The 144,179-nt window shown below is 35.8% G+C and overlaps 6 protein-coding genes across 8 annotated transcripts in view; 3 read left to right on the top strand and 3 right to left on the bottom strand.

The window, feature by feature from the left end:
* The window catches only part of LOC128219062 (serine/threonine-protein kinase Chk1-like), an 18,742-nt gene extending 14,034 nt beyond the window's left edge, over positions 1-4,708 (top strand). Inside the window, exon 14 of the mRNA XM_052926876.1 lies at positions 2,724-4,708. Coding sequence (XP_052782836.1) covers positions 2,724-2,846 — 123 coding nt within the window. The 3' untranslated portion in view covers positions 2,847-4,708. The remainder of the gene's footprint in view (positions 1-2,723) is intronic.
* A 607-nt stretch (positions 4,709-5,315) lies between these two features.
* On the bottom strand, positions 5,316-47,628 carry LOC128219061 (ras GTPase-activating protein 3-like). Its single transcript, XM_052926875.1, has 20 exons — positions 47,512-47,628; positions 46,140-46,251; positions 45,249-45,333; positions 35,837-35,938; positions 28,774-28,856; positions 25,321-25,483; positions 23,760-23,959; positions 23,444-23,594; positions 22,964-23,112; positions 22,688-22,802; positions 18,333-18,531; positions 15,541-15,647; positions 15,155-15,232; positions 14,429-14,595; positions 12,592-12,781; positions 11,508-11,578; positions 11,110-11,199; positions 10,553-10,707; positions 10,175-10,352; positions 5,316-9,350 (listed from the first exon to the last, which is right to left on the bottom strand). The coding sequence occupies exons 1-20, from the start codon at positions 47,558-47,560 to the stop codon at positions 9,293-9,295; spliced, it is 2,502 nt and encodes an 833-aa protein (XP_052782835.1). The 5' UTR covers positions 47,561-47,628; the 3' UTR covers positions 5,316-9,292.
* A 10,567-nt stretch (positions 47,629-58,195) lies between these two features.
* On the top strand, positions 58,196-68,504 carry LOC128219591 (putative glycerol kinase 5). Its single transcript, XM_052927421.1, has 16 exons — positions 58,196-58,370; positions 58,623-58,761; positions 59,373-59,466; positions 60,220-60,295; positions 60,751-60,934; positions 61,249-61,290; positions 61,818-61,955; positions 62,708-62,781; positions 63,181-63,241; positions 63,658-63,784; positions 64,881-64,985; positions 65,357-65,407; positions 65,576-65,619; positions 66,055-66,218; positions 66,758-66,894; positions 67,691-68,504. The coding sequence occupies exons 1-16, from the start codon at positions 58,330-58,332 to the stop codon at positions 67,837-67,839; spliced, it is 1,626 nt and encodes a 541-aa protein (XP_052783381.1). The 5' UTR covers positions 58,196-58,329; the 3' UTR covers positions 67,840-68,504.
* Positions 68,505-72,476: 3,972 nt separating this feature from the next.
* On the bottom strand, positions 72,477-107,323 carry LOC128219592 (transmembrane protein 164-like). 3 transcript variants are annotated; one of them, XM_052927423.1, is made up of 6 exons: positions 107,219-107,323; positions 92,616-92,978; positions 86,509-86,625; positions 81,955-82,033; positions 80,703-80,803; positions 72,477-80,152 (listed from the first exon to the last, which is right to left on the bottom strand). In XM_052927423.1, the coding sequence occupies exons 2-6, from the start codon at positions 92,934-92,936 to the stop codon at positions 79,571-79,573; spliced, it is 1,200 nt and encodes a 399-aa protein (XP_052783383.1). In that variant the 5' UTR covers positions 92,937-92,978; positions 107,219-107,323; the 3' UTR covers positions 72,477-79,570. The 3 variants fall into 3 exon arrangements, with proteins under 3 accessions (XP_052783383.1, XP_052783382.1, XP_052783384.1); XM_052927422.1 differs by lacking the exon at positions 107,219-107,323 and adding an exon at positions 106,668-106,854; XM_052927424.1 differs by lacking the exon at positions 107,219-107,323 and adding an exon at positions 93,628-93,746.
* A 252-nt stretch (positions 107,324-107,575) lies between these two features.
* LOC128220585 (methylosome subunit pICln-like) lies at positions 107,576-125,850 on the top strand. Its single transcript, XM_052929032.1, has 6 exons — positions 107,576-107,749; positions 111,996-112,135; positions 112,874-112,972; positions 113,676-113,759; positions 120,113-120,256; positions 122,605-125,850. Exons 1-6 carry the CDS (start codon positions 107,634-107,636, stop codon positions 122,664-122,666), a joined length of 645 nt encoding a protein of 214 aa, XP_052784992.1. The 5' UTR covers positions 107,576-107,633; the 3' UTR covers positions 122,667-125,850.
* A 4,735-nt stretch (positions 125,851-130,585) lies between these two features.
* Positions 130,586-133,081, bottom strand: LOC128219385 (histidine-rich glycoprotein-like). The gene is made up of 4 exons (XM_052927194.1): positions 133,030-133,081; positions 132,377-132,720; positions 131,411-131,851; positions 130,586-130,927 (listed from the first exon to the last, which is right to left on the bottom strand). The coding sequence occupies exons 1-4, from the start codon at positions 133,079-133,081 to the stop codon at positions 130,586-130,588; spliced, it is 1,179 nt and encodes a 392-aa protein (XP_052783154.1).
* Positions 133,082-144,179: the final 11,098 nt, after the last annotated feature.

The raw sequence follows: 144,179 nt of genomic DNA, 5'->3' as shown, positions 1-144,179 counted from the left end.
ATTGATTGATTGGGAACACAGCCATAAGCTGGTATGAATCACTTGTGTCTGTCACCTGGGAAGACACCTTTACTCTAGTGCTTTAGCTGGTAGCTCTTGGGTACTCTATGAACAAATCCTATGCAGTGATATATAACATGAAATCACAGGATACCTTTCTTGAGCTAGGCTGGCTGCCATTTGGAGCGATCTGTTTTGATTGAGATTGTTGCATGGAGAATCAGCTTTTAAAATGAACTGTTCAGCCACTCTTTCTTTTTTTAACTTATTTTACTTTTTATCAAGTGCTTTTTAAAATAAGGTCATTGCTATAGTAGAGAGCTCTCATGACTGGTTCTATTTGCTTCTTTATTTAATGTCACTTAGAACCTTTTCGCCTTCACCCCTCAATGTGGTACTGTCAAATACCCCTCTGCCATAACCTCTTGGAGAGTGGACTGACACCTATACCACGAGAGAACTCTCATGTGGTACTGTCAAATACCTCTCTGCCATAACCTCTTGGGGAGTGGACTGACACCTATACCACAAGAGAGCTCTCATGTGGTACTGTCAAATACCTCTCTGCCACAACCTCTTGGGGAGTGGACTGACACCTATACCACGAGAGAGCTCTCATGTGGAACTGTCAAATACCTCTCTGCCACAACCTCTTGGGGAGTGGACTGACACCTATACCACGAGAGAGCTCTCATGTGGAACTGTCTAATACCTCTCTGCCATAACCTCTTGGGGAGTGGACTGACACCTATACCACGAGAGAGCTCTCATGTGGTACTGTCAAATACCTCTCTGCCACAGCCTTTTAGGGAGTGGACTGACACCTATACCACGAGAGAGCTCTCATGTGGAACTGTCAAATACCTCTCTGCCATAACCTCTTGGGGAGTGGACTGACACCTATACCACGAGAGAGCTCTCATGTGGAACTGTCTAATACCTCTCTGCCATAACCTCTTGGGGAGTGGACTGACACCTATACCACGAGAGAGCTCTCGTGGTACTGTCAAATACCTCTCTGCCACAACCTCTTGGGGAGTGGACTGACACCTATACCACGAGAGAGCTCTCGTGGTACTGTCAAATACCTCTCTGCCATAACCTCTTGGGGAGTGGACTGACACCTATACCACGAGAGTGGTACTGTCAAATACCTCTCTGCCACAACCTCTTGGGGAGTGGACTGACACCTATACCTCGAGAGAGCTCTCATGTGGTACTTTCAAATACCTCTCTGCCACAACCTCTTGGAGAGTGGACTGACACCTATACCACGAGAGAGCTCTCATGTGGAACTGTCAAATACCTCTCTGCCACACCTCTCTGCCACAACCTCTTGGGGAGTGGACTGACACCTGTACCACGAGAGAGCTCTCATGTGGAACTGTCTCATACCTCTCTGCCACAACCTCTTGGGGAGTGGACTGACACCTATACCACGAGAGAGCTCTCGTGGTACTGTCAAATACCTCTCTGCCATAACCTCTTGGGGAGTGGACTGACACCTATACCACGAGAGTGGTACTGTCAAATACCTCTCTGCCACAACCTCTTGGGGAGTGGACTGACACCTATACCTCGAGAGAGCTCTCATGTGGTACTTTCAAATACCTCTCTGCCACAACCTCTTGGAGAGTGGACTGACACCTATACCACGAGAGAGCTCTCATGTGGAACTGTCAAATACCTCTCTGCCACACCTCTCTGCCACAACCTCTTGGGGAGTGGACTGACACCTGTACCACGAGAGAGCTCTCATGTGGAACTGTCTCATACCTCTCTGCCACAACCTCTTGGGGAGTGGACTGACACCTATATCACGAGAGAGCTCTCATGTGGAACTGTCAAATACCACTCTGCCACAACCTCTTGGAGAGTAGAATGACACCTATACCACGAGAGAGCTCTCATGTGGTACTTTCAAATACCTCTCTGCCACAACCTCTTGGAGAGTGGACTGACACCTATACCACGAGAGAGCTCTCATGTGGTACTGTCAAATACCTCTCTGCCACAACCTCTTGGGGAGTGGACTGACACCTATACCACGAGAGAGCTCTCATGTGGAACTGTCAAATACCTCTCTGCCACAACCTCTTGGAGAGTGGACTGACACCTGTACCACGAGAGAGCTCTCATGTGGAACTGTCAAATACCTCTCTGCCACAACCTCTTGGGGAGTGGACTGACACCTATACCACGAGAGAGCTCTCATGTGGAACTGTCAAATACCTCTCTGCCACAACCTTTTGGAGAGTGGACTGACACCTATACCACGAGAGAGCTCTCATGTGGAACTGTCAAATACCTCTCTGCCACAACCTTTTGGGGAGTGGACCGACACCTATACCACGAGAGAGCTCTCATGTGGAACTGTCTAAAACCTCTCTGCCACAACCTCTTTGAGAGTGGACTGACACCTATACCACGAGAGAGCTCTCATGTGGAACTGTCAAATACCTCTCTGCCACAACCTCTTGGGGAGTGGACTGACACCTATACCACGAGAGAGCTCTCATGTGAAACTGTCTAATACCTCTCTGCCACAACCTTTTGGGGAGTGGACTGACACCTATACCACGAGAGCATTCTCAGCCCTAGAATACCAGTTCTGTACCGACAGTTTGGAATCATAAAACGTCAGAAGGAAGTAACATGACATTTTCATATTTCCTTTATGCCGACAACAACAGAAGTTAAATATTGTTATGCTAACATTGCAGGGTGACGGTCTGGAGTTCAAGAGGCATTTTATGAAACTGCGAAACCAGATGAAAAAGATCAGCAGTAAAATCCCCCCGCTGTTCCCCCTCATGCCATCACAGCAGTCGCAGGTAGCTGTGTGACTGGTAATCAGACTTACCAGAGAATTGTGAGGTCATCAATACTGAGAGAGAATTAATCTCTTCCTCTGCATACTGTGTTTCCACTAAGGTGGATGTGGATTACCGACCTTCATGGAAATGGTAGACAAGCTCTTCTACCAAAATATATACGCTGCATATGTTCCTCGCAAATAAGAAACAATGTGTATATTGTTTTCCATCAAGGATAGACATTCCCATAAACTGTGATGGATATTGGTTGGATTTAAATTATTCCAAGATTACGATATGTGGCGTTCCTCTTTTGAGTACAAGGGCATTTTATCTGCTTGAGAATTTGGTCTAACAAATTTATCTCATAGTGTACCAGTACATGTGCATTATGTTTACCATAATATCGAAACCATTACAGAGCCGTTTGTGGGATTTTAGTGGTACTTTACTTTGGAGATAATAGTTACTAAATGATTTGATTGGTTGATTGATTTGTGACAATACTAATGGTGTGTTTATGAGTGTTTGAACATTCTCAATGTATCTGTTATGCTGTTTTGAGTGTGTATGAAACTCATATAAGAAGTATACCAAGTTAGTATATGTACTTAATACAGATCAGTGTAATGTTGGTTTGCCTCAGATTTTGAGTCTATTCAGCTAACCCTTCATTATTAGGCCATACCAATTTGATTCAATGTTAAGCATCAGTTTCCAGTTATCAGAGGTACCTATCATCAATCAAGATCTTTGTGCATTATACAAGTAGTTGTAGACTGAAATTATCTTAGTGTCATATTTTCGTTATTTTGCTACATATTTGTGCATATTTACATAAGCCAGTATTAAAGATGCACACAAAGTTGCGAAAATAAAATCAATCCACATGTTGCCGTTTGTGATGTTTTACAGATTTACTATTTTTGAAGTTAAGAGACTAAAATCTTTTATTTAAATGGTCTGAAACGGGCCAGTTGCAGAAGAGACAAATAAGTCGAGAAAAGTGCATGCACTTTATGCTTAAGTCAAGCTCTTTGAGATACACAAGCTAACATGACAGGGGCAAAGAAAATCAATATAAACACTTTTAGTTAGAAAAATTACTGAAGGTAACTCTCTTTTATGGTTATAACGTATTATTTAACTAATAAAGATGTGTTGTTATTATATGCTTCATAAATGTAGTGTCAGGAGCCATATTTATATATTTTATTTTTTTGCTGTTGCTTTTGTAGACTCAGTCAACCAGCCATATGATGCTTAACATATAATTAATTTGGAATGGCCGTCCTTAACCATGGGAATGGACCTCATCAATTCAGTCCTTTCTCTAATTCTACCTCCAGAATTTAATATTTGTCATAAAAAAACAAAATTGCCATGCATGTATTTACCAGTAGATGTTCATGTTTATTTTATTGCCAGATACCGACACTACTATTGTTTTCTGTGCTGGATTTTCACAGGCAATATTAATGGTAAAATTCTCCTTTTTTCTTCTGTACAGCCATGTAGGTCATTCACATTTAATTGTTTGTATGCCATTTCCTCTTGTTAGTCAAATTTTGAGGTACATAATTTTATACATGTTTTTGTTGTGATAAAGATATATCACTGGACACTTGTTATATAACATGCAAGTATATACATTATGCTCCTAGTACTTTGTTACTTTCATGATATAAGTCTGGGTATAACATAGGGGTGCTCTTATCAATGTTGGAACTTAATTTACTGGTTATGTCATTTTGAAAAATGATTTATTGTAGAGTGTTTGATTTTGTTATTAGAAAAATTAGTTGTCAGCCTTTACCATATTGCTTGTTTTGATGTAGAACCACATTTAAATGTTATATGTCTCAAGATTTCTATACTTGAATAAAAATACCAAAAACACAGATTTCTTTATTCTAACAGTTTAAAAGGGATCATAAAATAATATGAGCACAATATTAAGTCAATTTGAAACAATAGAGCGATGGCGTAGACATGAAATGACCCCCACCAGATCCTTGACCCTGGAATGAACATGGTGACTCCTAGTGTGTCCTTGACCCTGGAACCATGGAATGAACATGGTGACTCCTAGTGTGTCCTTGACCCTTGAACTGTGGAGTGGACATGGTGACCCCTAGTGTGCCCTTGACCCTGAATCTATGGAGTGGACATAAAGTTACCCTTAGCATGCCCATGACCTTTGATCTAGCGAGAGGCTCTGGAACATGCACTCTGCTCTTTGTCTTGATGTGGTGAACCTTTTTATTTCAAAATCGTTTTTGAGTGTCTAAGCAGGGACTTCAGCACAACATATATACTCTCCATTTGGAGTATAAAAAATATTTTCAAACCAAATGCACAGTGGAGCAAGGGATCAGACTCCCTAGCTGTACTAAATTTATCCTTATCTCAATACAATGATGCAAAGTTATTCTGCAATATTTTTGTCTAAATGAACATACTTGTACAAAGTACACCATGCAGTAAAAAGGAACAAAGTGAATTTGACCATTTATTTCATATTTATTTGATCTTAAGGCAATTAAAACAGAGTGATTGACAACAACAGAAATACAGTGTAGGAATAAGCCATAACAGCATAAAACATGGCCACAACATTTATCAGATGAAAACAATCTCAATCTGGACTTAACATCATCAGTTACATGTACATAAAGTTAGGGCTATTCCAGTAAAACATATAACCCACGGGGGGAAGGCAATTTTTTAAATGGTATATAAGTGGGCGCCCTTTTTCCCTAATTTGGACCCATCTAGGGTAAATTTGCTTCGGTAAGGGGGTGCCTACCCCCCGGGGGTTATGTTTAAATGGAATAGCCCTTATTGAAGTGAAATGTTTGGGGGAGCAAGCTCATATTTTTTGCACTGATGTTTGGGCATCATTTTTTTTAACAAGCCCTGCTTAGGAAATTCAGAAATTATGCTAATTCAGACCCGGTACATGTGCGTATAATCATTCTTATTCATTATTTCCAAAGATCTTAATTAAAATGTTTTAACAAGCATCATGAATTTTTTTTCCTTTACAATATGTCAAGAAGGAAGTCGTCAGATATTTGAGTGGAAGTAATTTCACTATAAAGTAACGATATTCGCTTTTATCACATGACGTTCATTTGGAGTATATTTAGCAACAAATGCAGCATGTGATAAAAAGTTTCATACATTCATTGCCATTTAATACAAAATTTTATATAACATGTAAAGAAAACAAAATATATCCCTACATAGGCGCTAAACTTGTTTCGTACATGTTTGTTTTCAATGGTAACAAATGTAAAAGTTTGGTCCACTTAAAAAATCTTTGGTCCGATTTATACAAGCACTAAAATATCTTTTTATAAAATAACAAGAAATATTGAAAAATGTTAATAAAAACACAAAATAAGCCAATAACTAAAATTTCTACAATGCAATATAAAACAGGGGCTCTAACAGAGGATCATTGGCAATCAAATAAGTGGGTTCTGTTGTAGCAATGCCCCCCCTCCCCCCCCCCCCAGGTCCGGGGAGAAGCGGGGTCTTTGACTTTCGGTCCAGCCAAGCTGGGTAAAATCCAGGGACCCTAAGTAAGGCCCATTTCCCACTGTTTTAAGCACTAAGACAAAACCACCGCATTCACCCTGCACTGCTGGGCCACACATAAGGTAAAAACACAGCCAATTTTCCCAGCTATCCCCAGTATACCCCTGGACCTGGGGGGGAGGGGGGGGCATGAATACAATTGTCTTGTGCATAAAAGGTTTTAAAGCCCGAGGCAGGGTAAAGGTCATCAAAAGTTAATGTATTCATTTCAAGGTACTTCATACTGTATTTTAGGCAGATGTCAAGCAAAAGACAATCATTACACCTGTACCATTGTCTGAAATTATAAACTCTTAATCCTAATTTTATGATTGATACTGAACTTTAGAACCCCTGATAATAATAACACAACGAGCAAATTGAACATAATTAGGGCTATTCCAGTACACATAAAACCCACGGTGGAAAGGCAATTATTTAAATAGTATATAGGTTGGTGTCTTTTTTCCCTAATTTTGACCCCATAAGGGTAAATTTGCTTCTGTAGGGGAGTTGCATTATTTTAAAGTGCCTCCCCCCCCCCCCCCCCCCCCGGGGTTATATGTTTAAATGGAATAGCCCTTAAATCCGACAGTAAAAGAAATCATGCTAACATCCATTACCCAGCATGGGCAATGGTTAACGTAAAATTTAAGAAGAAAACATTAAACTATTTAAGGTTTAACAAACACTACGAAAGTTCAATATAAAGCACACTAATTTAAAACTCACTGGTGGAATTAATAAAATATCTCAAGTCATTTCTTAACTCAAGTCAATTTCCTTAAATTTGTGTAGTCAAGTTAAAAGAAAAGAATAAAAAAATTTTTACATAAAAATATGTATTTTGAATCAAAATCAATGAAATTAAAGTATCTCAGGTATTCTAAAGCAATTATATTCTATCATAACGGAGATGCTTAAGAAATTGACTTAAGTTAGGAAATGAGTTAAGATGTTTTTTAAATACTTGCCCAGTTTCGTTAATCTCTAAAAACAATTGGCTATAAAACTTAAAAAAAAAGAAGAGTTTTAGTTTACCGGTAATGAGAATATTTTAGCACTGAAAAGGGTCATTCAAAATGACTGTAAATGGTATTGAAAAATAATCATTTTTTTATTTTCATACAGTACCTACATGTATATCCATGTTAACAAAATGAACACATGTGAGTATGACTAGTTAAACAGGTAACACAAGAACAGAAGTGAAGTTTACCAGGGGACCATTTTATTAAAAATTCTAGGAGCGATATCATTCCTTGGACTGATTTAGAAACGTACAGTAAAAATTGAAATCCCACCTACATACGGAATCGCTCCTAGGATTGATAATGATAAGACCCCCTGTGGTATAAGTTTATTTTACACTCAAGAATTTAATCACATGGATAAATATCTGTAATACAATACAAAATCAAGCAAAAAACAAATTTTGAGAACACAGAATGAGGATGGGTTTAGTGACAACATGATACATGTATCTGCACAGTTTCTCCCCAACATTGCACGCTCCATGGCATCCAATAAATGAGGTAATATATCTCTGAACACAACAATAAAATCAATGTAAAAGAGGCCATTGGCAATTTGCAAGCAAAGGCATTTAAAACAAGAGCAGCGCCACAGTGAATGTCGACATTCTGTGGTTGGCACTGGTATTGTTTGTTTTAGTATAATTTGACAACTATGGAAAATATACAGATTATATTAGATCCTACTGATAAATCATAGATTATTTGTAGATTATTTGTATTTTTGTTAAATGATACTTCATAACTGATTCATATGAGGAATAAGGCTGTTCTTCTGTTAACAGGAAGTGAAGAAACTCTCCACCAAGAGAAAATTATTAAATTAATTTCATAAAGCTTTCATAATTATGCAACTCTTGAGCAGACATCAGAAATAGTGTTGGCTGGTGGTATTAAATATGAAACAGAAGTCAACATCTAATGGTCATAAATCATTAACTTTGTTCACTCTTTAGGCCCATTAGTTGAATCAGACAAGCTACAACGTTCTCGCCAAATTTAACTGTAGATAATATGCTTGGATACGAAGGAAAATAAGTATAAACTCTTTATACCATGTTTAGTACAGAGGGAAAAAACGAACCTGAAACAATTAAATTCATTTCCATCCATTAAAACAATCGATCATACAAATGCAACATTTTAATCATATTCTGGAGAGAACAACTGCATATTTTCTACAGTAGAATTTGGTCGATTCTTTAAAAACTACTACTAAATACCACCTCTGAAATTCTACATTAGTGAATACAGCTTCGGAACTTCTAAAAGAAGATAAAATATATACTTCGTAAAACTAGTAATCTGGATTTATAAACATACTCATTTTAAATTCTATATTATTACTTAAAGAATCACATGCCAACATGAATAAAATCCTCTGACAGTCTGTTATCAGAGCATTATCAAAAGAAAAACAAGATGGCCGCACCGCCGACACCAATGTTCGTTTTCCTTTTTTAGGTGAATAACGGGCATAATTCGACAATGAATATTGCCAAAGTTAATAGCCTTGTTTTACATATGTGTAGTGCATTTTGCAACATATGTTCCAAGTTTCATTTCAAGATCTGTAATGTTTTTTTCTTTTAATTATGGTCGAGCTTAAAGGAATTGCATGATGCTGATGACGACACGAAGGATATCACAATATCTCTTTTTTTATCTTCCAAAAATAAACAAGCTAATAAAACCACTATCACATATTGAACTACTTGTGACAACAGTATAAAAGGCATCTATCAAAAAGGACAAAAACACAATGAAAGAAAGAAGGAATTCTAATTTGAGACTTTCTAAAGTAATGCCATTATTTACAGTCCAGCTCTGTAGCACCAACAAGTAACGTAAACACAGCTACAACTTTGTGACTCCTCCTGCACTCAAAATACTGTCATCTCCAATAGGGCTTTCACTAAAACACACATAATGGAATATTTAATAAAAGATATACAGATCCAAACTTTTATAAAAAAAAATGCCGATAATAAACAATGCTTAGTTTTCAGTATAAAATTGCTAAACATTAAGTGAGGTAATAAATTTGTTAGAAATGGAGCAAAAAATAACTATCTGTTATTTTTTGCATTCAACAAAAGAACATTACTCAACAGATATATCAAGCAGATTTATGGGACTTAATACACATGTGCATGTTCTCATATTAAACATGGGACTTAAAGCTGCAGTCTCACAGATTGAACGTTTCAACAACTTTTTTATTTTTTGTCTTGGAGCGACCCAATTTTTGCGAAAATCAATGCACACCAGTTATATAGGACTGCTGACAAAAATTAGATCGCAGATTTTTATATTTAATTTCAAAAATTTATGTTCTATGCTTTTTTCTTAAACTGTTAGTAACGGTTTAAGCCATAAAACATTTATTTTCGAATGATTATATGAAAATCAGCAATCTTTTATCATTGGTTTGCTGTTATTTATGCAAAAAATTGCTCTTTCCAAGACAAAAAAAAAAAGTTGTAAAAAATGGTATATCTGTGAGAGTGCAACTTTAATACCCATGTTGTCATATCAAACATGTGTATCAAGTTTCATGTTTTTAAGTTATCAGTTATCAATTAATGGCCAATAACAAATTTCTTTTTAAGTCAGTGACAAAAAGAATGAAGCCATCAAGGCTAAGACTAAACATCCCTTTAATTCAAGATGTATTAACAATGAAACAGATATATTAAAACTTGACAAAAGTCTTGATTAAAGACTGCCTCAACTTACAATGAGCCTTGTTTGTGTTCCCGCTGCACGTTCTTCCTGTACTGAAGGTGCGCCTGCTCCAGCCCGACCACACAGCGGAAGATTTCGTTGAGCATTTCGAAACATGACTTGGAATCCTCTATCTCCACCGGAACGGAGAACTTGCCTCCTGCATACACTTCTAGGGCACCGCACGCATCTGGCATAAGAAACACTCAGTTATCAAGACTATTACCTGTTTAATATACGTATTAATGCCCCGTTTTTTATTTTGTTATTTTAATATATGCAGTCTAGAGAACCACATACATATTGTCTGAAAGTTTAAGAAAAAGTATTTCTCAAAATATATGCATTGATAGAAATATACAAAAGGAGATTTCTCTTTCTTCCCTATACCTTGCATGGCCTCCAGTTTATCCATGTGTGCCAGAAAGAGAGCATGAATCTTCTCCATCTGCCTGTCACTGTCAATATCCAGGGGCAGGTTGGTTATAGGCACACTGCCAGATACGGGTGTACACCCTTCACTGTGTTGATCAACACCCTCACAACTGAAATAATATTTCATTTGTTTTAAATTTGTATGACCACAAAATCAAATGCATTGTTGTATATGGTCAGTCTCTCCTATTTCTAAAATGGTCATGAATGGAGCTCAACCAGAGACACCCTACTGGCCTGTGAAAACAGACAACAATAATCATTCATACCTAGGAAACAGAATTGAACATGATTCATATGAGCTTATTGTTTGTTCGCTATCAACTAAAACTATCTCCGTGTTCATAAGCTTAAACATGTACGAAAAGATTGTTAATACAAAGTTTTTAACAAGTATCAATAGGCAAGTATGGTTTTAAACAGAGTACTATCACTGCAAGGGTGTTGTAAATCAATTTGAATGAGGTAAAATACAGGTCTGTATGGGGGTGACTTCATGGAGTAAAGCCTACCAAAGCCAGTGTCCGTTGATGAAAGCCGCAGGATGGTAGAGCCTCAGTCGGTCCTGGTTACTCAGACTCACTTTGGTCAAAACATCGAGCCTGGGATGAAAGAATTTGTATTAGTTGAGTGATTTTTATCATGGTTTTATTGTACGAATAAATATTTTACTACGACTGAATTGTAATGAATTGATTGATATAACTCTTTAAGTTAACCACGATTAATTTTAATCTGACAGTATCTTGGTGAGAAGTATGAAACATTTCTAGTACGATTCCAGATATACAAAGTATCATCTAAGTCCACTATGGTTTACCAAACTTTACATGACAGAGAAAGTGTTAAACCATGGTAACAAGACAAAATTCTAAAAAAATGTTTGAAAATATTCTGTAAAAATTCTCACCATTCCTTTTCATCTATACAGTTGCTAGCCTGAACATAGAGAGCTCTGGTTGGCTGGATGATTTGGAACATCTGTAACCATGGAAACAAATTTCAGTGAAATAATGCAGATATTTCTGTCATTCAAATGGTATAAAGCTTGTCACTTTAATCAAATATTAAATAAATAGCAGCACTTATACTGTCTTGCTTTTGAGCTAACTTTCATAGCAATGCAGAAGAGTGTCTGCCTTTAGAACAACAAGTCCAGGCCACAATTTCTCGAAACTTCTCAAGTCCCTTATAACAGGTTTAAGCTAAACCCACTATTTTTGTCTTTCAATATTTGGCGTTTTATATACTCCTTTAAAAGTTGCAATACTTAAGATAGGAATTGTTACTATAATCACAATAAAACATTTTTCATTTGTAAAAGATCACTTTAATTATGTATTATGGCTTATTGAAATAAGCAACTTAAGCCTGTTGCGCTTAAGAAGTTTCGAGAAATTGGGGCCTGGGTTCAATCCTCACCATTATACTTTGTGCACGTATATTTTGTGAGGCCCTAGTAAAATTTTTGCATAATCAAGGGATGACCTACTTGAAAAGCGAGTTTCAAGGGAGAGTCATATATCTCTACAAGATGCATTGTGAAGTTTGTCACATGTAGGTTTTGGCATCAATGTTGAAGAAACAATTACGGTCAGTAATGCCAACCAAAATTGTTTGAATGCTGTAACCTGACCGAATAGCAAAAAAGGCCTGACTTACAAAAGATCTTCTTAAAACCAGTGCTTCAGCCTTCACCCAATTCAAGAAATAGTTTCAGCAGTGGCAAATTTTCATCTTAATAAATGTATAAAGTCATCACTCTGTCAAAAACAATTTCCAACCTACCTAATACTCTTACATGTATACAAACATTTCTCGTAGATTGTTAACACCTTCAAAAACAAACTTGCTAAAGAACTGATTTACCTGTAATTTCTACTCCTTGAATGTTACATATTTACCCTGGACTCAAGCTGGACAATTAAATTAAAGCATGTGCTATTTATAAATGTCTCTACAACCTCACTCTCATCAGTAACAAAATAACTTACATATTTCATCTTGAAGGACCTCTCCTCCAGTTTCTCCACGGCCAGAATGTTACACAGGGGTATCTCACACAGCTGTAGGGCTCCCTTACACTTGAAGTAACTCAGGGACTTGTTTGTCAAACAGAAGTATCGCTGCTTGAAATTCTTCATGCCGAACCTCTTCCGACCTTGAGCTCTTTTGATCAGTATTCTGTGATCAAGTAAAGAGAGCAGTTGAGTTACAATTACAACAACAAGAGCCGTCATAAGACAGCGCGCTCGACTACGCCACGTTGACTTAGAATACAATAACGATGTAATAATACCAAGTTTGGTCTCTTTATGTCTAACCTAATGTCAAATTATTTGATAGATAAGGTGACTTTGATGCTGCCCAAACAATGACGCAAGTCATTCAAATAACTTGATTTCCCATTATGAAAATGTGGTTAAGAATATACAAATATGCCTTTCAAAGGAAATTAAAAAAAAAATAAAAAAATCAAGGGCCATAACTTGTATTTAGGCTTAAAACGGAGTTATGTTTCTTGTTGTAAGATGGTCGTATATAATTTTGAATTTTATTAAGTGCATTTAATGAACGGTATAAAAGTTTTTTTATTATAATCCCAACTTGCCCTTAACTTTTATTTGCCTAAAACTTTAACCTAAGTCAATCAGGGGCCATAACTTGTATTAAGGGTATGGAGTTACGTAACCTCATTGGGTGATGGTCCTGAACAATTGTGTGAAGTATTAAGTCAATTGAATGAAGGGTATAGAAGTTATTAAACAATATCCCAACCTGCCCTAAAACTTTAAACTAAGTTCCATAGTCAATCAGGGGCCATAATTTGTATAAAAGATAATATGGAGTTATCTTACCTCATTATGTGATGGCTCTGAACATCTGTGTGAAGTATTAAGTGAATTGAATGAATGGTATTGGAGTTTTAAGTGAAAATCCCAACTTGCCCTAAAACTTTAACCTGCCCTCAAACTTTAACCTAAGTCAATCAGGGGCCATAACTTGTATTTAGGATAATATGGAGTTATGTAACCTCATTGTGGGATGGTCCTGAACAACTGTGTGAAGTATTAAGTTAATTGAACAAAGGATATAGAAGTAATTAATAAATATTCCAACTTGCCCTAAAACTTTAACCCAAGTTCCATAGTCAATCAGGGGCCATAATCTGTGTAAAGAATAATATGGAGTTATCTAACCTCATCATGTAATGGCCCTGAACAACTGTGTGTATTAAGTATTAAGTCAATTGAATGTAGGGTATTGGACTTATAAGTGAAAATCCCAACTTGCCCTAAAACTTTAACCGGACGCCGACGCCGACGCCGGGGCGAGTAGTATAGCCCACCTATTCTTCGAATAGTCGAGCTAAAAATTATAGTCACATATTCATTCATTTAGGAAGGGTTATTATCAAAAAAGTCCAGAATCATAGCAAAAATGTTATAAAGCAGCAAAGAAGAGAGAGAAAGTTACTATATTTTAGTTGGATGTTTGAAATTTATAAATTATTCCAGACATGATATTAAGTGATAAGCCTTGATTTAATTATTAAGGAGAGTGTTTTCTTTCTGGATCAGTTCAATTTCCACAAGGCGTGGTGAAAAATGTACGCACATCGAGGATCAATACATCTCTGGGAATCAGCAGAAGTCTAACTTAATGCGAGGCCATGTACCCCATTTGCGTCACCACAAACATCAAATTTGGCATTGTGCCAAACCTTTACTCAACCTTTCCATTTTCTATATGCTTGATATCCCAAGTGTACAAAACATTCTTTTAAATAACACCACACTCTATGTTAATATAACTTTGCCTATTCCTCACCCGTCCTTGAGTAACACAGGCATATCCTGACTGCCCCACGTCTCCTGTTCATTCTGTACAGACGTCGATATCACATCTAGGTACGTACGGAGAGCGTCCGTATGTCTCTCGTCCGAGAACAGGTCAAACAGGGGAACCATGTAGTCCTCTTTCAGACCACATGACCACTGCAAATTAATGTGGGCATAAACCAGTATCTTTTCAAGGTATACTTTATGTTAGTTTAGGTGAATTTTTAATGGCAAAATAACATTTAATCTCAGTCTTTACCATTGAAATTAATATTACTTCAGACAAAGTGTAAGAGTAAATCAGTTTAAACTTATTTAATTTAACAACGATTGTGAAACAAGCTATTGCAACTTATATTTATCACACTTATTGGCAGGATGTTGCGCTAGAGTGTGGTCTTGTGTTGTGGGGGAAACCGGAGTACCCGGAGAGAAAACACATTTGTATGGCTTGGTGATCACTAACCAAACTCACATGCGCCAAGGCCGGGAATCAAACCCGGGTCGCCTAGGTGAGAAGCGAGTATGCTAACCGGACAATCAAGAGTATATTGTTAAGTGATCTTGTTTAACACCAAACTTTACATGCATCCAAACATTAACCCTTTTGTTATCACATTATACCTTACAGAATGGGGTTATTACTTTAAATACCTTGCAGATTTCTGCTTCAAATATCACATAAAATATAAGTTCAGTTCATTAAATATCTTACCGATTTTGAGCTGACCAAATTTCCTAGTCCCTGGATGGTCTTGGAAATGAGTGTCAATGTTCTGGAAATGCCAGCATCCTGAAAATGTAGCATATCACATAACAGTAAATATTATATTTTTCATGCATCACTTTTAACAAACGTTGTATCTGTCAATAATACGAATGGTAAGAGCTTTTTTTTACCATTATGTTCAGGATAGTCTGTGATTTCCTTTAATAAATTCAACATTCAATAGTACCAGAGCATTAATGTTATTTTTCATGGAAAATGCAGGCATAAGAAAACGAAGATTGGCAAGAGTTTTTAAGCAAAGTTTTAGTTGGAATTTTACTGAAGAAAATCATACAAATTTCCATGAAATACTACAATACTTCGTCCTGTACCTGTGTGTCGGATGGAATGTCGAAGAATCTTGGTCCCAGAATGGCTGGAGCAAAAAATCTGAGGAACACAAACCCACTGACCACCTGGTACCGGACAGACGTCTTGTCTGGAATTGCCAGAACACCTATGTTAGCATCAACATAATTTATGCTCAACTGTCTTCATTAAAACTGTATTTTTTTTGAGAAACAAGAAGCACCGCGATATTAACTTCAAAAACAAGTGAGTGCACATAATTTTTAAGGTTACAATGCAAAGTAAAGAATTAAACATGGAATTTTGATTCTTGCATTTATATATTTACTGATAAATTTGTCAAATAAGAATCAATATGTTATTGTATGGCATTTTATCCAATAAAAAAAAAACAATACTTCCTACTTCATTTATTTAACAGGGATGTGGTTTGTCTGTGAATTTCCCCCCACCCCCCTCCCCCCCAACAAAAAAGAATTATACTTATATTGTTATAACTGAAAGAGTTAAATGGATGCTTCTGTAAGTATTCACACCCCAGTTTGCTTTAAATTTGAAGTAAAGACAGCCCTCAAAAGATCTTCTTAAAACCAGTGCTTCAGCCTTCACCCAATTCAAGAAATAGTTTCAGCTGTGCGGCTGCCAGGTCATTCACATCCTTCACTTTTTTTCATTGCAAGTCCATATTGTCTGTCTTATATCAGCATGTTCAGGTAAGTTTAAAAGCAATTTAAGTCTCTTTAAATTGCTTAAACCCCAGGCCCCAATTTCTCAAACTTCTTCAGCTTAACAGGCTTAAGTAGCTTATTTCAGTGACCATAAATGACTGGTTATAAGACACACTTTTATCCCTCAGATTTCAACAACGTAAAAAAATGTCTGGGTCTTACAACCAGTAACAAGCTTTTGACCTTTTTTCTGAGGTCGATTTCAGGACGAAATAAGCTCTTCAGAGAAATTAGCTAAAAAACTTCAGCAAACACATTAAAAATGACCTTTTGGGACGTGTTAATGTGTAGTAAACATAAAAAATATCTACAATCAAGATATGGAAGCCAGAACTACAGAGAAATAAATGGTGAAAAAACTAGTTTGTTTAGATTTTTGTAGAAAGGGATTTCACTCACGTCATCTCGATCGAGTTTAAACGGGTTAAAATGGCAGTTGAAGATGGTATCGTAAAACGTTTATTATTTTAAATTTTCATTATTGTACAAATAAAATTATTCAATACTTTTTGTTTAAAACAATATTTTTACATGCATATAAAGAAGCATAGCTGTGCACTGTCGAAATATTTTTTGTCAGTGGTATGATAAGGTGCGAAAAACTCGCACTGCCTTTAAGCAGTTTAACATACTAATAGCACAAACTGTTGCGATAATAATCTTGTTTTTTTATATTGCCATGTTCTTTATACTTTCCTGTAGGTGTTGACATTTTGAAAACAAACACGTACAATATAAGGTTTTTGCTTTACAAAACTTTTCATTCTCAACAGGTTATCATTTACGAAAGAAGAATATTTTGCTTTGTATAAGTATTGTATGGTTTAAAATAACCATCGCCATTTTCACATAAAACAAAAATTTTGTCCCTGTCAACAAACATGGTGGCAGATATTGGAAGAGGATTTTAACATTTTTTCTATGCATCCTAAAACCCAAAATATAGATTAAAAGTTGCCTGCTTCTTATAACCCCTATCGTCTTATAACCAGTCATTTACGGTAGCCAAAATACAAACTTAAAATTTAATTTTGATTAATGAAAAATGGTTGAATGTCGTTAACATACAGATAATTCCTATCTATAGTATAAAAACTCTTAATGAAGTAAATATATTCAAATTATTGAAAAACAAAAATAGTTAGTTTAGCTTAATCCTGTTATAAGAGAATTAAGAAGTTTGTGAAATTGGGGCCCGAAGATTCAGGAGAATTGGCCCCCTTTGTACCCTCAAGGGGGCCTGGCACTGTCCCCAAGACCCTGGCAAACAAATGGCAGCAATTTTTCAAAACCCAGAGGGACTCCTGCAATCCACAACAATGACGCAAATGCCAACAATGTTGACACAAAGACTATGAAAAGATCTAGACATTTTCTCTACTCACAACAGATAAAATTATAAGTCATTTCCATGGCTGAGAGTGTAAGATATGTTCATCCCGACCCGAGCGTAGGGTGTTTTGCGGTAACAAGGTTTACCGAGTTTCCGCAAAACACCCTGCGCGCAGGTTGGGATGAACATATCTTACACAAGCGGCTATCGTAGATGCTTTTTCTCCCACCTCAGTAAAACAAAACTAAGTAAAAATGTGTTTTTTGCTGGAACTCTTTGGTGCTTATTGAAAATAAATGCGTATGGATAATTCGTGGTTGTCATGGCTTTGCATGCAGTGATTCAGATTATGTTAATATTCAAATCGGTCTTTAAATAGTTCTGAGGAGAATGAAACATTATTTCTTGAAAGGTGTGTGAAAACTTTTTTATGATAACATTTGAAGCGAGAAATAATTAATAAGCATTCTAAATATTGCCACAAGACAAACTTTTTATGATGCTACAGACGACGGTCTTCAACAAGGGAGGTAATTACAATGTGATGACCATTAAAAAGGAGTTCCATACGGGTACTTGTTTTATCTTTGCCCGTGGGCAAGATAAGAAATTCTAGCATGGTTAAATTTTTGGACCTACTTTTCTGAGGTGGGAGAAAATGAGTTTCTTTCTACCCATTTAAGTGAGACAACATAACCATTTAGTCAAATACAGAACCATAGTCTCATGGTCATTCTATAATTTCCTTTCCCACCTGGAAAGTGCCTGCAAGCGGCCTGTTTTAGAGTGGTGAACACCTCACACATTGGTTTTGGGCACATGAGCCCAGAGCCTGTGATGGCTTCGAATATCTGCTGCACGTAGCTACCAAGCGCCTCCATGTTGGTGTTCACGTTCTCACCCTCGGGTAGCCGGGCAGGGTCTATCTCACATGATACATGGTCCATACAGATCTGGGGAATCATAAATGAAATATGGCATAACAGTTCTTAGGCCGTATTCAATAAGCTTCTTAGTAGCAAGTTACAACTAAGTGAAAAAATGCCTTCTTTTTTTTTGAATTATAGGAAAAAGAACATTCTTTGTACACCAAAATTATAAAAAAAGAAAGAAAGAAAATGGTCTAAACAATCTATGGATATGAATAAATCTGATGAAAAGTAGCGGGTATTTAAATGATTGTCAAAAATTACAAAAATCTCACTATTATAAAGTTGAAAATATTCATTAAGATGCTTATTGAATACAGCCTCTGCTCATTACTTATATATATATCTCATTTTTTGTCATGAATACCTAGCTGAAATCATGCTTATGCGGACATCACAGAAACTGTACAGATCTGTGGGATCATACAGGTTTATAGTTTACATGAAATTTTAGGATACACATGTTCATTTGACATGGCAATCCATTTTATGACCACTGAAAGTACATCTAATCTTTTTGATATGGTAGAACAACTCATGTGACACTTGAAACCTCACCTGATCAATGGTTGGTTTAATGAGGTAGGAAATATATGGTAGAACAACTCATGTGATACTTGAAACCTCACCTGATCAATGGTTGGTTAAATGAGGTAGGCAATATATGGTAGAACAACTCATGTGATACTTGAAACCTCACCTGATCAATGGTTGGTTAAATGAGGTAGGCAATATATGGTAGAACAACTCATGTGATACTTGAAACCTCACCTGATCAATGGTTGGTTTAATGAGGTAGGCAAGATATGGTAGAACAACTCATGTGACACTTGAAACCTCACCTGATCAATGGTTGGTTAAATGAGGTAGGAAAGATATGGTAGAACAACTCATGTGATACTTGAAACCTCACCTGATCAATGGTTGGTTAAATGAGGTAGGCAAGATATGGTAGAACAACTCATGTGACACTTGAAACCTCACCTGATCAATGGTTGGTTTGATGTGGTAGGCAAGATATGGTAGAACAACTCATGTGACACTTGAAACCTCACCTGATCAATGGTTGGTTAAATGAGGTAGGCAAGATATGGTAGGCCAACTCATGTGACACTTGAAACCTCACCTGATCAATGGTTGGTTAAATGAGGTAGGCAAGATATGGTAGAACAACTCATGTGACACTTGAAACCTCACCTGATCAATGGTTGGTTTGATGTGGTAGGCAAGATATGGTAGAACAACTCATGTGACACTTGAAACCTCACCTGATCAATGGTTGGTTTGATGTGGTAGGCAAGATATGGTAGAACAACTCATGTGACACTTGAAACCTCACCTGATCAATGGTTGGTTTGATGTGGTAGGCAAGATATGGTAGAACAACTCATGTGACACTTGAAACCTCACCTGATCAATGGTTGGTTTGATGTGGTAGGCAAGATATGGTAGGCCAACTCATGTGACACTTGAAACCTCACCTGATCAATGGTTGGTTTAATGAGGTAGGCAAGATATGGTAGAACAACTCATGTGATACTTGAAACCTCACCTGATCAATGGTTGGTTTAATGAGGTAGGCAAGATATGGTAGAACAACTCATGTGATACTTGAAAACCTCACCTGATCAATGGTTGGTTTGATGTGGTAGGCGAGATATGGTAGAACAACTCATGTGATACTTGAAACCTCACCTGATCAATGGTTGGTTTGATGTGGTAGGCGAGATATGGTAGAACAACTCATGTGATACTTGAAACCTCACCTGATCAATGGTTGGTTTGATGTGGTAGGCAAGATATGGTAGAACAACTCATGTGATACTTGAAACCTCACCTGATCAATGGTTGGTTTGATGTGGTAGGCAAGATATGGTAGAACAACTCATGTGATACTTGAAACCTCACCTGATCAATGGTTGGTTTGATGTGGTAGGCAAGATATGGTAGAACAACTCATGTGATACTTGAAACCTCACCTGATCAATGGTTGGTTTGATGTGGTAGGCAAGATATGGTAGAACAACTCATGTGCTACTTGAAACCTCACCTGATCAATGGTTGGTTTGATGTGGTAGGCAAGATATGGTAGAACAACTCATGTGATACTTGAAACCTCACCTGATCAATGGTTGGTTAAATGAGGTAGGCAAGATATGGTAGAACAACTCATGTGACACTTGAAACCTCACCTGATCAATGGTTGGTTAAATGAGGTAGGCAATATATGGTAGAACAACTCATGTGACACTTGAAACCTCACCTGATCAATGGTTGGTTAAATGAGGTAGGAAAGATATGGTAGAACAACTCATGTGACACTTGAAACCTCACCTGATCAATGGTTGGTTAAATGAGGTAGGCAATATATGGTAGAACAACTCATGTGACACTTGAAACCTCACCTGATCAATGGTTGGTTAAATGAGGTAGGCAAGATATGGTAGAACAACTCATGTGATACTTGAAACCTCACCTGATCAATGGTTGGTTAAATGAGGTAGGCAAGATATGGTAGAACAACTCATGTGACACTTGAAACCTCACCTGATCAATGGTTGGTTAAATGAGGTAGGAAAGATATGGTAGGCCAACTCATGTGACACTTGAAACCTCACCTGATCAATGGTTGGTTAAATGAGGTAGGCAAGATATGGTAGAACAACTCATGTGATACTTGAAACCTCACCTGATCAATGGTTGGTTAAATGAGGTAGGGAAGATATGGTAGAACAACTCATGTGACACTTGAAACCTCACCTGATCAATGGTTGGTTAAATGAGGTAGGCAGGATATGGTAGAACAACTCATGTGACACTTGAAACCTCACCTGATCAATGGTTGGTTTGATGAGGTAGGCAAGATATGGTAGAACAACTCATGCGATACTTGAAACCTCACCTGATCAATGGTTGGTTTGATGAGGTAGGCAAGATATGGTAGAACAACTCATGTGATACTTGAAACCTCACCTGATCAATGGTTGGTTTAATGAGGTAGGCAAGATATGGTAGAACAACTCATGTGACACTTGAAACCTCACCTGATCAATGGTTGGTTTGATGAGGTAGGCAAGATATGGTAGAACAACTCATGTGACACTTGAAACCTCACCTGATCAATGGTTGGTTTGATGAGGTAGGCAAGATATGGTAGAACAACTCATGTGACACTTGAAACCTCACCTGATCAATGGTTGGTTTGATGAGGTAGGCAAGATATGGTAGAACAACTCATGTGATACTTGAAACCTCACCTGATCAATGGTTGGTTTAATGAGGTAGGCAAGATATGGTAGAACAACTCATGCGATACTTGAAACCTCACCTGATCAATGGTTGGTTTGATGAGGTAGGCAAGATATGGTAGAACAACTCATGTGATACTTGAAACCTCACCTGATCAATGGTTGGTTTAATGAGGTAGGCAAGATATGGTAGAACAACTCATGTGACACTTGAAACCTCACCTGATCAATGGTTGGTTAAATGAGGTAGGCAAGATATGGTAGAACAACTCATGTGATACTTGAAACCTCACCTGATCAATGGTTGGTTTAATGAGGTAGGCAAGATATGGTAGAACAACTCATGTGATACTTGAAACCTCACCTGATCAATGGTTGGTTTAATGAGGTAGGCAAGATATGGTAGAACAACTCATGTGATACTTGAAACCTCACCTGATCAATGGTTGGTTTGATGTGGTAGGCGAGATATGGTAGAACAACTCATGTGATACTTGAAACCTCACCTGATCAATGGTTGGTTTAATGAGGTAGGCAAGATATGGTAGGCCAACTCATGTGATACTTGAAACCTCACCTGATCAATGGTTGGTTAAATGAGGTAGGCAAGATATGGTAGAACAACTCATGTGATACTTGAAACCTCACCTGATCAATGGTTGGTTTAATGAGGTAGGCAAGATATGGTAGAACAACTCATGTGATACTTGAAACCTCACCTGATCAATGGTTGGTTTAATGAGGTAGGCAAGATATGGTAGAACAACTCATGTGATACTTGAAACCTCACCTGATCAATGGTTGGTTTAATGAGGTAGGCAAGATATGGTAGAACAACTCATGTGATACTTGAAACCTCACCTGATCAATGGTTGGTTTAATGAGGTAGGCAAGATATGGTAGAACAACTCATGTGATACTTGAAACCTCACCTGATCAATGGTTGGTTTAATGAGGTAGGCGAGATATGGTAGGCCAACCAACTTCATGAGAGCGTCCACCATCTTTGTAAGCAGTGTGTTACCTCGGAACAGCGTGTTTGGGTCACTGGAAGTTATACTTGAAAATAAACCTACATTTAAACTTTCATGTATATATGCAGTAATTAAATTGTAAATGACCATCAAAATATATGTAAATTAATCTTTACCAACAACTGAACCAACCATTGTGATGAAATGTGTAAAACATATAGACCCAACACTCACGATGTTTTCTCAATTTCGTACGCTGCTAGAGACTGGATGATGTGAACTAGTTTTCCATGGTGTAGGAATATGTTCACCAGTGGCTGCGCTGCGTCCTGTAGATTGTCAGACACCCGTGCAAGAATATAAGCTGCACTTGAACTGATTGGCTGAGGAAGTGGAGAAGAATGCCATATTCAAATATATAAATTATAGGAGGTTTGTTTAATAATAAAAGCTAAGCATGAAAACAATTGATATATTATATTTATAATATATCAATTATTTTCATGCTTAGCTTTTATTATTAAACAAAGCCTCCTTATATGTGTGTATAGTGTATTTCATGTTTATATTTGTGGATAAAAAGTTAAAGTTTTAAGTACTAAAATACTACATCAACACACATGTAGATGTTGATCTTAAATGGGACCTTAAGTTAGTTTAATAATAAACAAACAGAAAAATGTTTTTTTCAAAACCCTATCCGCCCTTCCCAACCTCGACGTCGGAGGACTGTAGCAGCAGGTTTCGTAGGTCATCATAGTGATGTGAGGCAAACACATGTTCCGTACTGTAACAGATCTTCAGTCTCAAGGAGCCCAGCTCCGTACCTGACTGCTTCAGCTGAAACTGGGGGCGCAGAAAATACCTGGAAGAAAGGTCCAATGCATCAGAGCGCATTATAAATAGTGCTGAAGTAGCAAAGCAAAGCATCAATGTCACTAAACTGTTTTTATTGCTTTCACTTTCACCTTCAATCTCCTTATGATTATCATGACAATGATTGGTAATTCTACAATAGCTAGACCCATACCATGAGTTTTGTGTATCGCTATTCCCCACATCGCGGAGCGGTATTTTCACCTCCCCAAGAAAGACCCCCGGGAACATGCCCCCTAGGACCTCCCGCGCTACACGGGACTCCTTGTGCCATAATGAGACTCGCAGCTCTCCGCTGAACACGTCCTCGATCGTGTATAAGTTCCGGTCATGGTTCTGACATTTGTTCTCAAGCTGAACAGGAAAGTTAAAAAAATCTCAGTACTGATTAGTTTAAATGACCAAATGAAAGTGGTTATTTAAGGAATGAATTGCGGGGTTGATGTCATTATCGGGGTATGAACGCAATTGGGTTGGTCAATGTGTGTGGAGTCCGAAGGACTCCACGCTTACTTTGACCAACTGCGTTCATATCCCCGATAATGACATCAACCCCGCATTTCATTCCTTATATTTACACCAATAGTTCATTATTTCATTCAAGAATTGTTAAAAAAATACTTCATTTCATTTAAGAAAACCATTCAGTAACCCGTTCGTACCCATTCTGTAAATAGAACGACCCAACTATAACCGGAAACATTTTTTTCAAATGACGTCACAATAATGCGGGAAAAGATCAACCACTTGAAATCACTTTAAAACGTAAAATTGAAACACTTCTGGTACCAATATATTTAAAATATAATAAACTAACACTTTTAAAAATGTTGATCTATATTTTACGGGACCTGCTGACACAATACAACCAATAACAAGATCAATAGTTTTCATGTATATTGTTATGCAATGAATTACGATCCGAACATATCCGAAAATGTTGCGTTCATCGATTGATGAATGCAATTGCCGAAATAACGTTCATTTAAGGAATGGAAGTAGAGGTGTAAATATTTAACATTTAAGTTTACCAATACATACAGTATATACTATAGGACTAGTGAATGCAACATATCAAACATACAGATAAGGACCTTTGACTCATTAAAAGGTGTAAGGAAATAGACACAAGAAATTTATAGTGTTCTATATTGAGCCACTTGAATATTTCAACATAACTATATTAAAACTGACGTTGTAAATGCACACTAGTTTCCCACATGCAGGAAAATAACCAAATCATTGTGAATACAAGTTACTTGAGTATGGTAAATGAATCAAAACTGGACCTTGTCAGATGATATACAGGAAGTTTTTCACAATTGTTCATTCAAGTTAAGATCAATAACCAGTAAATACATGTAGTATGAACTGAGGATTAAATATTTTACTGATTAGGCTTAAAAAACAACAACATTTGGTTCGGGTTACCCGACCCTACCTACGGAATAGGCGCCGACCCTACCATTTTTATAGTCAGTTTGAAAAAAAAATATATATATTTATTTTTTTCAATTGCTTCTTTTCACTTTGTAGTTGAAAACCTTAAATGCATATACAGAAGATACTTTTAACACCATTATCCAATGATGAAAATGACATTCTTATATAAAGCCTAATAAAAAAAAAAGCCTACCTACCCTACCTATTTTTTAAAAGGATGTAACCCTAACCAAACAATTTTTTGTTTAGGCCCTACTGAATTTAACCCTCACATCAAAGAAGAAAGCCTCATCAAATTGGGGACAGATTGTCTTCTTCCGGAGGTTTGTCCTCTTGACCTCTTCCCGATTCTTGACCTTACCATAGGTCAAGGTCACCACAGCATAGGGGTTACACGCTCCATTGGTCACTGGAAGGTCACTACACTCTACAACCCTGTAATACATGTATTTCAGAGGATCAAATACATGGTTAGTTTACACTGATGACTACTCAAAGTCAACATGAAAACAATTCTTAACAAACAAACCCAACATTTTGTTATCTGCTTTCCGGTGGTTTATAGAGATCAATGAGTGAAATAAAAATGATATTTAACTTTTTGAAACAGTGAAAAAAGAAAATTGATATTTTTCACTGTTTTGAGATTTTATCCCGCTCTTAGTATCAAATAAAAGGTTAAAGCACACAGGGCTTTGACATATATGATTTGGAGCGCTTTTCTAAAAATCAATAATAAACTGTCATAAAACATTCTTTTTAGGCATATATAATAAAAAGAAAAATTGTTTGTTCAATAAATTTAACCTAATGGACACTGAAAGGCAGTATTTCATTCGGAGTTATACCACTTGTGAAATAATTTTTGTCGCTTGCTCGGTAAAATACATTTCTTACACTGAAACAAACAATCATCCTCTATATAATATGAAAATTACAATCATAAATTTGTTAACTTTTCAAAATTGTTGTATCTCAATGAAAATACACTGGGTTGAACTTGGAAATGCAAGTATTTTTTTTTATCAAATCAGTTGTATCCTTTTCTTCAAACACTGCATAAACAATTGAAAGATTTTTATGACATTTATTTGTTTAGAGTGATCCCTTCATAGCTTTCTTATTACAGATTCTGTAATTATCACATTAAGTAGAAATAAGATATTGTTAGAAAAACACAAAACTTGATTTCCAAAGGAAGCTTTGACATTATTTGTTTCTGAACATAGAACCATATTTCATTTATTCTTTAAAGATTTTCATCCGATATGAATGTCTGACTGCCATCTTAGTGCTATATCTCTCAGGAATTTATAAGGGGAAAAGAGAAATGACCACCCATGTATATTTATGACATTAAAGTATGCATGTATAAAGGAAGATTTTGGTGTTTCTATTGACTAAGAATTATCTGAATACGTAATAAAAACTATGAAAGAAGTCTACAAACTACTTGAACAACCCTTGTGTTGTGAAAGTCTTTGGCTCTTCGAAATGTTCAAGATACATGTATAAAAATTAACAACAACCTGCAAAATCATTGTATGTATGTATGTATGTATTTTATATGTATTTGTTTGGACCTTGCAGTCAAGGATAACCCGTGAAAATGCATGCACTTATTTCCAATGGGGTCCTTTGTTTTTGCTGAAGGGACAGCACGTGGAAGAGACAGTGGTGGGATACAAGGAAGACCGGGTGCGATACCCTAGCTCTTTTCGAAGAGACCCCTTGGTTCTTTTACGTGCTCGGTGTAAAGCACAGATACACGGGGTACAATTTTCCTGGGTTAAACCAGTACTGAGTACACCACTTTTCCAAGCACTATCCTTTAAATGCCAAGCGCCAGGCAAGGGAGCTACTTGTACAAACTTTTAATATTTACATTCACACTTCATTCCTAAACGATGGTTGTTGTTTATCAATTGCACTTTATTTCTGTATAAAGTGCAATGGCATTTCCCATCGATATCGCGTGCGTTTGTTCGATACTTCTGTCCTGTCATTGTGGGCAATAATACCAAGGGGCGGGGCATATTTACTATGGAACTATTTTTTTCAATGAAATCGTAGTAAAATTTTTGCCAATATTGGCAACATGCAAAACTGTAATCTGCAGTAAAGCAGTTAAAAAAGATAAGCAACGATAATTTGATTGATTTTGATGTAGATGGTTTCATGATGGATGGAACAGTTGAAGAAACGTTGGTTTTTAAAAAGGCTGTTAAATGTCACGAAAATGCAAAAACAGTTAGTTCAAAATAACCTCTATGACGGGTGCTTGTATGACGTCATGAGTGATGTCATTGAAAAAGTTTTACATTAAGCTCGATTCGGGCCGCAACATAACTCGGCAGCTGCATTTTGTTTCGACGCCATTTTTTGCAGTGTTCATTCGTTTTGAAAGTGTTGTTTTTTCGAAAATTGACTGGATTACTGGGATTATTTACACGCAATGCCTATTGGGTAATCAAATAATTACCTATTCAGTCATACTTTAACCATTGTTTGTTTTGATAACTAATTTAAGCCTGAAAATTTGGTAAACATGTTCTTGATAAAATGAACAGCATCTTCAGCATCAGAGAAAACATATTTGAAATTTCTTTGTTCATTGCATATGACGTAATGGAATCATGTCCATATAAGTCGTATGTTCTGAATAAAATCGACAGAAATAACTACAGTTCGGAGGAGTTAGTCGTTTTAGACATAATTTAGTGCTTTTAATAGTCAAAACAATTGCAGAAAAAACTATTTAGTAAACACATCAGCTTGCCAGGAAAAGACAACTCAGTAGAAAATATGAAAGTTATATGTGGTTTATTTCATGTTTTGGTATTTGTATGCAGCTACGTTATATATGCTAAAATATGTTTTTGTGCAAAAGTTAGCATCGTTGACCAACTTTCGGTCAAAAACCTGGTCGCTCAGCCTTCATTGTTATGATGCAGGCCCTGATAGCGCATATGTAAAGCAAAAAAACGGGCATTAACGGCACGTGAATTTACTGAATAATGCACGTTTTCTACCGATAACGCCCGGGTTTTTGCGTTTTAATACACCACGATAACGGACCGAAAACACACATTTTAAGCAATAATACGTATTTATAATATTCTTGACCTTGAAAAGATAGAAAGTAATCATATAAATAAGGAACTATTTTATCTGTGCATTCATTGTGGTATAAAATTAGGTTGCGATAGCTGTTCTAATTTACCCACCGTTGAGAACAACGAGAGAAAGAAAAAAGAGAAAATGCTCTTGAATAATCAATTTATTTTAGCAGAAATGTAGATTTAAATGAATGTAAATATAAGTATTAAAATTCGACATGTTGCATTTTATTGGGGTATGGTATGCAATGGCGCAGTTCAAAATATTGGTGGAGTCCTTCGGACTCCACCCATTTTGAACAGCCCCATTGCATACCATACCCCAATAAAATGCAACATGTCGAATTTTAATCCTTAAACGTCATTAGGTATGACGCAGCCAGGGATCAAACCCACGACCTCCCACTCCGTAGGCAGACGCCTTAACCACTGGGCCACAGAGACGGTTAGGGATTCATTGTAATGTTGATCATAAGGTGTCATACTGTTTCATGTACATGACAGTTTCCAACCAAAACCTTAGAAGAAGCTAGTATTAAAGATATATATATGTATACATGCATTTGATCATTTATTGACATGAACATAATGTAAGCAGGGCTTTACCTGACCACCAGCCTATGGGAGACAGTGTTGTCTGGGTGTCCATTCAGACATTCCTCAAACTTAAGCTCCAGGTGTACCTTCCCCTGGAAAAAGGGCTTAATAAAGTGACTGACATTTTCAGAGATTTACATAAACATGAAGTTAAGTATTTTAAAACTATTTTCACAGCAAATTATTTAAAATTTATTAAAATTGGCAAATTTAAATACAAAATAAAACAAGAGCTGTCACTGTATGTGATGAATGCCCCTGAATGTGACATTGACCTATATACAAGGTCAGTACATGAAAAGTTAAAGATCAAACAAATACATATGGCAAGTTATTTTAAATTGCCTCTGAACATAAAAAAATACCACCCATACTTGACAACCTACATTCTGATGTCCTTATATTCAGCATTCCATTGTGAATAAACACTAAGTGTATCTTTCACCTTAGAGGTAGGGACATGGGTCTTGCACGTGACACGTCGTCTTGGCATGTCGAACAAATGTGGCAAGATATTTTATTATCTGTCCATACAAGAGAAAGTTACAGCCCAGACACGACAACCTATACTCTATGTCCTTATATGCAGCATTCCATTGTGAATTAACACTAAGTGTGACCTTGACCTAAGAAATAGGGACACGGGTCTTGCACGCAACACGTCGTCTTGGTATGCCGAACACATGTGGCAAGTTATTTTAAAATCTGTCCATAAAAGGGAAAGTTACAGCCTGGACACGATAATCTATCCTCTATGTCATTATATGCAGCATTCCATTGTGAATAAACACCTAAGTGTGACCTTGACCTTAGAGGTAGGGACACAGGTCTTGCACGCGACACGTCATCTTGGTATGTCAAACACATGTGGCAAGTTATTTTAAAATCTGTCCATACAAGGGAAAGTTACAGCCCGGACACGACAACCTATACTCTATGTCCTTATATGCAGCATTCCATTGTGAATAAACACTAAGTGTGACCTTGACCTAAGAGGTAGGGACATGGGTCTTGCACGCGACATGTCGTCTTGGTATGCCGAACATATGTGGCAAGTTATTCTAAAATCTGTCCATACAAGGGAAAGTTACAGTCCGGACACAACAACCTATACTCTATGTCCTTATATGCAGCATTCCATTGTGAATAAACACCTAAGTGTGACCTTGACCTTAGAGGTAGGGACACGGTTCTTGCACGCAACACGTCATCTTGGTATGCCGAACACATGTGGCAAGTTATTTTAAAATCTGTCAATAAAAGGGAAAGTTACAGCCTGGACACGATAATCTATCCTCTATGTCCTTATATTCAGCATTCCATTGTGAATAAACACTAAGTGTATCTTTCACCTTAGAGGTAGGGACATGGGTCTTGCACGTGACACGTCGTCTTGGCATGTCGAACAAATGTGGCAAGATATTTTATTATCTGTCCATACAAGAGAAAGTTACAGCCCAGACACGACAACCTATACTCTATGTCCTTATATGCAGCATTCCATTGTGAATAAACACTAAGTGTGACCTTGACCTAAGAAATAGGGACACGGGTCTTGCACGCAACACGTCGTCTTGGTATGCCGAACACATGTAGCAAGTTATTTCAAAATCTGTCCATAAAAGGGAAAGTTACAGCCTGGACACGATAATCTATCCTCTATGTCATTATATGCAGCATTCCATTGTGAATAAACACCTAAGTGTGACCTTGACCTTAGAGGTAGGGACACAGGTCTTGCACGCGACACTTCGTCTTGGTATGTCAAACACATGTGGAAAGTTATTTTAAAATCTGTCCATACAAGGGAAAGTTACAGCCCGGACACGACAACCTATACTCTATGTCCTTATATGCAGCATTCCATTGTGAATAAACACTAAGTGTGACCTTGACCTAAGAGGTAGGGACATGGGTCTTGCACGCGACATGTCGTCTTGGTATGCCGAACACATGTGGCAAGTTATTTTAAAATCTGTCCATACAAGGGAAAGTTACAGTCCGGACACAACAACCTATACTCTATGTCCTTATATGCAGCATTCCATTGTGAATAAACACCTAAGTGTTACCTTGACCTTAGAGGTAGGGACACGGTTCTTGCACGCAACACGTCATCTTGGTATGCCGAACACATGTGGCAAGTTATTTTAAAATCTGTCCATACAAGGGAAAGTTACAGCCCGGACACGACAATCTATACTCTATGTCCTTATATGCATCACTCAATTGTGAATAAACACTAAGTGTGACCTTGACCTTAGAGGTAGGGACAGGGTTCTTGCACGCGATACGTCGTCTTGGTATGTCAAACACATGTGGCAAGTTATTTTAAAATCTGTCCATACAAGGGAAAGTTACAGCCCAGACACAACAACCTATACTCTATGTCGTTATATGCAGCATTCCATTGTGATTAAACACTAAGTGTGACCTTGACCTAAGAGGTAGGGACAAGGGTCTTGCACGCGACACGTCGTCTTGGTATGCCGAACACATGTGGCAAGTTATTTCAAAATCTGTCCATACAAGGGAAAGTTATAGTCTGGACACAACAACCTATACTCTATGTCCTTATATGCAGCATTCCATTGTGAATAAACACCTAAGTGTGACCTTGACCTTAGAGGTAGGGACACGGTTCTTGCACGCGACACGTCGTCTTGGTATGCCGAATACATGTGGCATGTTATTTTGAAATCTGTCCATACAAGGGAAAGTTACAGCCCAGACACGACAACCTATACTCTATGTCGTTATATGCAGCATTCCATTGTGAATAAACACTAAGTGTGACCTTGACCTAAGAAATAGGGACACGGGTCTTGCACGCAACACGTCGTCTTGGTATGCCGAACACATGTAGCAAGTTATTTTAAAATCTGTCCATAAAAGGGAAAGTTACAGCCTGGACACGATAATCTATCCTCTATGTCATTATATGCAGCATTCCATTGTGAATAAACACCTAAGTGTGACCTTGACCTTAGAGGTAGGGACACAGGTCTTGCACGCGACACGTCGTCTTGGTATGTCAAACACATGTGGCAAGTTATTTTAAAATCTGTCCATACAAGGGAAAGTTACAGCCCGGACACGACAACCTATACTCTATGTCCTTATATGCAGCATTCCATTGTGAATAAACACTAAGTGTGACCTTGACATAAGAGGTAGGGACACAGGTCTTGCACGCGACACGTCGTCTTGGTATGTCAAACACATGTGGCAAGTTATTTTAAAATCTGTCCATACAAGGGAAAGTTACAGCCCGGACACGACAACCTATACTCTATGTCCTTATATGCAGCATTCCATTGTGAATAAACACTAAGTGTGACCTTGACCTAAGAGGTAGGGACATGGGTCTTGCACCCGACATGTCGTCTTGGTATGCCGAACACATGTGGCAAGTTATTTTAAAATCTGTTCATACAAGGGAAAGTTACAGCCCGGACACAACCACCTATACTCTATGTCGTTATATGCAGCATTCCATTGTGATTAAACACTAAGTGTGACCTTGACCTAAGAGGTAGGGACAAGGGTCTTGCACGCGACACGTTGTCTTGGTATGCCGAACACATGTGGCAAGTTATTTTAAAATCTGTCCATACAAGGGAAAGTTACAGCCCGGACACGACAACCTATACTCTATGTCCTTATATGCATCACTCAATTGTGAATAAACACTAAGTGTGACCTTGACCTTAGAGGTAGGGACACGGTTCTTGCACGCGATACGTCGTCTTGGTATGCTGAACACATGTGGCAAGTTATTTTAAAATCTGTCCATACAAGGGAAAGTTATAGTCCGGACACAACAACCTATACTCTATGTCCTTATATGCAGCATTCCATTGTGAATAAACACCTAAGTGTGACCTTGACCTTAGAGGTAGGGACACGGTTCTTGCACGCGACACATCGTCTTGGTATGCCGAACACATGTGGCAAGTTATTTTAAAATCCGTCCATACAAGGGAAAGTTACAGCCCGGACACGACAACCTATACTCTATGTCCTTAAATACAGCATTCCATTGTGAATAAACACCTAAGTGTGACCTTGACCTAAGTGGTAGGGACACGGTTCTTGCACGCGACACGTCGTCTTGGTATGCCGAACACATATGGCAAGTTATTTTAAAATCGGTCCATACAAGGGAAAGTTACAGCCCGGACACGAGTTATTGAGCCGGACACACGGACGGACAGAAGGACTGTGCGATTTTAATATGCCCACCTTCGGGGGCATAAAAATAATAAAATAATTTCCTCATAACATGATATATAATCTTAATATTATTTATAACCAAAAAAACAAACAGACGTCACATGTAGTGAAGGCTTTACAGTAAACAAGAATAAATTGTGCCACTGTTATGTCAAGTGCCCCCATACATGAAAAAACAATCAACTATATTCCCAGCTGGTGTGTAAGCTTATTTATATTTACACCCAGGCCTTGCCCATTTGGCGAGTGCTCCGTTTAGACTGTTAGGCCAGTTTTTTTATTTTTCGTTTTACGGGAAATTTTTTAAAAATAAGCTCCAGGAGAAGAGAATAAAATAAAGAAAAAGATGTCGAAAAATGAGCGTCGAGAAAAAAATAAATATAATAAGATGGATTTTTCGTATTTTTTTCGGAAACATTTATAGAATGTGTGTTTTGAAGTTGTGCACACTTGTTTTGTACTCCATACTGCCTGTAGTACAATAGATCTGTATAATAAAGTCAAACAAAGATGTCATTTTCAAGTAGCCACAATAATGCACCAGTCAATTGTAACCACGCACCCCCCCCCCCCCAGGCCCAGAGAATAGAGGAGATTTTGACTTTTAGTCCAGCCAATCCTTGGTAAAACCCCGCCCTGCGGAGACAAGCTACTGGTTAAATCCCCGCCAAAATTCCCCCGCACCCCAAGGTAAGGCGCATTCACCACTATTTTCGGCGCTAAAACAAACCACCGCATTCACTTGGCACTGCGGGGCCACCTGGTAGGTAAAAACACGGCCTGTTTCTCTCGTTATCCCCTATATACCCCCCGGACTTGGGGTGCCGTGGTTACAATTGACTGGTGCATAATGCATGTTTAAGGAACTTTTTTAAACATTTGGATATTCGTTTTACTCCCTAAATGCCACAAGTCAACTGATTCAAACCAGTGTAAATATATTCTTCAACTGTAACTCCACATTATTTAACACTGCACTGTTAAATAAAAATTACACATAAATTATTATATATGCATGATTTTAATATGAGCATCTATTCTTTTGTAGTGCTTTTAATAGTCAGTGAAACTCGCACTGGCAAATCATTAGGCATCTGGCACATTGTTTGTGTCTAAAATGTTGATTAATATCATTTTGGGTAAAAACATTGAGATAAACAACACATCTGAAGAAATTAAATGTCTTTGATATACAAGAAAAAAAATGAGGTATGTAACTCAAACTTACCAGATTTCACAGTAGTGTCATTTTTTTTAGTTTCTTAATCAACATACAAACAATCCATTCTAAAATGGGTGACATGAAAAGAGGAGCCAATGCCCATTAAAATGGTATGTGATATGTTGGTATAACTTTATTGCCTTTAGACAAACAAGCCAAATCCAATGTCACATTCTCGTCTTTTTCTGTAGTCGGAAATTGTACAGCAAATTCCAATTCTCAGTGTATTCCCGTGTAAACAGGTCTACACACAGAAATATTTAAGTGATTTTATCCTTTGGTATAAAGAAAATACAATTCCGTTCCGAAATATCACAAAATGACACACGCACTGATTTTATGAACAACAGTGTCAGTCTTCAAACTAAATCCACTTTAAAATTTCGTAAAAGGCGGCCATTTTCCTAACAAGTGCTTAGATGATGATAATGAGCAAGTTTCAAGTTTTTTTCATCATGGCATATAATATGCATGTGATATCACAAAACAATCAAACATATTTCAGTTAAAACCATAAGGTATGACGTCACCATTGCGTCATATGTACTTCCGTTGTGTGGAAAATTCTCAATAAAAAAATAATGTTTTTATGACTGATAGACATGTTTTCATATGCTCAATACACTGTAAATCAAACATATCATTATTCCTGAAACTTTTATACCTTGAGTATCTATTATTGAGTGATTTATTATTTAGAATAGAGATTTAAGCATAAACTGCTGCCCTATAGTTGAAAGGTCATTTTGGAAGAACTGTCATGGCGGACTGTGCAATTTTTAGAGTTTGTTTTTCAAGTGGAGAGATTTTTCTTAGGAATAACTTGACCCCTCTCTTTTATTGGCTTAAAAGGTAATTTAAAGCTTGTACTTTTAGAATATATATGTTTATCATAGTCTGCATTCACTCGAAATGCCTTTAAATGTTGTCTAAAATTAATCATTTCATATTGAATTATAGAGGAAATGACAATGGTGGTGTGTAACCATAAGCAAGAAGCGCCGGCTTCCACCATCTTGGAAATTGTGCGTGATAATTTTTTGTTGTTGTGAAATTAGCATTAGGTTACATAACACTAAATTTTATTTCCTATCAGAGATCAAAGAAAGGGGCGGCGGAAAAAATAAAAATAAAGTTAGGAATTTGAATCTTTTTCTTATATGGGTTTTGCAATATTTAGGTACGGCGCTCCCGTAAAACGAAAAATAAAAAACTCTGGCCTTAGTCATTTTAGGTTTTTGGAGCTTAGTGCACAGACAGAATGTAACCCTGGTTAGAGATACCCTGGTTCCTTAATGGACACCTGTGTAAAGCACTTTCACAGGGGACCCCCATTTTACGTCCCTCCCACAAGATGATTAGTATTTTTAGTGATGCAACATGGAATCAAACCTGTGTCCCCTGGATTGATAGTCATGTGTGTTACCACTAGACCACGGATCACCACACTAAATTTTACTTTTATTTATTAACAAAAACACAAACATGTAGTAAAGGCTTTACAGCAAATGAGAATATTGGTGTTGCTGTTATGTCAAATATCCCCATACATGAAAAAAACCATCAATTATTTTCACAACATAGTGAACCTCTAGTTATACACCACCCAGTTACCTGTACTTCAGTGCTGGCTCCCAGCGATGTGATAGGGAACCAGTGCTCCTTGTTGTGGTACTTCCCCAGTTCTCGCCTCCGTATTGACACCTTCCCTATCACCTAGAACAAGGTTGCACAAGGTTGTCATAAGGTTGTCACAGATATCAGGTTATAAGTGTATAGACACCTTTCCTATCACCTAGAACAAGGTTGTCACAAATATCAGGTTATAAGTGTATAGACACCTTCCCTATCACCTAGAACAAGGTTGTCACAAATATCAGGTTATAAGTGTATACACACCTTCCCTAATACCTAGAACAAGGTTGTCACAAATATCAGGTTATAAGTGTATAGACACCTTCCCTATCACCTAGAACAAGGTTGTCACAAATATCAGGTTATAAGTGTATAGACACCTTCCCTATCACCTAGAACAAGGTTGTCACAGATATCAGGTTATAAGTGTATAGACACCTTCCCTATCACCTAGAACAAGGTTGTCACAAATATCAGGTTATAAGTGTATAGACACCTTCCCTATCACCTAGAACAAGGTTGTCACAAATATCAGGTTATAAGTGTATAGACACCTTCCCTATCACCAAGAACAAGGTTGTCACAAATATCAGGTTATAAGTGTATAGACACCTTCCCTATCACCTAGAACAAGGTTGTCACAGATATCAGGTTATAAGTGTATAGACACCTTCCCTATCACCTAGAACAAGGTTGTCACAGATATCAGGTTATAAGTGTAAAGACACCTTCCCTATCACCTAGAACAAGGTTGTCACAAATATCAGGTTATAAGTGTATAGACACCTTTCCTATCACCAAGAACAAGGTTGTCACAAATATCAGGTTATAAGTGTATAGACACCTTTCCTATCACCTAGAACAAGGTTGTCACAGATATCAGGTTATAAGTGTATAGACACCTTTCCTATCACCTAGAACAAGGTTGTCACAAATATCAGGTTATAAGTGTATAGACACCTTCCCTATCACCTAGAACAAGGTTGTCACAAATATCAGGTTATAAGTGTATAGACACCTTTCCTATCACCTAGAACAAGGTTGTCACAAATATCAGGTTATAAGTGTATAGACACCTTTCCTATCACCTAGAACAAGGTTGTCACAGATATCAGGTTATAAGTGTATAGACACCTTCCCTAATACCTAGAACAAGGTTGTCACAAATATCAGATTATAAGTGTATAGACACCTTCCCTAATACCTAGAACAATGTTGTCACAAATATCAGGTTATAAGTGTATAGACACCTTCCCTAATACCTAGAACAATGTTGTCACAAATATCAGGTTATAAGTGTATAGACACCTTCCCTATCACCTAGAACAAGGTTGTCACAAATATCAGGTTATAAGTGTATAGACACCTTCCCTATCACCTAGAACAAGGTTGTCACAAATATCAGGTTATAAGTGTATAGACACCTTCCCTAATACCTAGAACAAGGTTGCACAAATATCAGGTTATAAGTGTATAGACACCTTCCCTAATACCTAGAACAAGGTTGTCACAAATATCAGATTATAAGTGTATAGACACCTTCCCTAATACCTAGAACAAGGTTGTCACAGATATCAGGTTATAAGTGTATAGACACCTTCCCTAATACCTAGAACAAGGTTGTCACAAATATCAGGTAATAAGTGTATAGACACCTTCCCTAATACCTAGAACAAGGTTGTCACAAATATCAGGTAATTAGTGTATAGACACCTTCCCTATCACCAAGAACAAGGTTGTCACAAATATCAGGTTATAAGTGTTTAGACACCTTTCCTATCACCTAGAACAAGGTTGTCACAAATATCAGGTTATAAGTGTATAGACACCTTTCCTATCACCTAGAACAAGGTTGTCACAAATATCAGGTTATAAGTGTATTGACACCTTCCCTATCACCAAGAACAAGGTTGTCACAAATATCAGGTTATAAGTGTATAGACACCTTCCCTATCACCAAGAACAAGGTTGTCACAAATATCAGGTTATAAGTGTATAGACACCTTCCCTATCACCTAGAACAAGGTTGTCACAAATATCAGGTTATAAGTGTATAGACACCTTCCCTATCACCAAGAACAAGGTTGTCACAAATATCAGGTTATAAGTGTATAGACACCTTCCCTATCACCTAGAACAAGGTTGTCACAGATATCAGGTTATAAGTGTATAGACACCTTCCCTATCACCTAGAACAAGGTTGTCACAGATATCAGGTTATAAGTGTATAGACACCTTCCCTATCACCTAGAACAAGGTTGTCACAAATATCAGGTTATAAGTGTATAGACACCTTTCCTATCACCTAGAACAAGGTTGTCACAAATATCAGGTTATAAGTGTATAGACACCTTTCCTATCACCTAGAACAAGGTCGTCACAGATATCAGGTTATAAGTGTATAGACACCTTTCCTATCACCTAGAACAAGGTTGTCACAAATATCAGGTTATAAGTGTATAGACACCTTCCCTATCACCTAGAACAAGGTTGTCACAAATATCAGGTTATAAGTGTATAGACACCTTTCCTATCACCTAGAACAAGGTTGTCACAAATATCAGGTTATAAGTGTATAGACACCTTCCCTATCACCTAGAACAAGGTTGTCACAAATATCAGGTTATAAGTGTATAGACACCTTTCCTATCACCTAGAACAAGGTTGTCACAGATATCAGGTTATAAGTGTATAGACACCTTCCCTAATACCTAGAACAAGGTTGTCACAAATATCAGATTATAAGTGTATAGACACCTTCCCTAATACCTAGAACAATGTTGTCACAAATATCAGGTTATAAGTGTATAGACACCTTCCCTAATACCTAGAACAATGTTGTCACAAATATCAGGTTATAAGTGTATAGACACCTTCCCTATCACCTAGAACAAGGTTGTCACAAATATCAGGTTATAAGTGTATAGACACCTTCCCTATCACCTAGAACAAGGTTGTCACAAATATCAGGTTATAAGTGTATAGACACCTTCCCTAATACCTAGAACAAGGTTGCACAAATATCAGGTTATAAGTGTATAGACACCTTCCCTAATACCTAGAACAAGGTTGTCACAAATATCAGATTATAAGTGTATAGACACCTTCCCTAATACCTAGAACAAGGTTGTCACAGATATCAGGTTATAAGTGTATAGACACCTTCCCTAATACCTAGAACAAGGTTGTCACAGATATCAGGTAATAAGTGTATAGACACCTTTCCTATCACCTAGAACAAGGTTGTCACAGATATCAGGTTATAAGTGTATAGACACCTTCCCTATCACCTAGAACAAGGTTGTCACAGATATCAGGTTATAAGTGTATAGACACCTTCCCTAATACCTAGAACAAGGTTGTCACAAATATCAGGTAATTAGTGTATAGACACCTTCCCTATCACCAAGAACAAGGTTGTCACAAATATCAGGTTATAAGTGTTTAGACACCTTTCCTATCACCTAGAACAAGGTTGTCACAAATATCAGGTTATAAGTGTATAGACACCTTTCCTATCACCTAGAACAAGGTTGTCACAAATATCAGGTTATAAGTGTATAGACACCTTCCCTATCACCAAGAACAAGGTTGTCACAAATATCAGGTTATAAGTGTATAGACACCTTCCCTATCACCAAGAACAAGGTTGTCACAAATATCAGGTTATAAGTGTATAGACACCTTTCCTATCACCTAGAACAAGGCTGTCACAAATATCAGGTTATAAGTGTATAGACACCTTCCCTATCACCTAGAACAAGGTTGCACAAATATCAGGTTATAAGTGTATAGACACCTTCCCTATCACCTAGAACAAGGTGTCACAAATATCAGGTTATAAGTGTATAGACACCTTCCCTATCACCTAGAACAAGGTTGTCACAAATATCAGGTTATAAGTGTATAGACACCTTTCCTATCACCTAGAACAAGGTTGTCACAGATATCAGGTTATAAGTGTATAGACACCTTTCCTATCACCTAGAACAAGGTTGTCACATATATCAGGTTATAAGTGTATAAACACCTTCCCTATCACCAAGAACAAGGTTGTCACAGATATCAGGTTATAAGTGTATAGACACCTTCCCTATCTCCTAGAACAAGGTTGTCACAGATATCAGGTTATAAGTGTATAGACACCTTCCCTATCACCTAGAACAAGGTTGTCACAGATATCAGGTTATAAGTGTATAGACACCTTTCCTATCACCTAGAACAAGGTTGTCACAAATATCAGGTAATTAGTGTATAGACACCTTTCCTATCACCTAGAACAAGGTTGTCACAAATATCAGGTAATTAGTGTATAGACACCTTCCCTATCACCTAGAACAATGTTGTCACAAATATCAGGTTATAAGTGTATAGACACCTTCCCTATCACCTAGAACAAGGTTGTCACAGATATCAGGTTATAAGTGTATAGACACCTTCCCTATCACCTAGAACAAGGTTGTCACAAATATCAGGTTATAAGTGTATAGACACCTTCCCTATCACCTAGAACAAGGTTGTCACAGATATCAGGTTATAAGTGTATAGACACCTTCCCTATCACCTAGAACAAGGTTGTCACAGATATCAGGTTATAAGTGTATAGACACCTTCCCTATCACCTAGAACAAGGTTGTCACAAATATCAGGTTTTAAGTGTATAGACACCTTCCCTATCACCTAGAACAAGGTTGTCACAAATATCAGGTTATAAGTGTATAGACACCTTCCCTATCACCTAGAACAAGGTTGTCACAAATATCAGGTTATAAGTGTATAGACACCTTTCCTATCACCTAGAACAAGGTTGTCACAAATATCAGGTTATAAGTGTATAGACACCTTTCCTATCACCTAGAACAAGGTTGTCACAAATATCAGGTTATAAGTGTATAGACACCTTTCCTATCACCTAGAACAAGGTTGTCACAAATATCAGGTTATAAGTGTATAGACACCTTCCCTATCACCTAGAACAAGGTTGTCACAGATATCAGGTTATAAGTGTATAGACACCTTCCCTATCACCTAGAACAAGGTTGTCACAAATATCAGGTTATAAGTGTATAGACACCTTCCCTATCTCCTAGAACAAGGTTGTCACAAATATCAGGTTATAAGTGTATAGACACCTTCCCTATCACCTAGAACAAGGTTGTCACAAATATCAGGTTATAAGTGTATAGACACCTTCCCTATCACCTAGAACAAGGTTGTCACAGATATCAGGCTATAAGTGTATAGACACCTTCCCTTTCACCTAGAACAAGGTTGTCACAAATATCATGTTATAAGTGTATAGACACCTTCCCTATCACCAAGAACAAGGTTGTCACAAATATCAGGTTATAAGTGTATAGACACCTTTCCTATCACCTAGAACAAGGTTGTCACAGATATCAGGTTATAAGTGTATAGACACCTTTCCTATCACCTAGAACAAGGTTGTCACAGATATCAGGTTATAAGTGTATAGACACCTTCCCTATCACCTAGAACAAGGTTGTCACAGATATCAGGTTATAAGTGTATAGACACCTTCCCTATCACCTAGAACAAGGTTGTCACAAATATCAGGTTAAAAGTGTATAGACACCTTTCCTATCACCTAGAACAAGGTTGTCACAGATATCAGGTTATAAGTGTATAGACACCTTCCCTATCACCTAGAACAAGGTTGTCACAGATATCAGGTTATAAGTGTATGGACACCTTTCCTAACACCTATAACAAGGTTGTCACAGATATCAGGTTATAAGTGTATAGACACCTTCCCTAATACCTATAACAAGGTTGTCACAGATATCAGGTTATAAGTGTATGGACACCTTTCCTAACACCTATAACAAGGTTGTCACAGATATCAGGTTATAAGTGTATAGACACCTTCCCTAATACCTAGAACAAGGTTGTCACAGATATCAGGTTATAAGTGTATAGACACCTTCCCTAACACCTAGAACAAGGTTGTCACAAATATCAGGTTATAAGTGTATAGACACCTTCCCTAATACCTAACACAAGGTTGTCACAAATATCAGGTTATAAGTGTATAGACACCTTCCCTAATACCTAGAACAAGGTTGTCACAGATATCAGGTTATAAGTGTATAGACACCTTTCCTAATACCTAGAACAAGGTTGTCACAAATATCAGGTAATAAGTGTATAGACACCTTCCCTAATACCTAGAACAAGGTTGTCACAGATATCAGGTTATAAGTGTATAGACACCTTCCCTAATACCTAGAACAAGGTTGTCACAAATATCAGGTTATAAGTGTATAGACACCTTTCCTAACACCTAGAACAAGGTTGTCACAAATATCAGGTAATAAGTGTATAGACACCTTCCCTAATACCTAGAACAAGGTTGTCACAGATATCAGGTTATAAGTGTATAGACACCTTTCCTATCACCAAGAACAAGGTTGTCACAGATATCAGGTTATAAGTGTATAAACACCTTCCCTATCACCTAGAACAAGGTTGTCACAAATATCAGGTAATAAGTGTATAGACACCTTTCCTATCACCAAGAACAAGGTTGTCACAGATATCAGGTTATAAGTGTATAGACACCTTTCCTAATACCTAGAACAAGGTTGTCACAGATATCAGGTTATAAGTGTATAGACACCTTTCCTATCACCAAGAACAAGGTTGTCACAGATATCAGGTTATAAGTGTATAGACACCTTTCCTATCACCAAGAACAAGGTTGTCACAGATATCAGGTTAAAAGTGTATAGACACCTTCCCTATCACCTAGAACAAGGTTGTCACAAATATCAGGTAATAAGTGTATAGACACCTTTCCTATCACCAAGAACAAGGTTGTCACAGATATCAGGTTATAAGTGTATAGACACCTTTCCTATCACCAAGAACAAGGTTGTCACAGATATCAGGTTATAAGTGTATAGACACCTTCCCTAATACCTAGAACAAGGTTGCACAAATATCAGGTTATAAGTGTATAGACACCTTCCCTATCACCTAGAACAAGGTTGTCACAGATATCAGGTTATAAGTGTATAGACACCTTTCCTATCACCTATAACAAGGTTGTCACAAATATCAGGTTATAAGTGTATACACACCTTCCCTATCACCTAGAACAAGGTTGTCACAAATATCAGGTTATAAGTGTATAGACACCTTCCCTATCACCAAGAACAAGGTTGTCACAAATATCAGGTTATAAGTGTATAGACACCTTCCCTATCACCTAGAACAAGGTTGTCACAAATATCAGGTTATAAGTGTATAGACACCTTCCCTATCACCAAGAACAAGGTTGTCACAGATATCAGGTTATAAGTGTATAGACACCTTCCCTATCACCTAGAACAAGGTTGTCACAGATATCAGGTTATAAGTGTATAGACACCTTCCCTATCTCCTAGAACAAGGTTGTCACAAATATCAGGTTATAAGTGTATAGACACCTTTCCTATCACCTATAACAAGGTGTCACAAATATCAGGTTATAAGTGTATAGACACCTTCCCTATCACCTAGAACAAGGTTGTCACAAATATCAGGTTATAAGTGTATAGACACCTTCCCTATCACCTAGAACAAGGTTGTCATAAATATCAGGTAATTAGTGTATAGACACCTTTCCTATCACCTAGAACAAGGTTGTCACAGATATCAGGTTATAAGTGTATAGACACCTTCCCTATCACCTATAACAAGGTTGTCACAAATATCAGGTTATAAGTGTATAGACACCTTCCCTATCACCTAGAACAAGGTTGTCACAGATATCAGGTTATAAGTGTATAGACACCTTTCCTATCACCTAGAACAAGGTTGTCACAGATATCAGGTTATAAGTGTATAGACACCTTTCCTATCACCTAGAACAAGGTTGTCACAAATATCAGGTTATAAGTGTATAGACACCTTCCCTATCACCTAGAACAAGGTTGTCACAAATATCAGGTAATTAGTGTATAGACACCTTCCCTATCACCTAGAACAAGGTTGTCACAAATATCAGGTTATAAGTGTATAGACACCTTCCCTATCACCAAGAACAAGGTTGTCACAGATATCAGGTTATAAGTGTATAGACACCTTTCCTATCACCAAGAACAAGGTTGTCACAAATATCAGGTTATAAGTGTATGGACACCTTTCCTATCACCTAGAACAAGGTTGTCACAAATATCAGGTTATAAGTGTATAGACACCTTTCCTATCACCTAGAACAAGGTTGTCACAAATATCAGGTAATTAGTGTATAGACACCTTCCCTATCACCTAGAACAAGGTTGTCACAAATATCAGGTTATAAGTGTAAAGACACCTTCCCTATCACCTATAACAAGGTTGTCACAGATATCAGGTTATAAGTGTATAGACACCTTTCCTATCACTTAGAACAAGGTTGTCACAAATATCAGGTTATAAGTGTATAGACACCTTCCCTATCACCTAGAACAAGGTTGTCACAAATATCAGGTTATAAGTGTATAGACACCTTCCCTATCACCTAGAACAAGGTTGTCACAAATATCAGGTTATAAGTGTATAGACACCTTCCCTAATACCTAGAACAAGGTTGTCACAGATATCAGGTTATAAGTGTATAGACACCTTTCCTATCACCTAGAACAAGGTTGTCACAGATATCAGGTTATAAGTGTATAGACACCTTCCCTAACACCTAGAACAAGGTTGTCACAGATATCAGGTTATAAGTGTATAGACACCTTTCCTATCACCTAGAACAAGGTTGTCACAGATTTCAGGTTATAAGTGTATAGACACCTTCCCTATCACCTATAACAAGGTTGTCACAGATATCAGGTTATAAGTGTATAGACACCTTCCCTAATACCTAGAACAAGGTTGTCACAGATATCAGGTTATAAGTGTATAGACACCTTCCCTAACACCTATAACAAGGTTGTCACATATATCAGGTTATAAGTGTATAGACACCTTCCCTTTCATTTAGAACAAGGTTGTCACAAATAACTGGTTATAAGTGTAAGGTTTTAACTCAGCAACAGTTTATTTAATTTACCTAAGGGCTATATCAGTACGGGGGGAAGGCAGTTATTTTGATAGTATATGGGTGGGTGTCTTTTTTGCTATTTTGGATCCTGAAAGGGTAAATTTGCTTCTGTAGGGGGGTGGTATATTTTAAAAGTGCATTTTCTCGGAGGATTATATGTTTAAATGGAATAGCCCTAAGTCTGTTTCTTGTTTATTCTTTTAAAAATGTTTAAATCCATATACTGTACATCAGAATATAAATTTTAAGGATTTATATGGTTGTATAGCATCTTTGTGAGCTGAGAAAACAGCTACAGTTAAGTTTACCATCGAAGGGTAAGATAAACATAGGTGTTTTTATCCAAGTAACTAATACCTTGTCTGGCTTTTCGTAAACATAGCAGGACAGGTAGCGAAACTGTCGCGGGATCTCTCCAAAGAATTCTTCACCATAAAATGGACTGAAAGATATGAATCAATGACAATGGTTGAAAATTCCAAATATCCACATAATTATTAACATCATGTTGCATCAAAGTACATGTTATCTTCAAATAAGGAAGTCAGGGTTCAAATTTGGATTCTTAAGATGTATATTAGAGTTATTTTTAAATATTGCACTTGACTTTTGCCTTAGCTTGCAAATTTTGTGAGTGGATATTTATCTTCTCAGATCAAAAGTAGAGCACTTGATTGTTACAATAGGCTATACAATTACAGATTACATTGTATTAGCTGTGCAGGCAATGGTAACAGATGGGAATGCAATGGTTATTGATATGACATAATGTTTTTGCATCCCTAAGAATACTCTAGATTTCAGATGTTTATTTTAGGACTGTTATTCACACATGCACACAGGTTGATCTGCAATTTTATAAATGTTGACATAATTTGCAGAAAACATTGTCGGATGTATAATCTTTTTTCGTTACCTTCTAGAATGCTTGATAAACTCAGAAGTATAATGAAATTATGATGTTAAACTGAATTACTGACTTTGGTAAGACTGGGCTTGGGACGAACAAAAAAGGCCACCTTTAGGACCTTCATATCATTATGGATGCATGCTTTTAAATGGAATTGCAGCCTATGTATGGTTATGATATTTAATTTCACCATATATCTCATACATTTTGCGAGTGTTTTTAGTCATTTTTCCATTAAGAACTAAAACCACTCGCAAAAATATGCAAGTGCATGACAAAGCTAAATTCTATCCCTGAAAGTTATAGAATTAAATTTGATATTATTAAATTTCACCCACTTGACAGACTTTTCCACAGCTGCAGTTCTGTAAATCTCCTCCCGATCCAAATTCAAGGAACAAAATGTGCTCTTCAATCCGTTTTGGGAAAATGGAAGGTTTTTGGCTTCACCTAGAAAAATAATTCATATAAAAGAATAATTATTTAAGAATTAATATTGCACAGAAGTGAATTCAAACTATTGGCATTCTTACTCATACCCGAGCATACTGATATACTGATTGAACTGATTTTTGCACAGAAAAACACACACAATTTAATGCAAATAACATACCGGCATCTATTAATCCAGAAATTAATTATCTTCACAACGGCACCAAAAATGACTTCCTTTTATCTAATCTGTCAATGTGCAAATAATTGTTTTCACAATGCTCGCAAAACTTGCTTTATTATTTAGCGTCTTTTAGTGATCAACAGAATGTGTCATTAACTCATATGACAAATTATGTGGAATATCTAAATATTTACGCATGTTAACTGTTTATAGCTACAAATATCCTGTACATATTTTTACATAATTAGTTCAACACATGTTGTTGGAAAAATGAATATTGACCAGGGTTTTTTCTATAGTACCCACGGGTCCAATCATTGAACCCATTCCCAAAGCAAAATATATGATTTTTTCCCAATCTTCATACAAAAATACCAATCAAAAGTAAAAAAGGTATTTCAACCTGAACTGGTTCATTCAACATCCTAATAAATGAAGAGATGTAAAGTTTTTGGAATAATTGATATCGGAAATCATAGATTTTTATCACACTCAGAGATCAGTATGAAATATTTTCTGTCATGATTTATTGCAATAGATATTTACTCCCCAAGGATGGTTATTTCAGACAATTTATGTCTTTTGAAAAGGAAAAGAAACTAATATTTTTTAATTTCCTCATTCACAGGAGACTGAAAAGCTTGTTCTTTGAACTGTAAAATTTCCAAATTCAGGCATATTCCCGCACAAATTTTCCAAAATGTCTACGGTCTTTTTCCCAAATTGGGCAGAAAAAGCCATGTAGACCTTGATCATGGTAACACATTTATAGTTTGTGTTTCTGAGTATGCACAAGAGTTTCTGTGGATAGAACCACTAAAAACAATCCATACCATAAAACGTTTTATGCAGACTTGAAAGTTATTAAATATTTTGCCCAAATAAACTGCATAAGGAGAGGGTTACTACTTGAAGATAAATATAACTTAACTATTATTTATCCGAAATGTTTTGTCCAGATGCAGTCCACTTATGTAAACAAAAAAAGATTGGTGTTTTTTTACGAAGCTATTAACTTGAAGCACATGCTTTTGCATTATCATGACAAAAGGGTAACGATAGAACAAAATTCTATGTTGTAGCATTGTTGTTACCTATCTTAATTCGCAAACTTTCCGTTATTCTCACATCTTTGCTAGCCATGGTCCCATCCCATTTCTGTCGTATTATTTTTATGTTATGAAATTTGCAATAAAAGTACCATACGGAACTCTTCGGCCATTTTTCGCTGTTGGACAATATCGGAGGAATTCCGAATGTCGGGGTACGAGACGGGACAGGATTACGATTTTGTAGTGAAAATCGAGAAATACAATTCCATAAAGTGATGAAATACAATCCCATGTAATGAAATGCAATTTTATATTTAAAAAAAAACTCATTTATTTTTCTAAATAATGTTTGATACTGTAACAATATACAATAATCCAATTGCGAAGATCTCTGGATTAAAGTTGACCTAGTAGGCAATAAACCCTTAATTATAGGTGCATACTACAAACCACACGAGCTAGATACACTGCGGCCCGCTCAGTAGAATTTGCACAATCTCTAGCAAAAGTTAACAAAAAATTCACTAACGTTTGGGTGGCTGGGGATCTGAATCTACCAAATATGGACTGGAACACCATGAGTCCATCCCCTGACTGCAAACATCCTAGCTACATACTACCGAGAAATTCTTGAGACCATAAACGATTTTAACCTCACACAAATGTTCAACCTACCTACTAGAGAAAATAAAATCTTAGACCTATTTCTTACAACAAATCCAATCCTGGTAAATCAGGTTAACATCCTACCTGGCATCAGCGACCATAACATTGTTGAGGTCAAAGTTCATACTTCCACCAAAATCTGTTACCAAAAGCCTCGAAAAATCCCACTATATAAAAAAGCAAACTGGGATGGATTTAAACAGTCAATGGATACGTACCATCAGGAAATGTTAAAGGAGGGCAAATATTCTACCCTATCAATTAAAGATCTATGGGTTAACTTCTCATCCACTCTAAATAAGCTATCAGAGAAATTCATACCGTCAAAAATGTCCTCCATATGAAACCATCTTCCCTGGATTAATTAAAGTCTGAAGAGGATTATGAGAAGGCGTGATAGGGCCTTCAAAAATTTAGGAAATCAAACAAATCCTCTGATCGCAAAAACTTCCTGGACCTCAAACATACAGTCCGAAGGAAAACAAAAGAAGCCTATCAAAATTACTTTGAGGATATTCTTAAAGTAAACCAGTCTGATGCCTCTCCCTCATCAAAGCCAAACACCAAAAAGTTTTACTCCCTCCTCAAACATTCCAAACAAGATTCAGCATCCCTGCCACCTTTGAAATACCCAAACAAACTTTATACAGATGAAACTTCAAAGGCAACTGCTTTTAATAAACAGTTCCAATCGGTATTCTGTCCAAAATCACCCCTTAACTTAGCATCCTACTGCAAGATGAAACTCCAAGAGATATCTGATAAAAAAAAACTCACCACCTGAAGACAGTCAAAATTACCAAAGAATGCCAAATATCCACATAAGTGCCAACGGCATTAAAAAGCTCCTAACAAATCTTAACCCTCATAAGGCATGTGGGCCAGACAAAATCAAGCCTATCATTCTGAAAACTCTTTCAAAGGAACTGTCACCAATCCTTGAAATTTTCTTCCAGAAAACCATTAATGAGGGATCCATACCCTCCCAGTGGAAAAATGCAAATGTAACCCCTATTTACAAGAAGGGCGACAAGTCAGACCCAGCCAACTACAGGCCAATATCCCTTCCATGTGTACTTTGCAAAACCCTGGAGCATATAGTGTCCTCATCAATTTCAAAACACTTTACAAACCTTGGCATTCTGCACAATTTCCAACATGGTTTCTGAGAAAAAAAGATCCTGTGTGACACAACTAACAATGCATGTAAATGACCTTGTAAAATCAGTGTACAACAAACAACAGGTTGACCTGATACTTTTAGATTTTAGCAAAGCCTTCGACAAAGTGAGCCATGAGAAAGTCCTCCTAAAAATGCATAATTATGGCATACGTGGTCAAACGTAAAAGTGGATTAAGAGCTTTCTAGATAACCGGCTTTAATCCGTGATCCTAAACGGTACAAGCTCAGAGCCCATACCTGTCTCATCAGGAGTTCCGCAGGAGTCAGTGCTCCGGCCCCTGTTCTTCCTTGCATACATAAATGACCTCCAACAAATCATCCAGTCTAAAGTGCGTCTATTTGCAGATGACACTGCAATATACATGTCACTTACCTCAGTCAAACAGTCTAATACCCTACAAAATGACCTTAAGACGCTAGAAAAGTGGGAGTTGGACTGGGATATGGAATCCAATCCCTCCAAGTGTCAAGTTATCCACGGCTCAAGAACGAAATCCTATCCCCTCACAATACTATCTACACAATACACTCCTAGAATCTGTCACCTCAGCAAAATACCTCGGAGTGGATATCTCAAATGATCTCTCGTGGGACACCCACATAAATAGGTCAACAAAAAAGGCAAATCAAACTCTAGGTTTCCTTCGCAGGAACATAAAGGTCAACTCCATACTCCTTAAGTCCATGGCATACCCTTGTCAGACCCCAGTTGGAATATAGCTCCGAAGTCTGGTCTCCTCACACTCAAACCCAAACAGACCAAATAGAAGCGGTTCAGAGGAGGGCAGCGCGTTGGGCGATTGTCTGACTTTGGCCGCACCTCCAGTGTCACTGACATGCTAAAATGGCGCCGCCTAGATGTCCGGCGCATTGATTCCAGATTGTCCCTCATGTACAAAATTACTAACCAGTTGGTGGCAATCCCCATTCAAGATTTCCTCCCTCTTACTAAACAATCCCGCCATTACCATCCCTTATCATATAGGTTAATCTCTGCCACAACTGACTACTACAAGTACTCCTTCTTCCCCAGGTCCATAGTACTATGGAATAGTCTCCCCCCAGATATACCCCTTCTTCGAACCCTCGAACAGTTCAATGCTGCTGTCAGCACCATTGAACACAGTTCACCATAACCTGTTCTTCACTCCTGTTTTTAACCTTTTAAACTACTAACAAACGATTCCATTCCCTTTATATTTGTATTTTGGCCTTAATTCTTTTAACTTCTACTAACAATCTTTGTGGCTTGACGCGCACAAAAATGTCTACGTCCCTGTAAAGGGTTCGACAGTACCGGAAGATAGATAGATATTAGTCGGCCAATAGCTATAAGCTATTCATAGCTAATGTTTTCTCTGTTATATCATACCGACTGAAAAAAAAGATTTTATTTGATTTGATTGTACTTTCTATGTATTGCGAATTTTATCGAAATTGATGAAATATTAGTGATTTTTGAACGATTTAACGAATTTCTTCTATGATCGCTATGTAGTGAAATACAATGCTAGTAGTGAAATCCTGAAGCGTATATCTTTATCTACATTTGCATCTTAAAGTGAGTGATGAAAGATTGGAAATTCTTAAACAATCTACACATGAGTTACGCTGTCAAAATTGACTATGTGTCTAACCTAAGGACAAATTAGCAGTGTCCCTAACACAGAGTTTCTGAATATTTTAATATTTTTTTATATTCAATATAATGACATTTTTTAATATCTCCTTTTTATGTTTAGTGAATATACTGATTAAAATATAATAGAGACAGTTTAAATGATTTACCTTAATACTTTAATTATGATGGGATTGTGAGTCCCGTTAGCATGCATGTAAGCTCGGCCGACTCCGTAACGAAGGCTAAAATGGTGGAAAAATCAATTACCTCCCCTGAACTTGCAAGAACTGATGAAATGGTTAGCCAAGTTGTTAAGCGCGAATTATGATGACCGCAAGGACATTACCAAGAGAAGAACTGAAAAACATGTGGATAAGCCAATTATTGCGCATGCGTTTAAAAATGTGGTCGACCCCCATTCTTGCCTTAGAACACATTGTTTAACTATACATGTAATGTTTAAAACATAAATCAATTATTTGAAGTCGAATACAGATATAGTATATAGTGTGCAAGAAATGTAAAAACACCTTTGTTTCCATAAAAACAGTGTCAGCCGATCAGACTACAATGATACGTTCAACATCGTTACGATAAATTCCTTAACAGTATAAGAATATTGTTTGCTTCAGCTGCGAAACTGTATCTGCAAGAGAGGGACAATCAATATGTCCTAAGCTGACAACCGGTATGTGAAGGTCACAGTATGTTGAGCGCAGTCCTATTACGATACTTAATATTAGCTTCGCCTAAGTCGAAAATAAAAAGGCGGAGGTCACTATATGTACAGCTCAGCTGTAAGGTGTCTATTAGTGTCTCCTAAGTCAACAACCAGTAGGCAGAGATCACTTTATGTTTCAGTCAGGTCTAGGATGACCTTTTACATGTCTGCTGGTCTAGATATAAAAATCTTTATTAAAATGGTGTCCATATTTCCAGACAGTCGTGATGTACGTTTTACTATTAATTAATTTCCTTATACATCTCAATGCTTCGGATTAAACAAATGCCATTTCTAGCGTTTTACACATGGTGTCGGCCAACAACGAACTTCTTCAGGGTCGTCCAACCCTTCAAGTAGTTCTTAAAAAATGATTCTCCCAATTAAGGTAGCATTTACTGATGATGATGTTTGCATTGCATTCGAAAAAACGAAACGGTCTTCAATGGGTTTTATAGTGGTTATTAAACAGACAAAGTGTTCCTAATCAGGAGTAGTTACATATAACAAATAAGAGAATTTCTTTGTGGACCTTACATTTCCTCAAACTCCAGTTTAACGCGACTTGATTTAAACAATAAAAAATACGTAACGTTTATCCTAAGAAATGTCACCCACTTTCAAGTTAAATACCATTCATTTTTCTCGGTATACAGATCAGATGTCAACAACGTTCTAGGCCAGCAGGAAATATTTAATCTCTGAGATATTAATGATTTTTTTCTCTCTTGTTGCAGGTAGAGGACTGAATTGTAATAAATTACGTGCATTACTCAGACTTAAAAACAAATTGTCTGTCTGAAGAAGCATATTCAACCGAAAATATTGTGCATCCTGGACCACATCTGGGCACTGGGTATTTTGTTATAACATTTCTTTACTGGATGTCGGATAGAACCGGAGTGGAGTTATATTCAGAGCATCATGCATGCTAGTGGATCCAGTGGAAGGGCCATTTAGTTTGAGACGGTTGTAATGTTTCAAAAGGATTCAAGGCGATGAAGGAGCAGATTTATATTTAAGGTGAGGGAAACGTACATATACGTAACGCTCGAGGACCAATTCATTCGGTGGTATATATAGCCAGCGGAGAGGTTTATACGTATTGAAGGCGTATGCGTAAAATAAGCGCCCGAGGGAGAGCCAATATTTTGAAGACGATGCTACGACCACCAAACGCAACGGAGAAAGAGAAACCAGCAACAAACTTAAACAACAACAGTTTTTATTTAAGTGGTTCACGAATTATCTTCCGACTGACCCTGATATGTTTAAATGTCCACAAAATTGCATCCAAAATTGAAGATTTTAATTTGCTGTACTCTTTCCGACTAAAGAAAAACATGAGAATTTGACATTAAATTTTGCTTGTTTGTCTAAAGACAATATAGTTATACCAACATATCGCACACCATTTTAAAGGTAATTGACTCTTCTTTCCATGTCACTTATTTAAAAATGGATTGTTTATATGTTGGTTGAGAAATTTACATAAAACTGGACTCTACCGTGAAATCTGTGTAAGTTTGAGTTACATACCTTGTTTCTTTTTTGTATATCAAAGACACTAAATATCTTCAGATGTGTTGTTTAACTCATTGTATGTACCCAAAATGGTTTTAAACAATATTTTAGTGACAAACAATGATTCAAATGCCTGTGTTCGTACATGGATTAAAACTTAATTTCTACAACATTTTAAACACATCCATACAAATATATGCTAATAATAACATAACAGAAAAACAAAGTTTTTTAAATGAATCTAGGTCACCTAACAATGAAACTATATTATCATGTTTGGTACATGTATTTGGTAATATAGTTTCATTGTGGGCCAAAATGGGCCAAACTAACATTTAATCATTACAAAATTTGCTTTTAAATTATAAACCTGTTAAATGAAATACTAAATGTAATTGAATATACATATACAAAATGAAATTTGATTGGACAACGATTGACAGACAAAAAAAGACAAATTTACTAGAAAAGAGAAATGACGTTAGAAATGCGTCAACATAAACAATTCCATTTAAGGAATGAATTGCGGGGTTGATGTCATTATCGGGGTATGAACGCAATTGGGCTGGTCTAAGTGTGTGGAGTCCGAAGGACTCCACGCGTACTTTGACCAGCCCAATTGCGTTCATATCCCCGATAATGACATCAACCCCGCAATTCATTCCTTATATTTACACCAATAGTTCATTATTTAATTCAAGAAACGTTAAAAAAATACTTCATTTCATTTCGGATTACCTTTCAGAAATCCGTTCTTTCCTGTTCTGTAAATAGGACGACCCGACTGTTACCGGAAACATTTTTTTTCAAATGACGTCACAATAACGCGGGAAAAGATCAACCACTTGAAATCACTTTAAAACGTAAAATTAAAACACTTTTGGTAACAAAACGTTTAAAATATAATAACTTTCTAAAATGTTGATTTATATTTTACGAGACCTGATGACACAATACAAACAATAACAAGATCAAATTTGCATGTATATTGTTATGCGATGAATTGCGATCCGAACATATCCGAAGATGTTGCGTTCATCGATTGATGAACGCAATTGCCGAAAGGCAGTTCATTTAAGGAATGGACGTTGAGGTGTAAATATTGCGACATAAACGAGTTATTAAAAAGACCCCACTCAATACAGGGGTGGTTTCAGTGATTAACATCCCAAAAACCAAGATGTAGAGACTCTACACGGGGAGAATAGTTATACCTTTATGCACGTAATTCTCACGTCCTATTACCCTTTATTAAGTGGTGATTGTGTGCGCTGTCTTATGCCCGAGTCGTTTATCCTTCTAATGGTTCGTTAGGTGTACATGACAAATGCTGCGCCATTTATTTTTTTACCCAAAAGTTTTATAACCATTTTATCGCACGGAACAAACGGACATGGAGTCATATGTGTTAGATTTATAATTTATTTGATGCATTGTAATGAAACCAAACATTTTCAATGTAAAGTTGACGTTCTCGGTGAAAAGATAGGCAAGTTGTTATTTGATGCGTGTGAGTTAATAACCCAGGCTAGTATTTAAGTAATGTTTTGGAAACGTATTGCCTTAATAGCAAGTTTTGAAATTTTATATTTAAGATATGCCATTTCACCATAAAACTGTATACATATCTTTCAAATCGATTTAATCTAAACCTTTAGAACATAACACCACCGAAAGACACGATTTTCTAATTTGAAAGTATCTTAAGATGATAAAGCAAACAAAAATAAATTATAATAAGCAATACTGAAACTTCACACAAATACATCGACATTTACATTGTAAAGCAATGTTTAAAAGTGTAAAGGTTGTATTCAGCATATAGTATGTTACAAAACATAATATAAGGCCTAAACAAATTGTTTGGTTAGGGTTACATCCTTTTAAATAATATGTAGGGTAGGTAGGCTTTTTTTATTTGACTTTAGATTAGAATGCCATTTTCATCATTGGATAATGGTGTTTAAGTAATCTTCTGTATAAGCATTTAAGGTTTTCAACTACAAAGTGAATAGCAATTAAAAAAAACAACAACAAAAAAACACACCTTTTTTCTAGTTTTTCATTTTTTTTTAAACTGACTATAAAAACGGTAGAGTCGGCGCTTATTCCGTAGGTAGTGTAAAACCCGAACCAAATGTATTTTTTTGGCTTATCAGAAAATTAGGGGTGTTTAAAAAAAGTAGCATATGGATATTAAAGGGGCTCTCCTTAGTTTGAATACTATAAAAACATATGTCTAATACATGTGTAATATTTTGTAAAGCTAACCGCTTCATTTCGATGAATTCTTAAAATTAAAATGCTTGGCTTGGGAAATGTCGACTTCTGTTCTAACTTGTATATAACCACCATACTGTATACATATATATATATATATGTTTTATATCGTGACATGTTCCATATAGTTTGACGAATTTTCGCGCCAAGCTCAAACATGCACTCCACCAGAATACTTGAAATTACTATAAATTTATTACTTGATATTTTCATATTTAGAAAAGCCTGACATCACCTTTACGGTTTAAGAACATATTAAGGGGGTACACGTAACGTGATTTTGAATAGGTTAAAAACTGTACTCTCACAGATTGAACGTGTTGACAACCTTTTTTTTGCCTTGGAACAAGCCAATTTCTGCGAAAACCCATGGAAGGCAATTATATAAGACTGCTGACAAAAAAATCGCAGATTATTTTATTCAGGTTCAAAAATTGCTGTTTTATGCATTTTTTATGCAACTGTTTGTAACGGTTTTTAGCCATAAAACATTAAATTTCGAACGGAAATATGAAAAACTGCGATCTGATCTTTTGTCAGCTATCTTATATCATTGGTTTGCGAATATTTACGCAAAAAAATGCACTTCCTAAGACAAACAATAAAAAAGTTGTAAAATGGTAAATCTGTGAGAGTACAGCTTTAAGTTATTTTTTTTTTATTTGCCACCAAAAATGGTAGCGAAAATGTATAATACACCATATTTTTTGGACATATTTTTTTTAATTAGTATTCATGAACCATTTCCTTTAAATGATTGCGTTCTGTCGGCTGAACGGTGCGTAGGGTTTTCATTGTTTATTATTTATATTTTTATTATTTGAAGGTCGTGGGTAATCTATGTTTTTAAAGGAATAATAATGCATCCGAAAGTAATTTCAATTGTTTGATAAGAAAATATTTTTTCGCATAGTTTAATATGAAGTCCCTACGAAGGGAATGGACTCCTGCTGTATCGCGGCATTTCCAGATTTTCTGACTTTGTTAAACTGAAGTATTCCGTAGTGATTTTATGCTAGATTGCTGGTAGGATTGACCCCTTTGATAAATCTGAAGATAAAAAAGAATACGTTTTGGTAAAATGTCACTAAATATTTTACAGGTCATATGACGCCACAGCATTCCCATCAAGCAACTTTGGTTGCCTTGCGTTTTTGTGCGTTTCGGTGTTTCCCGTTTTTGGTGTTTAATCGTACCACAAAATATCGGTATGACTAAAATACGAAAATAACCTATTTTCGCGAAAATAGGTTATTTTCGCGAAATTAGCTTTTTTGACTAAAATACAAAAATAAGGGTTTTTTTCGCGAAAATAAGATTTTGAAAGAAATATGAAAATAGAGTTAGTTTCGGCGAAAATAACATTTTTGACCAAAATATAGTAAGTTTTGTGCAAAAATAAAGTTATTTTCGCGAAAATAAGATTTTGAAACAAATATGATAATAGAGTTAGTTTTGGCGAAAATAACATTTTTGACCAAAATATAGTAAGTTTTGGGCAAAAATAAAGTTATTTTCGCGAAAATAAGATTTTGAAACAAATATGATAATAGAGTTAGTTTTGGTGAAAATAACATTTTTGACAAAAATATAGTCAGTTTTGGGCAAAAATAAAGTTATTTTCGCGAAAACAAGATTTTGAAAGAAATATGAAAATAGAGTTAGTTTTGGCGAACATAACATTTTTGACAAAAATATAGTAAGTTTTGGGCAAAAATAAAGTTATTTTCGCGAAAATAAGATTCTGATATAAATATGAAAATAGGCTTAGTTTTGGACAAGTATGTGGTTAGTTTTTGAATAATATAAAGTTCTTTTCGGTAAAATAAGATTTAGAAAAAATGGGAAAAATACCTTCTCTGTTGCCGTAAATGACAATTTTTAATCCAAAATATTAAAAAACTTTTATTTGGTCTACAGAACACATATGACAGGTGCATTAGTGTTTCGTAACAATTGTGTTTTTAAGAAAATTGACATGTTTCTGTTGATCACACCTCCTTCAGAAATGTGCAACATCAAAGCAGTTATACACACTTGTTTGTCATTATGCGGATTAAGTTAATGACAATGACCCATAATTATAGACCGTTATTGCTACTGCAGCAGGCACACGATAAAACTAAAGGGAACAATCAAAGATATGTCCTACAACAATAGTAGTCTTAAATCGCTCATTGCTGATAGTATTGCTCATCCCGATTTTTATGGTAGCTTTTTGCATAAATATTAAAGGGGATGCCGACATGTATGCCTATGACAGGCTGAGCCTAAAATGTAATTTTCGCCAAAACTTACCAGATCTTAACCCAAATCTTATTTTTGCGAAAATACCTTATTTAAGCAACAAACTTAATAAAATTTTGCCGGAAATGCTATTTTCGCCAAAATTTACCAGATCTTAACCAAAATCTCATTTTCGCGAAAACAACTTTATTTTATCCCAAAACTAACTACATTTTTGTCCAAAATGTTATTTTCGCCCTAACTAACCCTATTTTCAGATTTTTACCAAAACTTATTTCACCCCCAAAAAATTATTTTACCCAAAAACTAACTACATTTTTGTCAAAAATGGTATTTTCGCCAAAACTTACCAGATTTATATCAAAATCTTATTTTCGCGAAAATAACTCCATTTTCATCAAAAATAACCTTATTTTCGTATTTTAGTCAAAAAAACTATTTTCGTATTTTAGTCATACACCAAAATATCATGTGACTGGTCAAAATGGTGGATGCACCTACATGTACACATGTTAGTCACACCACTTAGGGGATCTATTTATGCTGTTATTAAAACAAACTTTCATGAATGACTTTCAATTGTGATATGACTTCCTGATTTAATATCTAACAATCAACATGGCTGATGAGGGAACAATTGAAAAAGAACCAGACCAAGAGTAAAACACTTCAATATTTGTTTCCTTTTATATTTTTGATTTTATCAGTTTGTTCATGTAATTAGAAATAAATATTTTTATATCTATAAAAAATGAAGTAGAATTTAGCGACATGTAAGGGTAGCATCAATCCATGAAATCCAGAATTTGAGCATGGATAGCATTTTACAGGTTACCACTTCAATTCTATGTGTCTTATTATAATTTAAACCACTTGAAGATACTTACTTCTTTATATTAATTTACTATCAGTGTCCTGCATGCTGCAGAAGAGATGGATGAGAATTCAGAGGTTGATCCATACATTGTTGCTGTAGATATCGGAACAACCACACTACGTAGTCACATATACACCCGAAATGGCAGCATTAAGGCATCAAGCTCAAAAAGGGTAATGAAGTATGATATTTAAGGAATGAATTGCATGGTTGTTTTCATTATTGGGGTATCAACGCAGATGGGCTGGTTTGAGTGTGGACTTTAACCCGCCCAACGGCGTTCATATCCCAGATAATGACACCAATCACACAATTTATTACTTATATTTACACCTATAGAACTTCATTCTTTACTTCCAGTATTGTTTAAAAAATACGTCATTTCATTTAATAAAATATTTCATTTATTCTTTCTCACCCAATCTGTAAATAGAATGACCCTACCGTAACTGGAAACAGTTTGTCATATGACAATTTGAAAAGCTAGTGACAACAATATTATAAAAAAATCATTAATTAACACTTTACAACATGTTGATCCTAGTTTTTTGTGGCCCACTGACACAAATAAAACAATAACAAGATAAACAATTTTCAATGTACATGTATATTTATACGTGAACTGAGCATATCGGAAGATGCTGCTTTCATCGTATGACAATCACAGTTGCCAAAAGGCTGTTCATCTAAGGAATGGAAGATGAGTTGTAAATATTTGCATATATTCTCAATATTCCAGAGTGTATTGTTTATACAAGCAGACTGATTTTGATTTTTTTTTCAGATTGATCTTCTACGACCGAAACCAGGATGGGTAGAAATGGACCCGGAACATCTCTTTCAGCAGTTCCTGGACTGTGTATCTGAGTCTATCAAAGGTCAATAAAGACAGAAAATGTTCAATGTTTAATCCTTTTATTTTGAAAGCGTGTACAATGTAAGACGAGAAAAAGCATATTAACTGGAATGCCTTATTTAAACTTATGACAGTTGGATAGAACATAACAGTTTCTGTTTTTGTGAAACTGTCAAAGATATTCATATATATATAATGTTGTACATTAACAGTATACAGTGATTTCATGGTAACAGTCAAAAGTTTTAAACTGTTGTCCTGAGGTGAAGGGGATGACATCTGGCAACGGTTCAGATTGTCATTCCCGACACCAATGGACATGAGTTTTAACTGTTTACCAAGTTATACAGAAATAACTGTTTTATTACATAATCAAAGGCTTATCTAAGCAAAAAAATAAATAAATGTTATTACCTGTTCAAAATTTTATCCAAACAAAGGGTTTAAAAAACAAACTTAATGATATGCCGTCTAAAAATAATTTTGGAAATTCCACTGATGTCAAAGCGCTCAGTGAAGGAAATAGTTTATAACAGGTTAGTATTCGTATAAGGATCAGGTAATAATAACAGTGACACTGAACCAGAGCCAGCTTGACTTGGAGTTCATACGCTTGTGCTAACAAAATAAAGTTGCTTTGTAAAATCATAAGGATTTATAACACTTGAAGCCTCAATTAGTTTTTACAGAAGTTCAAGTTGCAATTTTATGTTTTTATGATGTTTCCCAAACTTGTTTATAGTACTTTTATGTGGATGTACATGTATCATTACAGCTGCAGGTATAAGGCCACAGGAGGTGACATGTCTGGGAATTTCAACACAGCGAAACACCTGCCTTACTTGGGACAGGTAGTGGTAGTATTGGGATTTCATGCTTTATATTGATTTAATTTCTCAAAGTCCTTTTTGTTGCGTTTTTGATTGTCCTCGATTTCATCAGGCTATATTATTAATTTGTCAGTGAACATTGGTTTATTGAATATTCATGGTTTAATTTGCTAGCTAATCATTTCATGAAAAATTCTCGCTGAGATTTGCTTTAAGCTGTGCCAACTAAGTATTTGTAATAGGTCATAATTATAATCTTTAAAACATATACATAATATAATAATATGAAATTATCTGAGTTCTTGTAAATTTGCTTCTCACACCCAGACCATATAACTTCAAAATTTAACATTAGCCCTTAGCCCTAAGCTTTAGCCAAAGTTTCTATATTCAGATAAAAAGAGCATGAAAAATTACACAAAATGAAAACATAATTTTCAAATACTTTTGCAAGTAACACACTCATGCATATCCAGAGAGACAGAGAAGCCTTACCACAACTTTATAACCTGGCAGGACATGCGGGCCCGGGACTATGTCAAGTCCTGGAATGATTCTGTAACGCTCAAAGCACTCAACAGCGGCTCAAAAATACTCCATACATTCACCCGTAAAAAACGATTCCTATCGGCTAGTGTGCTGAAATTTATGTCACCTCAAGTAAGAAATATGGCATAATTTTACGTTTTTATAATAAATCTTTTGGTCCAATATAAAGAATAATGATGAATTACAAACATAGCGGGATTTTTGTTCAAGTAATTTACCTTGATATTATTTCGGAAAAAAAATGTTCATGTATCTCAGGTCAACTATTGTTTGCTAAGACATCTAAAGATCTATTCCCACAGGCCATTTTATTTGAGATATTTCTTTGTCTGTGAAAGGAATGTAAGGCTCACTGACCTGGGATTTTTTCTTTAATAATAATTTATATAGATAACACCATTATTAAAATACATTTTCCATTTCAGGTCACACTTCGATTACTATGGTGCTTAGATAACATTCCAGAGGTAAAATAAGTAAAAAATAATGTTTACATTCGTCAACATGAAAACAAAAAACATGTTTATTAACTTAACTTTTATTGAAGTTAGAATTAGTGAATGTTATTTAAATTTATATCTTAATGGAATATCATGACAAAAATAAGCATATCAGTGATCATCAATGTGTTTATTGCTTAGCTTAACCAGTATTTATTTTGATAATATAATAAGTTGAATAAAAGCAAGTAGACAGATAATCACAAAGTAATCATGATGGTCAATATTTGTAAGTATGAGATTTCACGAATAAGTCCTACTAGCCATTAAAGTACACATTTACAGATTTGAAAAGTAAGCATAAATGCCTTTTTTGTATTAAAAAAAGTCTCTCTTCTGACGTATGAATATGATTATTGTTTGGAAAAGCATCAACATTATTGCATCAACATTATTTTTTATTTTTTCATAATCTACAAAGTAGAATTTCAAAATAAGAAGGACAGTGTGTTCCTGTAATTATGAGTTTGTGAACGTGTGTATTGTACTGCCAGCTTCGTAAGCGTGCCAGTGCGGGTCAGGTGATGTTTGGTTGTATCGAGACCTGGATCCTGTGGAGACTCACAAAGGGCAAGGTTCACGCCACAGACTATTCTTGTGCCAGCGGGACCGGGCTCTATGACCCCTTCCAGGTATTCCACTATTTATACATGTATATAAATTCAAGGCAAGGTTTAACATTTCAATGTAAGACAAAATTCTAGGTAATTTGCACACATCATTGTCTTGTAAGAAAGAATGGAACCTTTGGCATAAATTTTAGGCCAAGAGGGAAAGTGAGACAGATCATTCTAATAATTCTGCTATTTTCCTTTATTAAAGATGCACTCTTACTCCCAAAATAGATTTACCACAATTAATAATATTGTTTTAATATTCCTAAAAGGATGAATACATGTCAGAATCAATGGTTCTTATGAAGGATACCAAGTTTGATTTGAAAGAAATGAGCATAAAAACTGGTATTTCTACTTTATTAGACTAAAGTGGACCATACACAGTAAATATTTTAGCATTCACTAATCATTTAATATTTTTGCGATTTCTGCTATTAAATACATGGTTACAGTCTTGTTATCAGTAATTCATATTTTCCATAAATGCATTATTTAGTAAGTAGCTAAAGGTTAATCAGTCAAAATTGATGTTTGTTATTCATGTGTATGTATCGATTATGAATAAGAGTGTCACTTTAATATTTTCTATGGACTTTAACTTATGTTGTAATTATTAAATCCCTAAGAAACTTAAGAAACTTTTTTTTTGTCATTAATTTTTCAACAAAGAATGTCTTCAACATACTGAAATACAAATACCCATTAAACTTTTGATAGCATTTCTCAGAAATGTAAGTGATAATGTTTCCATGTTTTGTGTATTTCAGGTAGAATGGAGCACCATCGTGTGTGGTCTTGTGAACATTCCCATGAACATATTTCCAGAGGTGCTGCCTACCAGGTATTGGGCATTTGGAAGAAAATACAAGCTCATTTACTACTGTTTGCAATGATTTTAGCGAAGAGGAATTGTCAATCAATTTGAATTAATAAAAAACGGTTTAATTGCCATTTTGCACGAAATGGGATGTCAATTGAAACCACACCACTCAGCAGTCCAATAGCAGCTTTGATAAGTCAATTAAATTAGTGAGTTGCTGATGCAATATTCAATTGTAAGGGCTATTCCAGTAAAACATACAACTCACAGGGGGGGGGGAGGCAATTATTTAAATAGTAAATTTGCTTCTGTAGGGGGGTGGCATAATTTAAAAGTGCCTTTCCCCCTGGGGTTATATGTTTAAATGGAATAGCCCTAAGATGCAAGATTATGATCAATTCTAGTGGCATTTTGTTTCAGTGGTTTGTTTGGTCACATGGATGAGTCATTCCTGGGCAGTGAAATACCCATCACTTGTGTTGTAAGTGAAACTGCATTGGATTGCCTTGTTAATATACATTCATATCATACTAAATCTAAAATTTAAACTGCAGAAAATACGTTGGGATAAAATATATATATATATGTATGTAGGGTAAAGTAATGAACAAAAATGGGTAATTTTTTTTTGAAGAATACTTTCCATTTTACATAAATATGCTTACTATAGGTGGTATTGAAGTTTTGATATAGACTGAAAATAAATGAAATATCTACGAAATATTACAATACATACATGTACATCCCTTAGGTTATATTTCATGTTGGTCAATACACAGAAAAACTGGCATCTTTATGATCAAAATTATGTGAGTATGTTATGAGAAATTGTAAATTTTGTAATGTATAATATTTTAAATTCCTTCACTACATGAAGTACTTTTTGAACATTCCAAGGTTGGTGACCAGAGTGCGTCTATGTTTGGTGAGTGTTGTTTCGAGGTCGGGGATATCAAGTGCACGCTGGGAACCGGCATGTTTATGGATGTCAACACCGGTTCCCAGCCACACGCTTCCGTTGCAGGTACAGCCTTCTTTCCCCCCTTATTTACATGTATATTATAATGGACATCAACTCTAGTTCCAACTCATACCATTTCATATCTTGTGAACCTTCTGTGTGCCAAGTTCTTTATTTTTATGAATAGTTATCTCCCATTGCAGTCTTACCTACATGAAATTCTGATATATTGATGCTTTATATGTCTTCTTTATCTCTTGATATTTGATACAAAACTTCCTCTAGTATTTCTTGAATTTTCAATGCCAGTAGGAAATACATTTTCTTGTGTGCTGGACATAGATTTCCAATTTTGTGACCAGCACAGAGTGCTTGGAAAATTGATCTTCCAGCCCATATATGAAAGATGAGTTTTATGCAACAATGTGCCAATTGATAACAATGTTATTTATAATCCTATGCCATTTGTTTCTTTAAAAACTATTTTGTGTTAACTGTGTATTTCAAAATACAATGCCTCATAACGTCAGTTAACAACAACACACACAACATGTACTTTAAAACAAACTGGGTATCTACATCAAATTTTAAAGTGACACTCTTATTTAAAATCAATAAATACACTATATAACAAACATCAAATTTGTCTGATAAACCTCTACTACTGACTAAATAATGCACTTATGGAAAATATTAATTACTGAAAACAAGATTGTACCTGTGTATTTAATAGCAGATTTCAAGCGCAAAAACATTTAATGATTGGTGAATGCTAAAAGATTTTCTGTGATCTGCTATAATCTCCTAAGGTAGAAATACCATGTTTTATGCACATATCTTTCAAATTAAACTCGGTATCCTTCATAAGAACCATTGTTATCCACATTTATTTATCATAAAAGGAATATTAAAACAATATTTTTAATCATGGTAAATCTTATTTGGGAGTAAGAGTGCATCTTTAAAGTTTCAAAGTGAAGGGTATGTGTTTTCAGTGCCAATCTCATTACCTGCTTCCACACATGCCATTGGGTTGGATTTCCCCATCTGCACTGAAAAACTGTGATAGATCCTTATATTTCTTCAGCTTTATATTAACCCATTTAAAAATGTTTGCATAAAGACGTGCATGATGAATATTCTCCTCCGACTATTTTAGGTCTATACCCTCTGATAGGCTGGAAGATTGGTGACAAGCTCACATATCTGGCTGAGGGTCTGGCTTCCGACACGGGCACCGTCATTCAATGGGCACAGTCCATGGGTGAGCTGGGTTACATTAATTAATTTCTGTAGGTGTTTTTTCACGTGGTAATAATTGGCTTATTTTTACATTTGCGAATGGATCAATTCACAATTTTTCCCAAAATTTAACCCATGGTAGATTAATTATCTGTAGTATTTTAAAGTAGTTCTATGTCATAAAAGAGGCTTTGTTGTTTGACTGTTGTTGCTTGTTCAACCATATATTTGAGGCTCACCTTTAACTAAGTAGTATATGTATTTCAGATTGCAGCTAAGAAGCTAACATTTGTACTTTAACATGCTGTTACTAAACTTAGAAGCCATCAATGTAACACCTTCATGAAGCCTTCAATATACCTCTAAAAGCATTCCTCGTGATGTGTTTTCCAGGTTATTTTGACGATGTCAGGGACACAGCAGCCATGGCAGAGTCTGTGGAAGGTAAGCCTATTACATTGGTATGAAAAACTTGTTGTGCTTACTTTATGAGCAAATTGTCTCTATTGTGAGATATGTTTAACATGATATTAAGTATGGGTATATTAAAATCACCTTTAAAACAGAAAAAAACTACAGAGCCCTTGGTTTAAATATTATGGTGTATTGCAGATACTGGTGGGGTATATTTTGTTCCTGCATTCAGTGGCTTACAGGTTTGTTTTATAATTTGTTTTCGTCCCATATTGTAGTTTTCTTTGTTTTCATTTATCCATTTATTCTCATATCCTACCAGTAAACAATTGGCAGAGTTCTTAGGGCACCTTTGGGTTTTAACTCAGATTTGATTTTTTTTTTATAATGTTTATTCAATGGGCTTCATACTTCACACAGTAACTGTTGTTCACTGCCATCACACAGTTAGGTTATATGTAATTCCAAATTAACCTAGATACAAATAATGGCCCTACATTGACTTTTTGAAACTTTTTTTTTCTTGATTGTTTTTTACAGGCATACATCATTTATGCATTCTTTTCATAGACAAAGCACGCTGTTATATGACAGCTCTTGTTACAGTTGCTTGGATCATGTCCATGTGTTAGTCTTATTTATTGTCACTGTGTATCACATTCTATGATATATTTCAGGCCCCTATAAATGATGACAAAGCTTGTACAACCATGCTTGGTATGACTCCAAACACAACGAAGGCCCACATAGTGCGGGCTATCCTGGAGTCCATATGCTTCAGGTTTAAACTTTTGTACGAGACCGTGCTTACAGAGATGAAAATACCACTAAATGTTGTCAGGTAGGCTTTATTGTGTTATCGAATTTTACTTCAAATAGTATGTGAATATTTAAGGATTGATTGCATCCTGAAGAAGTGTAACCGACAACATACCATTGTATGAAAAAAGCTGATTTTTGTAACGTCGTATATCATTGGTTAAATGACATCGCTCTAATCCAATCAGAGTGCTATTTTTAAAATAAACAATGCCGTTATAACTCCCTGTGTGTTATACAATATGAACGTCAAGTTATATCTATACAAAGGACTAGGAGAATGTAAATATTCCTTTATACCAGATTTTTCTCACTATTTGTCCCTTGTTTTGTCAGTCCTAGCATATAATCTTCAGTTAAATATTATCATTATTCTGTTAAATTTGTTGTAGAGTTAAGTATCGTATTGTGAATTTAATAATGAAATGAAGAAACCTTGAATTACCTCGAATTAATTACACACTTTACATTTAAGTTTTCCAAATAATACAAGATTTGTTAATTTGTACTTTTCTTGTAAAATGAATACTCAAATTGAATTGTTACCTTGTACTTTCCCAGAGTAAATGGGGGAGTGTGTAACAACGACTTTGTGGTGCAGTTAATGGCCGACCTCACCAACCACGTGATAAACCGTTCCCGCCAGACAGAATACATGACCAGTCTAGGAACAGCTTTCTTTGCTGGGCTGGCCACAGGTAAGCTGACCGCACCATTACATGATAAACCATTCCCACCAGACAGAATACAGGACCAATCTGGGAACAGCTTTCTTTGCTGGGCTGGCAACAGGTAAGCTGACCTCACTAATCACAATATAAACCATTCTGCCAGACAGAAGAATACATGACCCGTCTAGGAACAGCTTTCTTTGCTGGGCTGGCCACAGGTAAGCTGACCTCACCAATTACATGATAAACCATTCCCACCAGACAAAATACATGACCAGTCTAGGAACAGCTTTCTTTGCTGGGCTGTCCACAGGTCAGGGATTCAAGTTACTCATACCTTTTTTTCAAGGTGGCTTTCTGCGATGCTTTTGTTCTAAATATTGTTTAGTTTCCATGCAAAAAATAATGTATTCCCTTAAGTGGTCATTTCATGCATCTTTTTGGAGTTCCTCTCCATAACTTGCTCTTTAATTCTACAATGTGTGAGTGCTACCTTGTAAGGTTGTTAACATACAACTTGCAATCTCTGTAGATAGCTGGATAAGTGTGGTTTTGTGGTATTGGAATTGCTGCTCACCCAAAACATTGGGGGTTCTAGCTCCACCATTAGCACATTCACATAGTCTTGCAAAAAACAACAGTTCTGGCTTTTATCCCAGAAACAAACTCGAACATGATTCACATCAGCTTATGGGTTTCTTCACAATCTAGCTCAAATAAATTGGTAAAAACTAAGACATAGAGCAAGTTCAAGCTTCATAAAAACTGTGCCACGTAGAAATCATTAAGAAAGCTAATAAATGAATCTTTTTCCCATTCACAGGAGTATGGAAGAACCAGGATGAGCTAGTGAAGATAAGGAAGACGGACCGCGAGTTCTCCCCGCGTGAAAACTGGGCTACATACAAGAATGTGTTTCACCAATGGGAGCGGGCAGTGTCACGGTCGCGGCAGTGGTACCTTACCCCGTGACAGTGAACACACTAAAACTGGGGAACCTGTGCAAGCCAGTCTTAATTCCTCCTTTTTTATTTTAAGCTTTCCTTTCATAAATCTGGGGACAATTTTGAATCATAACAATATAGGTTTATTTTAGTGTTAGATTGCAATATATTTCTCGGGGTTAGCACCAAAAGCTTTATTTAACGAGTGGCCCTGAGCAAAATATTAAATTTTGGTGTTTTAAGGTGGAAGATATTGCAGTCTGCCACTGAAACAAACAATTTTTCCTTTTTATTATATGCCTTAAAAGGGTATAAAATGACATACAGTGAACTGTAGCTTTGCCAAAAAGCGTGCAAAACTGTATGCAAGGGTAAAGGTAATATCATTCCAGAAATGACATCACATTGTGACTTGGCCTTTAATAAATGACTTTATCTAACTATGCATACTATATAGGTGCTAGCTCTGTTCATGTTTACAGTTTATAATGCTCAAAATTTTATGGCCAGCTGAGCATGTATATTGCATAAGCTATCGTGTGCATTTCACATTCCTTGATAATTTTTATACTGGATGGAGATATTGAAAGGTTGTTGGACTTGCATGAAACTTGTTCACATAGTATATTATATTTATTTGAATTATTTTGTTAATTTATTAATATTAAAGATATTTTACAATAAAATTTTAAAGTGTAAATTTTGTATATAGTGCCCCAGAATCTTTTGATATCACACACAGACATACCTGACACAAAAAACTGTTAGCTGCTCGATGTGTGTTCCATATCTATGAATACTGTAGTGATTTTGAGAATCTAGCAAGAGCAGACGTCGATGCTCCTCTGTTGTTACTTTTTGTCGAGCCGCTTGCGGTGAGCTTGACATAGCAGTCACATTGGCAATCCCTGTATGTGCATATGAGTGTGTCCATCTGGACAGAACCATGTCTGAGCTGTATCATGCATTATAGGATTTTCAAAAACTTGCCATGAAGGTTTACCATGATGAGGAGACGTAAACACAAAACTGGTCTGTTCCTAAAAGGTCAAGGTCACACTTAAATGTTAAATGTCCAATTAAGTACGGTAACTTGTCTGGTCAGGACTGAGCCGTGTCTAGGTTGTATTTTTACTATTCATTATAGGATTTTCAAAAAGCTATCTATAAAGGTTCACCACAATAAGGTCACGTGGTTCTGTGTAAGTGCCTAAGTACATTAATCCGACTGAACCTGGTTTGGGGCATATCTAGACCATGAGTATAGGGTTTTGAAAAAAACAATTCTGTCAAAGAAGGGATATTACTGATCATATGCCGATTACATAGAACACATGTGCTTATTATCACTAACATGTGTACAAAGTTTCATGAAAATAACTTGACCATCTTTGAGTCCCATGGGATCCCAACAAACATGCAAAGGCTATGACAATAACTTTTACTGTTTTCTATTCCAAAATAGACATACAATAATACATATGAGTTGTATGGGTCATCATTTGGGGATCAAATTTCACGATAACTTTTTCAAACAAGAGCTGTCACGGAAACAGCGCGCTCGACTTTTCCGCCGCTTTTCAGTGTAAGGATTGAAAAGTTTTGACGAAACATGCATGGATCACTGTTTAGTGTTAGATTAGATTTCAATGCAATACATGATGTGCTGAGATATTACCATAAATGTACTTACATGAAACATTTTAACCGTAATTTTTTAGTCTAATAATAAAGGGCCATTATTTGCAAAATACAGTTATCTAACTTGGTTATTCAATTACGTTGGGTGGTTGAATACCATTGTATAAAGTCTCAATGCAATACATCAAGTAATTGCTGAGATATTATCCTATGTGTGCTAACATGCAAGACCTTAACCAGAATTTAGTTGCATAATAAAGGGGCAAAAAATTATATAATATGAAAGATAAAGTTATCTTACTTGATTAAAGGAGAAGGTTAAATTCTTGGGAGCATGTGTGTAAAGTTCCAATGCAATACATGTTGTATTCACTGAGGTATTGACTTAAGAGTGGTAAGAAGCAAAACCTTAACCAGAATTTCTATGTCTAAAAAAGGGGCCATTATTTGAATTTAATGCATACTAGAGTTATCTAACTTGGTTAATTAAGTAGGTTGGATGGTTGAGTACCATTGTATAAAGTCTTAATTCAATACCTCAAGTAGTTGCTGAGATATTAACCTATGTGTGCTTGCACGCAAAACCTTAACCAGAATCTTTAAGTCGAATAATAAAGAGCAATTATTTGTATTGAATGCAAACAAGAGTTATCTAACTTGGTTAATTAAGTAGGTTGGATGGTTGAGTACCATTGTATCAAGTCTCAATGCAAAACCTCAAGCAGTTGCTGATATATTAACCAATGTGTGCTTGCACGCAAAACCGTAACCAGAATTTCTAAGTCGAATAATAAAGGCCTATTATTTGCATTAAATGCAAACTAGAGTTATCTAACTTGGTTGATTAAGTAGGTTGGATGGTTGATTGAGTGCCACTGTATAAAGTCTCAATGCATTACCTCAAGCAGTTGCTGAGATATTAACCAATGTGTGCTTGCACGCAAAACCGTAACCAGAATTTCTAAGTCGAATAATAAAGGCCTATTATTTGCATGAAATGCAAACTAGAGTTATCTTACTTGGTTAATTAAGTAGGTTGGATGGTTGACTGCCACTGTATAAAGTCTCAATGCAATACCTCAAGCAGTTGCTGAGATATTAACCTATGTGTGCTTGCATTCAAAACCTTAACCAGAATTTCTAAGTTGAATAAAAAAGGGCAATTATTATCATTAAATGCAAACAAAAGTTATCTTACTTGGTTAATTAAGTAGGTTGGATGGTTGAGTACCATTGTATAAAGTCTCAATGCAATACCTCAAGTAGTTGCTGAGATATTAACCTATGTGTGCTTGCACACAAAACCTTAACCAGAATTTCTAAGTCGAATAATAAAGGCCTATTATTTGCATTAAATGCAAATTAGAGTTATCTAACTTGGTTAATTAAGTAGGTTGGATGTTTGAGTACCACTGTATAAAGTCTCAATGCAATACCTCAAGTAGTTGCTGAGATATTAACCTATATGTGCTTGCATGCAAAACCTTAACCAAGGTGTAACACCGATGCCGACGCTTGGTTGAGTAGTATAGTTCTCCATATTCTTCGAATAGTCAAGCTAAAAAATATTCCATAGGGTTAGAATGACTTAAAGTAAAATTCCCTGAATTTTACACTTATTCGTGGGACCGAGTAAGGCCCATTGGCGAGTAAAGGGCAGCGCCTTGGTGTCGTCCACACAATAAAAACCCTTTGGTTTGAAGCATTTTAAGTGCTTAAGATTGTATTTAAACATATCTGTACTAGTTAAAAAATTGAAAAGAAAAACAAAATATATCTATGAAATCTGAGTATGCGGAAGATTCTCTCCCCTGATATTCCTGTGTAGTACTGATATATATGTGGAAGATTTTCTCCCCTGATCTTCATGTGTAGTACTGATATATATGTGGAAGATTTTCTCCCCTGATCTTCATGTGTAGTCCTGATATATATGTGGAAGATTCTCTCCCCTGATATTCCTGTGTAGTCCTGATATATATGTGGAAGATTCTCTCCCCTGATATTCCTGTGTAGTTCTGATATATATGTGGAAGATTCTCTCCCCTGATATTCCTGTGTAGTTCTGATATATACATATATATCAATATGTATATATATATATATATATATATATATATATATATATATATATATATATATATATATACAGAAGATTCTCTCCCCTGATATTCCTTTATGGTACTTTTTTAAGGAATGAATTGCGGGGTTGATGTCAATATCGGGGTAAGAACGCAATTGGGTTGGTCAATGTGTGTGGAGTCCGAAGGACTCCACGCATACTTTGACCAACCCAATTGCGTTCATATCCCCGATAATGACATCAACCCCGCAATTCATTCCTTATATTTACACCAATAGTTCATTATTTCATCCAAGAATTGTTAAAAAAATACTTCATTTCATTTAAGAAAACCTTTCAGTAATCCGTTCTTACCCATTCTGTAAATAGAACGTCCTGACTATAACCGGAAACATTTTTTTTAAATGACGTCACAATAACGTGGGAAAAGATCAACCACTTGAAAATACTTTAAAACGTAAAATTGAAACACTTCTGGTACCAATATATTTAAAATATAATAAACTAACACTTTTAAAAATGTTGATCTATATTTTACGGGACCTGCAGACATAATACAACCAATAACAAGATCAATAGCTTTCATGTATATTGTTATGCAATGAATTACAATCCGGACATATCCGAAGATGTTGCGTTCATCGATTGATGAACGCAATTGCCGAAATGATGTTCATATAAGGAATGGAAGTAGAGGTGTAAATATATATATGTGGAAGATTCTCTTCCCTGTTTTTTTCTGTGTAGTACTGATATATAAGCAGAAGATTCTCTCCCCTGATATTCCTTTGTAGTACTAATATAATTTCAAAACAAAATCGGAGAATTATGACAAAGATTAAAGAACTTTCCATCTGCATCAAACTGAAATTCTCAATCTGTCAAACACTAAGTAATAAGATGGTTTTTATTTTGGGATAAAAGATAATTTAAAGAACAAATGATATCCTCATGTGTTTAATGTTTAACATTCTTAATACGGTAACATTAAAAGGTGGGAGACAAAGTTAAAACAAGGTGTAAACATCCACATTGACAAATGTTGAAAAATCAGCAGGCCCAAATTTCTCAAAAAATCTGGTAAAAGTGTCTTCTTAAAAAAAAATCACTTAGCCTAATCACTTTCTTACATTTTATATAACAAAATAATGATAAATTGTTGATCATGACCATCATAAAGATGATTTCCTTTAACATCTCAGTACTCTTCAAAATGAGAATATCACACTAATTACAGGCAAACAAAGATAGTGGGCTTAGTGTGATCCTGTAACAAAGCTTGATTTGTTTGAGAAATTAGGGCCAGTGATGACTAATGTAAACCTATTTTGTTATGCCGTTGATCACTAACTTTGTGAGGCATTTTTTTTTTTGAGATGTGTTTCAAATATTTCTGTCTTGTTAACTTTTTGGGACACTTAAAAAAAGGTGACCCACTGGGTTATATACAGTCGAACCCCGTTAGCTCGAACTCCCAGGAAGCGGCAAAAATACCTCGAGCCTCGGAAAATTCGAGCCAAGCGGGAACATTTACCTTCAGTATAAAGAAATCAGTCCTTAACATCTATTTGAAGCCAACGAGGAATTCAAGCCAAGTGAGTTCGATTCAACAGGTTTAGACTGTACATACATTTTTTTTTTCTTATTTAAAAAACCATACTGGAATAGAGTATCACCTATAATAAACCTGACACAACATTGAAATACTCCAAAAAATAAACACCTCACCAAAATGAACAGTACTGGAAAATAGTTCAGCCTGTTTTTATGCCTATTCAGCACAATCAATCGTGTCACACCAGAATAACAGGGGTATAATACTCAATAATCTACACAAACAGTTCAATGAGTATACTAACATGACAATCAATAAGTCCCAAGACACAATGTCTTGTACAGGATATCCCAACATAACAAGTGATCCATCATACTTGTTGTGGTGTACTATAGTTTTAGTGTGGGCTTTAAACAAGCATCTACGCTCAAATAAATTGCACACAGCCCTGTACTAACAGAAGACCTTGTAATAGAAAAAATGTGCTCTAACAGATATGCCCTAGCATGTTATGAAATTTAAGATAAGGCCAGAGAAAAAATAGGGTTAGATTCTCATCCCTGCAAACCCTTTCTGAAGGGGTGCCAAAATTTGAACAATTACCAGATAATTTTTGTTTAGAAAACAAATCGGCCAACTAGCCCTATTTTTTTTATTTTAAAAGTGAAATTACTCAACAAGTAGTAAACTCAGAAGTTAAGTGATTCGCTATACTCAAGCACATCCTCTCTTGCAACATAAGTACAAAGTTTTTTTAACATCTTAAATCTCTTTTGAGTTACGGCCGAGGTTAATGAGTTCGCATCACGACAACACCCATGCCACGACCAGACTTTTTTTGTTAAAAAAGCAGACAAGTCTAAAAATTGTAAATGAGATTCTAACAACTATTTTTCTGTGGCCTTAACAGCATTACAATAGGCTTGGCATTGCATTCATGGTGAATAGCTATCCTTGAAATATACATAACTTAAAGTGACAGCAATTCATTTCATTGTTATTGTAAAAAAACTCCGTTAATACACAATTAGAATATATTTCATTAGAAAAGGAACAAAATTTTGTTCAAATATAGACAAACACAATTCACATCACAGATAATTTTGTGTTAATGTAAAATATTTAAAAGCATTGTTATGTTTTTAATATAAATCCGAAGTACAATACATGACAAATAACAGACAATAACAGCATGCAACATTTTGATATGACGTCTCCAAGTAAACAAAGACAAGTTCCTAGAAATACTGTTTTCAACAGACCTGGCTCTTATTAATATATTCACTGGTACAGTTTTATAACAAATACAAATTCATGAAAATAACAAATATTTAAAATTATGCTAAGGTGCAAGCAATATATAAGAACAGGTTCTGGCCTGTTTTACTGCCTTTTGTTAAACTTATATGCAACAATCAACTTATTTAAACCATTCAAATAAATTGCAGCTAATTAATACAATGTCCTGAATATTAATAGTTATACAAGTTCTGACTATTTCAATAAGTATATTATATTTATTCAATAATATTTAATATTTCTGGTCATGTTTTATGTGTTGAGTCAATACTATACTGCATTAACTACCAATCATTAAATACAAAAAAAGTAGGCCCTCCCCGAAAAATATGTTTACAAACACCTTGGACTAGAACTCTTGGTCCAGTTGCTCAAAACATGCATTCCCTTTCCTAAGTCTACATCATCAGTTCAAATGGAGACCTAGGTCTCTCTTGGGTGGTTTTCATGTTCTTTCTGCCACCAATGGTACAAAACTCGTCAAAGTTGACCGAAATGTTTATTAATTAAAGCGACACTCATATTCAAAATCAATAAATACACATGTATAACAAACGTCAATTTTGACTGATTTTCCATACATGCATTTTTTAGTAAGTAGTTAAAGGTTTATCACTCAAAATTTATGTTTGTTATACATGTGTATGTATTGATTTTGAATAAGAGTGTCACATCAACAATAAGCTAACAACATCATTATTAAAAGTATAGCTAAACAGTTCTCTCAAATCTTGTTAGGGAATCTGCATCTTATACGTGTTCCCCTGCAACTTCCAGGGTATTTAAGATTTGAAAGTTAACAATGATATTGTTATCATCAATAGAGTTCTAAAGAATTGGGAATATTTCGAGCAACTGGTGCAAATAAAAACTTAAACATCCTTTGGTTAGCAACATAATGCTGATGAAGAATTAAGCACATCAATAGTACAATATTGCACTCCAAAAAACATAAAATACTGCATGGGCAAGGCCTAGCATTGGCACCCTATAAATTATGCCTCTTGTTTGCCACTAATTAACATGACCTTATGCTAATAGAAGCCTTGCTCCGCCTCGTTAGAGGTGGTCCAAGTATTCCATTAGGTTTTTACAACTATGTGCTAATGTTTTCTGGTTTAAACATTATTCTTTTACAACGATTGTGAAGAAACTTTTACTAGGTCACTCTCGTTTGCACGCGGGTTGCGCGAGAGTGTGGTCTTGTGTTGATGGGGAAACCGGAGTACCTGGAGAAAACCCACTTGTCTGGCTTGGTGACCACTAACCAAACTCACATATTGTTTTCTGACAAAACCAAATGCCTCTACTGGTCAATTGAATGGTTAAATAACAAGCAGTGTCATGTAAATTGCCATCATCCAAGTGCAAAACTAGGCTGCTTCAAATAAATAAACAGGATGCATCACATTAAACAGAGAACAGGCCAAAAACACACATACAAAATAAATAACTTCAAGCAACAGAAGATACATCACACCGCAACCGTCCACATCAATGTGTGTGTCGATTGTTTTAAAATGGATTCTTTTGTAAGGAAAGTCATTATGTACATCAACATGTAAAAACTTAAAAAAAAATATAATAAGGTAGTAATTTTAAGTCTTCTGTCACCAAAGTCCTGACAACACTGTGCAATGAAGGCCATTATACACTTATGTCTCCAGTCTCAGATTGAGTTTGAGATTTAAGACTTTGGCCCCAATTTCTCCAATCATCTTATGAATAACAAGTTTAAGTGTCTTATTTCGTTTGGCAAAGTTATTCTTTACTTTATATAACAAAAAGTATTTACATGGTTATCTTTTTAAAGGTCTCAAACTCACACAAATATTTCAAAACCAAAAATAGTGAGCTCAGTTTGATTCTATTGTAAGGGACTGGAACTTGTTCGAGAAATTAGGGCAAGGACGGATTTTATTGCTATGAGGAGAGTATTGGTGCTGGAAGTTTGTTAAATTCATTATTAATTTTTTTTTGTTATAGATGTTTATTAAACCTTACCCACTATATATAGAAAGATATTCTGTAATTTTTAGACTTTATTTTTTAGTCCGAGTCTAGATCTCAGACTCAAGATATTAGTGACTGTATTTACAATAAGAACTTTAAGTGCATGAATTAGATTAAGTGTCTATACAGCTGGCTTAAGCCATTCTTCGCCTGGGTTTTAATAGCAAATTTGATAAACTTATCAGACTGAAATTTACTACCAATTACAAGTCCAACAAGTACATTGAATAATATACATGATGTGTAACAATACATGTAGATTGTATAATAAAAGAATTGAAAATCAATAGGCAATATCTATAGCAGCTTTGTCTTGTGCCAGCATATTGGATATCATACATGTACCAGTTTCTGTACAGTTGACATAATATGGGCGATGTCATATGCAGCTTTTAAAACTGCTCTCTCACAGATATACCATTTTTACAACTTTTTTATTTTTTGTCTTGGAAAGTGCAAATTTTTGCGTGAACATCTGCAAACCAATGATATAACATTGCTGACAAAAAATCAGATCGTAGATTTTCCTATTTCCGTTCGAAAATTAATGTTTTATGGTTTAAACCATTACTAACGCTTTAAGAAAAATGCATAAAACATAAAAAAATAACTTAAAAATCAAAATCTGTGATCTAATTTTTTGTCAGCCATCCTATATAACTGGTTTCCATGGATTTTTGCAAAAATTGGCTCGTTCCAAGACAAAAAATAAAAAAGTTGTCAAAACATTCAATCTGTGAGAGTGCAGCTTTAAAACATTCAATATGATTCAAGAAAAATCCCATTGATATAACTGAATGCTGCACTGGCAAGCTTCTTTCTGCTTATTCGAGCAGTCATGTTTTGTCATCCACAGCTTGTAAATATAATCAATACACTTAAATACTAAGACACTAAAATGTATCAATACATTGATCAGGAGCTGTTAACAGGTCTGCAGAAATGTCTTAGGGCTGATATATTTACACATACAAACCACCTTAGGGAGGCACTTTCATACTGGAGTGTCTCCCTTTATAAGTTTTTTAGACTAAAAATGAACAGGAATAATTTATAACAATAAATATAGAAGTTGTTATTTTTGCCTTCCAGGGGATGTTATTTAAATAGAATAACCCTTACTTTAACATGCAATACTAGGAATACACAGAGAAAATAGACTGCTCCTATACTTTATAATGAATGATCAATACTATTGTGTAATATATACTATTGATATTACATGTACATGACATTGTGTGTTACATTGGGTATTGAAAGGAATGGTAAAGGGGTCTTGTGGAATGGAACAACATGCTAAACATGTCCGCAGTCAATTGTTTAATAAAATGATTAATTCTTTCATTTGGTTTAAGTTAGTCAAAATGTTAATTGATTGGTCAATATTTATCCAGTAATAACAGTTGGCCAATCAAATTGCTTATGGGTGCAAACTAACCAAAAGATAACCATTGGATAATTGATCCAGCTTTATGCAATTGGCTACAGCAGCAAACTTTATAAAATTTGAGTGATGTTGCCCACAGGTTGGTTTTTGGTTAGTTTGCACATTGAAATGATTTCATTGGTTAACAAGAATTTTTGAATAAATATTGACCAATCAATAAACTTTTCGGCTAACTTTGACAAAATACATTACATCTCATTCAAAAACACCACCACGACACATAGCTTACATGTAAACGCCAAATACTTTAAAAATCGTTCAGAAACAATTCATATATTTGCTTTGCTTGTTTTGATTTAGTTATAAATTGTAAACCAGGTAATTCAATACCTAACTGTAAATTTAGAAAATTAAAATCTAAAAAAAGAAGAGTAAAATCTGCAGATTATATCACAATTAAACAATTTTGATTGTACTTTCAATTTCAAGACAAATTGAACCAAGCAAGAAATTTTAATGCATGTGACAAGAGTCAACAACCGATTTGTTACAAAGATTGCCAGCAATATGTTAGAACCCCTAGCATGCAGAAACACATGACGAGGGAAAAAAGGTTAAAAATTAATGAGTTGATCCGAAATCACATAAAGCTTCAATACATTAGATAGGTAAATATTTAAAAAATGACATTCATTCCACATTGGAAAAATCAGCAAAGCATTTCATAAAGTTGAACAATGAAGTTGTCCCATTTTCCCCGTGACGGCAGGACGTGTAACTGTATATTGGGGCGGCTCTCAACAAATATTGGCCAGTGGAAATCACGATATTAAAAGAAATATGCAAACGAGGTTTACTATTATTCATACATATGTAGTATGCACACTTTTCAAACCACTTTAAAGTTCAATAAATGCTTCTTCATATTGCACATTATTTCTATCCTCTACCTAGTGAAGTTCAATATGATTAAGCGCTTATTTAAGAGTGGAGTTTTAAGACTGTCCATTCCGAACTCCTCAGCCAATTTTTTGGAAAACAACCTCGGATGTATGCCGGTACATCAGTTGAAGTAGTTTGTAATTTTTTAAATTATATCTTTTATTAAACATAGTGTTTTACATTTGTATTTATTGATCTAAGTTTAAATTGAAAGCCAAGTCATAAAGTTTAACTGCTAAGCTAAGCTTAAGCATACCACTTTTTGAGTATGTAAACCATTGAAATAAATCCAAGGTTGTTTTCGATAAAAATGGCCGAGGAGCTCCGAATGAAGACTATCAACTATTTGGTATTATCACATGTACAAGTAAATAAAGCCTGATAGGAAAAGCTACAAGAGTATATACATGTATGATCAGAGTGTGTGTTGAATGGTGCATTTTAACCCATAACAATGGTTAATCATCATGACCTTGACAGCTTCATGTGAAGTGTGTACAGTATCCTGACTGACAAACAATATCACAACTTAGTTCTGTTGTACTGTATCAGAATAAAGGAAAATAAAATCAGAAACATGTACAGTCATATTGGAAGTAATGGAAGAATGTACCCTAGGACACCAGTTATTTCAAAGAAATATATCTGATGGATATAGCTCCTTGTATGGAGAGATCATTAAAAATCTAAATAATCCAAAACAGTGTACAACATGTAATGAAATATTAAAGTGTAACAAGGTGATATCATAAAATGTACGATTATTTACGAGACCAAACATTCAGTGCCAAGAGTAAAACATCTATACAATTGAATACTAAAATCCGCATCCCCCCAGTCTACAAATGTATGCTATGTCCGTTTTCCCGTATAGTCCCAATATCCCCAGACTCTGTGAGTTGCTTCTTGGCGAGTCCCTCTCCCTGCACAGCAAAATGGTTCCCCTCTCCTATGTGGGAACCAACACGAATACCGTTTCTGTGTACTTTGGTTTCCCCGGAAGTCTGAATATCACACATTTTATCATCATCTAATGAAATACCCTTTTCAATATGCTTTGAGCCAGTGGTGCTTTTCTTTTCTGAATATAAACTATCACCTGACACAATAACTTTATCAGTTTTTTTATCCGTCAAATCATGACCCGAACAATTGGCGTGACTTTGTTCCGAGACCACAGATTTTCCAACCCCACTCTGTGGAACTTTTCTTTTATGATATTCAATGCTGACGAAAACTGGAACTTCGTTGACGTCTGGTGGTTGAGCGACTCCAAACTGGTACGAGGTGAATACAATCACCTTGGCTACCAGGGGAAGTGCGAGCACCTGGTGGGTCATGGCCATTAGGCGATAATGACGCCCATAGAACGGATCTGATACCGCCGGACACAGCATGTTGTTTAGATTCACCTGAGATAACTGGAAAAAAGATAATAAGTCAGGTCAAATCAGTTTAATGTTGAATGTAAAAGAACATTACAGTTTTTCGTCAATTTTGTGACAATTTCTTGATACTTAGTTTTGACTGAATTACAATCGTTATTGAATTACATATATAAAAATCCCACAAATACTTAAATTTTTAGTAACTTTTATATCTTAACATTTCAACGCATCACCTTCATGAATAGATAAAAAAAAACCATAGAAAGGAAGTGACATCAACATCATTCACTTTTTAACAAAGGCATGTCATTTTTTCTTTATTCTCATAAGTTGAGATTCGAAATGAATTATATTTTATCCTTTACCTGATATGACATTACTAGCTAATAATTTAGAAACTGAGGTACAGTTAAAGTGGTATGTGGCCATACTTTACACATTCAAGCTTTTTAACTAAATGTCTAAATGTTCAGTCCTGTATTTTGCAAGGCAGTTCAAGAAAATGAGTTTACCAGTTTAAAATGCCCATATTTAAAACACACAAAAGAAGGATAAAAACATTTTCCATTAAATGAGTACATACAACTGCAAGGTAGTTGAGGGGAACAAAGTGGAAGAAATAAAGCCATCCCAGCGACAGTAGGCCCCAGCTCATGTCCGACAGCTTCTCGGGCGTGTACACTCCTGCAACACACAAATACAATCATAATTCTCATACATTACAAGAACATCTTTTGCATTTTAACTAGCACCATCATCCACACACTGACATGCTAGGTAAGGAAAAATAATGGCCAGCTTGTATGAAAGCGAAAAGGTTCTAAGTGACATTAAATAAAGAAGATGACAGAACCTTTTCGCTTTCACCCCTCAATATGAGGCATGTAGAGAATGATTTATTGTTTCAATTTTCTTCGAGTAGTTTATATCTTCTTATAAATCTTAGGTATTAGATTACAGCTTTGTCTACGAAGACACAATTGCAATCTTGATTGTATGTACCAGGCAGTTCAAAAAGTTGTTCATTTTCACATTGTGAGATGTCAAATGAATTACACTAAATATGAAAATAGCTCAATAATTCAAAAACTTGGTTGATATCGAGTTGGAGGAAGTGTACCATCTTGTTTCACTTAAGCTTGCCATTCACCAGTGAAACTTCCTCCATTTTGCCACTAACCCAAGTATTCTCCATATCATGCATAGTATTATCATACCCCATAATATAACTTACCTCCGATTGACATGAAGTAGTAAGGGATGATCATCATTATTCTCTATACAATGCTATGTATAGAATCAGTGTACCCAGTGACTTACCTTCAATGGACATGAGGTAGTAGGTATGATCATCATTATTCTCTATACAATGCTATGTATAGAATCAGTGTACCCCATGACTTACCTCCAATGGACATGAGGTAGTAGGTATGATCATCATTATTCTCTATACAATGCTATGTACAGAATAAGTGTACCCAATGACTTACCTCCAATGGACATGAGGTAGTAGGTATGATCATCATGTATTCTCTATACAATGCTATGTATAGAATCATTGTACACCATGACTTACCTCCAATGGACGTGAGGTAGTAAGGAATGATCATCATTATAATATTCTCTATACAATGTTATAGTATCATTGTCCCCCATGACTTACTTCCAACGGACATGAGGTAGAAGGTAGATCATCATGTACTTTCTATAAAATGTTATGTATAGTATCATTGTCACTCATACTTTACCTCGAATGGCCATGAGGTAGTAAGGTATGATCATCATATATTCTCTATACAATGTTATGCACAGTATCATTGTCCCCAATCACTTACCTCCAATTGACATGAGGTAGTAAGGGATGATCATCATCAGGGTGTGCTGGAAAAAGTATACCTCCGTCTCAAATGGCAACTGAAACAAACAAATTTAGGAGAGTTGTTATAAAGTTGTATTGTAACAATTATATAAAAGTGTTTTGCTTGGTAAAGGCTGATCAACGGACTGTGTGCTTGGTACAGACTGATGAGGGGACTGTGTGCTTGGTACAGACTGATGAGGGGACTGTATGTTTGGTAAAGATTGATGTGGGGACTGTGTGCAAAGGGACTGCATGCTTGGTATAAATTGATGAGGGAACTGTGTGCTTGGTATAGTCTGATGAATGGACTTTGTGCTTGGTACAGACTGATGAAGGGACTTTGTGCTTGGTATAGACTGATGAAGGGACTGTGTGCTTGGTACAGACTGATGAAGGGACTTTGTGCTTGGTATAGACTGATGAAGGGACTGTGTGCTTGGTACAGACTGATGAAGGGACTTTGTGCTTGGTATAGACTGATGAAGGGACTTTGTGCTTGGTACAGACTGATGAAGGGACTTTGTGCTTGGTATAGACTGATGAAGGGACTTTGTGCTTGGTACAGACTGATGAAGGGACTGTGTGCTTGGTATAGACTGATGAAGGGACTGTGTGCTTGGTATAGACTGATGAAGGGACTTTGTGCTTGGTACAGACTGATGAGGAGGCTGTGTGCTTGGTCTAGACTGATGAGGGGACTGTGTGCTTGGTACAGACTGATCAAGGGACTGTGGCTTGGTACAAACTGATGATGGGACGTTGTGCTTGGTTTATACTGATGATGGGACTGTGTGCTTGGGTAAACATTTGTTGATTGATAGTACTGAGTCAATGTGCAGACAGTGAAATGAGAAAGGAAGTAAATGTTGTCATGATTTTACCCTGCCTTACCATTCAGCAATGTATGATTACATCTAATTATTTCAATACCTATCCAACATCAACCTTTTCAAATTTCTTATTTGCCAATAACATTACCAATCTCTTAATAAAGGTCTGAGACATTTCAGCACATAGGAGTAAAATCAATCAGGAAAATGTCATGTCTAAGAAAACAACTGAGAAAGATATACAGCAATCAGCTTCAAACTCTACCATCAAAACTTGCGGCTGGGTGATATACAGACATGCTGCTAGGTGATTTACAAACATCAGCGAACTATGAAATCAATGGTTCCAGCAATATTAAGCAAGAATAAAAACTATCCCCAGACAGTAATAGCCCTGACAGCTACTTGTTTAGCATTTATTGCTGAAAATCTATTGATTATCAATACATTGTCAAGTATTAAACACTGCGCCAAAAGCTACTAGCACTTAAAGAAAACATCTTTTATCCACTTAATATGGTGAAAGTGAAAGTTTATAGCACCAATCATTCGTTGATATATAATGAATAATTAATTCACTACACTGAAATCATTAACTCTAAGAAGATTAGAACTTTTAGTCAATACTTGTTTGTTTAATCATTATTGAAACTAAACCAACGGCTATTTGCCAGTTCAGGGGAATTACTGAATATATTGCTATCAGACTGACTTGCAGCCTTGTCAGGCACAAAGGGAAGACATTTTTTTTTTTCAATTAAGTTAGAATTTCTTTTCCGAAATTTTGGATCAGTGCCTCCTTGTAATGAAAAATAAACGCATCTTGATTCTGAGTTATAGCAGCCATTTCAAATGTGTACAACAAAATCAATGGTATTTATGACAACAACAACAATATCTTGTCTTTGATCAAAGTCCAAGAAGTGTGCGGTGCCTCAACCATCCCAGTCACTGGTGATAAGTTGTTTTGAAAAACTGGGGGCCGTTTCAATAAAGGATTTTAGTCGTAACTTCAATTATCTTAAACCTGTATAAAGATTAACAATACATGCACATCAATTATTTTTCATTTACTCAATTTGGTGTTCATTTTCAATGCTGACTCGAGTTCAATTCACTCAAATATGTAATACAATAATGAGACTATGACACTAAGATAATTTCAATTTACGATAAAAATCTTTATTGAAACGCACCCCTGGAGTCTAAAGTGGTCAACTAAACACAGACAGCAATTGTAATTGTTTTATCCTCCATTTTTCTGTATAGAGAGAAAAGAAGAAGAAAATAAAACATTACTTTTTTCTAGAACATGTAATATACTGTATGAACTGAATGAACTGAATGAAGGAAGGTCAGTGCAATTTCATGCCATCATCCATAAACAATTACTTTCTGTTTCGTATGACCGATATTCATTCAGACTGATAGAAGGCTCAGGCAGGTCAATGCAGACCAAGTTTTCATATGAGCTCAGTAAACAAAGCATGTGTATTGAACAACATTATTGAAGCACAGAGACACTTTCAATTGTAATTTCGCAATTCCACTGTGACACAAACAAGACCTTATGTTATCAAAGGGTTCTTGTTCTACAGTATTTGCGATTTCCTTACATTCAGGAAATAAATGTCCGTTAAAAGGAAACTCCTTTGTCAGCAGTCTGAATGTGTGGTGCAGGAACAGATCTATTTTTTTCTGAATGTGGCTTAAACAGAAACAGTCTGCTCCACAGTACAGATTCCGCCTGTTTTAAGTTTTAAAGGATTGCAAAGTTTGGTGAATATGCATGTATCACTGTAAAATTAGAAAACATGCAAAACCTTAACCAGAATTTCCAAATAAAATACAAGAAGGCCATAATTTGGCATTTTTTGCTAAATAGAGTTATCTCACTTGATTAATTAAGAACGATGGATGGTGAACTTGTGTATAATGTTTCAATGCAATACATGCAGCAGTTGCTGAGATGCTCACTTATATGGGCGTACATGATGAAAAACATTAACCAGAACTTTAAAGTCAAATAATAAAGGGCATTATTAACAAAATATGTAAAATGCAAAAAAAGTTATCTAATTGCTTAATTAAGTAGGTTGGATGGTTGAGAATATTTGTATAAAGTCTCAATGCAATACATCCAGTAGTTGTTTTCTATGTGCTTAAATGCAAAACCTAACCAGAATTTAAGTCAAATATGAAAGCGCCATAATTTGTATTTAAATACTGGAACCACGTTGGCTTGAAATGGCATGCTTGATTTCCTTGTTGGGGTGTATCGAACATAAAGAATTAATATGGTTTACTTTATGCTCAAGTCAAATTGAATGAACGGCTTGATTTTGCCATGGTCAAATTTGCCCGATTCTATGTCATTCATGCAGTTCCAGGTTAGATTTTCACACGGTATAGATTTCTTGGCTCAAAGTCATTTTCGCATTCGGAAGTAAGAATTTCACACAGCGTTTTGTTAGCTTGGTTCGATTGTGCATAAACACGCTTTATTCCCCACAAAAAGAGCAAGGGTGTCTTCCCTAAAAACTGGTAAAAAGCTCTGCTTTAATTATAACTTCCTTTTTCAACTCTTATTGAAATATCCATATAAGTAGGCAGATTCTTTATTCGGCGCCATGCTAAAAAAAATCCTGTGCAATTCACAATCAATAAATTGTTAAGCAGAGAACATGTGTTCTCACTTTATATAAGGCTTAATGTAACATTCAATATCTGAATTATTTTAATGTAATGTTTCTACACAGCACAAGCAAAAAGTAAAAAATAAAACATTATGCATACAGTTGGGGTACATTCTATAAGAGTAGTCTGGTTACAGTGAGTTTACAAGCTATCAGTCTGATGGCAGTTATGTTACAGTAAGATTACAAGCTATCAGACTGATGGCAGTTATGTTACAGTAAGATAACAAGCTATCAGTCTGATGGCAGTTATGTTACAGTAAGATTACAAGCTATCAGACTGATGGCAGATTGGTTACAGTGAGATTACAAGCTATCAGTCTGAAAACATGTACTGGGTACACTAACGGTACCATCTAACTGTCTGATAGCAGATTGGTTATAATGAGAGTAAAAGCTATCAGTCTAATGGCAGACGTGTTACAGTGACAGTACAAGCTACCTGTCTGATAGCGGACCGGTAACAGTGACAACAAAAGCTATCAGTCTGATGGCAGACTGGTTACAGTGACAGTACAAGCTACCTGTCTTATAGCAGACAGGTAACAGTGAGCGTAAAAGCTATTAGTATGATGGCAGACTTGTGACAGTGAGAGTTAAAGCTACCCATCTGATGGCAGACTCGAAACAGTGAGATTAAAAGCTATCAGTCTGATAGCAGAGTTAAGAGTGAGAGTAAAAGCTATAGACTGATGGCAGACTTGTAAAAGTGAGAGTTAAAGCTACCCATCTGATGGCAGACTGGAAACAGTGAGATTAAAAGCTATCAGTCTGATGGCAGACTGGTAACAGTGAGAGTTAAAGCTACCGGTCTGATAGCAGATTGGAAACAATGAGAGTAAAAGGCTTTCAGTGTGATGGTAGACTTGTAACAGTGACAGTACAAGCTACCTGTCTGATGGCAGACTTGTTACAGTGACAGTACATCAGACTGATAGCTCTTACTCTCTCTGTTAACAGTCTGTTGGCAGGCTGGTAAGAAAAGAGTGAGCACATACATACCAGTCTAGTGTTGATGACTGGGAAGATAATTGCTATGGGGGCACCTGTGAGCATGTGAAGGTGGATACGGAACATTGCCGTCACAAACTTTCCCGGCGGGGCTGCAAGGATATAGATCTGTAACATAATAAATGAAATGTAGATATATGAATAAAGTAATCAGACTATCAATATGATATCATTTGAAATGTAGGTTAACAGAGATGAACTGTTTAGATCAATAAACTTGGTCAGATAAAGAGGTACAAAAAATGAAGATCAGTCAAGAAGGGTGTCCAACCTGTGGATTTGGCTTAATATACGTAGGTCACAAGACCGCTAATTATGTTAGTATCTTGAATAAAAAATTAGTTGTATACTATATTGAGAGAATTTCATACAAAATTTAATGAAAACTATGTGGATTATTGTGCAATGATTCAAGAATCTTGCAACTGTAGTTGCATTAAAGAGTTTATATACAGAAGAAGGAAGTAAGTTTTATTGTGGTAAAGCTTGTGCTTCTTAGCTGCAGTCACCTGGTGCACTTAATAACAGAACAAACCCACAATAATCAGCCAGAAAATGCATCATGAATAAATGAACAAAAAACATTTGGCAATAGGAATTATTAATTTTAAGAAAACATGCATTAGCAGTGAGTAAGTATCGGGGCCTCCTCAGCATATTCTGACACTCCCTTGTTTCAAACCAATATTTCCCAAAAGAACAAGAAGTTAAGTAATGCTTCTTCCAAAAATATTGCTAAAGTCACCTACAACAAGCTTTATATGAATATCATACATTTTTAAGCCAAGGATAAAGGTTTTTAAGGTTGCCGCACACAACGACACTAAACCTATAACAATACTTGACCTCCTTTCATATGACAAGATGACAAAATCAAACTTCAAAGTTCAGAATGAAATGTTGATAAATAAATGAGGCCCAGAGCTGGTAAAGCCAAGGGCTCCATATCGAGGCATGACGGCAAAACGGTTCTAAACGACATTATATAAAGACACAGATAGGACCTTTGTCGTTTTCATTCCTTGATAATATTTTACAGCACACCATTAAGGCATTGATTTTCCATATCTACTATAATCAGATATGATTAACTAAACTATGGTTGTACCATGTGTTAAATTATGCTGACAAGTTGTCCCGAAGAGACTCGTATTCTTGCTAGAATAATATAAACACAGGACCGAAGAAACCTAATAACAATATTGGCTGACTTTCAGAGAATCATTTGTCTCATGTTGGGATCCAATCCTATTTTTCCTTGTAATGGAATGATGGAATGCCATTACTGATGACGGATAATTATGAAGAGTTACGTAATTAAACATTCAAGGACAGTACATGTTTTTAATGTATTTACATATATATATATATATATATATATATATATATATATATATATATATATATATATATATATATATATATATATATATATATATATATATATATACAATTTTGCATATTTTGTGTTTCCAAACCATAATATTGATTTTATGCAAGTAAGTAATGTATAATGTATTCCATGTGCACAATTTTAACAGAAGCGCCACATACCGATGACAAACAAGGGGAGTAACTCTGCAAATATTTTATCAACAGTTAACTGGTCTAAATAATTGACAAATTGGGGGTTCCTGATAATTCTCTGATAAACATCACAATTAGTCATTCATGATTATAGATTATCTTTCTTCAGTGTTCTGCTAAGAATTCGCCTGTGGCACTGTTAAATTTCAATTGATACATCAAATATTCTCTGTATGGGCCGATCAGCATGCATGGTTCTCCATTATATAATCTGAAAACGCCGATATCTGACAACGACTTGTAACTGTTTTATACCCTGCTAGTACCAGGACGAGCACATGTGCAGTAGCCATTACAATACAATGGCTTTGTAATGGAAGTAGGTTATCATGAAAAGAAAGTATTAACCAATAAAATCGATTAATATTTTCTTTTCATAAAAATGGCTTGCAAGAAGTAATGCACCAGTCAATTGTAACCACGGCCCCCCAGGTAACGGGGGTATACCAGGGATAGCCGAGGAAATGGGCCATGTTTTTACCTTTCAGGTGGCCCGCAGTGCCGAGTGAATGCGGTGGTTTTGTTTTTGCGCCAAAAATGGCCGGGAATGTGTCTTACTTAGAGTACCTGGGGTGCGGGGGCATTAAGCGTGGATTTTACCAGCAATTTGTCAACTCAAGATGGGGATCCCCGCTAATCCCTGGTCCTTGGGGGGTGCATAAACTACTGGACTGTTTGCATTGGAGTATGTATCTTGGTACAAAACAAAACAAAACAAAACTAAATGACAATGATGTCACAAATTTGCCCAGGCCCTATCTCCCAAATAACTTAACACTCAGTGTTCTAATGAAACTGCAATAAAGTTGATTTATTATTCTAATTGTTAAATTTCAAAGTGAGTTCTGAGAAATAATGGCAGTTGAGGTTCACTTTATGACTTTGTGTGTTTATTGTGCAATCTCTATCAAGTTCTTCTTAATGGCATTAAGGCCTAAAAAAAAATACATTTGGTTCGGGATACCCGACCCTACCTACGGAATAGGCGCCGACCCTACCGTTTTTAGAGTCAGTTTGAAAAAAAAAAATAAAAAAAAAAAAACAAAAAAAAAATTCGTTTTTATTTTAATTGCTTTTTAATATTAAGTTTAAACCTTAAATGCTTGTACAGAAGATAGCTTTAACACCATTCCCCAATGAATTGATGAAAATTATATTCTTATATAAAACCTAATAAAAAAAATAAATAATAATAAAAAAAAAACCTACCTACCCTACCTATTTTTTTTTAAGGATGTAACCCTAACCAAACAATTTTTTTTTTAGGCCTAATCAATAGAGGAGCTATAAAAGTTGATAGCAGTTTAAAAGGTTAATAAAATGTATTTTAATACAATAATATATATACATCTGATTTATATGAATAGGATTTCGTCCCTGGCCCACCAGTTTCTGAAAATGGCTCCTAGTTTTAAAATCTGATGGGTCATCCGGCCTCACGTTTTCAAGCCTTGACAAGCTAGCCTGCTTCCTGTATTACAATGTGCTTCCTGCGATCAACTACTTTTAATATTTTCATATCATTGCCAGACATTATTAAAAAAAAATAAAATTTGACATTATAAATAAAACAAAATAAAATTTTGTAATTTAATGCAATTTTACTCTCTATAATTTGATTGAATGTTTATTGAGCTTAAATTTAAATTGTACTATTTTATGTCCCGAGTGACATAAAACACGAATACTTGTAACTCAAAGGAAAGAGTTCAAAATCAAAAACACTAATATATGTACATGTACTGGAGTATTGTAGAGAATTCACTAATGAATGCAAACATTATGCTTTTAATCCTCGAGGTCAATATCAAGTACATTTAAATAATGACCAAACATTTTCCTTGACCTGGAGAATAGAAATATCTTAAAAGATTGATCTATATTTGTACATGATTGTGTTTTCATAAAAGGTAATATTTCAGCATTTTATCAGATTATTTATTTTTTATCAAATTTATACTTGTTTTTAATACAATCCTTAAAATTGGAGTACAGGCAACATCTATGCTGCATATAAAGATTTAAAATAAGTAATTTAAGGATGCAAATTAATATACCATAATCGTTTAGAATGGTTTCTTATATCTCATTTGAGTTCCTTGAGAACGTAAAACAAGGTTCATCTTACATGATGATTATGCACAAATGCAAACTGTAATAAAAATATTATCACATGCTATTTTTAAACAAAATAAGCTATATTATATCTAAGCGAGCTTATAAGATTTCAGTAATTAATGTTTTTGTATAATTCATCTTCTAAATACACTGAAATCCTGGTTTAGATTAAGATACAGATTTGATGAAATTTAAACCTGCTGAGCTGGCATTATAAAATAAACATGACTTCAGCAATTTCCTAAGTTAAGTCATTTGCCTTATTTAAGTATCTAACTTCTCATAATTTATGTAATAAATTGAGAATATTCGAAATACCTATTTTCATTGACTTAATTAACAAGAGTGACACTCACAAATACGCCCATCAATAATTTTTTGGATTCTAAGACAACTTACTGTCACATTGGCCCTTTGAGAAGCAAGCTTTTCAAGAAGCAAATGATTTGGCACAATATGGCATTAACAGTAGAATTTTTTTATTTTAATTGGAGGGTTTCGAGTCAAAAGGTGCTAAAATGTCTATAATTTTCATAGGCACTTAGAACCTTTGGGGACCAAGTCAAAGTCAGAAAAGGCTCCTGAAAATCGTGTCTATAGATATAGACGATTAATCCCAAATCATGCCCAAAGACGATCAACGTGTTCGGGATTTGAAAAACAACATTCATGTAAAAATCGTCTCCAAGAGATGATTCATCCTTAATCGTACCCAAGAGACAATCAGTGTGTACTTGGCAAAGCATTTATACCGGTAAACATTCTTGGTAAAGATTTTATAGCTACAAACATTTTCAGCAAGTTTGGTGAAGGTCAGATGAGAATTGTTCAAGTTAGAGAGTAGACAAAGCTTAAATGGCAAGGGCAGTAATCCTGAAGTGCTTCGGGCATTTGGCTGATTATCATACTTGACCGATTTATTTTACCAACAAATATTTTCAGCAAGTTTGGTGAAGATCAGATGATAACTGTTCAAATTAGACAGTGGACAAAGCAAAAATGGCAAATTTTGACCAATTCAAGGGCCATAATCCTGAAGAGCCTGGCTGGTTATAGAACTTTGCCAAGAATATATACCAACAAACATTTATAGTAGCAAGTTTGGTGAAATTCGGATAAAAACTGTTCAAGTTTGAGAGTAGACAAAGCTAAAATGGCCAATTTTGATAAATTCAGGGGGCAATAACTCTGGAGTGCCTAAAGCGATTAGGCTGGTTATCGAACTTGACCTAGATATTTCACCAACAAACACTTTCATGAAGTTTGGTGGAAATTGGATGAGAAATGTTCAAGTTAGAGAGCGGACAAAGCTAAAATGGACAATTTTGACAAATTCAGGGGGCCATAACTCTGGAGTGCCTAAAGCGATTTGGCTGGTTATTGAACTTGACCGAGATATTTCACCAACAAACACTTTCATGATGTTTGGTGGAAATTGGATGAGAAATGATCAAGTTAGAGAGCGGACAAAGCTAAAATGGCCAATTTTGACAAATTCAGGGGGCCATAACTCTGGAGTGCCTAAAGCGATTTGGCTGGTTATCGAACTTGACCTAGATATTTCACCAACAAACACTTTCATGAAGTTTGGTGGAAATTGGATGAGAAATGTTCAAGTTAGAGAGCAGACAACATTGTGGAGCCGCCCGCCCGCCCGCCCGCCCGCCATGGGTGTTCCCATAATACGGCCATCGTAATATGGGCGTATAAAAACTAGATGCTATTATGTTAAAATATATTTATACATTTTTTTTTTAATTTGGCTATTAACTTTCTAGGAATTTGACACATTTATAAGTTTTATAGGAAATTACTTTTGGAAATACCACACATGATTTTGAAGCAGAATGATGCCTGCAGCATATTTAAAATGTTAAAGCTGCACTCTCACAGATATACCATTTTGACAACTTTTTTATTTTTTGTCTTGGAAAGAGCAAATATTTGCGTAAATACCTGCAAACCAATGATATAAGATTGCTGACAAAAAATCAAATCCTAGAAAAAAAAACGTTACTAACGATTTAAGCAAAATGCTTAAAACATCAATTTTTGAACTTAAATATAAAAATATGCTATCTAATTTTTGTCAGCAGTCTTATATAACTGGTTTCCATGAATTTTCGCAAAAATTGGCGTGTTCCAAGACAAAAATTAAAAAAGTTGTCAAAATGCTCAATCTGTGAGAGTGCAGCTTTATTACCATGCACTTTTTTTAAACTAAAAATAATTTTAAACAGAAAATCATTGCCTAGGAATGAGTATAAAAAAAGGTCAACGATTAGGCTGATTTACTTGGCTCAGAGTTGGTCAATCCCTCAGCATGAAAGATGAAGTGGCAATGTTTATGTCTGAGAAAAATAGAACTGCAAGTTTCTTTGAGTCGGACCCACCTGAATCATACTTGTTATGTGGCACGGGTTGAATATCCATATAAACTGTCGAGTGGCTAACTTAAATCCAAGCTCAATACCGAACGTCAAGCACATCACTACGAGGAGAATCCGTTTCCCACAGTCTCCCGCTTTGTCGGAAGAGATGACCTTCGCTGGCAATGTAACACGTTTGTAGGCGAACTTGAAACAACACGCTGCAAACAGGCACGCCAGAGTACTTTCGGCAATTTTCTGCCATGTTGGAATAAAGTCCACACATTCTTGTCCGCCATTGCCGGGCAACGTATGATCCACGCCGACGTAAGCCCACTCAAACATGGCCGCCCTCGTGCTTGTTACGTCAAACACAAGTGGTTACTCCTGAAATGAGAAGAAACTTTGTTTTAATTGTAATACAGGCTTACATGCAGTCAATGACCCAACTGATATTATGTATGAAACATTATTCATTGATTTTGTAACTCGATAACCATTTAGATACAATACTTCGGGCAACACAGTTATATATTCAACGCTATCTGCAGAACATAATCTAACATTGTGCATTCAAATTGGATAAAAACACATTGTTCACAATCATGACTTGTTCTGCATAAAACTTGAAGAAATAAAAACTGCATTCTCACTGACTGAAAATTTTAACTATATTTTTAGTGTTTGTCTCAGAATCAGATGATTTTTGCATTAATGCCTTCCAATCAGTCATATAAAACTACTACCCACAATTTGACAGATCTCATTAGTTTGGAAAACTGCTGGAAATATCATTTTCATCATCAATTTTTTAACATACTGTTACACATAAAACACTGCGACATTTAAGCAAAAAAATGGTTCAATCCATAATCTTTTTTTTTTTTAAAGTTGTAAAAACGCTCAATCTGTGAGAATGGAGCTTTAAAGTCAAACACACTGAGGTTCAGGTATCACGTGAAAATCAAACCAATGTAGCCTGTATAAGCACCAAAACAAGAGTCCTCACGCTTAGGAATAACTGGAGCAAGCTCACTTTGATATCTATCCTCCCTCAGTCCTTGACAGACAATATTTCTGGGCAAGTAACAGACTTCAATGAAAAAGTGCCATATATCATATATCTTGATATTATTTTATCCTGAACAACAAAACGATTATGCTTCACATAAAATGACAGATCAAAAAGGAAGTTATGTTTCTTATATGAAGAAGGAAGTATTTTGACAAAAACAGATAAATATTGTAACTGGAAAATCGTTTATAGGTCATAATTTAAACCCCTCCTTATGCATCACATGATGAAAAGAAACATTAATTGTTCAGTCACTTTTTGATACGAGATAAAACTGTGAGTGAAGGACAGATAATATGACAAAACCGAAAAGTCCACTGTAGCATTTAAAACAGATCCCTCCCTAAAATCAGCAGTAGTTCTAAATTCTTTCCATCATGAAATTAAAAAATACCAATATTGCACCACAATCATGTTATAAACTTTCACAATTTCACAATTTGCATAAATTTAAACTGGTATAAATAACAGAAATACTAGTTAACTGATATCTTGTATTAAAGTAAAAAAAATGACTGAAATACTGTGGTGTTAAGTATAGCATCCAGGAATACAGTATAAAAAGGGGAAATTAAATTTAACACTTTTTGTGATAGTTTTCCTTATTGCCATTCTTTTACACTGACTTGTCAGTAAGTAATTGAATCTTCAGGAATATAACTTTCAAACTCACTCACAGATATAATACTGAAACAATTAAAATTGAGTTAGTTGACTTACTTTTATGAACAAACATCGGCAAACAGCAACAGTGGCAGCCTCAAGTGACTATTTTGAACATAAGTTGGTAAAGCCAACCCTAAATAATTCATTAACGTTTAACCACTACTTGGCAAAAAAGAGCATCAGTCGCTTCAATCCATTATTCTTATAAATACAGCTGTTAAATTAAGAACCTTTGATCAAGTTTTATCATTATAACAAGTATTTTATTCACATTAAGCACAAACATATTTGTTTTCGGTATCTGGCCCTATAAGACATATGCACTACCGTAGTCTCTTGCAAGTAGTTATGCACCAGTCAATTGTAACCACGGCCCCCCCAGGTCCGGGGAATAGCAGGGACTTTGTCTTTCGGTCCAGCAAAGCCTGGGTAAAATCCCCACCTTGAGTGACAAACTACTGGTAAAATCCCTGCCAAATGCCCCCACACCCCAGGGACCCTAGGTAAGGCCCATTTCCCGCTATTTTTTGACATGAAGACGAAACCACCGCATACACCTGGCACTGCAGGGCCAACTGGAGGGTAAAAACACAGCCCATTTTCCAGGCTATCCCCGGTATACCCCCGGACCTGGGGTGGGCCGTAGTTACAATTGACTGGTGCATTATAAGACTGACTGTACAGTAGCTTGAACTCCTTACAACACTCCCTTTTTTAGATTATTACGGTATCCATCAATTCAACATATAACCATTAAAATCAATATATTTCAAATAGTGAAGTGTTCTTTCAGAATAATGTTCATTCTGGCTTTCCTGGTATGCTACATGTTAATTACAAATGTGTACAAGCATGTTTACCATACCCGCCTATACTGTAAACACTCAGGACCTTCAGAACTCTAATATTTTAACCTAGTTTATCTCCATTGAACACTTTAATCTACTGAGTTGCAGAGTGATCACAGTCCAATATATCCACAATGTATCCACAGAATACCACCAGATATTAATTTTGCATCACACACACACATACATATATAAACAAAGCCTGGGCCTGATCAATGCCAGCCCAGAACAATAATTATCTGACATACACCAGGGTCATACCTATTGGGTATATGGAATGTAACAATGAATGATTATAAACTCTGCCCTTACTGGACTTGTACTAGTTCCTGTATTAATCTTATATAATCTTCCTGCATTTATAGAACAGAATATCAACAAATGTGTGTTAAACTTTAGATCAAGATTTATCATTTTTATCTGGCAAGCATTTTTTTGTTCACATTTAACACAAATACTTTTTTTTTCAATATATTGGGCCCTATTTAAAACATGAACAAGTCTTTTGAAAGCGAGTTTAGATGACAATTTGTACATTTGGTGCTTAAAATCCCTTCAATTTTCTTAAAGTTACAGTTCCTAGATAAGCAAAAAAGCATTACATAATCCATGAAATCAAAACAAAACTGTTTAATTCAATATATAATTATACTTCAAAGGGCAATTATGTTTTCTTCTTTAAAAATGATTCTAAGAAGTATTGTTATTTTTTTTCTTCACTTGCTTTTTTTTTATGAAAAATAATGAACAAAAAATAAATTTGGTGTGGCCTTAAAAGAACAGCGTCAAAATTGATTACAATAGAATTGTATATAGCTGGTCAATCACATTAAATTTCATGTTTTAATACATGAGGTGAACACATGATCACAAAATAACAAAGAAGTTGATTAATTAGCAATGCTTGCTGAACATTTAATTGAAGAGAAGTGTAACTGCATGTAAAGATACATTGTGCATTTCTGAATGCAGCGCAATCATATCAGGCAATTAACATTCTTTTCCCAATCTTGATAACACAATGTTCAAACCTGCACAGCAACTGCAAAAATGCCTTGACCGACATCATTTTTACCCCTTATTCATATCTGATCATATCTCGGACATAAATCACATTGTTCCAAACTGCTGGCTGTACTGAAATGATCCTGACTGATATATAATATTTCAGAATTAAATTTGTGCCAAACCGCTGAACTAAAACTGACCTTGACTGACATACTTAGATCACATTGCGTCAAACCGCCATACACAAAATGAGCGTGACTGACATATAATTCATATTTCAGACATAAATCATATTGTGCCAAACTGCTGAACTAAAACTGACCTTGACTGACGTAATTAATTCACATTGCCTCAAACCGCCATCCTTACAATGGCATTGACAGACAAATAATTCATATTTCAACCATAAATCACATTGTGCTAAGCCTCTGCTTTGAATAAGATTTTGACCTGGGAATCATGGCTGACCCATTTAGTGTTCTCCATATTCCTGCTTAAACTCAAGCTTTTTACCATTCATGATGAAATCAATCAGTATCAAATCCCTGTTAAATGATTAATTATATTCTATTCCTTCCAAAAAACCCAACTGGATTAATGTTGATACTGCATGGCAAAAGTTATCCCTTGAGAAAGATTACAAAAGAGAGTAATTTGATAACAGAGCGGCCATAAAAACAACGGCTAATTAATTATTCACATGGAGATGTTAAAAACAGTACTGTACTATGCATTACATAATGGACCCTATGATTATCATAAAGTTGGGTTAACAACTCAAAGTTTGGATCAAAGTTTACTGACTTTAGGGCAAACGTCTAGTGAAAGTTGTAAAAGTCTATAAGAGGTGATGTTTGCTGGCAAATGCTGTGTTTGTTGAAAAAATTTAACATGCATAAACTTTGTCGTTGTAAGGAAATATACAGTGGTGTAACATAAATTGTGCTCCATTTATACACGTTCCTGAACCTTGATTAAGTTGGACTTTGTTGGCAAACATGAAGCTGCATGGCGATGGTAAACTTAGACCTTGATGTTTTTGAAAATCGGCTCGATCCAGGCAGGCTTAGTTAAGATTCGCTGCCAAAAGTTCGCCTTACATGTAGTTAAGGGTTCGCTGTTGAATGTCCTTCAACGTTAGCCCCTTGCATAACCATTGAGCTCATTGTGTAGGGTACCCATTGGCCTTTGTTGGACTTCAGCTAAGTTCACTATCGCCAAAGTGACAGTCGACGTTTGCCAACAGAGTCTTACTTAGGCGAACTCTGTACAACTTAATCAATTTCGGTAAACGTCAGTCCAAACATAAGTGTGAACACAGCCTTAATAAAATTTAAGTAATGGTATTTTTTTATCATTCTGTCATTCATCAAATAATAAAAAAATATATCATAGACTCATAGTCAGATACTGGTACCATGCATAACCAAATGATCAATATGGTCACTCAGTCCGAGAAATTAGAATTTGGGTTTAACAAGCTTGAATTTTACCACATTTTTGGCATCAGCATTTGAACGATTTTGACCACTGATCAAGGAAATCCTTCGAGTGTCATAAGCAGGGGCCATATTGCGGAAGCATCTCAAGTTAACATTTTACCTTTTCACTTATCAATTTCCCTAACTGTCTTAATTCCCTGGTCGGAAGTTAAATGCTCTATAAGTTAAATGCTCTATAATAGTGTATTTTTGCAATTAAAATATGGAAACTATTTTAAAATACATGTATAAACACCATTTTAAAGGAATGTTTTTCAAGAAATATATAAATTCCTAATTTTACACATACGCTAAAATATGTCATTGCCTTTTCTGTCTGTTAAAGTAAGCTCTTAAATGAAACATCTGCCAATTTAAGTCACTAGCTGTTCTTATCTCGAATCATCAATCGAGCCCTTATGCTGTGTCAACAAAAAGACATGCTATATTATAATGGATAGAAAACCAATTTATTAATGATTAAATATAGTACCAGAACCATAGCCAATCAATACATTACCGGTACCACACACTTTCAAACCCCGGCTGGTCAATAACTTCTAAGGCCAAGAATTAGTCACATTTTCATCCATTCCAATATTAATTATGTGTACAATGCTGTTGACTCCCACAATGCCCACAGAGCATTGGCTTCCAGCTTCCCTCAGAAGACAGCTAGCCGACACTTTTACTCATCAGAGAATACCATCAGTATCAATTCTGTCTGCAGCAAACATTTCCAGTTGTTCTCGACACATTATGGAAGTAATACAATGAAAATTATGGGGACAATTCCAGTTATTGAAAATTCAAAAAAATGGACCCTGTTAAGTGGCCCAAAGCAAGGGTACAAACGACAATGAACTTTAAGACACAAACAATATTAACAACACATGAACGAATACGAACACCATAAACAGATCGCACACATGTCGAAGCTAAAGGGCAAAAATATTAAATGATTGGTGAATGCTAAAAGATTACTTATGATCTACTATTGTCTCATAAGGTAGCAATACTGTGTTTTCTGCACATTTCTTTCAAAATAACTCTCTATCCTTCATAAGCACCATTGTTTTCGACATTTATTCATTCTTTTTGGTATATATTGAAACAATTGTATAAATGTGTTAAATCTTATTTGGGAGTAATAGTGCATCTTTAACTATTTCAATTAATTGAATATTATTTGGTACTATGACTATTGACATCAAATGGATACAGGGAGGCGACTTTCGGTACTTCATATATTTTCAATGTTTTGAGTATGATATGTTTATTTTGTTCAAATAGTATTCATATGAGGGAAGCAAGTACTTTTACACTTTTTTGCCTCATAGCCATTTGGCTTTTGAACTTAAGAGCTTGCAGACTCTCTGGTAGCCAAAGCACATGGCGTAACAAATTATTAAAATCAAGTTGAAATTTCCATGTGTCATTCTTTGTCATTCTTATTAATTTTATACTTATGTAACAATGTATATTACATTCCTATTTTTCTTAAAGCGGCCAAAATAAATAACAATCTGGTATAAGTGATTTCAATATTTTAGCAAATTTGGATTATTTCACACAGACAGTTATTTCATCAGCCTTACCAATGCCTTCTTTGGATTATTTCACAGACAGTTACCACACCAATGGCTACTTTAGATTATTTCCAAGATAGTTTCACAACAATGCCTACTTTGGATTATTTCCTAGACAGTTATTTCATCACCCTCACCAATGCCTTCTTTGGATTTTTTCACAGACAGTTATTTCATCAGCCTAACCAGTGCCTATTTTGGATTATTTCACAGACAGTTATTTCATAGGCCTCACCAATGCCTTCTTTGGATTTTTTCACAGACATTTATTTCATCAGCTTAACCAGTGCCTACTTTGGATTATTTCACAGACAATTATTTCATCAGCCTAACCAGTGCCTACTTTGGATTATTTCACAGACAGTTATTTCATCAGCCTCACCAATGCCTTCTTTGGATTATTTCACAGACAGTTATATCATCAGCCGCACCAATGCCTTCTTTGGATTTTTTCCCAGACAGTTATTTCATCAGCCTAACCAGTGCCTACTTTGAATTACTTCCCAGACAGTTATTTCATCAGCCTCACGAATGCCTACTTTTGATTATTTCACAGACAATTATTTCATCAGCCTAACCAGTGCCTACTTTGAATTACTTCACAGACAGTTATTTCATCAGCCTCACCAATGCCTATTTTGGATTATTTCCCAGACAAATATTTCATCAGCATTACCAATGTCTACCTTGGATTATTTCACAGACAGTTATTTCATCCCCCTAACCAATGCCTACTTTAGATTATTTCCCACACAGTTTCACACCAATGCCTACTTTGGATTATTTCCTAGACAGTTATTATACTGTACAATGTAAGAGAAGTTCTTGCCATTGAATGCTTAATCAAGGAAGTCAATAACACATAAATGATAACAGAAGCAAATGATTGAGTGGGAATTTATTTCTATCACAATGCATATGAGTGATTGATTGGGAAAGCATTACTACCACTGTTCTTCTTCAATTCTTTAGGAAGAAAGAGGTTATCAGGATAATTATTGTACAACAAAAATGTGGGCTTTCAGTTAGATCTATGTGGTAGCTGATGAAAATATACCAGAATTTATCAAAAACATAAGTTCATCAAAGAAAACATTCTGATTAAATTTAATATTCCTTAGACTTTTCTACGATTTGAGCTCGCTTTTGACTCCATGTGACCCACTTTTAGGAGTAGTCGTGATTTTATCATTGGGAACATTCTGATCAAGTTTGAACAATATCTGACCAATCCCGAAAAAAATATGGTTCCAGACAAACAAATGTGATGGACGGATGATGTAGTCAAACAAATCAAGGTCATTTGTAAGGAGCATTAGTATGCGTCATGATCTCGAGCACTTTTTGACAGTTCCGTCACCTTCCACATCTGTTGAAATATCCAATTATATTTTTCTGAACAGTGAACAAAAATAAACAAGAGCTGTCACAGTATGTGAAGAATGCCCCCGAATGTGACATTGACCTACGAACAAGGTCAGTACATGAAAAGTTGATCTTGCCTTTACGTGTCAAATACATATGGCAAGTTATTTTAAATTGCCTCTGAACATAAAAAAATACCACCCATGCTTGACAACCTACACTCTGAACATAAAAAAATACCACCCATGCTTGACAACCTACACTGTTATGTCCTTATATTCAGAATTCCCTTGTGAATAAACACTTAGTGTATCTTTCACCTTAGAGGTAGGGACATGGGTCTTGCACACGACACGTCATCTTCGTATGTGGGACACATGTAGCAAGTGATTTTAAAATCTGTCCATACAAGGGAAAGAAACAGCCCTGACACGACAACCTAAACTCTATGTCCTTATATGCAGCACTCCATTGTGAATAAACACTAAGTGTGACCTTGACCTTTGAGGTAGGGACACGGGTCTTGCACGCCACACATCGTCTTGGTATGTGGAACACATGTGGCAAGTTATTTTAAAATCTGTCCATACAAGAGAAAGTTACAGCCGGGACACGACAACCTATACTCTATGTCCTTATATGCAGCACTCCATTGTGAATAAACACTAAGTGTGACCTTGACCTTTGAGGTAGGGACACGGGTCTTGCATGCGACAGGTCGACTTGGTATGTGGAACACATGTGGCAAGTTATTTTAAAATCTGTCCATACAAGGGAAAGTTACAGCCCGGACACGACAACCTATACTCTATGTCCTTATATGCAGCACTCCATTGTAAATAAACACTAAGTGTCACCTTGACCTTTGAGGTAGGGACATGGGTCTTGCACGCGACACGTCGTCTTGGTATGTGGAACACATGTGGCAAGTTATTTTAAAATCTGTCCATACAAGAGAAAGTTACAGCCCGGACACGACAACCTATACTCTATGTCATTATATGCAGCACTCCATTGTAAATAAACACTATGTGTGACCTTGACCTTTGAGGTAGGGACACGGGTCTTGCACGCGACACATCGTCTTGGTATGTGGAACACATGTGGCAAGTTATTTTAAAATCTGTCCATACAAGGGAAAGTTACAGCCCGGACACGACAACCTATACTCTATGTCCTTATATGCAGCACTCCATTGTGAATAAACACTAAGTGTGACTTTGACCTTTGAGGTAGGGACACAGTGCTTGCACGCGACACGTCGTCTTGGTATGTGGAACACATTTGGCAAGTTATTTTAAAATCTGTCCATACAAGGGAAAGTTACAGCCCGGACACGACAACCTATACTCTATGTCCTTATATGCAGCACTCCATTGTGAATAAACACTAAGTGTGACCTTGACCTTTGAAGTAGGGACACGGGTCTTGCAGGCGACACGTTGTCTTGGTATGTGGAACACATGTGGCAAGTTATTTTAAAATCTGTCCATACAAGAGAAAGTTACAGCCCGGACACGACAACCTATACTCTATGTCCTTATATGCAGCACTCCATTGTGAATAAACACTAAGTGTGACCTTGACCTTTGAGGTAGGGACATGGGTCTTGCACGCGACACGTCGTCTTGGTATGTGGAACACATGTTGCAAGTTATTTAAAAATCTGTCCATACAAGGGAAAGTTACAGCCCGGACACGACAACCTATACTCTATGTCTTTATATGCAGCACTCCATTGTAAATAAACACTATGTGTGACCTTGACCTTTGAGGTATGGACACGGGTCTTGCACGCGACAAATCGTCTTGGTATGTGGAACACATTTGGCAAGTTATTTTAAAATCTGTCCATACAAGAGAAAGTTACAGCCCGGACACGACAACCTATACTCTATGTCCTTATATGCAGCACTCCATTGTGAATAAACACTAAGTGTGACCTTGACCTTTGAGGTAGGGACACGAGTCTTGCACGCCACACGTCGTCTTGGTATGTGGAACACATGTGGCAAGTTATTTTAAAATCTGTCCATACAAGGGAAAGTCATAGAGCCGGACGGACGGACGGTGCGATTTTAATATGCCCACCTTCGGGGGCATAAAAATAACCAAAATTAGATCAAATATTTTTGTTTTCAATAGTTCCCAAAGTGGTGTAAATAAGGCCATTAGAATATTTTTTGTTGGAAAATATTGCTCCTTTTTAACCATGTCATTGTGACTTGACATTCCATGACAATCTTGTTGTTACAAATACCCAACAATAATAGTCTAGAAAAAAAGAAACGGTGCAATGCAACAAAACCAGGTTTTCAATGATTGACAGAACTTCAGCTTTCATTGTGAAATTCAGTTTCAACTGTTTTCTATTTTAAGTAACAGTGACCTTGACCTTAAACTCAAGGGCCCCAAACCCAACCCAATGAAAGGGTTCCATTAACTCTCCTAAATACCAGGTTCAATCAAGATACGTAACCCCAACTAAAGTTATTTTTATATTTTTAGTAACAGTGACCTTGACCCCAAGGGCCCTAAATGCAACCCCATCTCCATAAACTCTTCCTAAATACCAAGTTACCGGGGATAAGTCAAGATATGTCAACCATAACCAAAGTTTAAACAGTACTTACCATTTTTCTATTTTTAGTAACAGTCATCTTGACCCTAAGGGCCCTCAATGCAATCCAGTGCTCCAGCTAGCCCGTTTTTCAATGGCGCAGCGCCCGTGCCCCTTTTCTTACCGCCCTGCCCCTTTTTGAGTAGTGCCCTTTTCACAAATGCTCTATTAGCGCTAATTATCCCGTTAGTGCCCTTTTTACTATTGAAATCATTATTAAAGATCGGCAGCCGCTGTCATAATTGAGACAAATTACGTAATATTTATGATAATAGTGTTCCCGCTAGGTGTCACCATGTTGCCCCATTGCCGACTGCTTAAAATATGCCGTACTGTCCTTTCATCTTCCCATGTGCCTTGTCCAAGTCATATGACAGCTAATTGTGTATTTGTGTAGTGAGCAGACGACATGTGTTTTCATAACCGGTCATCTTTTAATCCGATAATTAGCAAAAGCCAAATAGGGAACATCGGCAGGAGGCGGAGCTATTGAATACCAGCCAATCAGAATATACATTAAGAACTCGTTTATTCAATGATGAAAGTTCATAAAATGCGATAGAAAATGTGAGGGGATAGTGAAAAATGTTGTCAAGCACAATTAAATATTTTTAAATAATTGTTTATTGTATTGTACAGACGAGACTCGCCATTTTAAACAGTGATAATTTGAAGCAGACGGTCACTGCCGATTTATAAACACAGGAAAAGTGGCGCTAACACAATCAAATACATCACTTATTCAGTAAATGTTTTGAGAGTTTATTTGTAAAATATTGATGATGAAAATTTCTTTGTAACCCACAAAAATATGTTGATGCTTTATCTAGTGTTTACCTATCATATCCACGATCTTGTCAAAATTCGCCGAAACCGCCATTTTGTCAGACCGAATTTAGGAGTTATTTTATTAATGTTTTATGTTTTATAAGTGACTTTTAAGAAAGGGCAGTGATTTTTATTGTCATTTTATTCTAAAACATGAGCATATTAAACATTATTTTACCAAAGACAATTCAATAACAGCCAGGCTGAATGTAACATTCGTACCCAATCCTGAACGTACCAAATTAAGATTCGTCCCTTACATATTTGTGTTTTATTGTCATTTTATTCTAAAACATGAGCATATTAAACATTATTTTACCAAAGACAATTCAATAACAGCCAGGCTGAATGTAACATTCGTACCCAATCCTGAACGTACCAAATTAAGATTCGTCCCTTACATATTTGTTTTTTGTGTATTTATTTATTTGATTGCTTCAAATGTTCAACTGTCTTTGTTTTTTCTTCATTTTACATGATTTTTAGGAGAAATATGTGGCATTGCACTAAAGAAGACTCCAGTCAAGTGCAATCACACTATACCACAGACAATAAGACAAATTTTAATTTTGATATTAAAACACACCCTTCTAAATTTTGAGAAAAAGCCCCATTTTGTTCAAGTCTGAAAGTCATGGAAAATGATTTAAAATGAGTATGAAAACAAAACAAATTCTAGGGTGAGACCCCCCCCCCCCGAAAAAAAACCTTGTGACAGGGGTGGACCCCTCCCACAACCACCCCCATATGCCCCTACACGACTCATGTAGCTTGCCCTTTTCAAAACTCCACCCTGCCCTTTTCAAATCCTGGCTGGAGCACTGCAATCCCATGAAAGGCCTCCATAAACTCTTCCTACATAGAAAGTTAAGTCAAGATAAGTCAACCCTAACTTAAGTTATTCATAGAAAACAATGCAGCAAGCAACTATGCGCTGTGAACGTGTGTTTGACCTAAGTCACTTTCAATCATGTTTTTCCGAACATCGATATTAATAGTTCTAATATAGCCTGGTTTGAGTTTAATGTATTTATCATTGTTCATACTTTAGCCATATAATCAAACTGTCAACAAGAGCAAAAGTCTTGTTCTGACATTCATGGGCAAATTTATACGACTTATATTCAAGTGTAACCTTGACCTTTGAGGTAGGGACACGGGTCTTGCATGCGACACGTCGTCTTGGTATGTGGAACACATGTGGCAAGTTATTTTAAAATCTGTCCATACAAGGGAAAGTTACAGCCCGGACACGACAACCTATACTCTATGTCCTTACATGCAGCACTCCATTGTGAATAAACACTAAGTGTGACCTTGACCTTTGAGGTAGGGACACGGGTCTTGCACGCGACACATCGTCTTGGTATGTGGAACACATTTGGCAAGTTATTTTAAAATCTGTCCATACAAGGGAAAGTTACAGCCCGGACACGATAACCTATACTCTATGTCTTTATATGCAGCACTCCATTGTGAATAAACACTAAGTGTGACCTTGACTTGAGAGGTAGGGACACGGGTCTTGCAGGCGACACGTCGTCTTTGTATGTGGAACACATGCGGCAAGTTATTTTAAAATCTGTCCATACAAGAGAAAGTTACAGCCCGGACACGACAACCTATACTCTATGTCCTTATATGCAGCACTCCATGGTGAATAAACACTAAGTGTGACCTTGACCTTTGAGGTAGGGACACGGGTCTTGCACGCGACATGTCGTCTTGGTATGTGGTACACATGTGGCAAGTTATTTTAACTTTATAGGGTATGGAGTTATGTAACCTCATTGGATGATGGTCCTGAACAATTGTGTGAAGTATTAAGTCAATTGAATGAAGGGTATAGAAGTTATTAAACAATATCCCAACCTGCCCTAAAACTTTAACCTAAGTTCCATAGTAAATCAGGGGCCATAATTTGCATAAAAGATAATATGGAGTTATCTAACCTCATAATGTGATGGCTCTGAACATCTGTGTGAAGTATTAAGTCAATTGAATGAATGGTATTGGAGTTTTTAGTGAAAATCCCAAATTGCCCTAAAACTTTAACCTGCCCTCAAACTTTAACCTAAGTCAATCAGGGGCCATAACTTGTATTTAGGATAATATGGAGCTATGTAACCTCATTGTGGGATGGTCCTGAACAACTGTGTGAAGTATTAAGTTAATTGAACAAAGAATATAGAAGTTATTAATAAATATTCCAACTTGCCCTAAAACTTTAACCCAAGTTCCAGAGTCAATCAGGGGCCATAATCGGTGTAAAGAATGATATGGAGTTATCTAACCTCATCATGTGATGGCCCTGAACAACTGTGTGAAGTATTAAGTCAATTGAATGTAGGGTATTGGACTTATAAGTGAAAATCCCAACTTGCCCTAAAACTTTAACCGGAAGCCGATGCCGACGCGAGTAGTATAGCCCACCTATTCTTCGAATAGTCGAGCTAATAAAAATGATGTTTTAAGTACTATAGCTTTACCAGCCAGATTTCACTACTCAACAAGTCAAGCATGTTGATGTTTATATTTTAGCCAATCAGAAAAAACAAGTCTAGTAAGAAGCCAAATGAAAATAAGTTAGTCTTACTTCCAATAAATTTATTGTAGCATATTTCTAAAATCTTTGAGAAGAGACCTATGTGACACAATCATTCGTAGAATCAAGACTTTCAAGATAAATATTCCTGAATTCTTACATGTATGGCAACAATTCTTTTGACAACCCTTGCTATATAATTTTCAGAATTGAGCAAGCTCGAAAAGCATTTTACTAGTACAGGGTTTAATTCAACCACTGTATAACTAGAACTTTGCTTCTTTTTACTCAACAAACTGTATTCTCTACTGATAATTAAAAGTAAATTAGTATTCAACAATTCAGCTTTTGGCAGAACTTATATAACATTTTCATCATTTTGGTTATCAAATTCCCATGATGTCAGTTGAATATATATTTGTTTAATTTGTAAAAACATTGTCTTTGAAGCTTTGAAGTAATGCCATTAGCTGATAAGTAACTCTCAAAAGAAGCCACATATTATTGTGTGTCTTTGTACTGATTAATCTTATGCTATCTGGCAGATCAAATGCTCACTGATATATAATTAATAAAACGTGTCGCAGTATTGATAAATATACCTCTTGGTGTCATTTGATCAGCTGATTCACCATTCCTTTGTATACCGGGTTAAAATTAAAGACTAATTTACATTTGTGACATTTTATGGGTCAATGACTTCCGGGACCTTGCAACGCCTTAGCGGATATACCTACGCATAATATAGTACCAACATTAGGTGAAAGATAGTGAACAATAGCACGTGTCCATTAAAATAAGTAAAAAATAACAAACTTTAAAAATAAGTTGGCTCTTACTTCAGTAAAAATGCAACGCATACATTCACTTTTACATGATAGATTAATACGCACGACTAGTCTGCAGAAATTTATTGTGACTCTTTCATTGGTCTAAAATAATTACAATTGAAACTGAAAGTAGGAAACGTGCGGTTCACGTTGTTTTGCGTTATTTTCAAATTAAGAAAGTGTCAGTATGCTGCTCACAGAGTTCCCCATTCCAAACGTGGGTGTGCATCACAAAGAAGATAATGTACAGACCTATATAGATGGTAACTTAACTGGGACAGGATCCCTGTATATTGCAGAAAGGTGACGTTTTTTAATAATATTTATAACAATAAATGAATATCCACAATTGTAACTGATGAGTGATGTATCATAATAATAATGATACATAGTGCGAGAGCTCTGTACTGAATACAGAATCTGCTTCATGTCTGTGAATTGCATCTGATCTGTATTCACTTTATTGTATGCTGGTAAGACTAAGCTTAGTCTAAAATAATAGACGTGTTATACTGGATTCTTCCAATCCCTAACGTCTAAACGGGAATGTGCAAAAAACGGGGGTGTTTTAAAAATATTGAAATTGTTTTTAGTGAAGTATTTTATGGTTGAAATTGATCATAAGAAGTTATATTCATATTTTACCATGTAAGTGAAATGTTATTTTGCACTAAACAAGCATTTAATGCATTAGAACAAGTTGTTTACCTTTCCAATAAAACAAAAGTTGACTGACACAGACAACAATTATGCAAAGGGGAACAACTCGATACAATCGTAATGACTCGGCCTCCTCCGACAAAGCTTCGAGATACACCTCGTTTATACAATCGTAACAACTCGGCCATAGCCGAAATGTTCCGAGCGATTTAAAACTGTGCCCTGAAGCCTTGCAGGTGCCCTTCATGTATATATCGTTATGTTGTGACAGAATGAAATGAAGAAAAGCCGTCAAACTCATAATTATAAGTTGGATATTTATTTTTTGTGTACTAATATAAAATAACATTATCTGGTAATATTTCTTGTTTTTATGATATTTTATAGACGCTATATGCTTTAACCCGGAATCCTTATCGGAACAACTACCCACTTTTGATACTAAACAATTTGTACGTGAAGGATTTGCCATATCAAAAATCTAAAAAAAATCTGTCAACGTACAATTATTTGGACTAGACTAAGCTCAGTCGATAGAGGTGACTGTTCTGCCTTTGTCGTTCTAAAATGCTGTCCAGGCTTTTTTTTTTAATGATGGTTAGGCCAGGCTAGCATTTCAGAATGACTATGTTCTGCCTCTGCTGGTCATGGGTTCGTGTCCACATGGTGCCCACTTTCTTTTACTTCACTGGAGACAGGAAACTGATGAGAGTGTAACGTGCGACGTTAAACAAACACCAACAGATCCCTTAAGAGAAAAGCATGCTTGACCCTGAAGGGTTCCACTGATCTTTATATACAGTAAATTTTCAATCCACACAGAGCCCGGGCTTTGCTAATTTACATATTACCAACCAAGTAAACATACAGTACACTCCACGCGGAACTACCACTTTCCTCGGTGACTCGGAGGCGTTTTTAATTCATCACGGATTTCCGCAGAGTACGCAACCTTTTTCCTCGCTAAATATCGCCGAGTTGCACCAAGTTAATCGTTTTCTATGGAGGGTTTTATTTCCGGTAGCGCCGGTGATCGTATCGATTTATTGACCTAATCGCGGAACTCCGCGTTTTGTGCATAGCTACTACAGTACATTGCTTCAGTATTAAATAATTAGATAATTAATTTTTTAAAGTACAGTAAGTTTCTTTTTAAAAACAATTATCGAAAATTTCCATATCAATTTTCATCAGCATCGTCTAACAACTGTTGTTTTTCACATTATGTAATTAAAAGATATACCATAGCATGCATTTGTGTTTGTTATTGTCACCTTATACTTACTAAATTAAGGTGTTGAGAACTTAATTAGATTGGAGTAATGAAGGTGTTGAGAACTTTGTGTGAATATTTTTCGGTCATTATTTCTTAATTTGCATTATACCACTTATTAATTTATCTGTAGTTATTAATGGTTCTAAACTTATTTATTACGCACATAAGTGTAACTCCTTCATCAAGTTAATTAAAATCCCATTAAACACCATTTTATACATGCATTGAAATGAATAACACATTATATCGGCTTCAGATCAAACAGTCACACTGTGTGACGTCACATAACTCACAGTTTTACCCATGAGGATCTCATGGAGAGCTTGTATATTGTTATGCAGGATTAATGTGTCTGAGTGTTTTCGAATGTAACTTAAGTATTGCATTTCCAACTTTTATTCATCACATTAATAAGTTACCTATATCATTGAATGTGTTGACTTTTATTGGTGATTCAATAAGTATAACTGTACATAATTGCTTCTTACCGTCTATGAGTGTGGTACAAGTTTTGAAGTTTATTGGCAGATCGTTTTACAAAAATGTTTTTGTTTTCTTGATCCCTTGATTGCCCTTGTTGTTTATTTAATCCTCCAATTAATATTTCACACTTCCTTTTTCTACATGCAATACATCGTTTAGGATGGGTATTTACTTATTAACTTGTCACAGTGGTGTATACGGTTAGGTAATCTAGCCAGGATAAAAGATAAAAATCAATAATCTTCGTCTGTGAAACTTGTAAGTGTGAAAGTTACGATTGATGTCCTTTGGGTGTCCGAAAATTAGGTACGCGAAATAAATTATTTTTATAAATAGTTACGGGTGTAGCAAAAATTATCAAATAAATTAAACAAAATTAGATACAGTGGGAGATTCTTATCGGTTTTCCTCCGAGTTTCGCGGTGTTTTTACCTCCGAGTAACGCGGCAATTGTAATTATACGATCCACTGATCAGCCTCGGTGGGTGAACGAGTGAAAATGCCAAGGAAAGAGGAATATGATCAATTGGATGTCGTGTCCGCGATGACCAAAATCCGCCGAGGAAAACGGAAAGTGGTAGTTCCGCGTGGAGTGTACTGTACGTACTATGAACGTACTTCCGTTTATAACGGAATGTTATTATGAACGGACATCTGCCGCCTACAGCGGACCGTAACATTACTTTCCTCTCCCAGAAGAGGCGTCCCGAGTCTTGGTCTAGGAATCACTTGGGTCAGGCAACTCCGGTCCGGCAGGGGTCCACTGGCCACTGGTCTTTATATACAGTAAATTCTCAATCCACACAGAGCCCGGGCTTTGCTAATTTGCATATCACCAACCAAGTTAACATACATACTATGAACGTACTTCGTTTATAACGGAATGTTATTATGAATGCACATCTGCTGCCTACAGCGGACCATTACAAGATAATATCTGCTCGCATACCCATTGTTTGATATTAGGGATAAAGCATTGAACTTGCAAAATGCTCAATTACCATTGGTAACCAGAAAATAAGGCTTAAAATGTGCTTACAAGTATGAGTCCTGATATATCATTTGTATGGCAAAAAAGGTATAGTTGAGTCTAAATACAAGAGTGCTCTATAAAAACATATACATGTAAGCATCTCTCTGAATATAAAAATATGAATATGAAAAGATGAAGAGAGAAAAAGAGAACAAAAATAACAATCACTGAATTAGAAAAATAAGTCAGATGACAATGAACACAGATTGAAAAAAAAGGGTAGGTCGGAAAACTGAAAACAAACATTTTCTTTCGTAGTGTAAATTAAAAAGAATAACCCTGTCATGGTGCATTCCAGATATACTTTTTTTCTAAAATACTGTCATACGATAAAAGCATACACAAAGAATACAAAAAGGCACACATACTGTCTCAACATATTTAAGTTCCTAGATAACAGATACTAATTAAAAAAAATGCTAGGTGTAGGTGATCACAGTAATAGTGTTGTTCTTGGTCCTTTATAGTTCTAAAACTGATTTTAGTTGTCTTATGTTAAAAATGGCTACAACCAGACCTGGAACATAAAAAAATAGGGATAAGTCAAACACTCACACAAGACCAGTCTTAGGCCTAAAAAAAAAAATTGTTTGGTTAGGGTTACATCCTTAAAAAAAATAGGTAGGGTAGGTAGGCTTTTTTTTTTTTATTTTTTTTTTTTATTAGGTTTTATATAAGAATATAATTTTCATCATTGGAGAATGGTGTTAAAGCTATCTTCTGTACAAGCATTTAAGGTTTAAACTTAATATTAAAAAGCAATTAAAAAAAACGAATTTTTTTTTTTTTTTTTTTTTTTTTTTTTTTTTTTTAGTTTTTCATTTTTTTTTCAAACTGACTATAAAAACGGTAGGGTCGGCGCCTATTCCGTAGGTAGGGTCGGGTAACCCGAACCAAATGTATTTTTTTTTTAGGCCTTATAGCCAATTAACTGTTTTGGAACTACTGATATTAGATACACTGCCAGACTACTTACTACATTTTATTGTCTGAGGTGGTCCCTCGGGAGGAGTGCAATTACACTTATATAGTCCTGAGCCAAATAATTTTTCCTCAGCTTGACAGGAAATATTTCTATCGTTCCCTTATATTTTCAGCCAACTAACATGGCTGAGCGCTGGTGGAGAAGGCGGTTTCTGTCTTGAGTATCCAAAGATCGCATTGCATGCAGTGTCACGTGACATCACATCATTCCCTCAGCCATGTCTTTACCTTCAGGTGGAGGGAAAGCTTATTGGTAAAGTATTGGGCACTTGCTGCAGTTTATTAAGAGTTAAATGAAGGAGGGGTGTTAACAAATATGCGAAAAAGTGCCTTAATTTCTTCTAACTTATACAAAACTAAAGACTAAAACTTTTATGTCGAATGAGTCCTCATAAATAATTTTTATGGCAAAAAATGTAAAGCTGAGTCTGAATATCATTTGGTATAATTATTTCATTCTATAAAAATATGCATGTAGGCATCTCTCCGAAGGTAAATCTGAATTCCGCGTAATTGTGCAACAAAATGAATAGTCATAGGCAGCTGGTCATAGGTCTCTTTGGAAACATCATGTAATGTAACATTTATGTTGAAAGTAATAAGGGCAATTTTTCGCATATTTTATTTGACACCCAACATGTTTCTAAGATTCTATCACGTCATTCACGATATGAATAATTAACTTGGGCTGTGGCCAAACTGAATTAACCTTCTTTTCAATTTCTTAAATGTCAAAAGTCTGCGAGTATGTGTCAGAATGGTACTTGTGTTTAAAAACAGATATTCATGCATATATTTTTTTGCTTAATTCTTTATATTTTTAAGCTTTATAGAGCGAAGAGAGATATCTATACATCTTATTTCTATCTCACTTCATCCAGGCATAGTCTTAAAACTAGTACATGTGCAGTAATATCTATGATAAACAGACTTGAATGTATTGATATATTTAGAATGTCTCCATTTAAAGCCTTATATGTTGTTGTTGTAGATGATGATAACAGGAGCACTTCATCATCAGAAGGGGAAGGAGAGCCCGATGAAGAGCCCATGTCCGAGGTCAGATTCGTCCCCGCAGACAATATAGCACGTACGTAAGGCCATATAATAATAATGATAATAATAATAAGTTGCACTTTACGTTTTTATTTGTAATCAACACAAATGGTCAACTACAACCGAAAATCGTCAATATCTTTTACCCAGGACAGTTTTGTGTAGGATCGAAAAAACCTCTAGGGTCTAGGGGGTTTTGCCAGATAGTGTTGGCTTGTCCTAATACAGGTATGCGTAGAGGTTAACCAGTTTTAGAAATTAGGATTTACTAGCTCTAGCACAAACTTCTATATTCTTATGTAAATAACATATAAAACATCACGAAAACATGTTAAGTTTTTAAAAAAAAGAGGAAAATCTCTTAATGTTTTGGCATTATCCCTTCATCAGTAGATTATAGAAAGAAAGTCATGGCAACGTCATACTTTGTTTGAATCACTGTGTAACAATCTATTGTGAAAATTAACTGATCGGTTATGTGTATAAAAGATGGTACCTTGTACTCAGATGTTGACCTTGATGTTCTTTCTCCAAACAAATTGATACCATATTGGCCATCACTTAAAAGGTGTTCAGATATTAACCTGTAACTTGTAAATATATTCACTTACACAGTAGGCAGGTGTGTAGTTATAACATGATATAAATGTTTCTTTGCTGACTTGACATGCAATTGATCTTATGTACATGTAATTGTTTGTTGCCATTGTTACTTGATTTTCCTTTGTTTTATTCAGTGGATGGGATGTTCACAGCATTGTCCAACTGTCAGATCTTACATCCGGATCCAGAGGAGGTGGACTATGATGAAAATGTAGATGGTATGTTTCTTTTCGAAAACATATATAGAGTCTTAAATCTTCCATTGGTACAGTATGAAACACTTCTTCTGTTATGGTAAAATCACAATACTACTTAAAACTGAAAATTATAAACATAAACTCAAGAGTTTTTTATACCATTTTTTGTTCAACAGGCAATAGTAAGATAACATGTTAGGATGACTTTTCAACATTTTGGTGAATTGATATTTTTAACCAGGTTTTCACGTAGTGAAACCTGGTTATTAGAATGGCGAACCTCGTTATTCGGGCAGGCAGGACTCCGGGCGGCGTCAAACTCAACTATGGAACTGAATAACTTAAGTAAGGGTTGACATAATTATCTTGACCAAACTTGGTCTATAGGAAGAGTTTATGGATACTTTCATGGGATTGCGTTTTGGGGTCCCTAGATTCAAGTTCAAGGTCACTGTTACTAAAAATAGAAAAACAGTTGAAACTGAATAATTTTAGTCAGGGTCTGCATATCTTGACCAAACCAGGTATAAAGGAAGAGTAGATTCAAGGTCAAGGTCACTGTTACTAAAATTAGAAAAATGGTTGAAACTTAATTACTTAAGTAAAGGAAGAGTTTATGGATACCTTTCAATGGATTGCATTTGGGGTCCCTAGGTTCAAGGTCACTGTTACTAAAAATAGAACAAGAGGGCCATGATGGCCCTGTATCGCTCACCTGTAGCTTTGCTAAATAAAGTGAACATTCTGACCTATTATCATAAAGCCCAGCTGCAACCCCAGTGGATCTGTAAGGGCATCTCCACCCTCATCAGGCACTGCAGGATGCACATCATGACAGTGACAGCAATCATCTACCTCGAACTTGACCTAGATTTTATACAGAGGATCCTTTTGACCAAGTTGCATTAAGATTACGCTAAAATTGTGACCTCTATTGTGTTCACATGGTTTTTCTACTAATTGACCTAGTGACCTAGTTTTTGACCCGGGTTGACCCAATATCGAACCTGACCTAGCATATGTTAAGATGATCATTCTGTCCAAGTTTCATTAAGATTAGGCTATTAGGATTTTACTAATTGACCTAGTGACCTAGTTATTGACAGCGGATGGACCAATGTCGAACTTGACCTAGATGTTATAGAAATGATCATTCTGACCAAGTTGCATTAAGATTAGGCTAAAATTGTGACCTCTACTGTGTATAAGGTTTTTCTAATATCTGACCTAGTGACCTAGTTATTGACCGCGGATGACCCAATATCGAACATGACCCAGATTTTATAGAGATGATCATTCTGACCAAGTTGCATTAACATTAGGCTAAAATTGTGACCTCTATTGTGTTCACAAGGTTTTCTACTAAGTGACCTAGTTATTGACGGTAATTGACCCAATATCGAACTTGACCTAGATTTTATAGAGATGATCATTCTGACCAAGTAACATTAAGTTTAGGCTTAAGTTGTGACCTCTGTTGTGTTCACAAGGTTTTTCTACTAATTGACCTAGTGACCTAGTTATTGACCGCGAATGACCCAATATCGAACTTGACCTATATTGTTCTAGAGATGATCATTCTGACCAAGTTGAATTGAGATAAGCCTAAAATTGTGACCTCTATTGTGTTCACAAGGTTTTTCTACTAATTTACCTAGTGACCTATTTTTTGACCTGGGTTGAGCCAATATGGAACTTGACCTAGCTTATGTTAAGATGATCATTCTGACCAAGTTTCATTAAGATTAGGCTAAAATTGTGACCTCTATTGTGTTCACAAGGTTTTTTTACTATCTGACCTAGTGACCTAGTTATTGACCGCGGATGACCCAATGTGGAACTTGACCTAGATTTTATAAAGATGATCAGTCTGACCAAGTTTCATAAAGATTAGGCTAAAATTGTGACCTCTATTGTGTTCATAAGGTTTTTCTAATATCTGACCTAGTGACCTAGTTATTGACTGCGGATGACCCAATATCGAACATGACCCAGATTTTATAGAGATGATCATTCTGAACAAGTTGCATTAACATTAGGCTAAAATTGTGACCTCTATTGTGTTCACAAGGTTTTTCTACTAATTGACCTATTGACCTAGTTATTGACGGTAAATGACCCAATATCGAACTTGACCTAGATTTTATAGAGATGATCATTCTGACCTAGTTACATTTAGATTAGGCTTAAGTTGTGACCTCTATTGTGTTCACAAGGTTTTTATACTAATTAACCTAGTGACCTAGATATTGACCGCGAATGACCCAATATCGAACTTGACCTATATTTTTCTAGAGATGATCATTCTGACCAAGTTGAATTGAGTTAAGCCTAAAATTGTGACCTCTATTGTGTTCACAAGGTTTTTCTACTAATTGACCTAGTGACCTAGTTTTTGACCTGGGTTGACCCAATATGGAACTTGACCTAGCTTATGTTAAGATGATCATTCTGACCAAGTTTCATTAAGATAAGGCTAAAATTGTGACCTCTATTTTGTTCACAAGGTTTTTCTAATAATTGACCTAGTGACCTAGTTATTGACTGCGTATGACCCAATATCGAACTTGACCCAGATTTTATAGAGATGATCATTCTGACCAAGTTGCATTAAGATTAGCCTAAAATTGTGACCTCTATTGTGTTCACAAGGTTTTTGTACTAATTGACCTAGTGACCTAGTTATTGACCGCAGATGACCCAATATCGAACTTGACCTAGATTTTATAGAGATGATCATTCTGACCAAGTTGCATTGAGATTAGGCTAAAATTGTGACCTCTATTGTGTTCACAAGGTTTTTGTACTAATTGACCTAGTGACCTAGTTATTGACCGTGAATGACCCAATATCAAACTTGACCTACATTTTATAGCGATGATCATTCTGACCAAGTTGCATTAAGATTAGGCTAAAATTGTGACCTCTATTGTGTTCACAAGGTTTTTCTACTAATTGACCTAGTGACCTAGTTATTGACCGCGGATGACCCAATATCGAACTTGACCTAAATTTTATAGAGATGATCATTCTGACCAAGTTACCTTGAGATTAGGCTAAAATTGTGACCTCTAATGTGTTCACAAGGTATTTCTACTAATTGACCTACTGACCTAGTTTTTGACCCCAGATGACCCAATATCGAACTTGACCTAGATTTCATAGAGATGATCAGTCTGACCAAGTTTCATAAAGATTAGGTCAAAATTGTGACCTCTGTTGTGTTCACAAGGTTTTTCTAATAATTGACCTAGTGACCTAGTTATTGACCGTGAATGACCCAATATCGAACTTGACCTAGATTTTATAGAGATGATTATTCTGACCAAGTTGCATTGAGATTAGGCTAAAATTGTGACCTCTATTGTGTTCACAAGGTTTTTGTACTAATTGACCTAGTGACCTAGTTGTTGACCGCGGATGACCCAATATCGAACTTGACCTAAATTTTATAGAGATGATCATTCTGACCAAGTTACCTTGAGATTAGGCTAAAATTGTGACCTCTAATGTGTTCACAAGGTATTTCTACTAATTGACCTACTGACCTAGTTTTTGACCCCAGATGACCAAATATCGAACTTGACCTAGATTTTATAGAGATGATCAGTCTGACCAAGTTTCATAAAGATTAGGTCAAAATTATGATCTCTGTTGTGTTCACAAGGTTTTTCTAATAATTGACCTAGTGACCTAGTTATTGACTGCGGATGACCCAATATCGAACTTGACCTAGATTTTATAGAGATGATTATTCTGACCAAGTTGCATTGAGATTAGGCTAAAATTGTGACCTCTATTGTGTTCACAAGGTTTTTGTACTAATTGACCTAGTGACCTAGTTGTTGACCGCGGATGACCCAATATCGAACTTGACCTACATTTTATAGAGGTGATCATTCTGACCAAGTTGCATTGAGATTAGGCTAAAATTGTGACCTCTATTGTGTTCACAAGGTTTTTCTACTAATTGACCTAGTGACCTAGTTATTGACCGCGGATGACCCAATATCGAACTTGACCTAAATTTTATAGAGATGATCATTCTGACCAAGTTACATTGAGATTAGGCTAAAATTGTGACCTCTAATGTGTTCACAAGGTATTTCTACTAATTGACCTACTGACCTAGTTTTTGACCCCAGATGACCCAATATCGAACTTGACCTAGATTTTATAGAGATGATCAGTCTGACCAAGTTTCATAAAGATTAGGTCAAAATTGTGACCTCTGTTGTGTTCACAAGGTTTTTCTAATAATTGACCTAGTGACCTAGTTATTGACTGCGGATGACCCAATATCGAACTTGACCTAGATTTTATAGAGATGATTATTCTGACCAAGTTGCATTGAGATTAGGCTAAAATTGTGACCTCTATTGTGTTCACAAGGTTTTTGTACTAATTGACCTAGTGACCTAGTTGTTGACCGCGGATGACCCAATATCGAACTTGACCTACATTTTATAGAGATGATCATTCTGACCAAGTTGCATTGAGATTAGGCTAAAATTGTGACCTCTTTTGTGTTCACAAGGTTTTTCTACTAATTGACCTAGTGACCTATTTTTTGACCTGGGTTGACCCAATATGGAACTTGACCTAGCTTATGTTAAGATGATCATTCTGACCAAGTTTCATTAAGATAAGGCTAAAATTGTGACCTCTATTTTGTTCACAAGGTTTTTCTAATAATTGACCGAGTGACCTAGTTATTGACTGCGTATGACCCAATATCGAACTTGACCCAGATTTTATAGAGATGATCATTCTGACCAAGTTGCATTAAGATTAGCCTAAAATTGTGACCTCTATTGTGTTCACAAGGTTTTTGTACTAATTGACCTAGTGACCTAGTTATTGACCGCGGATGACCCAATATCGAACTTGACCTAGATTTTATAGAGATGATCATTCTGACCAAGTTGCATTGAGATTAGGCTAAAATTGTGACCTCTATTGTGTTCACAAGGTTTTTGTACTAATTGACCTAGTGACCTAGTTATTGACCGTGAATGACCCAATATCAAACTTGACCTACATTTTACAGCGATGATCATTCTGACCAATTTGCATTGAGATTAGGCTAAAATTGTGACCTCTATTGTGTTCACAAGGTTTTTCTACTAATTGACCTAGTGACCTAGTTATTGACCGCGTGTGACCCAATATCGAACTTGACCTAGATTTTATAGAGATGACCATTCTGACCAAGTTGCATTGAGATTAGGCTAAAATTGTGACCTCTAATGTGTTCACAAGGTATTTCTACTAATTGACCTACTGACCTAGTTTTTGACCCCAGATGACCCAATATCGAACTTGACCTAGATTTTATAGAGATGATCAGTCTGACCAAGTTTCATAAAGATTAGGTCAAAATTGTGACCTCTGTTGTGTTCACAAGGTTTTTCTAATAATTGACCTAGTGACCTAGTTATTGACTGCGGATGACCCAATATCGAACTTGACCTAGATTTTATAGAGATGATTATTCTGACCAAGTTGCATTGAGATTAGGCTAAAATTGTGACCTCTATTGTGTTCACAAGGTTTTTGTACTAATTGACCTAGTGACCTAGTTGTTGACCGCGGATGACCCAATATCGAACTTGACCTACATTTTATACAGATGATCATTCTGACCAAGTTGCATTGAGATTAGGCTAAAATTGTGACCTCTATTGTGTTCACAAGGTTTTTCTACTAATTGACCTAGTGACCTAATTATTGACCGCGGATGACCCAATATCGAACTTGACCTAGATTTTATAGAGATGACCATTCTGACCAAGTTGCATTGAGATTAGGCTAAAATTGTGACCTCTATTGTGTTCACAAGGTTTTTCTACTAATTGACCTAGTGACCTAGTTTTTGACCCCAGATGACCCAATATCGAACTTGACCTAGATTTTATAGAGATGATCAGTCTGACCAAGTTTCATAAAGATTAGGTCAAAATTGTGACCTCTATTGTGTTCACAAGCAATTGTGAACGGACGGACGGACGACGGACGAAGAGTGATCACAAAAGCTCACCTTGTCACTACGTGACAGGTGAGCTAAAAACAGACACAGGCTAAAGTTTTTCTGTCAATCATTAAAAACCTGGTTTCGTCGCATTGCGGCGTTTCTTGTTTTTTATTTGATAAAGAAAATCCTGTTTGGTAGATATCTTTTCAGATCAACAAACTTTTAACGGTGTCATATCATTGTTATTTATGCATGCCTCAGTGGTTTCAATTGTCTCTTGTCTGCATCTGCCATCTTGTGGAAATGTATTCCCCAGAAGTAGAAAATAGAGTAGCCTCCCTTAGGAATCAGAGAAAGTCTCCGAGTCATCAAAAAGGATCATTGACTAATTACTTTTCAGATGAGTATTACGAAGGTGAGGAAGGTGTTGAACAACTGACAGAGGAAGGCCAGATAAATCTGGAGCGGTTTGAGGCCATGTTGAGACAGGGACAGGGGGACGGGCCTAACACAGATGAGCCAAACACCAACGGCAACGCTGAAGGTAACCTTATGGAATGTGGACATTTTGGATATATTTTAATGGGAATGTAGTTGTTTAAATTTTAAAAGAGGTATTTGCCATCGCCTTGGTGTTGTTGGTTGTGTTAATATGGTGCAAAACTAATGTTTTGATATGATGTTACCTTGAAACTTGGTACCCATGTTCACAATGACAATAAGTAGGACCACTTAATATGGCTGAACTATTTGTATATGACAGTGATATGATAATGATAATGATAATAGTTATAATGATAATAATAATAATGTACATATAATATATAAAATTCAGGGCTTATTTTGGGAATATGCCTTTTAAATTTGGAAAGTTTCTGGGGAAAAGAACAATATACGTAGGTTTTAAAATCAAGAGATAGTTTTGAATTTTTGTAATGCCTTTGAGTGAGAAAAATTTCAAACTCGTGTAATTAATCAAATCCTGACACTATGCTATAAAAATTGGATGAGTTATCACCCTTGATCAACACTTTTGCTTAACACTTTTGCTATGAATATTTGATGAGTAATGTTCATTGTTGAACACTCTTGCTATAAACTTTGGATGAGTTATTTACCTTGTTTAAATCTCTTGCTTTGAATATTGGATGAGTTATGGTCCTTGTTCAACACCCTTGCTATGAATATTGGATGAGTTATGGTCCTTGTTCAACACCCTTGCTATGAATATTTGATGAGTTATGGTCCTTGTTCAACACCCTTACTATGAATATTGGATGAGTTATGACCCTTGTTTAACACCCTTGCTATGAATATTGGATGAGTTATGGCCCTTGTTCAACACCCTTGCTATAAATATCTGATGAGTTATGACCCTTGTTCAACACCCTTGCTATAAATATTTGATGAGTTATGACCCTTGTTCAACACTCTTGCTATAAATATCTGATGAGTTATGACCCTTGTTCAACACTCTTGCTATAAATATTGGATGAGTTATGACCCTTGTTCAACACCCTTGCTATAAATATTTGATGAGTTATGACCCTTGTTCAACACTCTTGCTATAAATATCTGATGAGTTATGACCCTTGTTTAACACTCTTGCTATAAATATCTGATGAGTTATGACCCTTGTTCAACACTCTTGCTATAAATATTGGATGAGTTGTTTACCTTGTTTAACACCCTTGCTATGAATATTGGATGAGTTATGACCCTTGTTCAACACCCTTGCTATAAATATTTGATGAGTTATGACCCTTGTTCAACACTCTTGCTATAAATATCTGATGAGTTATGACCCTTGTTCAACACTCTTGCTATAAATATTGGATGAGTTATGACCCTTGTTTAACACCCTTGCTATGAATATTGGATGAATTGTTTACCTTGTTTAACACCCTTGCTATGAATATTAGATGAGTTATGGCCCTTGTTCAACACCCTTGCAATGAATATTGGATGAGTTATGGCCCTTGTTGAACACCCTTGCTATGAATATTGGATGAGTTGTTTACCTTGTTTAACACTCTTGCTATGAATATTGGATGAGTTATGACCCTTGTTCAACACCCTTGCTATAAATATTTGATGAGTTATGGTCCTTGTTTAACACCCTTGCTATGAATATTGGATGAGTTGTTTACCTTGTTTAACACTCTTGCTATGAATATTGGATGAGTTGTTTACCTTGTTTAACACTCTTGCTATGAATATTGGATGAGTTATGACCCTTGTTCAACACCCTTGCTATAAATATTTGATGAGTTATGGTCCTTGTTTAACACCCTTTCTATGAATATTGGATGAGTTGTTTACCTTGTTTAACACTCTTGCTATGAATATTGGATGAGTTATGACCCTTGTTCAACACCCTTGCTAAAAATATTTGATGAGTTATGGTCCTTGTTTAACACCCTTGCTATGAATATTGGATGAGTTGTTTACCTTGTTTAACACTCTTGCTATGAATATTAGATGAGTTATGGCCCTTGTTCCACACCCTTGCAATGAATATTGGATGAGTTATGGCCCTTGTTGAACACCCTTGCTATGAATATTGAATGAGTTATGGTCCTTGTGTAACACCCTTGCTATGAATATTGGATGAGTTGTTTACCTTGTTTAACACTCTTGCAATGAATATTGGATGAGTTATGGTCCTTGTTCAACACCCTTGCAATGAATATTGGATGAGTTATGGCCCTTGTTGAACACCCTTACTATGAATATTGAATGAGTTATGGCTCTTGTTCAATACACTTGCTATGACTATTGGATGAGTTATGGTCCTTGTTTAACACTCTTGCTGTTAATATTGGATGAGTTCTTGTTCAACACCCTTGCTATGTATATTGAATGAGTTAAGAGCCTCGTTTATATTTTCAGATGCAGAACATAGAGGACCAGAGGACGGTGGACAGTTTGACGATGCCGACATGGAACAATGAGATAATTCATGTTTCAGACTTTGATTGTTATACATAAAGTTGGTCTTCAGAGTCTCATAACATTGAGCACAGAAACATTGGGAAACTAAGACTGTGGACTGTTTTTCCACACTGGTGTAAACTGTTCTGACACGCAAACTGAGATAATAACTTACCTTGGGCTTATTGTAGATATTGCAGTGGTCGAAATTAATACAAGCCCACAAGCCTTGCACTGGTAAAATGTCTTCCAGGCTTGCTCAAATTCTGTATTTAAAATAGCAAGGCATGTTAACATTTTTGATGCCAAGCGAAGTATAAGAATTTGGCCTTGTTCATCCAAAGTCGAATTCCTATGACTGATATTGGCATCAAAGGTTACGTGTAGGTCTTATTGAACTATAAAAAACATAAAAAACATTCATCTCACCAATGGCTGTCAATCAACTACCGCCTAATGATCTGCCTTGTTGAGCCGAGAATATCTCGTCCACCATGTGTACAAAATACCAGGAATTTCACTTTAAGATATTTATTTTACTTTTTCTCATTGTTGTATTTCCTTGTTTTAATCTTTTCAAAATGAATGTTTCTTGAAAAGTAAGAATGTATTTGAAATAATGAGAATTGCAAAATGTATAACGTGGTCATGGGAAATTGATCATCTTTACATGATTTACATGATGGCAGTGATTACTACATCAACAAGGGAAGTAACTGATGTGTGCAATTTGATTGGCTGCCTGTTTATTGCTCTTGTCAGTTTCTTTTGGTGAAGACAGTGTTTAAAAAACGTATAAAACTAACCTTTCAACTTTAATTGTTGACACATCCCATATAGCTTGTCTTAGCTCACAATACAATTAAGTAGAATTATGGACAGTACAAAAGAAAAATGGAGCACTTACCCATAGGAAGACCCATAGAAAGACCATTAAAAATGCACTCCAACTCCCAAATAAGATGTACAACAATTTATACAATTGTTTTAATTTACCAAAAAGGATGAATAAATATCGAAAATAATGATTCTTATGAAGGATACCGTGTTAAGTTTGAAAGATAGGTGCGGAAAACATGGTATTTCTACCGTACCAGGCAATATTTGATCATTGTAAATCTTTTAGGATCCATTTAGTACTTGTGCGTCTTCAGCTATTAAATACATGGTTACAATCTTGTTATCAGTAATACATATTTTTCATAAATGCATTATTTAGTAAGTTGTTTAAGGTTTATTACTCAAAATTTATATTTGTTATACATGTGTATGTATTGATTTTAAATATGAGTGGCACTTTAAGCAAAAAGAACTGCAACTCTTGTTTTCAGCATATGATTTACATTGTATGACTGAATTGTTAGACCTGTCTTCACTGTTTTACTATGTCATAGTTTCAAGTTGTTCATGAAATTGTTAAGGATATATTTTTTCTTGTTGTCTGTAACAAAATTTGTATAATATTGAATCAATGGCAGCAACTATTTTCATGATACATGTATAATACTAGTGTATAAAGAAACCGTGCATAACAAGAGAGTTGTCTGAAAAAATGTAAATGATGTTTGCTTCAGTTATTTGAAACCCAAACGTAACTGTAACAGAGGATACTTCCACAAGGATTGTGATCATCTTTTAGCTCGACTATTTGAAGAATAGGTGGGCTATACTACTCACCCCAGCGTTGGCGTCGGCGTCCGGTTAAAGTTTTAGGGCAAGTTGGGATTTTCACTTATAAGTCCAATACCCTACATTCAATTGACTTAATACTTTACGCAGTTGTTCAGGGCCATCACATGATGAGGTTAGATAACTCCATATTATTCTTTACACAGATTATGGCACCTGATTGACTATGGAACTTAAAGTTTTAGGGCAAATTGGAATATTTATTAATAACTTCTATATCCTTTGTTCAATTGACTTAATACTTCACACAGTTGTTCAGGACCATCACACAATTAGGTTACATAACTCCATATTATCCTAAATACAAGTTATGGCCCCTGATTGACTTAAGTTAAAGTTTTAGGCCAGGTTAAAGTTTTAGGCAAGTTGGGATTTTCACTAAAAACTCCAATACCATTCATTCAATTGACTTAATACTTCACACAGATGTTCAGAGCCATCACATAATGTGGTTAGATAACTCCATATTATCTTTTATACAAATTATGGCCCCTGATTGACTATGGAACTTAGGTTAAAGTTTTAGGGCAGGTTGGGATATTGTTTAATAACTTCTATACCCTTCATTCAATTGACTTAATACTTCACACAATTGTTCAGGACCATCACCCAATGAGGTTACATAACTCCATATCCTTAATACAAGTTATGGCCCCTGATTGACTTAGGTTAAAGTTTTAGGCAAGTAAAAGTTAAGGGCAAGTTGGGATTTTAAGAAAAAACTTTAATACCGTTCATTAAATGCACTTAATAAAATTCAAAATTATTTACAACCATCTTACATCAAGAAACATAAATCCGTTTTAAGCCTAAATACAAATTATGGCCCTTGAATTATTTTTTTTTTTTTTTTCCTTTGAAAGAAATATTGGTATATTCTTTACCACATTTTCATAATGGGAAATCAAGTTATTTCAATAACTTGCGTCATTGTTTGGGCGGGCTGGTGGGAGGGCAGCATCAAACTCACCTTATGTATCGAATAATTTTAGTTAGGTTTGACATAAAGAGACCAAACTTGGTGTTATTACATCGTTATTGTATTCTAAATCAAAGCGGCATAGTCGAGCGTGCTGTCTTACGACGGCTCTTATTGAATTAAGACATCTTACTGTAATAAGTTGTCATTTCAGGGGTTACTTTAGAACTGATAAATTAAAGCAAGCATGGTTTCTTTTTTCACTGGTATAGGCTAATGCTGTTCATGTACATGACTGTACTCATTCTCATCATTGTTATGCCCCCTGCCCCCCATGGAAGTAGCAGGGGTATATTGCGTTGCACATGAAAATTGGCATCACAATTTGTATGCAGGAGTGGGTCCGTAAATATAGGTTCCTCATGAAAGAATTTGTTGAAAATTCATTACAGAACATTAATAGCAGATTGAAAGGTATTGATTACACATTGCCACTGTTTTCATTGGGTCTATCATTTACCATTTATGAAATCTCAATTTGTACAGTACTTGTCATGCAGTATGCAATTTGTCATCAATAAATAATACATGTACCAGCCATTGTAAGTCTTTATCTATAAAGTGTTCCAGGTCATGTTGATATATCTGCTGAGAGAAAATTCTCAACATATACATGTAATTTTTAATTCAGCCAAACATGACTTTGAAGAAAGAACTTCTATTAAAGGGTCTGACTCACAAATATTATGTTTGTGAACATTTCCATGTTTCGTCCTCCCCATGCTGTGGAGGAGTCATGATTATGTCTTTGTGGAGAGATTGGCAGATGGCACAAACTTTGTCTGAAAATCTACTCTCCTCAAGCTACTGGGCCCTTGCAAAGATACATCACATATACTTACATTGTAAAGCCAAGATATTATCTCCTGCTAAATCGAAGGTTTTGGGAGGGAATATTAATTTGGTGTTGTCTGTCCGTCTGCCACATTTTCTTTCTGTACGGAACCATATCTTGGTAGAGACTGATCAGCTAATGTTCAAACTTGGTCAGAATTGTTCCCCTTATGAAATCTCGACCACTTGTATAAGTGGGTCATATGGGGGTCTTAAACTAGGATAATAGATCAAGTCTTAGAGAAATCTTTGGCACAAATGAAATGGGCATTCTATTTGGCCCAATATTCATCAAACATTATCTCAAATTTAAAGATGCACTTTTACTCCCAAACAAGATATACCACAATTAATAATATTGTTTTAATATTCCAAAAAAAGATGAATTAATGTCGAAAACAATGGTTCTTATAAAGGACACCGAGTTAAATTTGAGATTTTTTGGTGAAAAACACGGTATTTCTACCATATGAGACTATAGTAGACCACAATAAATCTTTTAGCATTCACCAATCATTTAATATTTTTGCGCTTTCTTCTATTAAATACACGTTTACAATCTTGTTATCAATAGTTAATATTTTCCTCAAGTGTATTATTTAGTAAGTATTTAAAGGTTTATCAGTCAAAAGGGATGTGTGTTATACATGTGTATGTATTGCTTTTGAATAAGAGTGTCACTTTAAGGTATTTTTTCCGGAACCATATCTTGGCAGGGATTGGTCAGATTAAGTTCAAATTTGGTCAGAATGTTCCCCTTAATCAAGTCTGAACCGCTTGCAAATGTTGTCACATGGGGTACAAAACTAGGTCACTAGGTCAATTCTTAGAAAATTTATTTGAAACACACTAGAGACATCATAATTGGTTCACTTTTCGTCAAACTTAATCAGAGTGTTCCCCTCTCTTGGATACATTTAAAACTGGGTCACATGTGATACAAAATAGGTCACTAGGTCAATTCTTAGATTTTTTTGTCTGGAACCATATCATGGTAATGATTGGTCAGATTATGTTCAAACTTTGTCATAAGGATGAAATCTAATCAAAATTCTAACCGTCTATCGGGTATTCAAGCGGCGCATTTTCCGAATCCGATCATATTTGATAACTTGATCAGATACTAACAATGACTAAATATGTTAAGTATAGCAAATATCCTAAAATGGCTTTGCCATTAATTTATGGAACAGAAGTAAAAATCCGACGTTGTTAATTGCGCTACTATTGCAATTCAGAAACCACAGCTGCTTGAAGTTTGTACTGTTGTTTCAACTTGAAATAACGGAGAGAGAGGCTTTGTATTTTCTTGTTCAACATTGCTTAATTATCCAGCTGCAATCCCCAATTTGCATTGTATGCAATTTAGTAAGATTCTTTGACATTCAAATATAGCTTAGACTTCTGGGAACCGTTGAAATTGGCTTTGATCTGATTGCGACGTATGTGTCATTTGGCATGGCTATTATATTGCGCTTTACTATGTTCTAGAATACAACCCACAATTTCTGGATTTGCATACAACTGAGTTCCAGGCTTAACCATTAAGAATTTCAACTTCTGCGGGTGTTTAAAGGTCTGCCTACTGCCACTTATCTGATACACACTCCTTGTGTAGGATTTTGCCTCACTCCGCCCATTCTTGATTATTAAGATTTTACTTCATGTCATCTATTCGATGTACAAAAAAGCTTGTCAATTCATCCATCCATTGCCAATAATGTTGTATTTTGATGTCTGGTGACCCCATGTAATGTTGATCATATAAAAAGGTGTTGCAAACTGATTTCTGATATAAAATAAACGAAGTTGCATTATAGATAATGATGTATTTTTGTTTGATATTTCCACTGAATGACCGATTTTTCAATCTTAAAACAGTGTGTTTGCATTTGTTTTTTATCAAGCGAGAACAAATCAGACTCTCAGATTTTAACCATAAACAGACTGCTACAAACGCGATCCGCAGACATTTTACCCATATAATAAATAGAATAAAGCTTACTGTGACGTAGAATAAAGCTTACTGTGACGTGGAATAGAGCTGACTGTGACGTAGAATGGAGCTTACTGTGACATATAATAAAGTTTACTGTGGCGTAAAATAGAGCTTACTGTGACGTAGAATAGAGCTTAAGGTGACGTAGAATGTACCTTACTGTGATGTAGAATGGAACTTACTGTGATGTAGAATGGAGCTTAATTGGACGTAGAAAATACCTTACAGAGACTGTGACGTAGAATATACCTTACTGTGACGTACAATAGAGCTTACTGTGACATAGAACGGAGCTTAGTGTGACGTAGAATGGAACTTACTTACCTAGAATGGAGCTTACTGTGACGTAGAATGAAGCTTACTGGGACGTAGAATGGAGCTTACTGTGACGTAGAATGGAGCTTACTCTGACGTAGAATGGAGCTTACTGTGACGTAGATAGGAGCTTACTGTGACGTGGAATGGAGCTTACTGTGAATTAGAATAGACCTTACTGTGACGTAGAATGGAACTTACTGTGGCGTAGAATGGAGCTTACTGTGACGTTGAAGGGAGCTTACTGTGGCGTAGAATGGAGCTTACTGTGACGTAGGATTGAGCTTACTCTGACGTAGAAAGGAGCTTACTGTGGCGTAGAATGGAGCTTACTGTGACGTAGAAAGGAGTTTAAGGTGACGTTGAATGGAGATTCATTTGACGTAGAAAGAAGCTTACTGTGACGTCGAATGGAGCTTACTGTGATGTTGATTGGAGATTACTCTGCGGTAGAAAGAAGCTTACTGTGACGTAGAATAGAGCTTGCTTAGCTATTTTAACATAATATGTGTTAACAAGATTTTTAATCTTTTAACAGCATTTAATTCAGCCATTAACGATTGGCCTGGGTCAAAGTCCTTTGTTTTTTTCGATACTATCAAGAGCATAGCTAGATAGATGACCCAAACCTAACTGAGAGGCCATATGTTGTTACAATACATGAAATCTTTTCAAATGATACCCATATCATATTGAGTCTCCATCAAGAATTCACACCGTATATCGGATACCTTAAACATCACTCAGCTTGTCCTCGGTTAACATAAATGATTTCCATTATTTTTTTTAATTTCTAAATGTTTACTTTCCTCTCCAGAATAAAACCGGTAATGTATTTGATCAATATGTTGCGTTAAATATGCTTTTAGTGAAAACTAATGGATATGCAAAACAGTTTGTTGTTGCTGATGTGTCTCTCCCTCTAAAAAAACCCTTACGGAAAGAAATCTCTCATACAATTTTTAGTAACTGTAGGGATATGTGTTTGACAAAGACTAATTCAATTATGACGATGCTTGTTGTTTATATATCCCCTTGCAGGATAGTTAAAGGTCAATCATATGGACAAACAATCGTGTTGATGTAGGATTTATTCAATCCTGCTTTCTACAATAAAAGGATAAGACCGGTTGTGAAGCAAACATCCTCAGAAAACCTTATTGTAGCTCACCGGATAGGCATTTCCGGAGAGTTTAGCCGTGCTGGACAACTTTGGCACCCCAATGCTAGATGAGTCTCGCGCTGTGACGCAATACTTTTTATTTCACTTTATGTAAGGCTTAAAGCATACTTATAATATTTCAGTAGATGATTTCTTTAAACATTACAACATTAACAACAAGTATAGCTTTAACACAAGACAAAATAAACCCTTAAAAAGACGTTATATTGAAGTAGTTTTTTGGCGTATACATTGAAGAAAAAATACTGCACGTCATAACGTCAGTAAACATCATCGTACGCGATATATGGGGAAACGGACATAAATGCGTTTTTCTGTGTGTTTTTTTTACAAAAGATAATTTAAGGTATGATAGAAAAAAATTCAATCATGTGTTTCCGGTCCGGATAAAACAATCTGATCCTTGGGCACGCTGCGTAGCCGGTAATTCGGCAAGCCTCGTTACCTGGTAACGAAGGTGCCCTCGGGTCGGATTTTTCTATGCTGACCGGAAACACATGACATATATTATTATAAACATATTTATTGTATTTATACACATTAAACTTAAACATGAAATAATTATTGATCTACACTTACAAATACCGAAAAAAAGAAACAACACATGTTCAATATAGTGTCTTGCAGTACAAGAAATACGTAAGAATATAAAAGTGGCATTCAGGAATATCTACTTTAATATTGTAAATTCATCGGTAACTTTCGTATAGCCAACGTGTCGTTTTCGCGTTGTCATTTGTTAAAAGTTTATTTATCTACTATTCAATTGGAACTCCTCGGCCATTTTTATCGAAAACAACCTCGGATGTATACATCATTTGAAGTAGTTCGTATATTTTTGAATTATTTCATTAATTAAATGTAGTGTTTTAGAGTTGTATTTATTGATCTAAGTTAAAATTGCTTGTTTATAGTTTAAAATAAGCTTTGTGATTCCCCTTTACTGTCTGTATATGTCGTTGTAAGCTGTGTGCTTCTCATTCAATGCCTTTCTGTATTGTTTGTAAGTTATGTGCTTTTCCTTTACTGTCTGTCTGTATTGTTTGTAAGCTGTGTGCTTTTCCTTTACTATCTGCCTGTATTGTTTGTAAGCTGTGTGCCTCTCCTTCACTGTCTGTCTGTGTTGTTTGTAAGCTGTGTGCTTCTCATTCACTGTCTGTCTGTGTTGTTTGTAAGCTGTGTGCTTCTCCTTCACTGTCTGCCTGTGTTGTTTGTAAGCTGTGTGCTTCTCCTTCACTGTTTGCCTGTATTGTTTGTATGCTGTGCGCTTCTCATTCACAGTCTGTCAGTGTTGTTTGTAAGCTGTGTGTTTCTCCTTCACTGTATGTCTGTGTTGTTTGTAAGCTGTGTGCTTCTCCTTCACTGTTTGCCTGTGTTGTTTGTAAGCTGTGTGCTTCTCCTTCACTGTCTGTCAGTGTTGTTTGTAAGCTGTGTGCTTCTCCTTCACTGTATGTCTGTATTATTTGTATGATGTGTGCTTCTCCTTCACTGTCAGTAAGTGTTGTTTGTAAGCTGTGTGCCTCTCCTTCACTGTCTGTCTGTGTTATTTGTGAACTGTGTGCTTATCATTCACTGTCTGTCAGTGTTGTTTGTAAACTGTGTGCTTCTCCTTCACTGTATGTCTGTGTTGTTTGTGAACAGTGTGCTTATCATTCACCCTATGTCTGTGTTGTTTGTAAGTTGTGTGCTTCTCCTTCACTGTCTCTCTGTATTGTTTGTAAGCTGTGTGGTTCTCTCTCACTGTATGTCAGTGTTGTTTGTAAACTGTGTGCTTCTCTTTCACTGTATGTCTGTGTTGTTTGAAAGCTGTGTGCTTCTCTTTCACTGTATGTCTGTGTTGTTTGTAAGCTGTGTGCTTCTTTTTCACTGTATGTCTGTGTTGTTTGTGAACTGTGTGCTTCTCCTTCACTGTATGTCTGTGTTGTTTGTAAGTTGTGTGCTTCTTCTTCACTGTCTGTCTGTGTTGTTTGTATACTGTGTGCTTCTCCTTCACTGTATGTCTGTATTGTTTGTATGCTGTGTGCTTCTCCTTCACTGTCTGTCGGTGTTGTTTGTAAGCTGTGTGCTTCTCATTAACTATCAGTCTGCGTTGTTTGTAAGTTGTGTGCTTCGCCTTCACTGTCTGTCTGTATTGTTTGTAAGCTGTGTGCCTCTCCTTTAGTGTCAGTCTGTATTGTTTGGAATCTGTGTGCTTCTCATTCACTGTCTGTCAGTGTTGTTTGTAAGCTGTGTGCTTCTCCTTCACTGTCTGCCGGTGTTGTTTGTGAACTGTGTGCTTATCATTCACTGTCTGCCAGTGTTGTTTGTAAGCTGTGCGCTTCTCTTTCCATGTATGACTGTGTTGTTTGTGAACTGTGTGCTTATCATTCCCTGTATGTCTGTGTTGGTTGTAAGCCGTGTGCTTCTCTTTCACTGTATGTCAGTATTGTTTGTGAACTGTGTGCTTATCATTCACTGTCTGTCTGCGTTGTTTGTGAACTTTGTGCTTCTCTTTCACTGTATGTCTGTATTATTTGTATGCTGTGTGCTTATCATTCACTTTCTGTCAGTGTTGTTTGTAAGCTGTGTGCTTCTCCTTCACTGTATGTCTGTGTTGTTTGTGAACAGTGTGCTTATCATTCACTGTGTGTCTGTGTTGTTTGTAAGTTGTGTGCTTCTCCTTCACTGTCTCTCTGTATTGTTTGTAAGCTGTGTGCTTCTCTCTCACTGTATGTCAGTGTTGTTTGTAAACTGTGTGCTTCTCTTTCACTGTCTGTCTGTGTTGTTTGTGAACTGTGTGCTTCTCCTTCACTGAATGTCTGTGTTGTTTGTAAGCTGTGTGCTTCTCCTTCACTGTATGTCTGTGTTGTTTGTGAATTGTGTGCTTATCATTCACCGTATGTCTGTATTGTTTGTAAGCTGTGTGCTTCTCTTTCACTGTCTCTCTGTGTTGTTTGTAAGTTGTGTGCTTCTCATTCACTGTTTGCCTGTGTTGTTTGCAAGCTGTGTGCTTCTCCTTCAGTTTATGTCTGTGTTGTTTGTTGTGTACCTCTCCTTCAATGTCTGTCTGTTTTGTTTGTGAGTTGTGTACTTCTCCTTTATTGTTTCGCTATGTGTCTTAAAAAAGGGTAAATTTGTTAAATTGTTTGTGACTGGGCCTGTCCCTGTGCTTTCTTTTTAATTTTGATGATAATGCCCCGCCCTGGGTACCTCTGATTATTACAGTTTTTTACCTACAAAGTTTTTATTCCCTAAACTGTTCCGTTTGGTTAAAAGCACGATAAGGTCAATGTCCAAGATAAACTGAGTGGGACGTCGAGCAAAGTACAATATGAACATGAAGTGGCAAAGGACTTATATCAGCATTTCAAATCGCAAGGGACAAAATAAATTGATGAGACTGACGCCCGGCAAAGTATATGCCATTGAGCAGGACTCCTGTTTTCTTTGGACTCATGTCGCTAGTAACGTAAATAAGGATGCTAAATAAAATACGTTGTATAAAACCGTAGAGGTTAGGGTTTGAAATATTGTTGTACAGTGTTCATAATGTAATTGATATATTTGAAGGTACGTAGTTTAGGCGAATTTGAAGGAAAACGTACACGGTTTTCCCGTCATTGTTTTATTATCAAAATGGCTATACTTTTATATAATTCCGAAGCTCGGTTGCATAAGGCATAATACATTATCATTATTAGACGAACACAAGGAGGAATAAAATTGTTTGTTTTTTAATGTATAAAGCTCATAATAGACAACTATTATGTATGGAGACGTCCAAAGAATTATTGATTGACCAGAATGGGTTAGTTCTGTGCTTAACAGCTACTCAGGTTGCACTCAGCTATTATATGCAATGTAAAATACAATATTATTACAATTAATTCCTACAATTGATTTTCCTCTGGCGAACTCGAATGAACGTTTGATGAAAGGGATCAATTAGTGGCGTTGTTGATGCTTTTAGTGATAATTTATTTTTTGTTCTATATCTCAACAGCAGTATTTTTCTCGGTCTAATATATAAACTGCGTGTTCCCTTTCCCAACCGCTATTTTTCCCTATAAACAATGACGTTTGGGTTGGGGAATGTACTATGTGTTGCACCAATAAAGTTGATATGTGATAATTGGCAAAAAATGCTATACTGTGCTGAAAAAGTTGCTAATTTTGAGAAAATGGTTCTTCAATTCCATAAAATATTGAACTGAATTGTATAAGCAATAGATAATTTAGTTGTACTGAATGGGAATCAGCATCAACAATGTCATTGTGTCCATTTCGCCAGTTTGCAGCTGGTGCTAAACCTGATGAGCCTTTGCTCAAACTTACGGTAGACACGCTTTCCACCATTGGCGTGCTGGAATATCTTGTCTTCGTTAGCAGCCTGCTCTTTCTGGACCTAGTCTACCAGAGTGTATATATTAGCAGTGTGTGTATACCACGTGATAAATTGCGTCATAAATGCTACGTCGGAAGGCAATATTTTGCTTCGATTGAAGACTTAAAACAATGATAACTTTTCATTTTCTTTACCATTTAAATGAAACATAGCGCAGTCTATGCAGGTTACGGAGCTCCGCCTTCGGTCTTTTACCAAATTTTGATTGAGAGTTTAGTTTCTTATAACACTTCGACAAACCTTTTCACGATACGGCCGTCTGACGGAGCACTGTCAAAACATTGTTTGGGAAACAGGTTTGTCGAAGTGTTTGTTGAAACTAATTACCTTATCAAACTCCGGTTATAAAACAAAGGTTGGGCTCTTTAAGCTGCATATACTGGCCTTTGTTTCATTTAAAATGGTGAAGTAAGCGAAAAGTTATCTTTGATTTAAGTCTTTATTTTAAGCAAAATATTGCCTTCCGACGTAGCATATATGACGTAATTTATCACGTGGTATACACACACTGTATTAGTTTAGCAGTGTCGCAGTTGGCTATTTGTTTAATGGTGCCAACCTTCGACATGATTAGTAGTATGTGGATCATCACTGTCGTAATTATTCCAGCTCCTGTGGTTTCCTATACTCACTGCTCAGTCTCATAGTCCTTACACCGGGACACCAGCACACAGCCATTGTCATTTTAAAACTAGAATCCTTCAATGCGATTATCTATGAAGCATATTAGCGCCATTTTAGATAGGTTATGAATGCAGAGGAAGCTGGCCCTCTTTTTATACAATTTTAAGCAATGATATACTGAATTGACCTTTTGTGTTTTAAACTCCAACTGAAAATTATACGAAAAGTGTCTCACATTATTGTTCATCATGTCCAAATGTATTAAAACCTTTTAAACTAAACAGGCTTAAGTAACAATCAGCCAAACTACAGAGTTTTGATATTATTTTCATAAATAGAAATCGTTTATTGTAATTATCAAAACGATTGTTCATATTTGAAGTAAAAAACACTCTTAAAGAAATAAATATCACGGAAATTATAAACGAATAAAAAGAGACTTAACCTAATCCTGTTATAAGAACTTAACTGTCGAGAAATTGGGGTCGGATACCTCAAACGCTACGCCGCTTGAAATGACCGTTATTGGATTTGATCAGGTTGTGTTTATTATGCCATCAGTGTTAACTAATGGATAAAGCAAAACAGTTTGAAGTTGGAACTCTGTCGGAAAGAGATATGCCATTATCAAATGCTAAGAAACTGTAGCGAGATGTGTTTTGCAAAGTTTCATTTAATTATGACAGTGTTTGTTGTTTATATGTCCCCTTGCAGGACAGTAAACGGTCAATCATATAAACAAGCAATGGTATTGATGGAAAATTTGTTCAACCCTGCTATCTATAACCCAAGGATAAGACCGGTTGTAGACCAAAAATCCCCCATTCAGGTAACTTTACTAACAGCTTTCTCGTTTAATATATATTTCAAACTTAGATATAAAACAATAATTTATCTACCATTAACACAACTTGTAAATGATGCCGGCTCAGCATCCGTTATGTATATAATTTCATATTTTGTATCCCTCTCGTCCTAGGTAAACGTCAGTCAAATCCTCGGGATGATTCTTGATGTTGACATCTCTGGTGGTTTTATCACGGTGTCTTCGCATTTTACAACATCATGGAAGGACGAACGTTTAACATGGGATCCTTTGAGTTACGGTGGCATTACTCAGATTGAAATCGACAAGGAACAAGCATGGATTCCTGCCATAAATGTCAATTTTGAAGCCAGTCTTGGAGAAAGCAATGAAAACGAGATGTTGCCAATCATTGTGACCAAGGTAGATAATGAGGGCCACGTCATTCAAATCCAAATGGGTCACGCTGTTGGCATTTGTGCCATCGACATATCCCTCTTTCCAATGGATATTCATGAATGTTACTTTACTATGTACTCTGCTAAATACACCAACGACCAAGTTACACTAGTCCCACCTTTCAATAACATTATGATGAACGAATCGTTGTTTTCTGAAAATGGTGAATGGATTGTAGAACATACTTTGTCACAAGCCGTACAGTTTCCATCTGTTTTTGAAGAAGGCGTGACATCGACGGCGATACAAAATGTTCTGATTGTAAAAAGACGAGTTGAGTTTCAAATGATAAATTATATTATTCCGACTTCTATGTTGGCCTTCCTGACATCAATGTCGTGCTTTATACCACCAGACCAAGGCGAACGTATTTCCTATGTAATAACAGCTTATCTATCTACCGTCTTCAGTTCTGCGACTATTATCAACAATATGCCACCGCTTTCCCTAAACCTACCTTGGTACGCGTATGTAACCCTAGGCAGCAACATATTCAATGGCATCTTTGTGTTATGGAGTGTCTATCTTGTCCGCTTTTGCAAGCTTTCTGAGGGAAAGAAGAAACCAGCGTTGATTATTAATGTTATGACAAAATTTGAAAAGATGAGATGTCAACGCTCTAGGACATGCCCGTCTAAATTGGCACAAAACAATAATACAACTTCACCGACCGCGATAATTCAAGACGCTGATCCCGAGGCAACAAAGTCTGACGAAACTGTACAAACTGTTTTCGAAGAGGAATGTGCTGATTATACTTGGAACCAAGTCGCATGTTTCATGGACAAGTGCTTCTATGTAGTCATGATAATTGCATCAGCGATAGCATTTTTGATCTATTTCGTTTTCTTTCAGATAAAGGTTGATAAGAAGATATATAATTCACAATAATCAGGACTTTAGCCTTGTTCGACCAGTTTCAGTTGTATTTAATTGTAGTCATATGGTTTCGAAGTCATTACATAGCACTTTTACAGTAATTTCTATGGAATTTAATATTACATATATATATTTATTGAAGTGTATTCTATATGAAATATTGTATGTATTGAAATGTATGTTACCCAGGTTTCATATAGTCATATTTCAAAAGTTAATCCCTTAAGGAAAAGAGCAGGTTTATTTAATAACATGTGAACTCAAGTGTGACTGGGTGGTCAGTTGTGTTGTACATGTATTGTGCTGTCTATTGTCCTTATGGGTGATTAGTATGTGTGTACAAGAACTAGTTTTTCAACTATTTCCCGCTCTTTTTTTACAAATCACTTTCGAGTCAGGTTTTGAGGTTAAAACATCTCAAAGATATTTTTTTCATATTTTATTCCGTTGCCTGGTAAGTTTTTGTTTTACAGTTCTTTGTATTATTGGAAATGTATTGTAATGGCATTATTAATTTATCTTGTGCTTGATGTATTAGATGATTATTTATACTGAAGTATTTGAATTGTGTAATTTATTACCTTTACTTGTATTAAGGACTTATTGGTTTATTTTGTACATTTTAGGATTTATTCAAACCTTTGGAGTCTAAATAAAAATCGAATCTGAACCAAAAAACTTCGTTATCAATGCTAAGAGACGGGGCACGGGTAGAATGTATGTTATAAATAATCTTTCAGGAACGAAAAAAGTACAAGTAGTTTAGTTGAAATATTAGTACGTGTGCTTTTACATTCGCACGTTGTCTTTTTGTTTCAAAAACTTACAAAATGCTCGACAGAAAAAGAAATTAAAAGTCATTTCACATTTTTGTCAGAGAATGACATATTCAGATTAAAACCGCTTATAAAATAAAGATGTATACACTCATTTAGTGCAAAATCCGTATATTTCGTATATAATACTGTATTATTTTCACGTTCTTCAGACAATAGGAGGGACAAAATTTCGGGCGCAGTCCGAACGAGGACGTACTTTTTCTGAAGAAAGATAGGACACAAATACTATCATGTTTAGTTATTGGACTTATTTGTGGACAATATTTTCTGGTTAGTGACATAAAAAAAATATAAACCAAGTTTTCAGTTACTTTTACTCTCGATAGCTACTGATTATTAACCGCATCTCACCATTAGGTCATTAACATTGGCGTATAAAAGCATAAGAAAGAAAATGTGTTAGTCAAATCTTTCTACTCACTAAAGCAGTTACCAAGCGTGCTATTAAATATAAACAGGTCAGAATTTGAGTACTTGTCGATTCCAATTTGTCCACGCATAAGCGTGTACACAAATGCACATTTTGTACAATTATTCGCAATTTCTCGCATAGTAGTCCATTGTCGAAGAATCACTTATCACGGTTGATTCTACCTCATTCTTTTCAAAACAGGTTGCCGTCGAATGCCCAAAGTTGAAGCCTGAAAGCCAAATACTGACCTCCGTGACGCACTGTTGGTAGGTGCGATTACGTAGCAACATACCGTTCATTTCATTTAGACTTTTACCGATCCATCTGTTGAACGAAATGGTCTCAACTCCTGACGTGTACACATTGCAGCCTGAAACATAGAACTTTAATTGTGTAATTGTTTAATTTAAGTCTGATACATGTAGTCAGAAATCTTGATCTAATTATCTAAATGCTGTACACTATATAGAAATATTAGCTCTAATAAACTACCAATATCTCATATCACAGTAAAATCGAAGTTGGGCTGAAATTCTCGTAATGCAACACAAATTCAGGCTTGTCGCTGTAGTTTACAATGTTTTTTTTTATGGAAGCAAGGAAGTATGAAGTAGAGTACATTGTTAAATTCGCTAGCGCAATGATTTAGATACATGTTTGTTGATTGCAGTGTAAGATCGTCATACAAATATAGTTTCAGGCGTGAAATAAAATACATTTGGTTTCTCTTATGCTCAGATTCGGGTATGTATTGTTGTCTCAATTATTTTTCTAACTACGCCCTCTGTTACCTGGCTACCCGTGGGAAGCCCTTGACACAAAAATAGAGCGCTGATAACTCAGACTGCCGGCTTTTGGGGCATTAGTTTTTCAAATTGTTTTTGGTATGGTTTATTATGTTCTCGTGGTTCAGTGCAAATTAAATAAAAGCAGTAAACAGTTAATGCACGAATTCATTTATATTTGAACATGGCATATATACAATGTCCTTATTACACTGGTCGCTCTTTACTAAGTGGTTTTATGAAAGGTAAAAAGTGTAAGCAAAACACATATGGATTATCATTGCATTTAAACAATTTACCAAGTTTAAAATTATTATTCAATGTCTCCCTTTCAGAGATAAGTTTTGTTCGCTTATAGACTGGTCGTTTGTTCGCTGAGGAGAAGACGATTCACATTCGGAACTCCTCGGCCATTTTTTCAAAAACAACCTCGGATGTATATGGACGGTTTACATACTTAAAAAGTGGTACGTTTACGTTCGCTGCAAATAGATCGCGTAGTAATCTTATTTAGTAGTTAAAATTTATGACTTAACTCTTGGGAATCGTAATTATGTTTGCAATAATACACTTCACTGGCAATCAATTTAAACTGAGAGCAATGAATACAACTCTTAAACACTACATTTAATTAATGCTTTTATTAAAAAAAAATACGGACTACTTCAACAGATGTACCGGCATACATCCGAGGTTGTTTTTGAAAAAAAATGGCCGAGGAGCTCCGAATGGACGATTCATTCTTGACACGTGACTCGTGGTGGGAAGCTTAAGAAGGCAAATTGTGTTTTCCCCGGGAAGTTCGGATAACAAAGTCGGACGGGTTGAACATATTTATGTGATATAATAAATAGTTAATGTTCAATTTTTTTTGTCTAACGTTTTGTACGAAAGCAAAATGCTCGAGCATTCAGCTTCAAAAAGAGTTAGAAACATGTAATTGTCATTTCCCTAATAAACGGGAAGTTGTGTTTTTTTTCTCCGAAGAATCTTTATTCAAACATATGCAATCTTTTTTTAAGAATATATTGTTTTTCTAAAATAATTCACTGAATAAAAATGAGGTACTTTTGATCAAAGGGATGTTACTACAATTCATTTCAAAAGTAGTTTTTATATTTCCCTCTTCGCCTGCAGTGAAAACATTCAAAACGTTACTGCTGTTATTGTACTGATAAAACTCCATATTTCACCGCATGGTAGAAACCCTTTTCTATTTTAATGTGACGAAATTGTTTGTACTATAGGTAAATGAGGGGACAAATAAATACAAATGTGTATATTCATAAACTGTAGCATAGATCTTACCATCTACACAGTAGCCCAGCGTGAAACTGAAGCGAAGAGGAAATTTGCAATAACAAACTCGAGGTCCTTCGACGCCAGTGTCGTAATATTGCGACAGGCAAAGAAGCACTGGATCTTGACAGTCACTGTCTATCATACAAGAAGAGAAGAACTTAGACGACATTAGAGACGTTGTTGTGGTTGTCGTTGTTACCGGTGCTACCGATGTCGTAGTTATTGAAGATTCTACTGATGACATCGTTGTTACCGGTGCTATCGATGTCGTAGTTATTGAAGATTCTACTGATGACATCGTTGTTGTCGGTGCTACTGATGTCGTAGTTGTTGTCGGTGCTACTGATTCTGTCGTTGTTGTCAGTATTTTTAACGTTGTGGTTGTTGTCGGGGTTAGTGTTGTTGTCTGTTCTACCGGTGGTTTCGCGAAGTATTTCGTACCTGATCTCTCTTCACAGGATTCGCTTTTGCTCAAATTGTTAACCGTTTTGTAGCATTGGTGTTGTGCATCAAAGAAAAACCCTGAACACCTGATGTCCATATCGCATTGGCTCGCACATCTAAAGACGGTCATTGTTTTCCCGATTCTTTCAGCGTCAGAATCGCAAAAGAAATCATTCAGCGTTTCACGTCTCAAATACACAGATTGACAACAAATGCAGTTGAAGTGACAAATGAAGAAAGCAATGATGCTTATGAAAAGTCCCATTTTGAACAAAAAATTGCGCTAACACACGTTATTATCGTTTTATTTCTATGCTTAACTGAGGAAAAATGTGTGCTCCAGCTCTACTGTCAAGAAGAAATGTTACGTTAATATAAATGCTATCGTTTTTATGTCGTTAAGGGAAACAAACATTACAATATTTTCAATTAAGGACATACAATTATGGGGCTTAAAAAAGCTAAAATAAACAGTATTTGCTGAGCTCTGTGTTCAGTATTGTTGCGAAAGTATACGTATTATTCAGAACAGATGCCAATTATCTTTATATGACGTCATTCATGGAATTATTCCAATTATATTGTTACAGGTAACAAAACGCTAATTGCCAATTATAATTGTAATCATAAAAGTTCATGACAAGCAAATTTTAATATTTGTTTAAATTTTGGATATTTACAAATACCACAGTGATTAGTTTGTAACCAGTTACACGTTTTGTTATATAGAAGGTTGTCAAAATATATTAGCATTTGTAATAAAAGATTTAGTACCGTATATTCATAAATGAACTTTTTAACCTAGCGGAGAAACATATAATGTTGTTGTTTTCGTTCGACAGAAAATAGGAGAGTCCGATCTTCCATTTTTTCCCCACCGTTAACTACAAATAAATATCACTTGATATATGGAATATGTATAGAAAATGCTTGATGTATGGAGCAATGTGAATCGGATATTTGTACAGCACTCAACCAAGCCGAATAATCTTCCATGGCCGAGAGTGTAAGATAGGTCGGATATTTGTACAGCACTCAACCAAGCCGAATAATCTTCCATGGCCGAGAGTGTAAGATAGGTTCATTCCGACCCGAGCGTAGGGTGTTTTGCGAAAACGAGGTTTACCGAGTTCTGCAACACACCCTGCGCGAGGGTCGTGATGAACCTATCGTACACGAGCGGCTATTGTAGATCTATGCTTTTTCTCCCACCTCAGTTAAAAAAAAAATGTATTCTTTGCTGGAACTCTTTTGTGCTTAGTGAAAATAATTGCGTATGGATATGCGATAATTCGTCGTTGTCATGGATATGCGCGCAGTGACTCAGATTATGTTAATAGTCAAATCGGTCTTTGAGAAGTTCTAAGGAGAGTGAAGCATTATTTCTTAAAAGGTGCGTAAAAACTGTTTTATGGTGACATTTGAAGCGAGAAATACTTAATTAGCGCTCTAAATATTGCTGCAAGACAAGATTTCCATGATCCTACAGATGACAGTCTTCAATACGGGAGGTATGGTGACCATTAAAAAGGAGTTCCATACGGGCATTTTATCTTCGCCCGTGGGCAAGATAAGAAGTTCTAGTATGGTAAAATTATTGGATCTACTTATCTGAGGTGGGAAAAATGATTTTGTCTCATATAGGTCCAATATTAGGTCCCGATGTGCAGACGGCATCATCTATTTGATATGTAAATGATATAATGAAACTTAAATTAAATTTAAGATTGGCATTGAACTTGGATGGAATTAAATTCGTTTTATCCTGCATAAATGAAGAAAAGCAAAAACCAAACATGAACTACAAATAATCTATAAACATGGAAATTTATACAATGTACACAAAAAACACAATCAAACCATTAGGTAAAAGTATTGCGCATTTACTTTTTCAGGCATGCATATGAGATGTAAAATTTTATTAATAGATGAACTGTTTTTATATACGTTATATATTGGTTTATTGTGGAAAAACATATACAGTAGGCATAAGCCCATGAGTACAGTATACACATACAATGGTTAGTACATTAATATGGTTGGCGATGAGAATTATGTACATGTAGTAAGATACAGCGAAAGGAGAGTAACTTGCAATACAATAAATAATTATTTCAGGCAGAACTGAATCTTAAAGTTTTAGAAACACACACACACACACACACACACACACACACACACACACACACACACACACACACACACACACACACACACACATATTTAAAGAGTTAAACTACTATATATATATGCTCATATATTTCAAATTGTAAAAAGTAAGTTTCTTGCAGCAAATGCTTTATGACAAAATGTTTCTATTTTTTTCAAAACAACACAACTTTCTGATTGTAATAAATCTTTATAACTTTATAACATTAGCGTTGGCACGGTAATATCTGTTTATTAGTGTTTGTCTTAGTTCTATGAAACATTCACATTCGAAAATAAAGTGAAATTCATCTTCTAAAGAGTTACAAAATAAACAGATTCTTTCATTAACTGGAATAGGTGTAAGTTTGTTCCATCGACCTGTTTCTATACAAAGTCTATGTGACGAAACACGTAATTTAGTTAATGAGATTCTATACTTTTCAATGCTAACAATATCTCTATATGGTTGAAATTTAAAGGCAGCAAACAGTCTATACGTTAATGCTCTACTTGAACTTTGTATATCTGCATTCCATTCTTGCTTATATTGGTCACTTATTCTTTGTTTATCAAGATATAAAAACAAATTCACATTTCCTACGGTCTGGAATAACCAAGCATCGTGAAGTCCTAATCGTTGTTATATGTTTCTAACATGCTTTTCCCAAAATGGCTTATTTGGATATATATATATATATATATATCTAAGTCATTTATCATCATATTATATACAAGTTTAGCATACTTTATATCTGATGTACATATAATCTTAGTCCAATATCTAATGTCTTGTACATAGTTCTATTTTTACATGACATCTTGCCCAATTCACCATAAACAAAGACATTTTGCGTCTGCAATTTGACTCCAAGTAATTGCTTATAAAATCTAAGGTATAATCTCTCTAATACTGGTGCTTTAGAATTTCCCCAGATTTCAGTACCATAACATATGTCTGGGTCGATAAGTTTATCAAATAAATCTAACCTGTGACTTACAGAGATGTATGATAAATTTAACAAGATAAGACTTCATGGTGTAAATTGCTTTCATGGCTTGACCGGCTTTACTTTCAAAGGCCGAATTAAAAGACCCACCTGTGGTGAACACAATTCCCAAATAATGAAATTTATAAACAATTTCAATATCTTCATTGTTATAAGTAAACATTATATAAAGAGGATATTTGTTGAATTCAGATATTTTATTTCACAATTTTTCACGCCACTCGTAAAAATATTTTTTCTGTGACCACGAGTGAAATAAAATTCGATCTTGCACTGAATTCAACAATTCTCGCGCGAAGAGGAGGTAACTTTGACATAGCGATTATGCCGCAGTTACTTCCCTTCGCAAAGAGGCTACAGAAATTGACTCTAGCGTGAAGATATATTGAAAAAAACACTATATATGCATGAAATAAAAAGAAAATTTGTTGAATTCAGTGTAA

Source organism: Mya arenaria, chromosome 15, assembly GCF_026914265.1.
Source record: "Mya arenaria isolate MELC-2E11 chromosome 15, ASM2691426v1".
Classification (NCBI taxonomy): Eukaryota; Metazoa; Mollusca; class Bivalvia; order Myida; family Myidae; genus Mya; species Mya arenaria.
Note: the sequence above shows the minus strand (reverse complement) of the source record. Positions and strands in the feature narration are given on the sequence as shown.

Excerpts from the sequence above, each read along its gene's own strand:
- LOC128220585 (XM_052929032.1), top strand. The coding sequence starts at position 107,634 with ATGCTGCTCACAGAGTTCCCCATTCCAAACGTGGGTGTGCATCACAAA. Across the intron at positions 112,136-112,873 it reads GGTGGAGGGAAAGCTTATTG|ATGATGATAACAGGAGCACT; the intron begins GTAAAGTATTGG and ends TTGTTGTTGTAG. Across the intron at positions 112,973-113,675 it reads CCCCGCAGACAATATAGCAC|TGGATGGGATGTTCACAGCA; the intron begins GTACGTAAGGCC and ends TGTTTTATTCAG.
- LOC128219591 (XM_052927421.1), top strand. The coding sequence starts at position 58,330 with ATGGCTGATGAGGGAACAATTGAAAAAGAACCAGACCAAGA. Across the intron at positions 59,467-60,219 it reads TGTATCTGAGTCTATCAAAG|CTGCAGGTATAAGGCCACAG; the intron begins GTCAATAAAGAC and ends GTATCATTACAG. Across the intron at positions 65,620-66,054 it reads CTGCATTCAGTGGCTTACAG|GCCCCTATAAATGATGACAA; the intron begins GTTTGTTTTATA and ends GATATATTTCAG.
- LOC128219061 (XM_052926875.1), bottom strand. The coding sequence starts at position 47,560 with ATGGCTAGCAAAGATGTGAGAATAACGGAAAGTTTGCGAATTAAGATA. Across the intron at positions 23,595-23,759 it reads AGCGATACACAAAACTCATG|GTATTTTCTGCGCCCCCAGT; the intron begins GTATGGGTCTAG and ends CCTTTCTTCCAG. Across the intron at positions 15,233-15,540 it reads ACATTCCATCCGACACACAG|GATGCTGGCATTTCCAGAAC; the intron begins GTACAGGACGAA and ends CTACATTTTCAG.
- LOC128219592 (XM_052927423.1), bottom strand. The coding sequence starts at position 92,936 with ATGTTTGAGTGGGCTTACGTCGGCGTGGATCATACGTTGCCCGGCAAT. Across the intron at positions 86,626-92,615 it reads ACATAACAAGTATGATTCAG|ATCTATATCCTTGCAGCCCC; the intron begins GTGGGTCCGACT and ends ATTATGTTACAG. Across the intron at positions 80,153-80,702 it reads CCCTCAACTACCTTGCAGTT|TTATCTCAGGTGAATCTAAA; the intron begins GTATGTACTCAT and ends TCTTTTTTCCAG.
- LOC128219385 (XM_052927194.1), bottom strand. The coding sequence starts at position 133,081 with ATGAGTCCAAAGAAAACAGGAGTCCTGCTCAATGGCATATACTTTGCC. Across the intron at positions 132,721-133,029 it reads TGGCATATACTTTGCCGGGC|GAGAAGTACACAACTCACAA; the intron begins GTCAGTCTCATC and ends GAAACAATAAAG. Across the intron at positions 130,928-131,410 it reads CAGTGAAAGAGAAGCACACA|ACTGTGAATGAGAAGCGCAC; the intron begins GTTTACAAACAA and ends CAACACTGACAG.